Below are 144,179 nucleotides of genomic sequence, written 5' to 3'. Positions count from 1 at the left end.
ACACCCTGGGTGGGATTCCTCTTAATAAGCAGTAGGGTTTGGAAAGGGGGTAAGAAAGCAATCTGTAACCTCTCTTTAGCTATTCCTGCTTAATACTAATTATTACTTAATAATGCAAAGCATTTGTATTTCCTTGTAAATGTTAAAAGTGTTCAAAAGCATTAACTGTTTAATTCTCAGGACACCCTTAAGAGGTGAGCATATGAGTGTTATCTCCATTCCATACTTCTTTCCATAATAAGGGAACAATTAAAATTAAATTGATCAGCTAACTTTATAGAGATCCTAATTCCTACAAATAGGAAATAATAGGCCTAAATGAGTATACTTCTATGTGCTTAAAAGCAGTATTCGTCAGATGGATTACAGCTGATTTTTCAATGTAATTAACTTTGTATCCAAAAATCAACTTTATTGGTTCACTTCTAGTATATTAAGCACAATAGGAGGGATGCCCCATTTTCTCTGGCAATAATCAGGTTCCTTTCAGCCTTGTAATTGATTCAAGCAGGAACCATATTATTCTCTAGTAAAACAGAGCATTCCTCCTATTATCCCTTAAGTAGCAGTCAGTCTGGGAAGAAAACAATGATATATGAAGTTAAGACAGATGCCAACTAAATAGATATCTGAGTAAGCTAAAAAGAAAGAATTAAATAGTTTGAAAAATCAATAAAAGGTACTACTTCAGCTAACCACTGTGCATCTCATCAACTAAACTCTCATTATTGTTCGTATCCTGACTGCCCCAATAACATTATACCCTGCACAAACATGGCAAGCCCAATGGCCTCAGAATCTAATTTGTCATCTTTCACTTCTTTCCCACAGTTTTTGTATTTTCTCTCCTGTATTCTTATACCCCTTCCCCCTATTTTGAAATCTCCACATCAGTATGCTAGTGCACCCTACTGCCAAAGGATCAGGGGAGAAAACTGATTCCACTTTACCCTCTGTTACAGAGGCTCAGGTACAGAGTTCTGGAAAAACCAGCTTGGTCAGTATAATTTACATCTTTTGGGGTTTAATTAAATTATAAGTACATGGTGAGGATGAAAAAAATACTATAGTTCTGCTGGGAAATAAGTACAAGAGAGACAGTACATTTCTGCAGGGAAGCAGGTCTCTGAAGGAAGATGGGTGTTAGGTGTAGCTAACAGAGCTTGGACCCAGCAAGAGGAATGCGGGAAATATGTGTCTTCTGGACATGAATCTGATAAGTGGCTCGTTTTCAATATCTGCAGTGGAATTTGTGACAACTGAATCAGTAGCAGTGAGTGACTCCTTCAATAACTGCCAGGACTACTCTAGGCTAGTATTGAGAAAGGAAAGTAGGAGTCTGACATGCACTGTTTTAGCCAAAACATAAGAATGCCTGTTTCTTAATAATGGAACAAACTTTTCTGGAATAAGAAGAGGCAGTGCATGTTTCCAATGTTGGGTTCCTTCCTGATCAGGTTTGGACAACAGAGAAATCTGCTTCAGAAGCGAAATCTGTGCTGCATATTCTGGGGCTGAGCTTGTGCTTAAAATTGTCACTTCTTCACACTAGGGAAGTCATAAATCTAAGTTATGTTTCAACATATGTATTGTCTAATTAGACCCCTGTGGCTTACAGGTTAAAAATATTCCATCTTTCTGCAGAACCTAGGAGCTCAGGTCTTTATTGGTGAACAACTCTCTATGGGATGCAGCTAAGCACACCACGTCCCAAGTGAGATAGTGCTCTCTGCACATGTAGTTCTCCTATGCTGTGTTCTGGTGAGAAATAAAGCCCATGAACCCTCCCCTCCCAAGCCTTCATCCGACTCACACTGCTGAACATGAAGAGAGGGCGTCCCCTGAGAGCAATCTCTGCTTGCATGACTGGACAGGACCTGGGGAGGGTAACCTTGTAACACCAGCCACTGCCAGACATAAAACTGAGATTCCCCACTTCCTGTGTGAAGGCAAGCAAATTAGGATAAGTCATCTGCAGCATCAGTTGTCCCATTTCATTGTTTTGGAGAAGCAGGGGAAACCCCAGGGGTAGACACTGCACTCAGCTGGGAAGCACCAGCTTTCTTCTCTCTCTGAGCTGAGGATGCGAATGTCTCTGTCCTCATTTGGATACAGCAGAAGGCTCTCAGTGCCAAAGCCCATGGCTCAGACCTTGTCGTGCACAAGCTCTACTGTGCTAGAAAAAGAGAGAGAGAGAGCAAGGACAGTAACACACATGGGCCTCTTTAAGGAAAAAAGGTCAACTTTATTGAATGGACAGCCCGTATTTAAAGCAGGTTACACGGAGCTAGGACAGGACAGTAGCTCATTGGACAATTGGGAAAAACATCCATGGGGCAGTACCTCACGATGTATCCCATGGGAAAAACACCAGGTATTAATCTTTATTATGAATTCCATTCTGGTTTTTGCCATATTATTACCCTGGGAGACTTCCTCCCTAACTGAAGCCATAGTCAGCTTATCAGCCTGGGAATGGACCTGAGAGTCAGGAGAAGTTCAGTTCTGAAAAATAATTTTCAAGCTGTAATTTCCTAGCTCTCTAAATGTGTGTGTCCACACTGTACACATACTTAATACAACTTCTAGTGGAGACGAGGGAGAAAAACACTCCCTTTCCATCAGATTTGGCAACATTGCAGTTATACTTATTCTGATCTGTCCCTGACTAGATTCTATGCCTTTCTTTCTTCCTTACAATACCCTCATTGAAAGAAAAATCTAACATCTGTTCATTCTCAAAACAGACTTAAGAGCCACTATTTGTGGGAACCAGATGCTAATGATTCCAGGACAGTTATTTTACTTTGATAAATCTTAAGTAAGAGCATGACATGTAAAGTGAGGAGGAGGGAGTCCTGTTATTTTCTTCCAGCTAAATGTCATGCACTTGACTTTTGTAGCTGCCATCACTACTTGGCAGAGTTCCACATTTAGGAGGACATGTGAAATATTTACCAATTTCCCTCTCACTCTCTCCAAGCCATCAGTTCAGAAGCAAATAATCAAAGGGATGAGTTAAAAGACAATTGAATAATGCCAGTCCAGTTCAGTACTGATCTGCAGCTTGCATAACTCAAATATAGCTACTAAATTTGCTTAACTCAACCCCTACTGTCTTCTTCTTTAGACATGGTATGATAGCTGCAGTCATGCAGCTTCCAATTTCCCTCACTTATCCATGAGAACAGGAATATCAAGTTCATTCCATTTGTCAAAAAGCTTTATTTAGGATAATTTGGCGCAAAAAGTTCAGAACAAGCAGATGCAGACAGCAGGGGATTGCAAACCTAAAGCCAAAAGACTATTCTTGAAGGAAAATAAGGCCTTATTATGGTTAATACAGCTAAAATCTCCTTTTTTACTTTACAATATTAAACATAATGAATGCTCCCCAGGAGGGTTATTGACCAGGGCAGAACATCAAGAACATCATCTCAGTCTTGTACCACAATTTAAGAATAAAGAATGATATTTTATTTTACCTTTTGTCTTTTCTGTGAAACAGAAGGCCAACTTCTTTCCCATTTAATTTCAGAAGAAGGAAGTCCTTTACACCCTTTATCTGAGATTCTTCTTAAAACCTTGATGGATGTAAATATAAAGAAAAATTATAAATAACCCCTCAACATTTTTATTTTATAATTAAAAAGTTGCATTTTATAAATTTCTTTCTTCAGTTCTGCACTGCCCAAATTTTTCCAGATTAGTGATGAATGTTAATTCAAGGATGGAAAAATTATTATTCTTGTATACAAGTGGCTGTAGTTGGATAACAAAGTGACAGTCAAACCCTTTTCATTAGAGTGCTTCATTTTCCTAGGCAGGTCTGTGAAGACTATATGTAAAGTGTTACAAGGAGCACAATGACTGTGTTATTTCTTCATTTCATCTGATTTCTTCAGCCAAGAAATCAGACCAGAAAGGCTGTCAATATCAATGAGACATCTTCTATCCAAAAAACTGATAGTTTTCTTTGTCAATGAGATTTAGGCAGGAATTTATTGAATATCCTTATCTGCATCTTCCAAAGCACTTTTGTATAGAAATACAGAAAGCTTTCCTGTACTTAGTTTCCCACATTTTTCTGAATTCTGCTTTATTTTTCAATGTCTAAATGATTTGGGAGCTGTTTCTTTAGTGTTTAAAAATGAATATTGCCTGTTACCATGTTTATAGCTTACTACAGCAGCATTAAAAGACAAGCTAATCATTTCAGGTATTCAGATAGTGTTTATGTCTGAAGGACCTGGGGACGCCTGATTAGATGGGATCATCTACTGCATCTACTGAATATGACTGAAAGTTTGCATGTGATTTCTTTTTTTTTTCTTGCCAGAATTAGGATCTTCTGAAAGCAAGTTACTGGGATTCTTTTTAAATTTTGTTTTAAGGTGATTTTTTGAGCTTTGATGAATACCAAAAAAGATGCCATTTTGTCACTAAGTAGCAATAAATCAAAATACCTTTTCCCCAGAAAGGTAATCTTTGCTATTTTTAATTGTGATTTCATCAATGACTGTCCTCTTACCCACAATGGAAGCAATTAACCTGCTTTATGAATAAAGTCATTGGACTAGCAGCTGAGAGAAGTGTGCATCCAAGTAGTTCAAATAAAGCTACAAGGTTCTGTCCTGGAAGCAAAGGAAGTGACCTGGAATCTAAGCTTAGCCTACTGCAAGTAAAATCCTAAGGAAGAAAGGTTGTGAGTTAGGAGAAAAGAGACTGAGCTTATTTGGTACAAAGTGATGTGAAGCTTCAAGGATCAAGGAAACTGCCTGTGATTTCTCTCCATTCTTGAAGAACAGATGAGATGTGCATGGGGCTAAATAAAACAGATTATACAAAGAATATATTTGACTTATAGCACTGAGTTCTTAGCTCAGCAAAACTAAACCAGAAAATCACAGATCCATAAGACCTTGGAAATGGGTGAAAGGGAGCAAAATTATTGTAACCTATATTACTGTCTGCCCTTTTTTCACTGATGCAACTAGAACCTAGCAAGCTTCAGACTCCGTATTACTAAAAGCCTCAAATAGAATCACAAAAATATGTGGAACACAGACTAAAATATTGTAAAGCAAGGCCATTGTAGTTTACTTGCCTTTGGTACATAATGATCTTAATATAAAAGACTCAAGTTTTATGAGATTTGACAAAATAGATAGATTTGTATCAGAGCCTACCTCTCCTTTCCTCTGAACCTCAGAATAAATGGCAAAGGCAGTTAAATGTAGAGGAGCTCATTAATCTGTCTGTGTCTGGATTGTCTTTCACAGATACCATGCTAATCAATGCCTGCGAGGTAGTTAGCATTGTGCTTATGTAAGCAGCACTCTATGGGCACAAAAATCTACTGTTCTTTACTTGCACAGTGTTTGAACTAATATTTATTTAATTTTGTTTGATAGTGTTAGTAGGCAGTCAGAAACTGTTACCCTCCTTTTTGTAGGAGGTGAGTGAATTGAAATCATAAACCAACACAATTATTTGGAGATCATTTTTCTCTGAAAATTCCTCACTCTGAATGGAGTTTAAATGCTGAAGAACATTTATGCAGAAAAAAAATATTGCCCTGTTTCTCTGGTGCCGTGAGAAAGAAAGGAGACAAACTCCCTTAATGTTGCCCTTAGTGTGGTTAAATGCTTTTTACCCTTCCAGTTTATAAGGCAGGAAATTATAAGTGTATTTTTCATGGCGACAAATAAATGCTGTACATTTTTAATTAGAAATGTCTATCAGTGTTGAGGCTAATGCAGATATAAATAAAAGCTATAAAGGCTGCTATGCATTCAGTATAAAGCAGAGCATAGATGTAAAGATTAATAAACTAAAGGAAATCAAAAAGTTTTTGTTGAGTGCCATAAACAGCTGCACTGAGAACAGCTACTCTTTGACTGAGGCATTAAGCTCAAAGCATTACAAACATGACAAAAAATGAAAGAGTTTTATACAGAACTAAGTATTGTTCAGCGATAAAAATAGCTTTCTTCATTCTTGGTTAAACAGAAGGGAAGCACCCTAACAGTAGTAAAGGTCCTTATCAGCAGAGAACAATAAAAAACTGATGGAGGGAAGTAATCTTTCTCATCTCAGAGGACTACTACGGTTGTTATATTACACTTGTTGCAGATTATCTATATGCAAGACTCTACAGTATCTTTCAGATTAATTTAGCACCTTAGGAATCCATTATAACTTTCAGGGAAGTGACTCAATTTGGAGATTCCTAGTGAGTGTAAATGAAGGCAGTAGCTTTCATCTCAGTACAGCCTGCATGTCGTAAACATTTGAATGATATGATGCCTTTGGGAGTTTCTTACAAATATTCAACAGCAACATATACATAAATCTCAAATATGATTTTGATACAAAAAAATCAATAACATAAAAGGGCTGAATTTCATATTTGGGGAAGTGAAGGATTGAGAATCTCTCTGTCTGCTTCAGGCTGTTTACATGGCTCCTATTGCCACAGACCCAGGCACAGGGACCCCACTTTGCACTTCAGATGGGATTCTGTCCCGTTGCCTTTGAAGTTCAGTGGCATAAGTTGTACTGATTGTATCACATCAGGGTGAGGCAGCAGCTCCTGAGAGACTGAAAAGCGAGGCTTTCATGCTCCAAACAGAATTGGGCCCCTCTGTGTCAGAGCCCTTGGCAAATTTCTGAACAGAATCATATAAGCTCATCTTACACGTGGCTGCCATTGCTTCCACTATCCAACCCAGAATAATTGCTTTTAAGGCATCATGTGCTGCTTTGAGTTGCTTGCCAAACCTTGCAGTTCAACTGAGGCATAGACATCCAGCTGTTATTATCTCTCTAAGAAATCTTTTAAATTAACTTCACTATATTCACTCTTAGCCCAAGACTTGATGTCCCTAAAAGTTTGAATAATTGTTCATTGACCCGGTGGGAGATCAGAAATGGTGAGAATAATGGATTAATTGTGCTGCATTCTGAGTTTTGGACACAGCTTTGCCATATATATTCCAAAAGGAAAGGTATGTGACATTTATAAATGTAATCTCTCCCAGTAGACAAATCTAGACTAAATGTGCTTTGATGATTATTAAGAAAAATAATCAGAATGATTACAAAATGGAGAGTTGGTTTGAGTGTGTGGAGGATGAATTTACTGTCAAATTAATGTAGAAGTAACTATCTGAGGAGACAAAGCAAATACTTTAATTGCATAGTGTATGGTGTTTTGTCTGTTGTTTAGCTCTACAGTCATATATCAGATTGATTAGTGAATTTTAAACGCATGAACCAGATACTACTATAGCTTGTGAGATATAATCCCCTAACTAAAGGAAGGGAGGCATTCAGAGAGCCAAAGCTGTCAGTCATAAACTGGCAGCCAAACTGCAGCAGTTCCCCAGTATTAATATAAGCACTTCTGTTTCAGCTACATGGAGTTCTCTTTGCTCTGGACCTATACATACTTCTCAGGAGAAGATAAATTCATATGTAATGTATCACTGGTTTTCAATTTTATCATGATGAACCTACAGGGTGAAATACATAGTCCATCCTGTGTTTTACAGAAAAGCTAAATTACAATGCACCCTCTATGTGGTCCAGGGGATATTGATTAAACTGCTTCAGAGTTTGAAGAAGAAGAAAAAAATAATGTACTTATTTTCCTCATCTACACCTTTTCTTCTCATCTTCCCATTTTGTGGTAATAATTAGTTTGCAGAAGTCAACAAGACTTATTTCTTGCTTGAAGTACCATACTTGTGATTTTACAAGAGACTTCAGGAGACCTGGGAGTGTTTCCTTCACTTAACAGAATGTCTTTGGGAACTCAAGCTCCTCATTCTTTTCTTGGCTTGAGTAGCAGACATTGTATTAATGCCTGTTTGCTTGCAACTTGTAAGCACATAGATATGTGAAAAAGAAAGCCCACAGAGACGCTCCAATATTGCAGAGTAAGCTGAAGTGAGAAATACTTAATGCCATTCCAGAGATTCACTGGCAAAAAGCTGCAAATGAAAATTATTACAATGAATATAAAATTATTATAAAACTGTCACATTTCTAATATTTCATATCACTTCTGACCATAAGCTCTACAGCTATAAAAGCAATATCTTTTGCTCTTCCATGTGCACAGATGATGGCTTGCATTCTTCAGGGTTTATCACGTTAAAATGCCTTTAATTATGTTCCAGACAGCTGTTCAGAATGTACTCTTAAACCTCTTCAAGGTCAAAAACCTTACTTCTTTCTGATCCTCAGATCATCATTCTGTGGTTTCTGTTACACTCACATAATATCTCTACTGTTCTTGGGAATCCTGTACACAGGCCACACTGGCATATGACATCATCAGCTGACCCTGAAGGTTCAGACACTGATGTGCTGAGGATCCTTTGCTAATCCTTAAAGATCAGATAGATTGAAAACCTATGTATGTTCTTATTTCATATTTGAAAAAGGTAGTAATATTGTTAGGGTACCTTTTCTCTTCCCCCTGCCTTCCCCTGCACGTGAGGACATGAATATCGAACATATGGTAAACAGACTTGTGTTTCAATGACATATTGTAATGAAACTGCAGACAAATCATTGGTTTCAATCACACCCATAGCTGGGCACTTTGCGAACCTCAGCCTGTGCATGGTTTGTGTTGGATTTAAAGAATTGCTAGCTGTGTGGCACACACTGAGCGACTCTACTCCCAAACCATTAATTTAAACTCAGATACAAATACTCAAGAATCTTTTTCATGGATCACTGCACTTGTTAACAAGTATCAAATAGGATAAATTGTATATTATAGAACTGTCCACTAGCTCTGCTATATTTAAATCTTTCAGTGTTTCTGTTATTATAACACCCCTTTCTGAGGGAATGATAGCATCCAGCAGTTAAAAAAAAAAAAGTGATATAAATTAATATTTTCCCTTTAAGAACATATGCTCTTTATGAAATATTCTAACCAGTGTATATGCTAGGTACTTCAAGGAAGAAAACTTCTACAATCTGAAGCAATTCTAAACTTCCCCAGTTTTTATAACCTCCCTTGCAGTGTCCTCAGATAGACACAGAGGCCCATTGTGAATAAATTACTGCAAATACGCTTCAGTTCATTAATTGAATCCATAATAAAATGAACTTCTTAAAAGTGCAAGCTCTTATACAAAGTAAGATAAACAAATCTATTGACTCTGTTAAATATAAATTTAAGGGCTATCTTTTAAACCAAACTGAATGTGCGTCTATATTTCATTCACATAACTATGAGTCAGAAAAGAAGCAGTCCCTTTGAAATGAATAAAAAATTAGCATAACAATTAAATAAAATGCAGTCATTGCAAAAAAATGACCTTAACTTTCATTTAAGACAATAGCTAAGTATAACAACCTTCCCAGTCCCAAGAAGCTTTCCAGTATGGATATAATATTCAAACAAATAACAAGTCATGTCTTATCAAATCTATCTTATACATGCTTTATACCATCATTCTAAAAGAAAATTACTATTTTATTCTTCTGGTCACTTAAAGGACAGTTTTCCTTACCAGCAATTTAAACAAGGTTGTAATTTTTAGTTAGGTACTGGAAGGATATAATAACATATATTCTTGTAATCTTTAGAAAATGGAATTTTATAATTTTCTTTCTTTGTAACAGAACTACATACTTACTTCTCTTTCCATTCTACTAAAATTGAATACAATGTCAGTTTAAATGTTACTTTCAGAAGATAGATCTAATCCAAAAAGAAAAATATAAACAATGTGCAAGATGCAATGTCGATAAGAAAAGATAATGGATCACAATGGATATCATTATTTAACTTGTTTATCAATGACTTGGATGAAGGTCCAGATGCCTCCTCAGCAAGTTCATGGATGACACAAAGCTGGGAGGAGCTTTGGGCTGATCTACCCTGAGTGCTGTGCAGCCCTTCAGAAGGACCTGGGCAGGTTGGAGAGATGGGGAGAAAGGAACCCATTTGAAATTCAACAAAGGCAAATGCAGGATCCTGCACCTGGGGAAGAGTAACCCCAGGGACCAGCACAGGCTTTGGGGCCAAAGTGCTGGAAAGCAGCTCTGCCAAGAACGACCTGGTGGACACCAAGTGTCCATGAGCCAGCATGGCCTTGTGGCCAAGAGGGCCAGTGGGATCCTGGGGGGCATTAGGGAGAGCATTGCCAGCAGATCAAGGCTGGTGACCCTGCCCCTCTACTCAGCCCTAGTGAAGCTCATCTGGAGTGCTGTGTCCAGGTCTGGGTTCCTCAGTACAAGAGAGACATGGAGCTCCTGGAGCAGGTCCAGGGGAGGGTGACAAAGATGATGGAGGGACTGGAGCATCTCTGTTATGAGGACAGGCTGAGGGAGCTGAGCCTGTTCAGCCTCGAGAAGACACAACTGAGAGGGGAGCTCAGCAATGTCTGTCAGTGCCTGAAGGGAGGTGTCAGAGCATGGAGCCAGGCTCTGCTCAGTGCTGCCAAGCAACAGGACAAGAGGCAGTGGGCAGAAGCTGATGCACAGAAGTTTCACCTGAACATGAGGAAGAACTTCTTTACTGTTCATGTGACTGCAGATGGAGCAGGTCGCCCAGAGAGGCTGTGGAGTCTCTCTCACTGGAGATATTCAAGAACCACCCTGACACAGTCCTATGCCATGTGCTCTAGGATGACCCTGCTTGAGCAGGTAGGATGGACCAGATAACCAACCCATTGTAGTCCCTTCCAACTGACCCATTCTGTGATTCTGTGATTACTGAATTGGTGCATATATGGATGGACACAAACCAGCTAAATATATTTGTGAACTATTCCTGAGTTGAATGCTACTTACTTTTGTATTTTTGTATGTATTTTCTTTTGAAACCTTCATGGTAAGGAGTGACTGGTCCTCATCTATTAAACAATCCTAGAGATATATCTACAAAATTAATAAGAACTTTTAAAACACTGATTATATACGGTTTGTTAATTTACATTTTTGTGGTGTCAAGTTGAAAGGGATGTATTTTTACATAGGAATTATGCTGCCGATTACTCAAAAGTCAGAAGTCTATTTTTAAAATAATTCCCCCTTCTCTTCCTGACCTGCAGTAATATTAAATAATTAGATTTTAAATGTCCTTTGCGATATATTTTTCTAGATGATACAGTGCCCTTTAAAACCAAACATTATTTATAGCACAAAAAGCACAAAGATTCCTGACCCAGAACTATATCATTAGAGGAGACTGAAAGAAGCTAGTCCATCAAAGTGTAGGATATTAAACAGCTTTGTTTTTCTAGAAAATGCATAATCAGCCCTTCAAACTTTTGTTGTGTTACCTGTAATTAATACTAATTAAGGCTGAAGCTCTCAAATATGAAATGGTTGAGAAAATCTGCAGGGTTTGGTTTCCTATTTGTCAACTTTATTTGAAAACAGCAGGTTAAATTCTGATCTGAGGAACGTTTAGCCTCAAACTATCACGCAGATTGTTTTGTATCTATGTAATTGCCGTATTTCTTTGGTCAAAACTCCTTAACACTTTTTATTGCTAATTTTGGCAATAAACCTGTTAATTAGTTAATTGTAAAACATTAGTGAATCAAGTAAAAAGGATCCATCTGTTTATAAAATAAGATTTCTTCTGGGCATAACATTTACAAACCACAGTGGTAGACACCATACATCTATTTATTGATAAAGTCTCTCACTCCTTTTAGACCTAAAATGTGACTTTGAAGGAGATTTGTAATATATCACGCACAGTTAATACCATCACAATCTTAATATCGTCGGGGGGACTTGAGAGAGCAGTGGAGAGCTGTAGTCCCTCTCTTCTTTATGTCACTGACGTGAAGGCAGAGACTGACAGCAGCCATAGAGGTGGCTGAATGAAAGGCACTCACTTCTCACAGCAAACTCACAGTATCTCCAGTTGGAGAAGAGTTTTAAGACTACAGCACATCTACCATTGTCATAAGGATTATTTTCATGGGCAGACTTAGAAGCCAAATAAAGTACCAGGTTTGAGGGAATTTTACTATTGACTTGAATGGGAGCATGATCATAGATTTTTTTAAGGTGAATGTGTAAGTAGTCTAGGAATCTTACACTGCTGCTACTTATCTCTTCCATGGCCAATTAAATAGGCTTCTTTTCTCAGAACTGTCAATGTGGCAGCTTTCATGAGCACTAAATTAATCCTTTAAAGGAAAAATATATTAAAAAAATGTAATATCTTTTCTGATTTAAAGATATTGTAAAAAAAGACCCCTTTTCAATACAGAAAACAAATCTCTTGTATATTCATGTGGATTAAAGAGTAGTTTTCATACCAAAATATTACATTTCTTTTATCAGAGCAAAGTAAAGATGATACAATATTCTCAACTGAGATTAAAATATATAAGAATGGAATATTGATAGCAACATATAATATAAAGTAAAGGAGGATTGGATGATGTACTATGGGAGCTGATAAGAATTATATGGCTTCTAGCAGAGAAGTAAAATGACATAAAAAGATACAGACTGATGGCAATGGGAAATGCATCTATAAGGGGATCACAGGAGTAAACAGAGAATAGTTTGTATAACAGCAGACAAGCATTTAAGGGATATTGATAATTGAATTATGCATTGTAGCCAGGAAGAGTAGACTGATGCTTCTAAATGCTAAAAAGAGAGCTGAGGAATCTCAGCCTGGAGTGGTAGCCTCCATTGCCCCAGGTCTTTCCCCAAGAGTTTTAAAATCTGTATAATACAGATTGCTAACAGCTGTTTTATTGGTGGCCATTGGGTAAAAAAGATGGGTAAATAGATCAAGTTAAGACTGGAAAATCCTACGAGACCCACTCCAGAAGCTGTGGAGAAAAGTACAACACATTTCTTATGGAGGGAGAAAATGATGCCTTAGTGTGTGACTCATCTAGACCTCATCATCTAAAATCAGACACCTAATGAAAGCTATTCAGCTAGACACTCTCTAAGGTTAAAGGAGAGATCTGAAGACACTTTTAAAGCACGGTTTATACTTTCCATCTTTCATCCCTGTCTTGGGGTGAATATGGTCTTCAGGCTGCAGTTAATGTTGAGGTCGGAACCAAGCAGCACATCAGTGGAGGAACCCGGGACCATGTTTAAGAAATGACTGACATGAGTTTTCTTCCCCCTGTCCAGTAGAGGAGGGGCTCTGAGAGAGCAGCTTGCCGAGCACCTGGAGGACAGTGAGAGTCAACCCGCCACACCTTCTCAACTCCTTCTTCCTGATCAGAGGAAATTAAGAGGCAGGTGCAGTTCAGGTCCCTCACCAGCAAATCACCCATGCTGGCTTTGGCTCTGCCCCAGAGAGTGGCTGGAATGGGCTGGATGATACAGCCCAGGAGCCACTTCTGTCCACCTTGCCTCCAGTGTGAAGCTGGCCATACCACTGGCTGAAGAGCTTAATCATAATTCAAGTACACACAACTGGGAGGCCTGCCTGCTTTCCAGATACTTAATCTCTGCAGCAGCATTTGGAGTCTGGAGGAAGAAATCTGAGTTACCCTGCATAGCACCCACCAAAAGAGAGGGTTCTACAAGAGGAGATGTCATTTGGGCATAGCCCAAATCATGTTAGCCCTGAGCAGGAAGGAAGTCAGAGAGCTCAAACTGTGCCTCCACCTGTGGTTCCTCAGATCCTGTTGTGGGAATTAGGACACTGCAGGTATATGAGGGACATCTTTCCTGTCACGGTTTGAGAACAGTATTTTCCAAGTTAATACTCCTGCTAAAACCATGCTGCTGCTTACTCTCCCTTGCCCTTCCATTGAAAGCATAAAAGGCAAAGATCACAGGTTGAGATAAGAACAAATTACTGGAAACACCAATGGGACAGGAAAATGAACAGTGACAGCAACAATATTAATAGCAAGAGGTATAAGACACAGAAACAATTTACATGGAAAGCCTGTCATAGTACCAATTTGGCTCTTCCTCATCATATTTTCTCCCAACCAGAAAGAATGCCCTTCTAAGAAGTGAGAGAATTCCTTCCACCCACCCAGTCCCCTGTAGTGATGTGAGGAGGTATAGAATAACACCTGGGTCCTGGCCACACCCCCTCAGCAACTCCCTCTCCTGCCTAATGCAAAAAATTAACCTATTTTGGCTTAAAGCTCTTCTCACTTCCCTGGTGAGACACAGAATTATTGATGGTACATTACTGCATGAAGGAGGTGGAGGTGATGGAAACACCCAGAAGCACACAGAGCTGTGTTCTGGAGCAGGAACTGCAGCTAGGAGACCTTGAGATAGCTACCAAAATACAGCAAGACCAGGCTGGCATGAAAAAAAATCCACAGAATAAGGGATGAACACTTTCCTGGCAGAAATTTCTTTACAAGCTGTCAATCACTGAGACTGCTCGTCGGATATGACCAGTCTTTGTCTGAACTCGGACATGAGACCCACTGCCACGAGGTATCTGATGGGGAACAAAATTAATTATTTGTGAGAAGGGGAAAGGAACAACTCACAGCACTAATCTTAGGTTGGGGAAATGTCCTTTTCACAATGTCAGAATTTTAAATGGGGAAATATTAATTTGATCTTAAACCAATGATGTGCTTTTGAAACAGTCTGCAAAAGGCTGCAGTCATCCAGTGAGGCCACAACTGCTACAGGTGACTTGGGGAGTGGGGGCACAGACAGATCTACAGAAAGTATGGGTGGCAGGGTGGAGCTGAGAGGCTCATTTACAAATTCCTGCTCTGGGAATGCATGGTCAGAAAATGTTTCACTGACATTTGAAGTTAACCTTGGCTTCTCCTATCTTCTTGGGCAGTATTTCCGAGACCAGGCTTTGTAAGAAGGGGGCACAGCATACTGCTTTACTGCAGCTGCCTGGAATGGAAACTATTGTGTAAAAGCAAAAGAAGCACCACATCCAAAATACACACAAAAAGTCACTATATGATAGACTTCTTTCAGAGTGGAAAACCAAATCATTCTCTATCCATCAGTCAAGGAATTTTAGGAGTCACCTTAGGCACCTTAATTTGGAAGAACAGCAAGTAATACTTCTCCAAATATCATTGTTGTTTGTGGGCTTAAAATGTAAATGTTTTACTGGCTACTTTTCCTGCAAATCCTGTTACACTATTTCATTATTATATAACTTCTTATAAAATTTGGTGACTGAGAATCTTAATTGTCAATATAAGCATCATTTAGTGCATTAATTTTATAATATATTACCTATTCTTTTTAAAACAAGTTACTGATATTTTAGGACAGGTTGGGAAGGTACCATCCTTGAAAAGACTAATTTAATAACTATCATAAAATTGGTGACAGAGTAAAAAGAATGGAATTACAGGGGGAAATCCACCAGTGAGAGCTCTAGCCTATTCAGAACTGTACTAATATAATAGACTGAAGAAATCAGGTCTATAAATTTCTGTCAATGTAGATTACCTATACAAGGTCTCATGCATCAGCCAAACTTAAACAGGGTCCTTGTACAGACCCTGTGAACAGGAGTGAATTTCACCCTCAATAGTTGAAAAACTACCTTTCATTCTGATTGCATCAGAAAATTAATTTGCTCCATTCTCCAGCAAATCGGAAACTGACTCTGTCATCTATACAGTTGTTTGAATAACACCGTTTATACTACATTCACAAATAATCTGCTTTCAGCCTAAATAAAGGATTTTTACCATTTCCCTAGTAAAATCTGGTTAATAAAAATATTGACATGCACAGAGCATCAGCTGATGTAAGTAGGAGTTATACAATGAAATAAGACTTTGACAGTAACTTTTTTGAGACACATGAAGACATGCTAGTACAGAAGAAAATGAAGAAAAATGTCATGAAAATTACTGAAACCAAGAAAGCAGAGCTTTAGTGAAAGGAACAGTAAAGGGAGAATGAATGAACATAGGAAATTCAGCATTCTGGGGGTTTTTGGGTAGCAACTGAAGCAAAATGGCTAATAGAAAGACATTTAGGCTAAAGAAAAATGTTACCAGATCACCAAAGGAGAAAAGAAAAAAAAAAAAAAAACAAAACAAGAAAAGAAAAGAAAAGGAGAGAGGCAGTAGAGCATTGAGCTGGAAAGTACTATTGAAAAGTATTGAGTACTATATCCTTAGAAAGCCTTGCAGTGATGGGGTTTGGAGTCACATTCCTTGGCTAAAATAACTAAATAACTTCTCACATGGGGCCTGTTTTCTTCTGCAGGAGTGTTGATTTCACTCAATATGCATATCGCATTCTCCTAATTATCCATCTCTTTGTATTAATGATGAAATAATACAATCTTCTATTTTCTCTAATTAAGTTTATTATGGAGACATTTTTATGTGCCTATTTTTGAAAAATGAAATTTCATTAAAAGTCAGTGTATCAGATCTTATTAATTCTATTACATTAAAACATGAAACATTTCATCAGGAAAAAAAAAGACTGAATCAAAACCAACCCCAGACTTTGATAATACAGATAAAAAAAATCCATTGCATTCCCTCTTCAATCTCATTTTAAATACTGCAAAACTTTCCTCATACGAAGTTTTAAAATCAATAGAGAATGACTTATCACATTCTCCTAAAGAAATATATTTTGTCTACTTTACTGGGGATTTTTTCCCCCTGAAAACATTATGAAATGCCAATGCATCTCAATAGGCCATTTTTTCCTCTTCTCGTAATTAGGGAAAAACTAGATAAATAAATTGATATCAATTACCTTTGGGAAAACCAGGTTGGACTAAGAGACCTTCTAATAATTGGAATGGCAGTGCACTTTGCATGCTGTCAGTACTCAGTGACAATTGCTACAAGACAATTGATACACGGTGACGTTTTCTTTGTCATTGCTGGACAGTAGGGACTTTAGTGCCAATGATTTTCTGCCATCATCTGAAAGTGATAGGGGCCTATGAATGACTGCAGCAAGATAAAGGATCCCTTGATATCCTGTAGAGGAATTGCAATGTTTTGCTGCTTTCCTGACATGTTCCATGGCTGTGACTCCAGGGCATACATGGCTGAATGGTTTTGCTGAGGTTTGGAGTCTCCCTGCTCCCATGAAGCTGCTGCTCAGCATCACTGGTGCACTGCTAGCACTAAGGACAGACCACGGGGGTGGCAGCAGCAGAAACACAGGGCTGACACACAGTGAGGGATTCCTGTTTCACTGCTCTAGAAAAGAGAGTTCTAACCTATTTGACCAGTTGTAGCAGAATATATTGACAGTGTCAGGAGACTGAAAAATTCACTTTTAAAGCACTCACTTGAAGAACTTGTAGCACATACCTAACTAATTGCTTATTCTGGTCCTCTGTAACCCACAAATATATGTCATATAATTTAATTTGTTTTCTTTGTACAGCAGTGCATCACTCTAGAAGGAATCACAAGCACTGAAATTATAGATATGAATAACATCTTTCAGCCTTATTTCTTGTGTTGTAGTGACTGAGATATTGTTCTAAAGGTTTAGGGAGAATAAAGGACCATTTCTGGTGAAACTTGATCCTGCCTAGCCATTACTTTGGTATTGTTAATTACTACAGTTAGGTTTCATAGACCACATTTTTCTCCCAAGGCAATGTAGTTTGTCCAAAGTCCATCCCCAATGCTCCTCTCTCTTGTAGTCAACTCTGTGTTGAGGGCAGACAGATTGGCATTAGCAGAAATTTGTTAAGAAGCATTTCATCCACCATTGCTCCTGAATTTGGAGAGGCGGGAACAGGGGACATTGCTTTTTTCTCAGTATGGTAGGAAAATGAGCATACTGGAGACAGTCTAGTGAAGATAATGAAAGTACTGGAGCATCTCTCCTATGAGGAGTAGCTGAAAGAGGTGGACCATTCTATCTGGAGAAAGCTTGAGGTATGGAATCCTATCAATGTATGTAAATACTTGAAGAAAGAGTGCAAAGGCAACAGAGCCAGGCTGTTTTCAGTGGTTCAAGGCAAGAGACAATGGACAAAAACTCAAACACAAGAAATTCCATTTAAACATAAGAAAAAACTTTTTCTCTGTGCAGTGACTAAGCACTGGCAAAGTTTGCCCAGGGAATTTGTGGACTCTCCATGGCACTATTCAAAAGCCATCTGGGAATAGTCCTAGGATGACCCTAGGCATCCCTTCTTGAGGGAGGGTTGGACAAGGTCACCTCCAGAAATCCCTTCCAACCATTTTCCCTGAGATGCCCTTTGGAAGAAATTAATCCATTTTGGCACCTACACTCCCACCTTTCCAAAGGGCATGGGAATGAACAATATGAGTAAAAGTCTAGGAGCATGCCTAAAAGAAATGCAAATCTGAATGATAAGTGATTTTCAGAAGAATTGTCCAAATAAAAGAGAATGAAAAGTTAGCAATGTTCATGAGAAAGAAACCCCCCAACAGAGAAGCATGAAATATTTCCCTTGCCCTGCCAGCTCTGAGAAGATGCTGTGTCAATGGTGGCAGTCACATGCACAAAACATTACCAAACCACAGGTTCTTGTGCACAGTTCTTCTTGGAAAACATGCATATGGATATTTCTGTCTGCTTGCTGTGAAAAAAACAGCCCAGCAAATAATTCAACAAGTTAATATAAACTAATATATGGCCCAAACAATGCAGATCCAGGCTAGACCAGGAGAATAATTAAGCCTATTACATACCTATGTGTGCTGGTTGTTCTGAGCTTTGATTATCCTTGCAAAAACTATCCTTACAGGCTATCTATAATTTGTAAATATTTGTTTTTGTGGAAGGCAACATCAAAACACTTTTAAAGCTCTTTGCCACGTGGCCTTTCTATATAACCAATGCCAAACAAACAGCTTCATCACAGGGAGGAAGAAATACAAGTGGAGTGCCAAGCTCGGTGCAGCATGCAGTGAGCCTGCAGTTACACAGCCTAAACCAAAGGCACACCTTAAGGCAACTCGATTTCTTTCTTGAAATGTTCTTCAATCCCTTGTTTGTATCTAGTTTTGCCCTCCAGAGGGAAATGGTGACTCTGAAACTGCTCTTAAAATACAGCCTAGAGGTGGGCGAGGACAGGCCTCTTCCTCTGCTCCTGAGAACCCAGTAGACCCCTTCATCTCTGTCTCCTCTTCCAAGCTTTACTTTTTCCTATTAAACTGAAAGATGAAGTAAGAACTGTGCTGGATTTTGTATGCCCTAAACATGAAGATTCAAGGACCTGTGTCACTGGGAGCATTCAGATGTTCCTTCAGTAATAAGGCACAATATAAGACAAGTGCCAAGTCCCTGACCCTCTAGCTCAAACTCTGACTACATCTTTTTGCTTTCTTTATTACTTCCTTCTCCTTAATGTTTAAAGCCACAATAAATCCCAGAAACATTCCCAGAGAAATTCACCAGCCTTAGCACAGTGCCACTGCAATGATCTAGAGTATTCTAGACATTCTCTATGGAGCTGGCAAAAATTAAAGAGGATCTTGTGACTTTCTAGAGTGACATTTGGGGGCCTCATGGATACCCTGTAGCATTTAAAATGCCATTGAGCATCTCTATTCATACACCTGAACAGCTCCCTCTTCTTCTCTTTCTGGTGAGAGGGATGGAATATAAAGATACAGAAAAAAGTATACTTGTGTTCCTTGATGTATCACTATTCACACCATTCAAATAATCCTGTGAAAAGAGATATTACTCATTTAATTGTTCTACATTTAGGGACTTCCCATATGCTTTAAGAATTGTTAGAAGTTAAATTGTTAGTCTAGCTCTTTGGACTCGAGCTACAATGAATGTCTCACATATGATCCAAGTTCGAATTTATTTTTTTGCTAGGAAAAAGTGCTGTTAAAAAAGCTTTCAGCATTTACACCTAAAATCTGGAATAAAAGATCTCCTGTCTTAAAGGCTGGCAAAAGTACAGAGGTTGCAAATTACAGTTTCAGTACAGTTGTCTCTGTCTGCTTCAGAAGCAGCTTTTTACACTACATGGAAGTTAAACATTTCACCTATTTCATAATATCAGCAATGGAGGAATTGCTCTTCCATTATAACCCTATTTTATGTTTAAAGCACAAAGCAGAACCTCTGTTTCATTATTGCTTAATGCCAGAACAAATGTTATCCTTTTCCTTTCAGAGAATTATATTCGGAGAATTATAAACTGTGTCTTTATTTACTTTCATGGCACAATTTTCACACATTTGACAGATCATTGCTCATGTTCTTCATTGTCATGATACTAGTGAAATGTAGCATAAGCTCTGAATTTGCAACTGCTGTCCAATCAATAAAAAGATCACACCATCTGAATAATGCTATGATATGTGACATTATCTATTCAACTGTTCTATTTCTTGGGACATGTGAATATTGTCACATTGAGAATGAACACCATTTATGCTGACAGATTTTTCACCAACACTTTTAATGAATGTATTTCAAAACGAGGCACCAGATTAAATAAATTTCATGTCATATCAAAACAGAGATATTATCATTATTTGTAGCAGCAAAGTTCCAAGTAAATTACAGTGGACTTACATATGCAATGCATTCAGCAAGAATAGGGTTTTCAAACAGCATAAATCTTGTTGGATGTCAACTTGCCACAGCAATGATATGTAGACCTTATTCTCCACATTTTCATGACAAGAACAAAAGTGTGCTTTGGCATAGTTTTCTAATGCATCAAATTAGTATCCAACCCAGAATTTACTGCTAACACAAAAATTTACTAAGGAAGCTCTGTAAACTTCAGTAACAGACTCCTATGTCCTTCATTACCTAAAGAGGGCTATTATACATTCCTGCCATAAAAATCTTCTATCTAGAAATTTTTCCTGTGGCCATACTATTTTAATGTGTGCATTGGATCTAGCAGTCTTTTCCCCTCCATGAGGTATCCTTTCTAACAGAATCACACCATTCCTGGAAGAATGGCTCAGGGACAGGTTCTCATTAGAATTACCAAGTTCTTGTCCTACACGGTACATAACATCCTTGCAGTGCAACAGGAATTACTTACACAGAACAAACCACTACTGCTAACCACTATGAATCATGCACAGCATGAAACTGTAGCAAACTTTTTGTGTGAAAATGTTTTAAAACAGATCCATGTTTTTCTGAGCGTGATATCTTGGTGCATTAATCTTTCAATGTCTTCAGGCAAGAGCACCTTTGTCTTTTAGTAAAGACAGTCCTGAGAGGGTTAAATGAAATTTATGGACAATAAGGTAAAGATTGACAGTAGGAAGGACTAGATGAGAATGGTTTACTAGAATTTGTGTGATTTAGAAGTGCTTCAGTAATCTATTGTATTGTAAAAAATGAAATTGCAATAAACTTCATTCTCAGACCTGATTATCTCACATTATTTACATAGTGCAAGCAAATCAATTTACATTCCATTAAAATAATAACAACTGTATGTCATAAAAATACACTTACAAGAAAACTGGGAATCTAATATAGAGTTCCCACCACAGACCTATTTGTTTCTGGTGTAATAGTAAAACCCCCCATGTTTTCAGTTCTGTCTGACACTAGCTAATAGAGTTATGTAAATCCTGCTGCATGAAAAGACCGGAGATAGAATTCCTAGAGTGAGCTCCTAGCTCCTATTATCCTAGCAGTAATATTCAGCAGAGATCTTCCTCTATATGTACAGTAGAACTTGTGAGATGTTCATTCTTTAGAGCGGCATTCTTCCAGTTGTCAAATCTGGGAGGAAGCAGCTTCTCAGCAGAGGAAACCATGCTGCTCAAACACTGTTGCACAGAAAACATCAGCAAAATTATCCTGCAGGACAGGTCTGACTATTTTCTCATTTGTTAAAGAAGTAAGAGTGCTCTCTATCACCTTCCTTTTCTCGTTTTGCTGACAGTCAGTTAAGCTTCCTTTCCTCCTTTGGATAGGTGCTGTTCTTTCTGAAGCTAAAAGAACCCACGTAGACACGGGGTGATCACTGCACGTAGTGCACAGCTAACACAGAGAAGATCACCTCTTTCTTACTAGCCAAAAAGAAGTAAAAAGATTAGGGCTGTATACATATCAAAATGTCAGTGATCAGCAAGCAAATCACATCCCTAACTGCTGGACCATCTCTCCTAACAGAGCAATGAGTTTAAAAAGCTCTTCAGAAATTAATCTTTAAGTCTAGCCTGAGGAACTGTTTTTATATCCTTAGTTTTAATGAAGAGCAAGCAGAAAGAAATGTTTAGCGTTATAACTAATGTCCTCTCTCTCTGATTTTTTACACTTGTAAAACCATCAGTTGGTACTTAGATATTAAGCGAAGGCCATAGAGAAATTGATTTTGATTACACATATTAGTAGACAGACATTTCTCCACTATGCAAATAGATAAAATAAGACACAGTTGTTAACTGAATCTCCTCACTGACATAATAAATTAGGAATTAACTTATCAATCCCTCAAGAGGCACTGTTTGAGTAAAAAATATTTTAAAATAAGTAATGCGCATTTTGTAAAGTCTTCAGGAATTCAGGAGCTCTGTGTTTTAAGACTTCAAGTATGATGTACCAATTATCCAGCATTTGACAATATCTATTTCTAGTTTGTAGCATTCTTCAACATCAGATTTTCTAAGCTGATTTATATGACAGGTGAAAAAGAAACAGATTGTGTATACCTAGAGCAGTTTTAAATGAATGGAAAGATTTTTCTATGTCTTCATTTTCAGCCAAAAATCATGTTACAACACAAATAAGTCAAGTTAAAGATGCCATAGTGTGAAGCATTTTTTTAAAAAAGAAACTAATTTTTCAGGCAAACTTAGTACCACATTCTCATAAAGTCACAACCCTGAAGGGAAAAAGGAATTAAAACATTTTAAGGCTACTTTTGCTTTTCATAGCTCAGCAGAATGTGTTTACACCAGTCACACAGTTAATTGTCTGAATATTCCTAAAAATGCCATGCAAAGTGGATACCTTGAATTTTTTATTCAAATATTAAAAATAAAGTACTGTTTTTACTCTCTGCCTTTTTAATGGTTTTCTCTAAGGTTTATTGTACTGCAGACTCTGTATTATAAGCCATGAAGAGCAATTATATCCTAAAGTATGGTGATCACTGCTGAATATGATACTCCAGGTGAAGTATATAACTAGTAATCAGGCATTATTAATTCCATTTCGTTTGATTTATCATCTATTTCTCCAGGAATTAAATATAGTATTCTCTCTGACATGTGTACTGCAGTTAGAAATTCAACAGCATGTTAGAAGAGATTGGTATGATAATGCCTTATTGGTCACTACATTGCAGCTTTCCTTGAAGCATTAACTGTGAATAAACTATTTGCCTACTTATATATATGTAAATATTAATAACTGAAACTTTTGACCTTGACAAACTGTGATCACTAGTACTTGAGCTATCTTGAATCACTTCATTTACGATATTCTCATTAGATAGTCAAATTAGCTCTAAAATATACCTTCTAATTGCCTCTAAAAAAAATCCTGGTCCTCTGATGAGTTGACACACTGTTTTGACACATGTAGCTGATTTTTTTTTTGTATGAAATCTTTTTCAACTGAAAAATCCTTTTCCATAATGGAAATTTTCAATTAAAATGCAGTTTCATTTTGCTTTCCCAACAGTGAAAAATATAAAATTCCATTTTTATTTATCTAATCTCATTTTTAAATTTCATTTTCTTTATCTTAATCTCCCTTTGTTTTTCATCCTTCACTTTGTACTATTATCTAGTCAAAAAATGTAAAGCAGTAAGAAGCTAGGCAGCAGTTCCCTCACATTACACTTATTCTAGAATAGCTAGTATATAATTACTTACAACCTGCAATAATTTTTTTCCTGTAAGTGTATGAGTTGAGTAATGGTGTTAGTAAGGAGATGTGAATTAAATGGCAAGAGAAAGAAGAAGCACGTGGAAATCAGGACAGTGTTGTCAGTCAGAACCGTGGTCTTTGTGACCATTCTCATTGTTACTGTAGTAGTAGGAGCCAGGTCTCCTTGTGTTATGTTCAGGATATATGAAAATGGGGACTTAGAAAGATCTGAAGTTCCAGTCAGACTTCAAGTGTGCCACTTGGCTGCTGCCTAAGCTACAGACATGAATTTCCTAAGTGTCACAAACGTTGATAGCCATTGAAGTTCTTCACGCATTGATAGCTGTACATTTTGCACATCCCAGTGTGCACCAGCTCTCTTGTACCTGTCCTATGCTTAAGGCCAACAAGAATCTATGCTTAGATGATCTCTCAGCAAACTTATTTCAGAGCCTCGATGCAGCAAAGGGACCAACATACCAAAAGCAGAAATTCCACTGGCTTTCAAAGCAGGAGCTGACATGGTATGCCTGCCAAATCCATAGGCTGATGATTACAATCCTCCAACCATGATAATCAGGCTGAAAAATAATTAGCCTGGTGGGAAAAGGAGAATTCTTGGCCACATCAGTGATTAGGACAATGCTATTCAACAAAGTATGTGGCTGATAAACCAAGTGAGCTGTGGAGAAAAGGCACTGAGGAGAGAGCACTTTCTTAGACCAGCCCAACTGCTGACAAAACAATTGTGGAACTGCATGCTCCTTCTCTATTTGTGGTCTTGTTCCAGTTCAGCAAAACTCTTAAATACACACCCAAGTCCACTAAGGAAGCAGAGGTCTGTGTGCATTTCATGAGGAGTTAACACTGTACATCAACTCTGATGCTGGCCCATTAACTATGCAATGCTTAATAAAGGGCTTAAGGCCTACACACAAAATTATATAATTGGAAAACATACCTTCCTTCTTCCCAAATACAGTCAGGACTCAGGAACTAAATAGGGCTAACTAGTTAGGTTTACTCAATCACTCATGTTCTCATAGAATAGGATCATCGAATCATTAGTGTTGGAAAAGACCTCCAAGATCATCAAGCCCAACTATTAACCAAAACAGCACAGTTTCAGTAGCCTGGTTAGAAGCAGAAAATATTGTTGTTCCATCCACCTCTCTCCTTAATGGTCTAGTTGTTAATCACCCTTGGTGATGGGTGATGCATTTAAACTCTTTCAAGCTGAAGAAGGACATGAATCCAGTTGTACTTCTTAGATTGCTCATCTAACAGGACCTATTAAATAATAAAAAATATTTAATTCTTCATTATTTAATCTTTTAAACAATTTCATAAATATTCTGGAAAGATAAGCAACCTGTGACTACCTTGTTGGACACAAGCATCTCTATAAAATTCTACACAGCACAGCTCACCTCAGGACCTTTGTTAGCTTGATACTGGAAGATGACTGCTGTGCTTGCTGGCTTTTCTGTGTCCTGCTCTGACGTCTCTAAATCTGCCATAGGCAGGACCTTGAAGTTGGGAATGGATTCTGTCTGAGAGTCAGCCTTTGAGACACAGCAAACAGCTGCTATTTCCTGAATCGGGGTCTACAGAGGAAAACTCACAGCAGCTTCAGGAGAAACTTCAGGTCTTGCCACTTTAATCACAAATTGAGAATTAACTAATCACTTTAAAGTTAAACAACTTCTAAAATTACTTTCTATAAACAGATGCACTATTAAAGCTGTTTTGTTTTTAGAGTGATTTTGGAGATGTTAATTTACATGATCAATTAGTAGAGAGCATGAGAAATACATGTGGCTATATGCTTACGTTTTAAATTTTTATTTAAACAGACAGAAACATACCCTCTTTGATACTCAGATGACCTTCCAGATTTCCATGTACAGTATCTATGGATTTTTAAGCGTAATTAACAACTTCCATTTCAGTGTTTAAGAGCTTCAAGTTCTGTTTCTTTGACAGTCAAAAGCTAATCAATCTTGTTCTCAAATGCTAATACAAGCAATTAAAAATAACATTAATTGAAATACTGCAGGGGCTGCTAGTTTTTTCTTATCCTCATGGCAACACTAATTTACAGTACTAATTAGTGAATTGCCCTTTGTATTATAAATCTTTAGAAGGGAGAACTGGCCTTTAAAGCCCAACAGAGAGATGCAGATGGTCACTGCACTTTCAGTAAGCTTTCATACTAACTATCAGGATATTCATTTCACTACATAAGCTAAACATGATGGATTACATTGTTTACAATGAAGAATATTAATTTCTCCAAAGAAAAATGCATTGCTCATTTTTCCTGTTGTAAAACATGCAAATGTTCTTTATAGAGTATATTCTGTCCAGTTGTCCTAATTAGAAGAAAGACTATAACTGCCTCATATGAAACACAGGAGAGAAAGGTAAATGGGCAATATGTTATTAAATGGAACAAGACAACCTATGAAATATGGATAAAAATATATAACATATTGATTGTAAACAAACATAATTTAAAACTTCTTGCTGAGCAACTAAAAATTCAAAAGAATAAAAAGTAAAATTAAAACTTTTAAAGTAACATTTACAAAATTATTCGTGTTTAAGTTAATGAATCTTTTCCAGAAGATCCCGTTTAATTTGTTGTCATGGCCAATTTTATTCTCTAAACCAAGGCAATTATAATAGTTTTTTTCCAGGAAATTACCAAAGGCTCAGGTGGCTCCTTGACTCAAATATGATGTAGTGCAGCTTCTCTGCAGTGGAGGAAGATGACGGCCTTAAGAGATCTGCATACCTGTGCATTTTTAGTGCTGGGTATTTCCACATTAAGAGGCTTTATGCTGTTAGCACACACTCAGACTCCTGTACCCAGAGGCTGCAGGATTCCCAGCATGGGATACATGGGCCACTGCAGGTCTCAATGCTGAAAGCAGCAAGAGAACCAAGCTCAAAGACCATAAAGTGGTTGGGTTGGATGTGATCTCTCCCACTAGATCAGGTTGTTCAAAGCCCCTTCCAGCCTGGCCTCGAACACTTTCAGGGATGGAGCATCCACAGTTTTGTAGTTTAACCTCTGCCCCAGAACAGTTCTGGGAAAATCAACTCTGCCGTCCATTGTATAAAAGATCAGGAAGCTAACATTAGGACCTAGGCTGGCCAAATATTGCAATATTCTTGCAGCTCGTATCTCAGTTAATTCCTAGAGCCTGGGAAACAGAACTGAGTAGAGGTGACATGTGCCAGCTACTGAAAGAGAAAGAGCAATTTTAAGATTAACCACCAGTGTAAGATCTGAATGTAAAGCACTTACTTTTAATCTAGTTCCTTCCCCATCTGTAAAATGTGAGACAATACTTAGCATCCTGGGTCTCAGAAAATCACATTAAAGAAGAAGCATGAAAGTAGATACTCAAAGTAAAAGCAAAGTATTATTACTTTTTCCTCTTTCCTCCCTCTCAAATGCCAAAATGAAAAAGTCTTGATTCAAAGACAACACCTTGATGTAACACTGCAAGAGGTAAAGTACTCATGTCCTTTGTAACTATAGAAAAGTACAAAGCCAACAACCTTACTTGTTTATATATTAAATCTTCCTGTCTTTTGCGAACAGCTGCAGATTGCAAGCATTGTATATAAAGGTAAAACAACTTGTTTTTAATCTAAGCATCAGAGCTTTGTGATTTTTCCCCCTAGCAAGTCACAGACTTTACAAGTGACTTTTCCTCTCCATTGTCAGAAGCAGGTTAGTTAGTGCAATGAACCTCTTACAATTAGTGTGTGATAAAGCAAGAGATGTCTAACAGAAAATTTGAATCTATGTTATATTTAGGATGAGAGGAAATGGCCTCGAGTTGCTCCAGGGGAGGTTTAGATTGGATATTAGGAAATATATCTTCACTGAAAGGGTTACCTAGCATTGGGACAGCTTCCCAGGGAAATGGTTGAGTCCACCACCCGTGGAGACATTGAGAAGGATGTAAATGTACCACTAAGGGACATGGTTCAGTGGGGGACTTTGGAGTTATTAATTAATAGTTGGACTCAATGGTCTTAGAGATGTTTTCCAACCAAGACACTTCTGTGATTCCATGATTATACAGAAATAGAATATCAACTTTTCTACTTTTGTCTGAAAACTTTTTATCTGCTCCACTCAGGCTGTGCCCTTCTAAGTCGAGTTTAATTTGGACTGCACCTGGTAGGCTGGTGGCCCATGAAATTAAATACTCCTGAGATACTCATCTAAGAGAGACTTCCTTTGTTTCTTCCTTCTTCTTTGAAGAAAGTGAGGAGCCAGGGCAGTGACTTGCTTCAGGTGCTACAAGGCTCCACATCAGTACCACCCTGGCATTTCAAAGAGGCGTTTTGTTCCAGTCTTCTGCTACTCTTTCTCACAGAATTTCTCTGGGGATGGGGGAGCATTTAATCAAATTTATCAGAGGGATCACTAAAACATACTGTAAGTTGGACAACATCACAAGAAATGGTTAAAATTAAAATACAGCATGTAAATTCAATATGAGATATGTATGGGTTCACATTTTTGTATTCCAGTTTTAAATGAGTCAGTGCTCCAAAAAGCAGCACTTACTCTTTTTAACCTGTCTTTCCATGTAAATCAGGGGATTTGTCTTTCCCTGCTGCTCATAAAGAATTGGCAGTAAGGTTGGCAGACCCGAATGCAATACTGTTTTAGTCATGGAGGTTGTTCAGCTCCCCTTCTCTACATTTACACAAGTTCTGGTGTAGGGTTGGAGGACTACAGTAGGACATTAAGTTTCTGTAGTGGGTTGACCCTGGTTGCATGCCAGGCACCCACCAAAGCTGCTCTATCACTCTCCTCTGAAGCTGGACAGGGGAGAGAAAATATAATGAAGGAGTCATGAGTTGAGATAAGGACAGGGAGAGCTCACTCACCAATTACTATTATGGGTAAAACAGACTTAACTTCAGGATATTAATTGAGTTTATTACTACCAAATTCAGAGCAGGATAATGAGAAATAAAATAAATCTTAAAAACACCTTCCACTCATCCCTCCCTCCTTCCCAAGCTCTGCTTCCTCCCCACAGAAGGACAGGGACATGGAAACTGGGAGTTACAGTCAGTTCATCACATCTTGTTCCTGCTGCTGCTCAGGAAGAGGGGTCCCGTGCTCCAGAGTGGGGTCCCTCCTACAGGACACAGTTCTCTCAAACTCTTGCAGCGTGAGTCTTCTCACAGGCAACACCTCTCCACAAGACTGCTGCAGCATGGGTCTCTTCCAAGGGCTGCAGTCCTTCAGGAACAGCCTGCTCCAGTGTGGGTCCCCTACAGGATCAGAAGGCCTTCCAGGAAACCTGCTCCAGCATGGGCTCCTCTCTTCACGGGTCTGTGGGTCCTGGCTAGGAGCCTGCTCCAGCACAGGCTTCCCAGGGATTCACAGCCCTCTCTCGGGCATCCACTTGCTCTGGCATGGACCTCCACACCCCTGCATCCCTGTGTTCCTCCAAGGGCTGCAGGGGCACAGCTGCTTCACCATGGTCTGCACCAAGGGCTGCCGGGCAATCTCAGCTCTGGTGCTCTGTGCACCTCCTTCCCCTCTTTTTTTCCACTGACCTCGGTGTCTGCAGAGTTGTCCCTCTCACGTATTCTCAACTCACTCTTCTCTGGCTGCAATTACATCTGCACAATAACATTTTTCTTTCTTAAATATGTTTCCACAGAGGCATTACTATCATTCTTGATGGGCTGAGCCTTGCCCAGTGCTCCTGTTCCGGGTCCATCCTGGAGCTGGCTGGCATTGGCTCTGTGGGACATGGGAAAAGCCTCTGGCAACTTAGCACAGAACCATTCCAATAGCTTCCCCAAAACCCGGCCATGCAAACCCAACACAGCTTCTCTCCCTTTCCTTCAGCTTTATTTATTGAAACCAATCTGTGCAGCATTCTTCTACCCCTGCCCTGTAAGCTAATGCGTGCAAGACAGTGTTTCTTTCTCTTCCCAGCTACAGTTTCTTTAAGACATTTGGGAGCCTAATTTGGGTGGTGGTTTAGTGTTGTGAAATTCAAGCTGAGTTAAGCAGATAATTTAGAAATTTTTAAGTGGAACTTTTTGCAATTTCCTCTCAAAGTGAAAAACTTTATTACATCCCTATCTGAAGTGCACTGTGTGTATACTAAGTGTAAGGCTACACACCAATTCCCAGTTACATTCTGCAGCACGGTAGACAAGTAGCATGCATGATTTAGCCCCCACACAAACTCTAATATCAAATTGTTTTTTAAGTAATATGCATATGCCACGGAACCAATTAGTATAACCACATTATTTGATTTCTCTATGTCACAAATGTTGTGGTGCAGATTTTGTTAGATAAGTAAGGCAACTGTTCAGGTCTTTGTTCTTTCATTAGTACCAGATTGTATTGCACTTCCCTGTATCATGTCAGAGGCTTGGCCATACCTGCATTTATCTATCTACATAAATATGACGGTGGGTGTGAGACAAGAGTAACATAAATGATCAAGGAACAATTGCCTGCATAGCTGTTTGGAGATTTTCTTGGAAAAAGTATCAAGAGAAATTGGAAGAAACTTTACAATGCTCGTATAACCTGGAAAATCAAAACCAGGTAAAAATTAAGAGAAGAGAACCTGGATTCTTTTGACTGGTTTAACTAAGAAGATAAGCCAAATCTAAACTGCTTATTTCTTCCATATTCCTAGAAATACAAGCATGTCACATTATACGTGTGCTCAATGTTTTTAAAGAAATGTAACAGCAAAAACCCATCTCTGAAGAATAAAGGATGTTGCTACCATGAGGCAAAGGGAGAAGCAGAAAAAAATTAGTCCCTAAAAACACCACTGAGGCCACAGCTGCTATATTTATGTGGATTCAACAGTGGAAGGCTCTGGTTTTGTGACAGAAAAATATTGCCTTGGTAAAACCAACAAAAATCCTGCTGCAATATGTGAACTGCACAGCATTATGCTTTTGCTAGAAAATAAGCCATTGAGGAACCAGCAGTCTATGTTCAATAGACTAAATAGGGAAACAAGTGGTTTGTTTGATTTATGGTGTGCCTAAATCTTGAAGAAAAAACTGTTACATATCAAACCTCTGTTCAAAAGAGTGTTGCATGGAAACATAAGCGAGTATGACAGGAATGTCTGTTGGTCCAAGAAGTTGGAACAGATGTGATAAGCATTTTTCCTCTCTTGTTTGTACTGCTTTTGACTTAAAACTATTAGAAAGGAGGGGCAAAAGCAAATCTAATTCAAAGATGTGCCACAAAAATCATATCCACAGTGAACTTTTGATGCACTGCTGCCTTGGTAATAGAATGGTCTCCAAATACAGTGAATTTCATGCTGACATTTTGATTAGAAAAACACATTAGGAGTTCATTATTTCTAAGCCCTAAGCAGGAATTTTTAATGCTGCTTGTTACATTGTGTACTAGCTGTTGTCTGCATTGGCTAGTCAAGTCATCCTGGATTTTTATTTCTTCAGGAAGTGGACCACCATTAAAAATTTCTGCAAAAGATATTATTTCAGCTTCAAAGAATGAATGCTTCCTATCCTGAAGATGTACACAGTACATCATTATAGACAGGCCTTCTCTGCTTTGTCATCCTTGATATAATTTTGTTTATTTGGTGTATGTTTTTATACCAAACACAACTCACCATAACAGAAGAAATATTCCACTACTGGATAGTGACTATCTTCCTTTGACTGCTTGCCTTGCTCTCTGGATACTATGATGACAGGCACATTATAAATAGGCACAGATCTCCCGGCTTCTATCAGGCCATTTATCACTTTGTTTTGAAGATCTTCTAATTACTCTGCCAATGTAGGTGGTCACAGTAGCTGAAGGAGTTGCTTTAGGTAGACTGCCAAATATCTAATTTGTCTTGTCATCCTTCACATTAAGTGCCTATTTCTTGTAGGGTCATTTCTCTGTGCTCATTCTTCCTTGATAGCTCTGTTACCTTTGACACCATAGGCCACCTACTACTCCATAAGAAACTCCCACCCTTAGGTTTATGTGGCACCAATTCACTGTTTCTTCGTCGGGCTGACAGCATTAGAGTTAGTGCTGATGGATCCTTTATTTCTTCCCTGTTTCTGCTGGCTTCTCTCAAGGCTCTGTCATTATTCCTGTTTTCCTCTTCCCAGTCACTGTCTGGATGTCTTTGCCAGCTGTCCTGCACCCACTTATTTCCAATATTAATGACTCTTAAATCTGATCGTCTGCCTGCAGCCTTGTTTCTGTGGTGTCTTGTGCTGGACTCCTCATGGCTTCCTTAGATGCTGCATGCCTAAAGATGAATGTGCAACTTTCTTCATGGCAGCTGTGCTCTCTATCACCAGTTTATGCACGTGCCTCATGGTTATTGTGACTATTCCTTTGGTTCTGTCTCCTTGCAAGCATTTCCTTCTAAAATACTGTTGCCTCTATCACTGTTCTTCCATTTCCTCTGCTTAATTTTACAAAAATATTTTTGCAATGGACTGAGTTGAACTTGCTCTGATCTTTATTCACTTTTGGTATTAGCTCCTGTTCTATTTGCTATAAAACTTGTTCCTTAAGGCAATTCCCTACCTCCTTTCTAAATCAGCCAATTTGGCATATGTATATGCTAAAGTATTTTGAGACTAAATCTGAAAATGTACAAGAGTTTATTTGTTCAAAATATAGTATACTTTAAAGTCATTATGATAAAAAACTTTGACACCATGAATATTTGTAACACTATCAAAAATATTTACTTTATACCATGGTGGTAAACTGTGTCTCTGTGGCAGTACTGTCTATATCTTCATGAACATGATATAAGATTTTCCATTGCAATGTATTGTACAGTAATTTCTAATGCTTTTTATCCAAAAACATACAGCTGTAGCAAGCTGTAACATGGGAATGTTGCATTACAGGCTGAAGCAAAGCTGGTATCTCTATCTAGTCTCCCCAAACTGATGAAAGAACAGAGATTAATTTTGAATCTGATTATCACATAGAATAGGCATGTATTCTACACCTGACCACTCTTCCAGCTTTTGTGATGGCAGATACAGGGCATGTTTTATTTTACAAATTACAATAGTCACGGCATAAGATAGACAGAAAAAAAAATCTTTTTAATTCCATTTTATGCATTTTATTACATAGCTGAATGAAAATAGTTGAATAAATTACTTATCTGTCAGACAACAAGCACATCTGGGCAGGTAAGGAGTTTTGTAATTGGTGGTACTGAGTAAATGTTAGGCCATTTTAACTATATTGAGTCAGATTTGAATCATCATGTTAAAAGTTCATTCAGCAACCAGCTGTTCTCTTTTGGGGATTTTAAATACTGGAAGTCTAGTGGTGATTGCTCAGAGATTTCAGACAGTGGTACTGCTGAGTGTTTTCCACTTTCCTCAATTTTTCCTTTCATATTAAAACTGTACAGTGAAGTTAAACACTGAAGATCAGTGAAGACATGTACTGAGAAATAGTGAATATTTCCCAAGAACAGCATTCCAAAGTGTTGTTATGAAAGTGACAACTATATAGGGCCTAAATTCTTCAGAGCAAGATTTGTAAGTATCAAAGCAAACATTGTCAATTAACTACTTGGCATATTAATAATGGAAATAATGGAGGGAACCCCTGGATGTAACGTAGTAAACATTTTATCTGTTTATCATAACTTTGCAGGTTTTATCTTCTCTGAGTCTTAACTGGAAAGTGCTCCAGATATGGCCACTGATGGCCAGGATCATGAATATTCAGAACAGGTACAAAGCTGCCCTTTATCCAGCATGGATAAAGAGATTGACCTCAAGCTCTGACTGTGCAGAAATCTATAGCAGAGCTTACTGTTGTGAAAAAAACCCCAAACCCAACCCAAACCCCTGGACATTTCCATTAATGAGTATCAGCATGGAGGGTTAATTTATGAGAGACCGGGTAGGAATGCTCACAGTTGAGCTGTGTCCCACCTGATTGTCATTATTCTGTAAAAAACACCTTCTGCCCTCCCTGCCTTAGCAAGTCTACAGAAATTTTCCCAGCTTTTGAGATGTTACTATTAACAAACACTGGACTGAATCCAACTCGATTTCATCTGCATTAGCTATTTCATCTGAGAGAAGGTTATACCTCCCTTACCTAGTGTGACTTTAGTATAATAATCAAAATGGTAGTATATGGTATTTGCTGAGAATACTTGTTTACTGCTGATCTGTTCTTGTCCCTTTGGGGTCCTTTTAAGGAGATATTGGCTATTCCTTACCAATACAGATTGCAAGACTGAACTGTGTATCTAATGAAATTGAAATTTCACCGAAATTTTTGAGGACAAGAAACACATAAAATGTCCCATACTTAAAAATAAAATGCCAAATCTTGGTTTTCATACGGATTTTACAGAAGTCACTGCACATAAACATTTGCATTTACCTAATTTTAGAGTGAGGACAATTACTAAGTTGCAGGAGTTGGGAAACCTTTTTCCTCCTGGTTTGCCATTCATGCTCTTGTTCATCATCAACCATGTTTATTCTTTCTGAATAAAAAGAAGGCTTGTACATTTGTACTATGCAATCAATACTTATTCAAAAAATAAGATTCTTATAGACCACAAAATGAGAACTGTGAAATACACTTTTCTGAAAAGTTCTGGAATTGACATATTACAATACACAGCATCTGTCTCACTACCAAAAAACATTCAATCATGCAAATGGCATGTACAGGCAAATGATATATATGGATTTAAAAAGCTGTTTAATAATCCAGACAATAAAAAAGAACATTAATTTAATATCATGTGTATGACTGTGACTCATGCCTGGACTGAGTTAGCAAATTTTACAGAAACAAAAAGGAGAAATAATTGACCTGAGCGGTGGAATTAGATTAGACTGAGGCTCAGATTTCAACAACATAAACAAATAAGTTCAAGAGAAAGACTAAAGAAAGGTAATCAAAATTCTAGTAATATAAGTGGCAATCTGGTTGCTAACACAGATGTATGACATAAAGATGCCATACAGCATCACAATTTTTACACTTTATGAAAGTCTAAATATTTGATGTATGTTTCTCTGTATGGAAATATGCAGAAAGGATTAGGAAATACTATTGAAAAACATCTAAAGATGTTTTCTGTGCATCCACTGATATTCCAAAGATACTAATCCCTTTTCGTAAAGTATGATGGGACTCAGAACCTCCTACTCAATGGAATGTATTTTCGTATATAATTAGGTTTTGGTGGCATTGACATTAAAAGCAAATCTCCTTTGGTTTTGGAATATGGAATTTTACCTATCTGGTATGTTCAGCCATCTTCAGACAAAAATTCCTGTGTGCAGTTCTGGTCACTGCAATGTTAGAAGGACATGAAGCTGTTAGAGAGCGTCCAGAACAGGGCAACAAAGACGGTGAAGGGAATATGAGGAGCAGCTGAGGTCACTTTGTTTTTTCAACCTAGAGGAGACCTCATTGCATTCTACAACTTCCTCATAAGGGGAAGAGGAGGGACAGACACTGATCTCTTCTCTCTAGCAACCAGTGGCAAGACCTGAGATCAACCTCAGTCCCAAAGCTGTGCCAGGGGAACTTTAGGTTGGATATTAAGAAAACATTCTTCACCCAGAGGGTGGTTGGGCACTGGAACAGGCTTCCCAGGGAAGTGGTCACAGCACCAAGCCTGACAGAGTTCCAGAAGCATCTGGATGATGCTGTTGGTGTGATTCCTGGAGATGATGCTGTGCAGGGCTGGGAGTTGGACTCAATGATCCTGTGAGTCCCTTCCAACTCAGCATAATCTGGATCCCTGTCTAACAATACCACTCACAAAAATGTCACATACACAATTAGGTAAACTAGAAAACTTTTTCCCAGCTATACAGATTCTATCTTAATGGAGACTTCAAGGTTGCATTTATGTAACAGACGGGCAGATTTACCACATAACACGGAGACCAAACTGACACTACACAAACCACACTCCAATCAGGTATGTCTGAACTAACAAAAACGCTCAATTTCAGTTCCAATTTCCAAATTCTCGTTGTAAAAGAAACATTTGAATTTGAGTGTAATTTTTCCTCATCACCCATCAAACATATACTTTTTTTTTTCTTAAAGCAAGCTAGGTACAGGAGAAGGAGAAGCACTATTAGCAGTCCAGCAGCACACCACTGGCTTCCCCAAAATAGATGGATTAAGACAAGAAGAAAAACTTTTTGGTATAGAAACAGATCTGTGGTTAAAGCCTCTAAGGAATTATTAAAACCCTAATGAATCTTTTTAATTAGCATCCACAGTGTCCTTTTAAGTGAAATCATTTTGAGTTGCAGTGCAAACCTGTTAAACAAATTGATAGCCGGGGAAAAAAATCAAGTCTATTGGCAGCTCTTTTGTTTCAGATGCCTAGACAGACACACAGACACACATATATACATATATACATATATGTGACAACAGATGGTGGAAGATTTAAGCAATATTAGGTTTTTTTAAGAAGGAGTGGTGGTTTAAATTTACACCCGGATGGTGAAAACTAATGGCTGTAGTGCAGAAATGCCAGGTTACACTAGCAAATAAATGTCTCTCTGCACCCCAGACTAGCAGAGAATGGATACTTTAAATAGATAATTTTCTGTAATAGATCAATACTCTGTTGTTTTACAGATTCAGGTGTATACAGTGGTTTGGCTGTTACAAAAATCAATACAAATATAGTACCATTTTTGCAGCTGGGACCAGTGCAAGGAAGTAGGATGCTATAGCAAAATCTCTTCTTCAGCTCATCTCCAGCCACTCCACTGCTTCTCTAAAATCTCTCAAATTTCATGAAGTTCTGCAGGACAAGGAAAGTGTTCACTGCTCCAGAGTGAACTGCTTCTTACCCTTGGAAAGTAAAAATATCAACTCTGCAGCAAAGCTGTGGTTATTACTGGTAGGAGGCTAAAACAAGGGATTGGTTTCACAGTGTCCAGCTTACTTTTTTTTAATCTGAAATTTTTGCATAATTATAGCAACCATGCAGCATAGTCACACTTCCAGCTATCTGTGACAAAGAGGGATGTCTCTGCTGTTACCTGATTTGCTTTTGCTGCACACAGAACTGATGCTAACTCACAGTATGTTTTGTATGTAATTTATAAACATTATTTATAAATGAATAAAACTAGGGTTCTGTTTAAGTAAAGACATTTTTCATATCATATTACTCTTCTCTATTACAAGTCTCACACAGGTACACACATACGTTTGCTTATTTAAAAACAGATTAGGACTGAGAGAAATAAAATGGACTTTCCATGACTAAAACTGACTATGGAAAGGATGTAGCAGAACACTGCCACCTCCAGTTACAGACCATGCACAGAATATACTGAAGGTATTATTTTGTCACTTTCTTAGAAAAAATTGTAAACAGACATGATCTCTGGCAAAAGTCTCAGGCTGACTGCCAGTGCAGAGGCACAAACATATTTGAGCCTTTGATTACAGCTGATTTATAAAAAACACACCAAAAAATTGATGCTACAGAAATAAACCATCATTCCCTACATACTATTGTGATCAAGTTGCCATGTTAGAAAAATTCTGGGGACATTCAGTTAAGGACTCTGAACTCTAATTTCAGGGCTTTCCCTGTTCAGCTTACACTGGGTATAAGGAAAGGGAATCTACTTTCGTTTTCCTATGTCCCTGCTTTTTACTTGTCTAGGATGAACTTCTCGAATAGTCCTAAAATTCTGTGGGATAGTCTATGACGTGTGAGAATGTGCAAAGGGAGGGAACATCCAGTTCATGATGGATGAATCGTGACCCAGTAGAGGTGAAGGTTTAGGCTGAAAGGCTGCACTAATGTGAGATGCTTTTTTTGGCCATTGTGAAAAGTGTTATCCAGATACTGTAAAACAAGGAGAGCAGATTTACAGCTGATTAGGTGGAGAGGATGATGATGGCTGCTGCTTACCACTATACAGGGGGTGAAAAGACATGAGGTAATACCAATAAAACATATGAAGAGTGAGAATATATCTCCTGAGTGCCAGGTGGAAAAAACCTTATAAAGTTTCTGTACCTAATACCTCATGATGGCTAGAGCAAGTTAAGGCTTATTGCTGGCACACTGTCCTCCTTACCTCTCCTTTCCATCTCACCTGCCCTGGCCACACTCCTGAGACCTTCAGTCTTCCTGCTTCAGCCACTAAGCCATGCTACATACAACTCTGCCTTCTACATTGGATGGATATTTTTTCCTCTGTCACCTTTCCAGTCTTAGGTCTGAAACTGTTCCTTGCCTTTTCCTTGGCTGAAATTGCATCAGGGCTTACTTGAAACATGTATTACCTGTCAGATCAGCTACCAAGCTGCAACACTTGTTATTAGTACAGTCTCATGTTCTGGGTATGATTTGTTTGGAGAAAAAGTGAGAAATTGAATGAAGCTGAAAGAAAAGCAAAAGGTATCAAGAGATGGAAAAACATAAATTATGAGTTAAGACTGAGAGAAAAGATAAATATGCATGGCCTGACTAAGTGATATCTTGCTGGAGGAGAGGAAACAGATACCCACAGGTGCATGAATAAACACAAAAGAAAAAAAATACCTAGCATGGCACTTGGAAGCAGTAGCAATAGGGAAGAAAAGAAGGAAGTATATTGAGATTAAATGATATATATTAGATAGGGAAATTGCCTTCCAAGTTGGAGTCTTACAATAATATTAACATTCTACTTTTAAAACAATTTGTGGAATATAATTAACCTTTTAAAAAATCTTTATCTTTAAAGATAAAGCCATTACCATTTCACACTAATATATGATTACATCATTTAAAACCCTATCACTGCCTGCATAAATGAGAATTATTCTCAGAGAGGAGAACAAGTAAGAACAACCAATGATCTAGTAGTATGGAATATGTTTCCCTATATCTCTGGAAGAACCTCAAGTGGTTTTCTCATTGAAAATAAGCATACTGTAAATACAATTATGGTGAAAGGAGGGCAGAATTCTTTCAGCCAGAAAAAAAAAAGGGGAAAATATAAATATTCAAATTTTAGATTTCCTCAAATAAACAGTTTCACTTTTCTTTACAAAATGAAGTATATATTTTCAAATCGTCCTGACTTCAAAAATTACAGTAACTTAAAATGATCTAAATATTGAAATCACATATTCTGGATCACTTCATTCTTGTTTGTTTGTTTGTTTATTTTAGGCTGTGTCTTTAGGCTAATAAAATAATTATTTATGCAAATCTACTTCCACAAAACCAGTGTCTAATACTGCCAGGGTAAGCCTCATGCCAGATTTTTTTTATGATCATGAACAGTCATTGCAGACAGCACTCCATATATTTATAGAATTAAAAACCAAGAGATCATAAGGTGATATAGGTTTATCTTCAGTGAATCACAGGCTCTTAAATTTCACTAGTTTCCCTGTTATATATCCAAAACTCATTTGACTAAAGTGTATCTTCCAAACTACACTGTGCACTGATGGGAAGGCAAGAGGTGCAGAATTCAGTCCTCCTGGCAATCTGTGCCAATATTTAATTGCTTGCACTGTTAAAAAATATGTCTGATTTCTCATTTGAATTTGTCTGGCATCCAGCCATTGGCTCTTTTTATGCTTTTCTTCACCAGATTAAAGAGCTCTTTAGTACCTAGTATATTTTTCCCACGAAGGTACCTGTACACTGTAATCAAGTCACCTCTCAATCTTCTTGTTGATAAGGTAGACAGATTGAGCTCTTTTAGAGTCCTCCAGTAAGGCATTTTCTCCAGTTCTCAAATCATTTTTGTGGCTCCTTCCTGAGCTCTCTCCCATTTTTCACTGTCCTTTTATAAAAGTGGACACTAGCACTGATGAAATATTCCAGTAGCTGTCTCACCAGTTCCTTATGCTCCTTGCCGTACTTATTCATCCTCTGAAGAAAGGCAGAGCTAGTCAGAAGGCACCATCTGGTGAGGAAGTCTGACTGGTAGGGGGCAGATTTAAATACTTAAAGAGTAGCAGAGGGGAGGGTGGAATGGGCAAAGGACATTTAAAGACTGACTTGCTAGACTATGATCATTTTTAGTTTCCCCAGGAGGTTAGTGAATTCTTCTCCCTTGGATTCTATTGCCTGTGTTTAAAAAGGTGAATAGCAGCAGACTATAAAACATGGAAAATGAAAATTTCATTGGGATTACACATGGATGAGAAAAATCAGCATCTGCCTGCTGGAAAACACAGGACTAATGGGGATAAGGCAAGCAGGGGAAAAAAAGAGAGAGAGAAATGCTATGGTAGTCAAATAGGAACAGAAAAACGCATAAAAGAATATAAATGGGAAGGGGATTCCATGGCCCTAACCGATGTTGTAACCTGTATTAGAAAAGCACTGTATTACTGAAGTCTCAGAATGCAGGTCCAGTATTGAAGCTAATGCCCACCCTGCAAAGCCAACACCTGAGAGGGGACACTGATGGTTTTGCCCCACTCAGCTCTGCAAATTGCATTTGTTAGTGAAAGATCTTTTTAGAAGCTTATAAAGGTGTTGAGTAAATAACAGGATGTAGAACCTGGAGAGCGTTTACTTATGCACCCAGCTGCTCCTAACTGCTGGGGTAGCTCATAAGGAAAAGACTGCTAGACAAGCATAAAGCTGGTTGGTGAGATCAGAGGCAACAGCCTGAGTTGCAGATATAAAAGGCATGCAAGTCCAAGAGAGAGCTTTTGAGTGACTTTCAGAAGCTGCAGAAGCCAAAAACACTCTGCTCCCCTTCTACAAGGACTAAAGCATTTTTCTCTGGCTCTTCATTCAGCCATGCTTATTCATTCCTTTAGGATCTGTAGATTTGGTTTTTACAATGCATGGTGACTGAAGAATAAACTTGGAAAGTGCATGACAACTGCAGGTGTTACAGCATGATCCTGCATACTACAGTGAAAGTATTAGTCCAGGCAAAAAATATACTGCCTTAGCTCTTCACTGACCCTGTATCTGCAGTAACACAAGTATTAGTTTGTCACTTTTTAAAAAAATCATCCAAGCAATCAGTAAGAATCCATTATAAGGAATACACAGTATATAAAAATGTGATTTTGAACTCTTTGTAAAATTATGCTTCATATAATTTCTTATACTTCCAATAAAAAGGAGTGCAAACTACTGTAATACTGTTGTTGGTTTCTGACTTATTTATAGAAACATTCAAACACCTAAGGCACACACAGTTGATTCTTTCTGAAAAATCAAAGCTTTTCTTAGTTGCTTAAGCCCTTTACTAAAGTTCCTATAGCAGATGTCCTTCATATAAACTTTTTTGTTCCATACCAACAAATTAGGCCACACAAAAAACATCAATAAAAAATTATGCTTTAGCTGTGAAGAGAGTGAGGGTTTCTAGGAATTCAAAAGTCTTGCTATGCATAACCCAATGGTGTTACTAATGGAATAAAAAGGAAGACAAACATGGAAGTGGCTTAAAGGCTTCTTAAATACTGAAACAGGAGACACGATGTGAGATGCAAAGGAAGGAACCTTCGCAGACGTTCTTTCCTTGCTTTGCAAACAGCCATTGCAGAGGAATTTTTAATTGACAATTAATCCCTCGAGCCTAACACTAGCAAATACTTGACATAGAAGTGCAATTCCATCCAGATTTCACGTCTAATTCAAGATTGTTACAAAAGCCCTACATTCTCATGCTTCCAAGTCACTGTTGCACTGTGTAAATGTTCCAGGATGCACAATTTGAAAATAGAATTGCCATAAATATTAGGAAGGTCTTTACTTTCAGGTGTTACTTTTACAAAGTAAAATAATGACACCAACAGAGGGGTCCTTCTTTCAGGGAATAACAAGGAAATACACTTAATGGTTACATTATTGCAAGAAAAATTAATTTAAAAGTAAATTTTTAAGCATTTATCATGAACATGATAAAATTGATTCTCCTTTTGAGAACTTCATTTTCTTATATTTCCTTTCTTCTTAAAATAAATTGTTAGAGAACTCTAAAAAACTTCATGTAGCTGGTCTTCTGTCATTCTAGCATGAAGAAGTAAAAGCTGTGGGTTTTTTTCCAATTTATGTGTTCTAATTTGTGTTATATCTTGACAGATGCTGCATTCTTATAGAGGTATAATGCTTTGCACTTATTTTACTATTTGATCATTTGCTTTTTTATTTCTAAGAAATATAATCATCCATCTTTTTTCTGGTCAAATTATTCCACCATGTAATAGAATTATTAACTCCTCAAAAATCTTCTGTTCAAACATCAGACTTGCTTCAATAGGGATAAGTGTCCTTAATGTGTTTGAAATAGTAACATTTTGTATTTTATTTACAGCTACTATACAAGTTCACTAGATGACTTTCCCATTAGAGTTTTTGAAAGATGTGCACCATGCATTCAGGTACATATTCATATTCTCTGACATGAATGTTTATTTCAAAATGTCTGTTAGCAGCAGGAAAGTGGCATTGCACATCCAGAGTCAGAACAGGAGTGCAGAAAAATCCAAGTACTATTCCTATTATTATCCCATCTGCTTTTTGACCTTAGCTAAATTACACTGACCTTGTGCTACCTCAATTTCCCTAGGTTAACATTAATATCAAGATATTTCATTCCCTGTGTAACAAAGCTAAGTACTTCTTTATATAAAAATGTGAGAACCCTTAGCAAAATTGATTCAATGCAAATAAGCTAATGCAATGCTATGGTTGAGAATCTGAACAGAGAACTCAAAAAATGCAAAGGCAAACTCCCACAGCAATTATAAAGTAGGTCATATTGAACGTATGTGTTAATGCATGAAGGGGCATATACTCGCTCAGTAAAAATTGCAGTGGCTTTCAACAACCAGGCACACATGGGTTCAAATCCAATGCACTGTTTTTATAGCCTGAAACTTGTATTTTCATTTAACAGGACTGTATAAGAGATAATGCACTGTTTGCATTATATCCAATCACTTCTGATACTATGCTCTATTGATCAATGTTTTCTTTCCTTTTATATTAACATTGTGGCAGCATATACGTAGATCTGCAATGACACCACTTTGTTTGACATTGTAATATTCCCTATACAGCTGCATTTATATCATTTGCAGCCCTTTCGAATGACAATAACTCCCATGAAATCAAATGATGAGCTATTATTATCACAGAAACATAGTGAAAAATAACTAGCTTGGAAGCTGGAGAGTAATATATTAGCTACCAACCCAAGCACTTCAAAACACGGTTGTTTTTTGTAATACAGTAGATCCTAACTAAGTTTATCTTCTCATTTGTTCTTCTATTTGCAGTTCTAAAAATGTGTCTTGGAAGAGATCCATTCATCAGTAATTGTCAAATGAACATAAGGATTATCATAGCACAGGTCCATCTACTTAATGGTCAACAGCAGACATTTAACCAGATGGGAAGCAGAGTATTGATACATCCCATGGAAAGTACTCAGGAATATATTAACATCTTGGGATAAAAGTTGTACCATCACTACAACATTTAATAGCTTTCTCTCAAATTTTGTAATACCCTTTGAACAACTTTTCATAATATTTTTGGTAATATGCTCTGCCATAAGAAGAAATATGTTTCCTGTTATATATTAAAAGGCAAAATCTCTTTCTAGAATATAAATCCATGACTAAGAAGTGATAGATATCTAAATACAGATGTTTATTCTAAAAAACTGAACTTATTTCTCAATTACAGGAAAGATATATGCCTATGTGGAAAAGCTTAGCCAAATTGTATTACATATTAACTTAGTTTTTGCTAATAGTGATCCTGCATATAATCCTAAGAAAGCATTTAGAATTTACTTAATGGGCCTGAGTTATTTAAAGCTGTATTATCTTAAAAAAGGGGATATATAAATTAAAAGCTGTCTCAAAGACATAACACTACCACAGTACTTTTTAATGATGTACCTCAGTGGATTCAGTACATTTACTTCTGAAAGGTAACTCCTTATGAAACATGTGGCTTAGAACTGATATCAAACCCAATGATGTTATGTGCTATCCACATCTGATGAATTTAAATTCACAATTTTCATAAAAGACTGCTTATGCATCATAAGGGCCAAAATCCCTCCTTTTTGTGATTTTTTTTTTCCGTCAGAGTTGTCATTGTCTTTCATCTTGCACAATAAAAAACCCAGAATCAAAGAACTACAGTAGCAACATCTGATGTGGGGATTACATTGTACATTTAAAAATCTTTTCCTATAGTAACTCTCTATCAGTGAACAATAGTTGTCTCTAACTTTCTGGCCACATAGGTGTGATTTGGAGATTAGAAACTGGTTAGATGTTAAGATGCCCAGTTTTTACTTGGCACAACTAAGGCAAACAGCAGTAAAAGTGAAAACACCTGAATTTTGCTTTCAGCAAAATTGAAAGCTAAGCAAGGAAAATAGTATGTCTGTAACAAAACTGGTACTCCAAAGAGGTTTCTAGCAGGGATTAACCATGAGCTATCAGCAGTAGTACAACATCCAGTGTCTAATTCCTTAGGTTATCCTCTCTGAGGTGCCTAAAGCCTCCCACCCTGTCTCTCTCCTCCACGGAGCAGGAGCTGTTCTTGTGCTGTAGCTTTTGAAAACAGTTCACTGGGGGCTGGTTACTTCTGAATCAAAGCACATCCCAGGTACTGTGCAAGGACATGAAATACTGGCTGCATCCAAGTTCCCAAAAACTTGGACAAACTGCTGCACCCCTCAGTCTAGCTGTCCTCATTCTAACACTGCACACAAACCTCCTGTGTCTGACAGTCCTTTCCCCAGGGTGAGCTGATCAGTCCAGAGACATCTAACAGCTGATGAATCTATCTGTCTTTTAATTCCTTTTTTTTCCCAACCAAATCAAGACAGTGGCAGTGAAGAAATTCATTCACATATCTTTGTTCCGAGATCCTTTTCTGTTGTACTGGCCAGGCTTCTATCACTCTAATTCCAGTAGAAAGGTTCCCAACACGAGCTCACAAGCTCATAACTGTGGGGTTTTTTCCACTGAAAATAATTTTGGAGGCAGAGTACAGGACATTCAGGAGAAAGAAAATGTTCTTTCATAATTTTGCACTGCAAAACTGCTGGTTAAGAGCTAAAAAAATTTTTTTAAAATCCTCATTTTTTTCAGATAAAAGGATTATGTGAAAAAATTATGTAGAAACTTTGACTAGCAAGCAAATACTGATACAAAGTGGTAACTGTAACTTCTATTGTCTAAACAGTCTCACATATTTTTTCTAAGAAATTATATGTATCTACTCTTGTCACAACAGAGACTTATAATACTGACATTTAACTGGAACTTTATAGAATCATACTTGTGTCTTCTGGACCTCCTAAAACTACACTAAAAACTGATAATAACATTATACTAGCCCAGCAATAGCTTTATGATTTTAAGAGTTTCTCAGTTGTTTATTTTGTTTGGGTTGGTTTGGGTTTTTTAAAGTTTTGAATCCCTCATAGTATTCCCAACAAATTCAGCTTGATTTTAATGCTTCTGCAGTGACTACTGCAGAGCTTCTTAACTTTTACACTATAATGCAGTCAATGTATTTATAGTTCTTGAAAATGTCACATGGCAATGTTATGCCAGGGACAGCACATCTCAGAGACTCTTTAATATGTCTGCATTGTTGTACTCTATTTGCAGAGGCATTTTTGTCAGTGGCAATGAAGAAACAGAGCTGCTGCTGCAGCTCTTTCAATAACATTCAAGCTTATAGTTGACCCAAGGGGCTCACATTATGACATCCATATTTAATTTGACAATAAATCATATTTTCGTGGACTAGAGTATTGCATTATAACCTCACTGTTTCATGTGCATGGGAATGCAGCAAAAGCAGGCTTGTATGTATCTACAACACAGGCTAAATGGTTAGTTCACGAGAGCAAGGTTGGAGTGTACAGTGGCAACAATAAATAAAAGATTTTATAACAATTCTTAGAAGTCTGAGGGAAAAAGGATACAAAAAGCTGTCCAGAAGGGACTGCATTTCACTTAAGGTTCAATTTTTAAAATCTTAACTGCACCGCCTTGCTTACTGTCAGTTCTAGTTCTGCTCTGCCCTTCCCATTGCAGACAGCATGCTCTGTATCTCATTTTCTCTTCTGCTTCATCCAAGCATATTTAAGGAGAAAATTAACACCATCTGAATCTTAAGCTCTATCCATCCTTTTCTCCTCACAATCATTTCTCCTATTTGCCCTGCATCTTTTACTGCTGACCTTCTAGCTGACTCCAAATTAAAGGTTCATATGTTTCCTATTTACTTCGAAATCTAGTTCTGCTTGTTCACATTTATTCTTGCTCATCTCCCTCTTATTTGCCTCTGCTCATATCACATCACATCATCCTCAATTTCTTTACTTTCTATTTCTACTAACTTTCAGGACCTACTTCTTGCAGCACTCTGCAACCTAAAATTAATTTAATTCATTTTTTCCTCCCCCTCAGCATTATTAATAATCTTCTACCAGCCAGACTATGGAATACCTTCATTGCTCTTCTCCCTCAGCTGGCAATAGTTTACCCATATTTGCACTGCTCTCCTCCACAGACTTTATAGAACTACATTATCTTTTTTTAAAATGCACCACTTTTCAAAACTAAGTACTTTCAAATACCTTTTTTTCTTTTTGGCAGCCTTGATCTTTGGCCTAGATGTCACCCTTAACATACATTACATAAAATTAAGAAAGAGCAACTGTAGTAAAAGCATTTGACTACTCTGACCCATGTTCTCTTTTTACCTCTCATCCAACTTTTTGTTCGTCATCTCTTCATGCACTGTATCTAAATTAGATTTTCAGTTCCTTGGGGTAAGAAGACATCACTTCCATTTATCTGTAAAGCACCATGCATGCTTATGGACCTGTTGAGGTGCTAAATATGTATATCTACATTTCTTAAAATATTGATGTTTTTATCTATTCATATATTGCAGAAGCAACATAGCAGCAGTTGTACACATTTATAATAGCAATGATATGATTTATAGTAGCTGCAAGCTGCTCTCTATTTCCTAGTTCTTATTTGCATTGCTCTTTCTGGTCTTTTCAACTAACTAAAAAATAAAAATCTCAATTTTCTCTGACAAGTATTGGTGTACCAATTCAGGACTGATCCTTCCCTCAAAAATCTTGTCATTTAAATAGTCCAGATGACAGTAAAATTTTTAGTAATTTTGGACATGTAGCTTGAGAGGCCCTGAAGTACTCTGATTTTTGAAGTACCCTGATTTTCAAAGTACTGGAGCTTAACTCTTTCTAAAACACAAGATCTTGGAAATGGAAGATTCTCATTATTTTGAAAATTCTGGTTGACAGAATTAACATAACTAGTGTAAATATGTATCTTAAAGGCTAGGAAGATTTTTAATTAAAAAAAAGATTAAATGGTGATACTATCAATCTAATTACAACATACTAAAATATTTCTAATAACAAGTGCAGTAACAAATTGTAGATATACTCTCCTTTGCAGTCAAGCATGTTTGTTTCTTGGTTAGTTAAAAAAGTAAGTAGGTGTTTAAATCCCACAGCAGAATCTGCACAGTCTCCTGTCATGACTCAGAGCCCCTTGCATGAATGAGTGTGTACTAATAATTTCAAAAGTTAGCTCAAAAGATAAAGAATTATCGTAGAGTAGACACTGTATGCAAAGCAATTAAACCGTTATGCTTCATGTAACACTTAATAAATGGTTAAGCATTTGAGCACTGAATAAAGAGAGCATCTTTGAGTACCCTGCTTTGCATCAATCTGAGCTGAAAACTTGAAATGGGATGTTCATTTGTGGGTCATTACACGTGGAGTGGCCTTGACAAACTGTTTACTCAGTGCAGCGGGCACAAAGTCACATGGGGGTAATGTTACTGACATTTCTTCATAGAGTGCCTACAGTTGATGGATTTAATAGCTATATTATCTTTGTGCAGAGGGACCCACTTCAGACAGCATTCCACCATGCTATTTTACTGGATAAAATGATAAACTTAATGTTGAGCCACATATATAATTAAACCTGTGAAAGGCTGGTAATTACACTCAGACCACATACACATTGAAAAGTACTTTTGGACTGAACAAATGGTAAAGGCAAATTTTACTCAACTCTTGATGTCTTCCAATAAGCATCTACCTCCAGGCTAGTCCCATTCATTTGTTACTATGCATGGGAACTGAGTCAACAAATGCATTAAAGTGGGATTCATCAGACCTACCCTAAATATTTACTTCAGAATAAGCTGCTGTACATTCTAAAACATTGTCAAACAACTAGATCTGGTAAATTCATTCCATTTCATCTAACAGTGAGAATTCTGCATTTCTTAATTTCTTCACATCCTCACAGAAAGTCAAATCCAGGTATCTTGTCTACAAACCTAAAAGTAAACAAAACTCCTTGATAAAACTGTTGTCCAATGCCAACAATTAAGTTTCCAGACATGGCTTGGGGCCAGATGTGGAACAGCCCAGGAAGTGCTCTCCAAAGAGAGCTGGTAGGTGACCTGTCTGCTTCAGATAGAAAGAGGACCTATCAACTTGATCTCAGTGCCAGAAAAAGGTCCTGTGTATCTTTTACTTAGTCATAGAAAAAGAGGTAATTGGCATGGATTTTTGCATAATTGCAACTCTAAATGAAAAGGAAGATAGAAAGACAGCCTATAAGAGAACATTTTAACCAAAGTAAGGATAAAATAAAGAATATAAACAGCAAAATTAAAAAAATGAGCATGACAATGTAAAAATGGCCACAAAAAATTATCGAACTATGTATGACGTGGCTTTCAGGACTCCAATCACTTTGGACAAATACAACAGGGATACTAGCTGTTATCTAAATGAACTGACATCTCAAAATAGATTTCATTTGCTACATAGTGAGAAGATCTACTTCCAATAAATTCCTACAGAGGATACTACCAACAAAAGGGAGGTAAGGAAGAAATTTCCAGAAAATTGGAAATTGGACCAATACAAAAACTGTAAGTAAAGCATAAAAACAGAGCTTTGCCAGTGCTGAACAGTTCTGACCACCTTGACACAAAGGCAGAAGCTGAGTTATAATGACTTAATGGCTGTGTAGAGGAATTATTTGTTACACAGACCTCACTGTGTGTGGGAGGTTGTATTCTGTAAGGATAGAAGGAGATGCAATGGTCAGATTTTTAGGTGCACTCAACTTTACATCCTGCACGATAAAAAGTATGAATGATAAGCACTTTTTAATGTGGTAGCTCTGCTCAATGAAGAACTCTGACCTTACAAAACAAGTTTAGGAACAATGTATTTATGGAGGACCTTTCCTTTTGTTTCCACACCAAGATTAAAACTACTTTGTTTTCCTTTCAGATAAACATTTTTTTTCTAATCACATCACTTTGATTTATACAACTTTTAGCTTCAAGCTAAAACTTAGCTTGGTCATTGCTGAATGCAAATAAACACAGAATAAAATTATATTTGATTTGCACAACTAATCTTTCATAATTTTAAATGTTGACTTTTAAAATTTCCTGTAAAATCAGTCTGAAATACTCCCATCATTAACTGGCATCAAGTAGAGCAGGGTTACTTTGGGAAAACCCATTCTCAGTGATGTAAATTATAGGGTTATTATATGTATCCTAGACCAAGAGAGAGCCGAAGTTTTATTCAGAACAGATGTAAGAAAGCCCATAAAATCAGATGCATTATCCTCTATCTTTTCTAAGCTACAAACTAAAACTAGTTTTCATCAAATTGCACTGACCCTATTAACTTAATTTTCCATGAAGTGACCTTTTATGACTAACAATGGAAAAGCAAAACTGTGCAAATATCCATGAAGACAGTGAAATGACTTATTTTAATGAGAAGACTAAAATATCTTTCCTGCATTAGCATCTGCTTATTGTCACTGCTCCTTAACCCCTTGGTACTGGCAGTCACCACACGTCTCCTTGCCAAGAGTAGATGTATGCCAGGAAAGCCTTACTGCTGGCATCAAAAAGATAATTTCTGGAGTTCAAAAGATGATATAACACTGGTTTGTCATTTCAAATAGTAAAACAGACATCAAGTACAAAGGTAATAGGAAAACACTAAAGCTCCTACTCTTTATAGCCAGCATGAAAAAATTAAATTACAAATCCCAAGGTGACTTGTTTATTTATATCTCGTGCAATATCTCATGCCATCCAGATGGGCTTCTCAAAAATCTTCTGCAGAATTCATAGAAGTTCTATCAACCTGAGCTATAGACACAAGCCCATAGTGTATTCTCCAAATATTTCAATGCAGTTTTACCACAACTGCATCAGGGTTTAACAGGAGATTTTACACATTAAAACTACCTTGTAAGCTCTGGTACCAATACTTTCAGATCTCCAGTCACCTCTGGTTTTTAAGGATTGAGGCAAACCAAACTGATACAAGGAGCAGGATGCCATATACCAAGTTAATAATGGTTTTGCAGTAAGAATTAACTCCTGAAAATATTAAAGGAAACAAACAAGGGTTAGTAACGATTTTGTTACATTTTAACACTTAAAGCAACTTCACTGCATATTTTCTCTGTTATGAGATGCAAATATTTTCTCTCAAGTGCATGCTGACTACTGTTACAAGACCTCAGCGCTGGCAAAATTCTCAGCACACAAAATCTTCCAACCAGGCACATAAAATGAAATGAGGATGCAAATTTTCAAAATAGATCAGTGGACAGCAACTCCCTAGGAAAAACATAATTCTGACGGGTGCTGGTCACATGGAAATATAATCCTTTCATTTAAATGCCTGAATGGCAGCCTGACTGCATGTGCAAGATACAAGCCTGTTGGTAAAAGCCTGATGCTTGAGAGCCTTACAGGTAGATTTGTTCTAATGAAAGCATTTTTCTCCTTGAGAACTGTGTCTTTAAAAACTTTAGTGCCACACTCAGCAAGGTTACTTAGCTGATCTTTTATGTTTTGAATTTGGTTAGCTGGATTAGCTGTTTCTTCTCGAATGTTCCATTCTCCATCACTGTGCCAGCATCAGGACAAAGACACTGTCAGTGTATTCAGCATTTGGCAATGGTGTGAATTCGACATTTCACTCATTAGATTTATATGATATTTAAGGCTTTTCATTGGGTTCTACTAGATTTTAGATGGAGTTTGAGGCACTGGTCTCTTTAGCCCCCAACCTGAATGGCTTGACAATAGTCTATCCAATAAACCATCTCCTACCCTTTCACACTGCCACTGCTGCAGGCTGCCAGTCCTCCTAACTGCAAGAAGGAATTAACTCACCTCTCTAAGAGCTCATGACTTCTAACCTTTCTTGTCCCCTCTTTGCTAAGACAGAGATCAACTTTAATTTCCTGGATGTGTTGTTAAAGCTGGCCAGTACTGGGGATGTATTTCTAGAGGCTTAAAAGGAATTCACCTTCTGTACAGATTTAGCAGTGGCTGACATGAATATGTTTCCTAAAGGACTATTTTTATGCAGCTGAGAGGTCACTGTAAGTTTAAATATCAGGATACTTTAAGCTCTTAAATAGGCATTTTTAATTTTGCTTACATCCAAACACAACAGCATTGCTTTTAAACCTTCTGAAAACACTAGATATTGAAATACACATCATAAGCTCTGATTCAAAGAGTATCAATTAGCTTGCTCTTTTACTTGAACTATCTGGTTTAGTGCAGTAATTGGAAAATGCCAACAGTGGCCTTGAATTATTATTTGTTAAGCTAAGAGGCTCCAGACAGGAATAGGTCTCTCTCATGCTGGTGAAATGTAGAAATCAGCCAGTGTTTGCTTCAGAGACTTGGGCTAAATATACCAAAGTGCTTAATAACCACAGAAACCTAAATTTCATAAAATTCTTGTGGGTCTTAGACTACCAGATATCCTTATAAGACATAGGTTCTTGTGAAATATCTATCTCAAGGCCTTGCTGTATTGAATCACAGAACTGAGAAATGTCTGCGGAAGTAGGAAACACAGCAAAATGTAGAAGGAAGACTACATTGCAAAGGTTAATAAAATGTATGCTTAGGAGGTTATGTTTGGCTTAGATCATTATTCTTAACAGTTTCTGAACAAGAGATTTTGTTTAATCCAAAGCAGGAAATTTGTTCTATACTTCTATTATATATTCCTTGGTATTTTCAGGTTCAGCTTACTGTGTATTGATGTTTGAAAATGCCAACACAGAATGCCATGCTACCTTCTTCTTAAAAAGACAGCATTAGATTCAACTTAACCCAACTTCCAATGACTGATCTTAGGGATTCCTGCCAAATAGCTTTTTTAAGACAACATTTACTGCAGCAATCAATTATGAACCCCGGATTTAGACAGTGACTTCTCCTAAACAAACAGGTGCATACACATCCCTTAGCACAGCAAGACTCAATAAGACTGTTTACAAAGTAATTTCCAATAAATCTCACATGTAGTTTGCTTTTCCTTCTGAATGCAGCACCAGAAAAACTCATTAAATTCTGAGGAGATGAGTGCCTGTGCCTGAGAATGCACCCATGCAAAAAAGAAAGGAATATACAAGAACTCAAATTTTTAAAAGCAAATTTTTGCAATTTGCAATAGCAATTAACAGTAAATGCATCTTGTTATTCCAACTTTTGATTGGGGTTCTATTTGTCTTCAGTGGGATTGGGTGTGTGTTAACTCTTTGCTGATGAGACTACAAGATTTACTACATAAGCTTAAACTGGGAAAAAAGAAATCCTTTGCTGCTATGGGATCCTATCCTCTCATATTCAAACCCTACCTAGAAGACACTAGTATTTCTCATCATAATTTTCAGATTATAAATTATATAGTACAATTTATAACATTTAAGTGCAACCAGCTACCATTTATTTTTTACATCTCAATTAAACACCTATATTGGAAAAGATTTATGCCTTTTGTTAGGAAAAGAAGAGAAATAGAACTGCACGCCCGAAAAAATGTGAATGTCAAGTCAAATTTCCAGGTTGTCTCATACCTTCCAGAGCAGGCTGACTTAGTTTCTCTGGATGTATCTGTGAGTCAGGTAGAAGCAGAAATACAGAAGAAAACGTTCTTCTGATGAAGTATGTGTATTTGGGTTCTGTGGAGATAACCCAAAATTTTGGGATTACATATATTAAGGAGCAGTTTGTCAGTAGAAAGTAAAGGATTGTCCTTTTCTCCTTCCTATCATTTTCTCTCCCCATTCTGATTCCCTACCTTCATGCTGAAGTGAGGAATAACACCAAATTGTCACAGACTCAATAACCCCTGTCTTCTTCTGCACTGACACCTGATGTTTAGCAGCTCACTTGTTCTGCTCAGGGCACCTTCTAGGGTAAAAATAATTGTACAAAAATACTTAAAAAACTTGAGGTAAGCTCTAAGCTAAAACCTGACACATCTTAGGAACAATACAACACCACTGCTTGCTTGAAAAGACCCTACCTCCACCAAGTTAGAAACAGAATGGTTTTAAAGGTTTTCAAATGTCCTATATCTTAGGTGTGAAATTGGTAGTGAATCAGTTGGTGTGAATGATTTTATTTGAAAGGACATTGCTTTAAGCTTTCTAATTCTTCACATGCTCTTTGCAAAAATGTTTGTATAGAAGATGATGGCCTTTCCATGCTATGCAGTTACAATTGCTTCAACAGATCACTGCACAGGAGAAGTGAACTCCTGCCTAATGAAAGCTGGCCTACTTGGAGTTCTGCCAATGCCCTTTCGTTAAATGTAAAGTTCATAATATTAATCAGGCAACTGCTTATACTGGGGATCAAGTGAACATTTTCTGAAATTACAGCTGAGTTTTGTCAAAATGTTAGCTTTCCTTACCAAGTGCATTCAGAATGTCTATTTGCTATCTCCCACTCTGACAACTAAATAACAAAGCCCATTCACTAGGCTGCTTGCTGAGGTTTTACAGTGCCTGCAGCCTCAGCTGAAGGAATATCAGTACAGGAAAGAAACCACAACGACTCAGCCAAATTTAAATTCAACATACCACAAAAAGCATTCTGAGGGAAAGACAAGCTGGGCCAGTGAAAGTGGGCCATGTATTGTAAATTTTGGTGGCAAAGAAAATGCTTCAATTCAGGCCTCTCTGGGATACTGGCACATGTATCTGGCATGCTCTGCAGGGAAAAATGGCTGGTTGGTCTGTTTACAGCAGATTTACCAGCCCCCCTTTTCTGAAATCTTTCAACAAAGGCTCCTCCACTCTCTGGTGAAAACCTTGATCTGCAGGATGCAGAGGATACACTGCTGTCTACTGAACAGCCAAGCTCTACATGACCAAAATTCTGCAGAAAAAGATTGCTTCTGCTGGTACCATCCTAGTACAGATAAGGATAACCTGAAGAGTATTTTCTAAGAAGTCCTATCCTTTGTAGCCTTCCATCTTTCCAATTTTCAAACCAGGAGAAGAAAGGAATTGCCAAGGCAAATACTGTCCTAGAAGTACAAAGATATTTATCTTTTTGGTAGAACTGAGATGCAGAAGAGTAGGAAGCAGAATACAGAAGAGATTCAGAAATTCATTCAAATATACTTTTCTTTTTTTCTCCTTGGAACATTATCCTCCCAGCATACAAGAGATCTCAGCCATCTTCTTTGATTCTCCCATAATCTCCGGTTCAGTTTCAGTTGCTTTTATTCTTCACAATTCTTGTTATTTCTTCTTTCTTCCATTCCCTCTTTTCTGTAGGCTGCCCTTTCCTGTCTTTTCCAAGTGAGTGACCATAAGCTTTCCCCCAGTCCACACCAATGAAATTAAATTAATCAGAAGTGAAATAAATTTTATATCATTTTTTTTCTAACAATCTGACCAATTTATTTATGTGCTGTATCCCTTTACACATATACACTGCCTGCTGAGACTGTGAAAACTCTTCTTTTCAGAGCTTCTGTTTGCCAGAGAGCCAAGCATGGTTCCTATCAGTCTGAAGAATCCTCTCTAATTTGTTAAAGAAAAATGTCTGGGAAAAGTGTGTCCCTTAGTGCAAAATACACAATGTGAAGTTCAGCACATTGGATTTTACTGATAAGCTATCTAAATGCACTTGCCAAATGAGATAACTTGTCTATTGTAAGCCATCCAAAAATATTCTCATGGCTAGGATCCCTGTAAGTATAAACATTCTGATGAAGCAAAATGATTTAGAGTTACAATTAAAAAAAACTGGAGTAAGCGAAAAGATACACAGGAAACATAATAATAATCCTATCCCAAAAGATTGTGCTATCCAAGGGGATCTAGAATATTAATTAGTAAGTTGTTGCAAACCTATAAAAAATCATCCTATAATTACTCTGAAAAAAGTTGCAATTTCAAAGCTACACTGCAGACTAGCATACTGGATTAATTATGCCAGACTGCAGCAATAACCTTGAATTAAAGCTGCAACCTTCTATTTTTAAGAAACAATTGCCTTTCTGGTTGATGAAACCTGTCGTCCCATCAGGTAACAGACGTGACCAGGAAAGAGAAAAGCAATAATGAGTCAATCCAAGCTGTTTGATACATTTCAAATCTTCCTCCCACAGAGTGTAGCTGCCACAAGCTACATCACCAGTCTGGTTCTTGAAAACTCGATCTCCTCCCTGATGAGTGAATATATCCCAGACATTAGGGCCCTTTCCATCTGCATTCCAGCCTTCTGCTTGAAAAACAAAACTTGGTCATTACACTTTTGACATCAAAAGACATATGTTGCAAGTAAATAATTTATCACAAAGTAGGTGCAAATCCCTGAAAATCCCATGGGCAAATTCAGAAGTATTCTCTACCCATTCCTTATATTATTTAAAGTAACTGGGAACTTTCAAGCATTAATATACATTTGCATTAGGTTTTGCATTTATTCATATTTTTACTTGCTGCTAATTATTTGAAAAATATGTTTTAAAAAAAATTCAGACTTCTAACACTCTTCATCCTTCCTTAGCCAAAAATCAGATGTTTGCCACTCTTGAGATATTACAGGTTTTCACAAAGGGCATTTTCTAATGCAACTTCCATCCATAAATGTAAAAGATCAGTCCATATCAAAGAAAGCCTTTAGGGTATGAGAAATACATCCAACAAATAGGCACTTATGGCTTTCAGGATGTCCTTTGAAAATCTTGACAGTTTGTTAAAAAGAAAGGAATGCCATTATGAGCCATGGCCCTAGGCATATACAAGCTGAATTAATAACATAGCTCTACAAAACTTCTGCTTTTTGTTTAGCCAGATATTCACAGAAATTAATTTTGAATGTTCAAAAGCACTGCACCATTTTCCCCAAACTTTCAGAGTTTTAGGATATTTCTTCACAATTCTAAAGCTGAGATACACAGATTACCATTAAAATATTCAAAATTCAGCTGTTGTCTGAGATCTAACAACATACAATATTTGATTTGAATGAATGTACCTCTCTTCATTACAAGTTTCTTTGTCTTTCCTGAGCCATGCTACAGCTGAGGCAAGTATTACAATTTTTTTTTTTTTTTTTTTTGTGGAGGGCTCTGTAAACTTCCCTCTGTAAACCCCTGTAAATTGTGATTTAATCATAAAATTGCAATTAACCTCAAAATTGCCAACCTCATTTACCACCAAGATTTTTCAGAGTCCCAGTGAATGCATTGTTCCAGGGTTATTCTTTAAAAACTAAAATGACATTGTGTGTTAAAACTATGTATAAATTAAATATCAGTTGGGTTATAAGATTAATAACTACATAATAGCTACATATCAATCCTCAATAAAAGTGTTTTAATAATCAATTAGTATCATAGAAATTAGAGATGGAGGAGAACTATTAGGAGGTCATTGAGTCCATCCCCTGCCAATGCAAGATTGCTCCCTTAAGTATATTCAGTACTTAATATACATCTGTCTTATTAAATCTAAGTTTAATGCAAGGTTAAGCATATTGAAGACACTTAATTTAAAGCATTACTAAAATCTGTAATATCACTTCTATAACGTAGCTTTTCAGAGATCATTGTCACATTTCATGGCCTTTACAGAATTTTATTGCAGCACATGAACACCCATACATCTACATTTGGTTGGTCAGTAAATTAAATTTTACATTGGACAACCTTCAAAGTAGGTCAAATTTTAGATCCAGACAGTTTGAGATTTTCTTAATCTCAGAATTTACTATAGATTTGGTGTTCTGTCTGTACTCTCCTCAGAAAAATACAATACTACAAGTTTTATATATCCTGCTTCAAATTTCAAACATGACTGCTGAAATAAATAGTCATCTGAGAGAAGTGCAGGAAATAACAAATAACAGTAATTCTTTGATGGTACCTAGAATTTTGACGCCTTTAAGAGCAGGCTTCCTGCACCATATTGATTTGATACAGCTCTTTTTTCAGTACAGATGAAATGAAGGGTAGAAAAAGCTGCCACAACAGGCAGTTAACACACCTTCGGTTAAGAATCGCCATCTGGAGCAGAGACTGAATGCTCCCTCTTTTTTGTCTGCCTTCCTCCAGCAAAGGCAGTGGGAGGGAGGAGGAGAAGTATTTGATTTTCACGGGAGTCTAACAGTACTACTCCAGTGGCCATTAGCCTGTGTAAAGCCCTGAGCGGGGCTGTAGCAAACAGACCCACTTTGAAGCGTCCCTGACACTGTTCAAAGAGACTTCTCTGTACAGCATCGAGCATCTGAGCCACCTGTAAAGTGTAGGAGGGAATCCAGCCGAGGCAACAGAAAGCTCCAGGTACACTAACACATCCTGCTGAGCCACAATTAGCCTGCAGAGAGCTCTGCTCCGCTTCAGTGAACCACGCCTGCACCTCGGAGCTGGCTCAGAAACCTCCATCATACACAGCCCTCCATAGGCATAACTGGAGTTTTAGTGAGCTTTGGGGACAGGAAAGAACAGTGATGAGGATCTGATTTTACATTTAAAATACTTAAGTGAGAATTGAATACCAAATCAGCACATGACATGACATCTAATGAATAAAAAAATTGTTATGATACATGTTGCCCATACTCTGCAATTATTACAACAGAAAGAATGTAATGCTTATCCAACTAGTGAAGCTCCTAAAGCAGGAATATTAGTGATCAGAGTATTTAAGTTTTCATGTACTTTTCCAAGTACACTTTTCCTCTAATTCAGCTGTCCTTTAACCTTTGGGAGTGAAATTTTCTTGACCTGGTCTCTGACGAAAAAATATAGTTTTATTTGAATTAATGCAGTTCCATTATTTGGCATACGAAAGTGAAGAAAACCACTTTTACCATTATAGGAATTTTTTTTGCAACTTTTCAGAAAAAAAATAAAAAAGAAGAAAAAAAATCAAGCAGAGTTGAAATTTAGCATAGAAATGGCCCTCAGTAAGAAGAAGTGCTTTTGAATGTTCTGGTGCAAATTGATTTTGATTTGACTGAGTCATGAACCTTTGAAATCTGCTCTTTGAGCATGCAGAGTACAATTGGTATGATTTTTTAGCGCTTTGAAATATACAGAGTGGAGAAGGTTGTGCTGTGCATAAATACATAGCTGACAGTAAAAAATAAAGTAGCCTGTCAGCTCGTGCCTCTTCCACTGTGTATCTTGTGAGATGCACAGAAACTGAGTTTGGACTGTAAAGAACTATTGCTTCAATCATGCTTCCTCTAAGTCGGAAGCTGCACAGCCCCTGAAGCTTTCAGGAGAAGGAATTCCCTGTTGAGTTTCTTACTTCTTCAGGAAAAGGGTCATTTGAGTAGCGTCTAGACCATATTATAGATTTTTTTTTTATGTTTTCCCCACTCAGAAGCCTTAAGAAAGTTCATTAAAAATACATTAAGAGAACATTAAAGTTGCACATTTAGCCACTCAAAAGGCAGGAAATTATAATGCACACACAATTCACATTTTAAAAATTAGTTAGAAGAGCTATGTGCATTGCAGGACTCGAGTTGGGATCTGGCCCAGAATATTGATTCCCTGGGAACTGCGTGCTGTGCAGTCTATTAGGTGAAGTGAACTGAGCTCGTTAAAAGGTACCGAGCATGGGCAAGTACTCTCAATTTCAGCAATAACCAAGAACTAAAGGCTACATCCTCAAAGACAATTTAGGATCTACAACTCCCATTTAGGTACTGAAATCAATGGGAGTTAAGTGCCTGTATGCTGCAGGGTATAATATGAGAAAATCAGGTCTACATGTATTTTGAAGGTTTATAAAGACACATTTATGAAAAGGTGAAGTTTGGAGGGGTTATGGCTGTAGTTGTCCCTGTGTTTATGTGTTTACATTCCCTATTCTGCAATATATTTTCATATTGTGCTGGGAAAATCCTTTTATTAGTTGCTCTCTTCAGCTGGGAACATGACACATGTCCCTGGGGGACAGCCTCCACAAGTCCAACTGTTAACATCTCGGTGCATTGTTTTTCATAGTCTTTGGAGATGAGTTCCTAACTGAAGACTTCTTGTGAGTACCGATGTCTGATGAGGTGGTTCTCCCACCCACTTTCAAAATAGCCAATAGCAATCTACTTGAACTAGCTCTACAGAAAGGATATACGCAAGAGGTACATGAAAAAATTACTTATAAGTGCTTCCTCCTCACCCCTCCCTGCAATAGCGAGCTCCATTTCCACTGCCTAGCCATATTTCTGAGGTTTGAAATATCTTTTGCATCAGAAGTAGTGTCTACATAACAAGGCAAAGATCAAACACTCTCCTTCCTGGATCCAGACTTTTTGTTCACTTAAAACTTCTTTAACACTTTGATAGCTAAAAATTCACACCTTCAATTTGATATGCTGCTGTAGCTGCACCCCAAGCAAATCCAACTGGAAAAGCAATATCCTCCAGCATCAGCTGCAGAGGACAGGTGAATACACAGCATTATGTGTGCTGTGGAGATGCTGGTTTCGTTTGCAGACAACACTTCCTGGCTTGATCACTCTTCCCCTTGTTACAAGCAGATTCTATATGGAAGACAAAAATAAACCCTGTGCAGCTTCACACACGGAAGGGTAAGACATGTACTTTGCATATCTTGGGATTAAAGCAGAGGGGCTCAGTCAGCTACCAGTGAAAGTGGAAAAGGCAGCAGTGGAAAAGTCTAGGGTGGTCACAGTAAAAGGGCTCCTTCTAGTACAAAGAATTAATGCACAAAACAGATCCCTCTTTCCCTTCACTTGCCTCTCACATCTCATCTCCCATACAGAGAATTTTGTGGACCCCCTCTATTCAATATAATTCCTTTAGCCACCAGGCAAAAAAATAATTTCCACCAGTAAGCTTCAAAAAACAGCAGCCCTTCTTCTTTCCTGGCATCAATTTTTTTTCTCTTCCAACACCAAGCAAACTTCCCTGTAGTAGCTGAAAAAGGATATTTTTGCCATTGCATGTTTTGCAGTTGAAACCAATGAGTAGATGAGCAAGATTTGTATGGGAGTACAGACAGAACAGCTATCTTTCTCCTTCTTTAAAACCCCGTAGATGCTCATTTTTTTAGACCAGCAATGACAACCTTATGGCATGTGTGCCAGAATCAGCATCTGCAAAACAGCCCTCAGGTCTCTTCCTCTACCTTCTGTCAATGCTGTTACTGCTCTCCTGTCAGCAGACTGAAAAGGGAGCAGCAGCAGGAGGAGAGTCAGGTAACAAGTGGGATGGGTTGAAAGTAGTTTACTGTCCCTCTCCAGAAAACTGTAACACCTGGCACACTAGATGGCACCACTGCAATTTTTTTTTATTTTTTTTTTAACTTACTGGTGTTTTCCCCCCATTTATTATAACACTACATCCACACTGCTTTTGCCAAGGTCAGTATGGGCACATACTGGACTCCTGTAATATATGACCACTATTCTTCTTTACTCCACTTAATTCTCTTGATTCTTAAATCTCTCTGGGTGAGGACCTACTTCTGCAAAGCATTATACATGTACACAAAATTTTCTTTGGTAATGAAAATAATAAACCTTACCATACATAGGAAGGCCACTAATACAGTAAATGCACACACTTTTGCCAAGAATGCACACAATAAAAGAATCAACTTCTTAGAAAAAAAATAAATTCCTTTGTAGAGACACAGGGAAGCTGATTTAATTCCAAAACGAATATTGCAGAACCAAACAGTGCAGATGCAATGCAAAATAAATCGGGCTTTCACAGCAGGCATGTATTTCCTCAAGTGTCTTTCAGAGGAAAGGTAAAAGCCCCTTGAATACAAAAGAACAAAAGGGGAAATGAGGCACGACATACTAATTTGTTCCCAAAACACATGCTGACACATGGTCTACACAAACATACATATCCTTCATGTGCATTTTACAGATGAATGATCAAAAATCGATAAAATAAGCTAGTCAGTGTTCTCTTGTTGATACAGCATCCTCAGGCTTTCATCTGCAAGATAAGGACAGTTAACCAGGGCCACCTTAAATCACGATTAATAAGTACTAATGGACAAGAGTAATAATGCTTATTTTTTTACGTGGTTAAAGGTTACTGATAGGCACCTTTGAAAATATAACTAACATTAAATCTTTTCCCTGAGAATAATACAATTCAATTTCACAGGAGATATAATAAATATGTAACTCAATAATAGGGAGAGAGGGACAGACAGTATATAGTAACAATAAAAATCCAATAAAAAGTTTTATAAAAATGCTTAAGCATAAAAACAAGGCTAAAAAGTGTCACTGCTGATTCCTTATCAGGAATCAACAGAGACGGGTTTTGAGAGAGATTGAGTAGGAGGAAAATATTCCATAAGCAGTCTGGGGGAGAGTGAACAAAATTTGCCTCAGAGGTTAAGACAGATTCACAGTAATGAGATACCAGGTTATGTCAGATAAGTAAGCAGATTCTGAAAGATGCAGGGCTTCAAAATTCAGAGAAGTTGCACTGATAGCACCTAAAATCAAACTTTTCTGGCAACCCAGTTTCTACATTTGTGATCCCACTTCTGGTTATATTTCCGGATTCATAACCCACACCTTATTGCAGTGGTGTGACTTGAAATTACATCTTTATTAGACCCAGTGCAGAGCCTCTAGGATGCACGCACCTTCTAAGGCTGATGATTTCCCCTACATCTAACAAACAATCTGGCCCAAACGTAAATTTCAGTGTTTCACTGTCCCACTGTTTTGTTCAACACATATAGGTATAAAAATGTAGGAGAATAATTAAGCTCTATCTAGAGGCAACATTTTTCCAGGCTACATTTAAGGCCTTTACATTTCCACTCAGCTCAATGCTCAAGTATTTGTAAGAAAAAACAAGCACTATCCAAATGTATTTGGACAAAGATTTTTTTTTGTCAAGTCACTAAAAAGCAGGAATAATTGGCCGTGATAATACAGGTTAGCAACTAACTTTTAAAAATGTGAGATATTTTATTAAGGTGAAAAAATAATAGATTTTGGTGTTGGACTTTTAAGTCACGTGGGGTTAATTATTATCAGAGGAATTATATCTTGTCAAAAGGAGATTTTCCTGACTGAATTGATGTTTCCTATTATAAATATCCTTTCCCTACTTTTAATAGTATTTACTATGGAGTTTAGAAATGAAAATTTGAAGGGGTGATGAAAATTAAAATCTTCTTGCTGAAATTTTACAGCATGCATGGACTAGTAGGAAGATATACCTTCTTTGGAAGCAAGACTCTATGTCTCTGAAACAGCCAAAGATAGAAGTTCATATCTTCTGTGAGTTCTCTTTGTAATTGGTACTCATAAATTTAGCATCTCTCTCTGGCAACATAATAGAGCAGCTATTGAGAAACAAATTTACTAAAACACTTTGAAGTCTGCCAGACAAACTTGATTTTTTTAACTGTAATACAAAATTAATGAATAGAGAGCAGAAGATATATTGTCATATGTCTGACTTCTAGCCATATACTGCTTTCTCTAAGATATTTTAGCACTGGGCTTAAGGTGTTCTCAATTAAGTTATTGAGACACCAAACCGTCTTACACTATAGCTGCAGTAGAGATCTCATAACTTTGATTCTCTAAATTCAGCCTTAATTAGAAGCCTCTCCTGGATTTTTGATTAGCCTTTCTTCTCCCATCACCAATGTGTCAAAATTCTGTTCCCAAACTTAAATCAAATTGGAAATGAACTATCATGTTGATTGAAATGAAGGGTGATGACAAACAATGAAGGGTAATGATAAACAATAACTTTGAAGGGAGGCATTTAGTGCAGTACACAAAGATTAGTATTACTTCTGATCTCATTTAATAGCTTCAATAATGAGCTAGAAGAGGGAGTAAATGGTACATTAATGAAATCTGCAGATCTATTAAACTAGGAGGAGCTGAGCACACTGCTGAAAATGGAGAAATAATTCAAGGGTTCTTGGGAAGATTAGAAACACAGGCAGAATATTGCAATGAGATTCCATTTAGAAAACAGATGAATAATATTTTGGTAAAAAAATCAACAGATGGTAACAGGTGAAAATCTGGAGAGCTGTAATGCTGGAAGAGATTTAAAATTAAGAACATCAGGAAAACTAGGCAGGAATCTGTAACTGAGCAGTAGTGAAATTTGGGCAAAACTATTAAAGAATAAGTAAACAAGTAATGACTCATCTTAAAGCAGCTCTACAACCATCACTTCTCTTCTGTGTATAACATGGGCACTGGGAAAACAGACTATCAGTCAGATCGTTAGAGATTTTACAGCTATGGAACCTTTTCCTAGAAGAAAACTTAAAAGGAAGCCATTCTTATAACAGTTCACAAAGTGAATGACATAACAGTGAGCCACTGGCTAAAAAAACATTAAAAAGCCTGAGACTGAAGAACTAAAATATTCTCCCACTGCTTCTGGTAATTGCATCATGCAGCTTGAATTTTTTTATATTCCTGAGGAAACTGCCAATACATTGCCAGCTGCTATGAGCTTTCCAATACCAGATATATGTGCACGATATCTTGGAGACCTAAAGCTAGTTGTGAGCAAGTTAGCTGCATTTGAGAAGCTTCACAAATTAATGTTGCTGGGAATAAGTCCACACAAACTATAGTGGAGGGCCAAACGTGTTACATCACTCCCTGAACCAGAAAAAGTCTCAGCAATTCAGCATGGCAACAGCATTAGGATGTATAGTAAGTTTGTAAAGTGATATTCCATATTGGTCATCAGTCTTCAGAAGTCCTTGATAGTTCTTGGATGTTGAAGGCAATTGTCCTTTATTGCTGAGTGCCTCCATACAGTATTTTAAAGTGGGCTTGTCTGCTCAGGAGTTTGTCACTGTCACTGCCTTGTGACACAACACTGAGTGCGCAGAGCAGGGCGTTGATCCACAGCTTTAAATTTGCACACTTCAGTAGAAAACCTGGCAAAAGCCCTTTCATGTAAAACCATGCTCTATTCATTTATATCTTGGCATGTCCTGCTGTTCCATACTTCTGGATCACTCATCTTTTAGGTGAACAAGCTTAAAAACAATGAGCCATCATGCAAAAATATCAGGATAAAAAAGGAAGATATATATATATATATATATAAAACAACATAAAAAATGCCAGAAGTATAAGCAGTCCCTTGTGAATGCACTTTATTTGCTGAGACAGCACCCTTCACTGATGTTTCAGGGAGAGCTGTCTAAATTTTCTGGAAACTGAGAGTTTCAAGATGTTTACAGAACTACCTACTGGTAAACATGCTTAATATGATTTTTCCAGGAAAATATCTGCTGCAGCTTATCAGTTTGGCTGCAACTGGTTATAAAGACACATCTGAATGATTTTAGCTAAACTTCTCAACATTTTTAAAATAGAAGGCAAAGTCTTACACATGAAAGTGTAAGTATTTGAAAGTGGCACAATTTCCTATTTATGCCATGAATCTGTAGGCTATTTTGCTACAGTTAAATCTTCAAAATCATGTGCATAGAATCTTCACTGCATATACTTCTTTCTCTTTAAAATCAGTATTTACACTAGGTACACTTTGAAATTCCAGCAACTTATCCTCTGGAACATAATTTAAGTAGCCTTAACAAGAAGTCAAATTCGGCTCTTTTGAAAATGTAGGTCCAGTATCTGTTTGTTTCACTGAAACTTCTCCCTTCTTAACAGGTAAATAATTTACCTATTACCCTTAGAAACTTCTCATAGTACTTGGTTTTTATTGCTGAAAGATTATATACATTAATTCTATATTACTCTCCCATTCTAACATTCACAACTCACATATTTCCTAGCACAGGAAAGTTTTTTCTTTCTTCTGACCCCACGTGCCATCACCAAGACTTGTGCTGCCATCACATCACATGGCAGGGCCGAGGGTGTGTGAAAACATTGCTGAGATGTTTGAATGCTTACAGGCACAATATCTGTGGAAATCACTAACCAGAGCCAAACAAATTTGTGAGGATACATGGCTAAATAAATATTGGTGCTGCAACATGATGGAAAGCCTGAAAAGCTGGTACAAGTACCAGGCACCAGAGAAGAAGACATTGAGGGAGACATTACACATGCTGGTACTAAGGGAAATGCTTTGAGCAACATCCATAAGACCACAAAAAAGCAAAAATCAACACCATCAGATAAACCAATTTTTAAAACTGAATTATCACAGAAGCACTTTTCATTTATACACAGATTTTCTCACTAAAACACTAATGAGCCAAAATTTCTTAACAATTTTTATTGCTTTTAAAAATTTCTTTCAAGTTTTGGGTTGTGGTGGGGTTTGTTTGTTTGTTTTTGGGGTTGTTTTTTAAAGTTTTTATTTATTTTAACACAATCATAGAATAAACCAGGAAAGGATTCTGCCCAGACAAATTTTAAATTGGGGATATATTGACAAAACAAAATTATTTCAACATTTATGATATGTATAAAGTCCTGCTGAATCCCACTGTTTGTTTTCAGAATTAGCTTGAATTAGTGCAACTAGTTTATTCAGCACTGAAACTCTATCTTTCATTTTCTTTTTCTTCCAGAAATGCTGTTTCTCAAGTCACAGACTATGACTCATGACATTGACTATGACTTTAGCAAATATGCTTGAAAAGCTTCTTCCACCAGTCAGGATTAAGAAATCCCATTATATTAGTACATTTACATAAAATTCACTTCCCTGTATCAGCAATATAGAGCCATCTACTATTAAATGGCAGTACACTATGAGAGACAGTAGTTGATATTACTTTTCAAAAGATTTGTGCTACACCATTATCCTGTAAATATTTTTTCCTTTTGCAAGAAATACTATCCATTGCATTCCTTTTCATCCTGCAAAATTGTAGTAAGCAGTATTGCTTGCAGTTGGAAAAGGAGATGTACAACAGTACTTTAATTTGACAAAGTAATTCAAATACCTATTTGAAATTCAGCAAACATGGGTTATTTTTCAAACAACTTGAGTTTTATGCATACATACGCACACATATATAGACACACACATGTAGTCTTCCAAACAGTATTACAGATGTGCAGTAATATCTCAGGACTATGTTATTCTAGAAATACCACAAAGCATGTACCTGACCCTGAAGCTAATCTAATAGAATAAAATGAAAAAAAAAATCAACACGACTGTTTAACATAGCTTTGTATTTTTTTATTTCAACACATAAATTAAAAAAGATTAAAGGTTACAGTAGGCATCATGAGGGAGCACTGGCCTTTTTACCATCACAGAGGTGGTTTCCTTAATAGAGAATTCCCATGAATAAATACTGTGTCTCATTTGATTTAAGCTCTTCATATCTTCCCTCATATTTTAGCTTGGCACAGAGTAAACTGAACTATGACATATTATAGGTGAAATCATACACATTTTTTCCCCTCTGATGAATTTTTAAATCACACAACAAAAAAAAAGTGGAGTTTATGGCTAAGCAAATCTATTTTTAGATCAAGCTCCTTTGAGTCTCTCTTAATTTCTCTTCAGACTAAACTGGTGAATAGACCTAGTAATGGTTGTTGTATGAAAGCTTTTGGCTGCTGAGTGATCAATATCCCATGGAAGGCAACAGTTGGAGCTCTGAGGATGTGGATATTTGGCACACATCCATACTGAACTCTAAGAAATGTCTCTGGCTCCTCCCATTCCCATGGAAGTCTGTAGAAAAAATTGTGTTTATGTAATTAAAAGACTACGTCACGATCTATGGCATAGATTGGGGTAGGGGAGCAAAGGCAACATTTTATTTTCCAGCCTTTGAAAAGCAGATTTTGTGAATTACCACTGTCCAGCAGAATACATACAGGAGCTTATTAAATTTATTTAAAATCTGTCCAGTCATGGTGTTACTACTCACATAACTCTCCTCTCAGTCTGAGCCAAGGCAAGAAGCTGTAGCAATAGAAAACTGTTACCTTTTATGTGGACCTTGCCATTGGTTGCAGTTATTAGTTTCCTTGCCAAAGAATGAGAAACTTTATGTTGAGTTCCAAGTTCTCCAGCAGACTGTGCTCACTGATTACCAATTATTTCATACTCTGTTTCTGGCCTGTATTCACAGTCTTAGCCTCAGTTTTGGTTTGGTTTGTCTTTTGCATTTTTTTAAAACAGCCTTTGGCAGTAGCAGAAGAATGAAAAGGGAGCTTTTGTTGGGCCTCCAAATTCTAGCATGGAGCCTGCTCCAGCTCTGTAGGAGCAGTCCAACCCAGTTAATCAAAAGATAATGGGGGCTGAAGTGTTCTCAAAGCAGACAACCAAGCATTAAAAAGTTCTCCACTGAGTTTATGTAGTGTGTATTTCTTCTTCAAGGCTTACACTGGGTCCAAATTTATGGAAGCTTAATAGATACAGCAAGAGAAGTAAGCTGACAAGCATGTGTCATTGGTGTCCCAATTTTGATTCACTCCTCAGTCAGTGCCTAGAGTGCTAAAGCTATCTTGTTTCCTTTCTGCAGAGATCTCATGCTTTAGATGCTTCTGATCCATACCACCCATATAAATTTGAGATTGAAAAAAAAAAAGGCATCCAGAAACAATGGCCTGAAAACAATGAAGAATAGATGCAATGGTTATTAGATATCTTAAATTAATTATTTGCAAGGGTCCAGTTCTTGTTTAGCCTGAGACAGGTTAGAAAATGCATTTCTCAATAACTGGATTTAGTGTTTTAAGCAGCATGTATTGGTTATCCTGTGCTGAACCCAAAAATTCCTTCTTACTTTTTCTTTCCTTTTTCTTGGCATCCTGGGTATCTTTTTGATAAAAAGTGTACCATAATGTTGCATCCTGACAAAACATCTTTGTTCTAAATCTCAGTTTTCAACAGTAAGGAAAAAACTTAGAAGTCATAGTAATTTTTTTTTTGCCTCATCTTTCCATGCTCACTGTTTTCCTCTTAAATATCTTAGTCTGGAATTCCCCAGAGTACAGTGGAAAAAATGCAAATTCTATTACACTTCCACAAGTAGAATACCCAAAGGTTTCCATTTTGGACTCTATTTACACAGGCTCTACAATCAAAATCAACAAAAGCTTTCCATTAGTCATTGACAGTTGGATCAAGTTTTAGCTTTCACCAAAACAAAATATTTAATGAACTAGAAAAAATAAAAAGAGGAGAAAAAGAACATATGAATGTTATCAAAATTTTTGTCCATCAAAATATTTTTTATATGACTATAACTGGTACTTTTAAAGCTAGTTTTGCAGTCTTCTTTCAACATGGCTGAACTTCTACTACATCATGGGATGTTAACAAGTATTGCAAAAGGGATTTAGATTTTTTATTTCACTCTCCTTCTCCCATTCAAGATTAGCCAAGTCCTCATGCTATATATAAGATTTTTAAGGGTTTTCTAAAGGCTGCAGTATTGGGTATTTTTCCTGCAGTTACAGAACACAGCCCTGGATTGATGCCTAGAACAGATCCAAGATATCTTTCATTATGCTTTGTGTCGTGTGCTATTGGTTATAGAGGTTGTAATAGTTATCCAGCTGGATTAGTGCCTTAACCATACCTTTGCTATTCAAAGAGAAGGTTTAAAATGAACAATATCTTTGCTCTCCTACAGTAGTTCAGTGAGAATGTCAGCATAACAGACTGAGCTGGGAACACTTTCTTAAGAGAAGATCTTGTGATTATTGTAACTTCTGTTTATCACTATACCTGTTTATTGCCCTGGAATACTTTATAGCAATTAATTTCTCTAGACACTGGTTTGTTCTCTATTTAAAAATAAGGTGATACTAATTTGAAGCTTTTTCAGTTTTTTTTCCCTTGAACGTGCTGAGTTTTCAAATGAAAGGTGTTCACAGATGAAACAATGAAAGAAGAACACAATACATAGGGAATAACACTGCCAAAAGACAAAGAATCCTAAAAAAAAAAAAAAAGTATGCTCATACTAATTGTTTCCGGCCACAATACTGGAAGCATTCAAAAAGATTATAATGCTGTTATGCACAGATCTTTCTCTGTCCCTGGAAAGACACTACACAGGAGAAAAGAGCCCCTAATGAAAAGAGAAATGATTTCTCAAAAGCCGCACAAAAGATCAATATCAGGATTAGGAAAACATTCAGATCTTTCATCAGGCACATGTCCTTTCCAGAGGACAATATCCATCTGTATTTTCTCACAGAAATTCACATCTACGGCAGAATTACCTGGCACTGAGAACATTTCTGAAAAGCTAAGGAAACATGCAGATAGATGTTTACTTTACAATATATAACTATAAAAATGGAAAGCTAGAAGTTTTTTGTTATCTTTAATTGTCTTTCATATTGAGGTATACGCTGAAAGCAAATATACAGTTCTGCTTTGTTCTGGCAAGCATGTCTGTTGGAATGCACAACAGAATTTGGAACTTCTTATATTCCTTCAAAAACTGACATTAACAGAGCTCTGTAACTGAAATGTTAAAATGTCAGAAACAAGACCTGAAACTCAAAATCGCATACCTCAGCTATGCCCTTCTCTGACTAACCTGCATGTACTGCTGAGTGGATGCTGAAATATATCTTTTCATCCATAACTTTGCAATAGCAAGTTTCCTGTACTAAATTTACTTTGTATCTTAAAAGTTTAAAAGTTGAATGATTGCCTATTAAAGCCAATACTATAGAATCTCAACTTCTATGGAGAAGGAAATATTAAAGGCAAGTGTTCAGTACACAACCAACTAAAATACGAACACTATAATGACATTAGAGATTACCTTTTTATCATTCAAATTTTCCCTGTGAATCTGTAAGGGAAAGAGGTGATTTTATAAAAGACATAATTATAGCTGCTTTTGAAGAGATTTGTGATCACAATCTACTAAGAGGATGGATAAGTATTTGACTATGGGACTGGAATTTCAACAGAAGTGACAAACCTATCTGAAAACAATAGCTTTTCCATTGGACAGCATTAGAAATTGCTGTGCTTTTCCACCGAGGCTTATCTCTGTCGCTGCCCACCTATAGCACTTCAAAATTTATCCTCTTAACAATCATTAAAGCCTGAATAAAATATTTGCGTAGTCATTCATCACTAAGATAAATTAAGGAAACTTTTGTTTAAGGCTGGAAAAAGCAAAAAAAAATTGTTGGGTTATTTGACCATAATTCACGGAACTCAGGGAACTCTATAGAGTAATGCCACTATCCCACTCACAGCATTTGATACTTGTAAACTCCCATGAGCTCACACATTCTGCTCAGGCAGGCACTTCATCTCTTTATGATTCCTAGACCACGGTGCCATCTCTCCCATGCAACATCACTGCATCATTTAGTGAGATAAATGCTTACATGTACTCATTCTGAGACAGGAACCACATCAAGAGGAAGAAATAATTCAATTTTCAAATACTGGCAATTTCATTTGTTTCTTAAAGCTCTTTCTTTCCCAACAAGGTCCATACAATTTGAAGACAGTCTGGATAATCTGTAGAAGTCTATCAAATAGGAACAGACTGGTAAAAAAGCACTGAAAAGAACATATCTATACTAAGTCTTCTCTGAGATAAATTTCAAAAGTCTTCAGGTATGAGTCTTGCTTAAAGCTCTGTAAGGAAAAATCCACAAACCTTCATGTAAGGAAAAGCAAACTGTTACATGACTTAAGATCACAAAATTGGATGATTTTTTTTCCCCCTCAAACTTAATAAGTGAACTAGGATAAAATTGACCTTTGGTCAATGATCATATCTGAGAAATTTCAGCTGTGAAGGTGAAAGTTTGACAAAGTCATAAATAGCTGAAAAGGACAGAAAGGAAACATTTAAAAATGCTATAAATGTCACCATGCTCTCCATCTGGAGTACCATTACTAGTATTTTTACAATACAGTACAGACAGCAGACTAAGGTCATCAACGGAACAACAGTATGTCTTAAAATCTGTCTTTAAAAAGAGGAAAAGTATAATGAATATTAGAGATGACATCATAGATCATCAAGAAGACCACCTGCAAAAGAGTAAGACAAAGAAGAAAAGAATGTCTGTTTTAGCCAGCTTCAGTTTCCTGCTCGACTGACCTTTGAACCACTAAGTCATCACTTTCCAAACACCCAGTTTTAGTGGCTAATTACTCAGCAGAACATGACATGATCAATGATCTGAAAGTTTTCAGCTGGTTGTATTGATCAAATATATAAACAAAACACAACTGTCAGCTGCTTTGAGTTTACTGCTGATGAAGTGATGTTTAAAACAATTAATGAATTAATGCTCAAACACAGATGAAAAAAACCTTAGCGGATATAAAAGAGCAAAAATGTTTACTAGTCAATTTATTTGCCTTATAATTGATTTTTTGAATTGTTTGACTGGCAAAACAGAAGGGTGAGCTATAATTACCAGCTACCTATATTAGCTCCATTTTTTTCAATTTCTGTTAATTATTTCTAAAGTGAAGGAAGCAGGACTGCTGGTGCTGCCAAACCGTTTTCAAATTATTGGTGCTAAAAAAATAAATATCAGAAAATGCAAATTATTACAAAATGTGAAGGTTGATTACTTTTTGTAAAAAAACAGGCAGATGAGCAAATGCTATGAAATGCTGGGGCACACAAAGGAGTTATGGTAAACTAATGAGCATCCAGGTGTTGGCTGAGCTTGGGTAGCTAATAATATTTGTGCTCTTAGCCTGGAGCAAATCTGAAATAAAAGGTGTTGGATAAATCTTCAGAGAAAGCATCCTCTGCTAGCAGGACCAGCCCCAAACAAGAGTCGAAGTTTGCAAAGGCACACCACTTTATGAAGAACAATTTACTTCACTCCTTCTTGACCTACTCTGAAAATAGGAACAATTTCAACTTTTAAAGGTGGTAATTTAATTTCCCTCTGACTGCAACAGAATGATCAGGACTCAGGATGATCTTGCCTTTTCAGAAGAAGTGTCTATAAAACAGGGTTTGCTTTCAAAAAGAGACTTGGAGTCAAATTCATTATTGGTCTTCTGGAATGTGTAATTTATGTCTTGCTTAGCCAGGTAAGATGGGAGGCAATCTAGGTGTTAGAAAATAAGGAGCTGAGTAAAAGAAAATGGAAGGGGAAAGAATTAAGCATGAAAAGAATACTATTTAAAGAAAGGGTGAAAACTGAGAGATTAATTTACTGTTAGTTCCATTTTATCTCTTGTAAGTACGTTTTTTAATTCTTTAAATCGAAGTTCTTCTGCTCTATGTGTATTGCCATTATTTCCCCGGAATTGAAAATGTCTGTTTTGTTCAGCAAGTGCATGTTAGAAATCTTGCACTATTAAAAGATGATGCCAATGTTAACTATAACACAAAGGATTAAATCTTAACTAAGTAGTATTAAAAAGTGACTCTATAAACCTTCAGGTTATTGGTACTTAAAGATTTTTCAAAGAAAAGAAGACCAATATGAAGGATTAATAGTTAAGGTTATGCAAAATCCACTTAATCAGCATGGCTAATTTTAGCTTTGACTAAAGCTGCTGGCAGCTATGTGTATTTTGCTTTGGGGCTTTACTTTTGAAGAGAGTGATGAATACATTTTTGAGGTAAATTTATCTTAACTGAAAGTCTACCTAATGCTCTTTAATTGCTGAAAAAGTGATTTTAATAGCATTTGCATTAAGGAGAGGAAGAAGATCTTCAGCCGTGCATCTTTAAGACCCTAAAACAAGTATTTTATTTTCACATTTATATAATATACTGCTTGACTATAAAACAGGTGAATTTTATAAACAATACAGTCATCAACATGGGCATTGCTAATGATTAAATAATTGTTCACCTGATAGTACATAGTCTATTCAGAAAAGAGCCTAGGAAAACTGGAGCATACTCTGAAGATACAAATACAATCCAAACTACCTAGGGCACAAATGCTGAGAATGAGAGTATATCATTGACAAATGCTGCCTAAGGAAGGCAGATGCACCGTGTCAGCTCAAGTAGCCCAGGCATTTTAAACCAGAAATATAAACTTGCTTATACTTACCTGACTCCAAAATCACAAAGGATTAGATCATTCAACATAAAGTGGAAAAAATGTGGTTATGTTCTTAGCTTAAACCAAACTATATGAATACAAACTCTATGCTTCCTGTCCTGAAGATAAAATCTGACTGCATCTTAAACTGATGGAGCAAGGTGTTGAGAAAGCAAGGGCTGGGCATTTGGTGAACTCAACTTCACAAGGCCATCAAAAATCTTGTGGGAAGAGCTACCCTTTATATTACAAAAATGAAGAGCCATGGTCATAATTCCATAGTGGATGATAATATCTAGTGGAAAAAGTGGGTAAACCTAGTAAAAGGAGGCTATCGATATACAATTATGTGAAATTTGGATAAGTGTACCTACGTTAGCACACTGCAATGATTCACACAAGATAATGTTATGTTCAAACATATGGCAAGATCCTAGTGTACTAGTATAGAGCAATTTAATTTATCATAAATTGAAGTCTCTTTAGGTACTTTCAATACTACTTTTTTTTTCACTGTCATGAATTAATTAATTCATTGAAATTCATGAAGCTTTGCTTCCCTACACTTGCTGTGATTGCCTGAGAAGGTCATCCCACTTTCCCTTTCTCTTAGCATTTTCATGGTACTTTTTCAGTGGAACCTGTTTATCAGCCAAGATCATAATGCATGGTACACTGGAATAGACTCAGTGCATCCAACTATGTGAGTATTCTGTGTGTGGCAATCGTCAGCATTTTCAGAAGAAAGCCCACAAACTCCAAATAAACTTGTCTCAGCCAATGCTAAGGGCTGGAGAAGGCTTATGCATTTTGTACCAGAGCTGACAATTGCATGAAATTAAGTTATTTCACTCTACCTAAAATTAGGCAAAGTGAGTAACTGAACAAAAGGACTTCGGGGAAACACAGAATCTTAACCTGTCAGGAGTGATGCTTTTCCTTCCAGTAGAGAATTTATTCTGCAATGAAGGTTGTATTTAGCACTGTGTATTTACAGAGGTTGAGTTTCAGCTAACTAGCTGATGTGTTGATAGCACTGTTATTTTGATAGCCATGGTGCAATTGACTAAAGACTCACATAAATATTTGGGTGACAAACTTGTGCTGATCTTGGTGCAGCCATGGCCACATCGCTATACAGAGCAGTGTTACAGATTGCCTCTCCTACAGGCAGTATCTGTAAGGGCTAGTGTTATAGGGTTTTTTAATGTTATAGGGTTTTGACATGTCTTGGATATATGTCCCACAAGAAGCCATGTGTCCCTCCATGTCCATGTTAGAAAAGCTGTCTTCCAGATTGTGAATGGCAATTAGATTGACTAGACTCAATGGAACTGAGATAACACATACTGTACTATTTCCCCTGGTTAAATGTCATTCAGTAGTACAATCCTGCCTTTTTAAAATCATCCTGCTCCTACCCTCTACTCTTACTCAGATATTGTTTTTGATTCTTGGTTTAGATAATTGGATGGTAGACCACTGCATGATACTCTTTGGTACACCTCAGAAGAAGCTGTACCTCTTTGATTGGAAAAAAAAATGTTGGTAGAGATTTGTAGGAGGTATGCCTTTGAAAATGGATTATGCTAACAGTTTGGTTAAGAATCTTCAAAGTATTAACTTTTCTGTTCTTCATTGTAGACTAGCAATTGGAGAACAGCAACTATGAGCAATAAGGATCTGAGCCTGAAATTTCCTATACAGCTGTAATTCAAATTTCTTCACCTTCAGAGAATCACACAGCCCCCATTTCCTTAAACAGTTGGTTTTTTTTTTCTGAAAGCATTCAGAAAGGGCATATGTATCTTTACATCTTAACATTTTTTAATCTTGTTTTGCATTTTATTTACATTTATGTGACCTAATGCATTTCTGTGGGATAGATCTGAAAAACACTTTAAAACTTTGAGAACTACTTATGTGTAGTAGAGAAACAACTGTGTTTCTACGTAGATATTTATGTATGTATTTCTACATAGATATTTATATTACAGCTTCTCAATTAAAAAAGGAAAAAAATTACCCTTCTATATCTTCTAGGAAAGATTCCTAAAAATGTATTTTAAGTTCTGATTAGATCTCCCTATATCAGCAGCTGTTAGTTTGTTTTTTTAAGTGAAAGTATTGTTACTTATGAATAAATTTGTTTAGATATGCTATAACAAATTGTTTTTGTTTTAGAGTAGAAGTATTTATATCCATTATAACACAACAAAGAATTGTAAACTTTGGAGGCTTGGTAAATGTCTGTACTCTTCACTCTGCTGCTTCAAAATACCAGTGCCTAAAAAAGGCTGAAAATTACCTGGAATGTAAAAATTGGGACATTAGATAGGATATACTATTCTGAAAGCATGCCTGGCACATTACTTCCTCTGAAAGAAGAGGTCGTGGTGTGTGGGCTTCTTAAAATGCCCTTACAGCCTGCTGAGAGTAACTTAAAAGATCTCATGTCTTCAGTTTTCACACTGCATCAACTCCAGCCATGTGGCCTCCAACAGCAGCAACTCCACAGTCACTCTTGTTTGCTGCCTATTCCACCCATCATAAGCAATATTTCCCCTCTGTACCTCATGTACCCTTTATTTTCTTCTCAGCTAGCAGTACTTGCAATTGAATATGTATTTGTACGCTGTTAAAGGTTGCTGCCATTCTTTTCTATGAAGTGAACATGTCAAAGTAGAAATTGAGTTATAAGAGAAAAAACCTCTTAAATCCAACCACTTAAATTATGTATTTTAAACTCTTAAATTTATCCTAAGACAATATCGTGATTGTACTAGTACATACATTTGAAGCAGCATTCATTGGGAGGGAAAACAATGTTACCTTCATCTTTGAATCTTTACATGTGATCTTTTCCTGAAAAAAAACCCAGTGAAGTAATTTTCTACTATTTAAAATATAAGCTCATAACTTTTTAACCCCAATCTATCTAATGGTATTGTATCCTTGCCCTTTTTAAAATTCACTATTCAAGTCGTGTGGTACTTGACTGAAATGAGAAGACTCACTGCTTATGAGTGCAAAGCCATTCCTGGGGAAGTCAGAAGCAATTTTGCATTTATTTCAACTTTAATGCAATCTGGATTACATTAAGGGTGTAAAAATGACCGTTGCAAAAGTTCTACTGATTAGGATTTTATTTGTGGCATATATAGATATATATTCATTGTTCTTTAAAACAAACACTATTGAAGTCTCTGTTTAGACAAAATCAACTCTTTAACAATTAATAGTATTTGCTTTTGCTTGCATAAAACACTTTGTTCATTGCATCTGCCTATTTTCTGTGCTCTGCATTTCAGTCTTTTTTTTTTTTTACAACTGATGTCTCCTTTCACCATTATATTTTTATTCGAACACTGAAATACATTTGTTGTGTTTAATTGTCAGATTTGATTAGCTCACCTGCTGTTCAGGTGTGTGCTACCGCTCTTAACTTGGAAAGGTTGTCTCATAGGATTCTGCAAAACTAACTCAATAATAATTCTTTGAAACTTCTAAAAATTTTCCTTTCCTCTAACTGCAATGAAAAGTCTTGACAATGATGACAGAGCTGATGTTCCTGCTACAATTGCTGTCTGTAAGTAATATAGTCACCTAAAAATAGAGGTGACTTTCCCCTCTTCACCAAAAATCAATTAATGAAAAACCAGCGCATGGCCGTACCTGCCAACAACTATTTGCTGTGGTAAAAACAAATAAATAATCATATGAATCTTTATTAGCTTTTATAAAGAAAACAGAGCAAAAGATCCCAAAGACATGTAGTGCCAGTAGACATATTTTTTCACTCAGTCAAAACAAAAAGGCATAAACATCTCATGAATCCTGCGATTTTAGATGAATGGACAGAAATACCAGTCAACAAAAGCAACGTCAATAAATAAATTTGAGATAATCCTGCAGCAACCAAAGCTCTATTTAGATATGCTTTGGAATATTTAATGTATCTAAATAAAGCAACTCAGCTGTGTAGCAGAAAACTGATGCTGATGTAAGCTATTCTGGTGCTGGCATAAAACCAAAATGGCTGTCACTTTTGCTGGTCTGCTCAGTTTCTTTATTTAGGTGTTTCTTACATGAGATGCTGTTTTATGGTTTTTTTTTTTACTTAAGAAAAAAAATCCCTTCGTGTCTAAACTGAGCTATGTAAGAAGTTTGATCATACAAATTGTTTTTGATCTACTCCCAGCTATCAGCTCAACTGGAAAAGTTTTTCAGTATTTATTTACCTGTGTGTTCATTTTGTGCTGGTTCTATTTAATCCAAATAAACTTCTTTTTGAGAATGCCTCGTGCAACGAGGATCAGCGTTTCACTAATGTTAAGAAATTCTGTCTACCACTCTTGCTTTGTGCATTCATTACTTCATCGAAGAAACCAATTAGTTTGGTTTCACTTGATTTATGTTTTTTACAAATGTGTTCCTGATTTATCACTGCATTTTCTTCAACCTGTTTACATACTGATTGCTCTTGCTTTACTAATTGTTCTAGTTATTTGTCAGATATTGAAGTTAAATTTAGTGGCCTATAATTCTTCTTCATTTTTCCTCAACCCTCAGTTATTCTCTTCTTTTAAATTGTAGTACAATTTCAGTCTCCTATTGGTTTCCAGAGGCAAAGAAACATAGATGGATATTAAACTGAGCAGTAAGCAATAGCACAACTAATAAAATCTAGCTCAATTAACCAGTGAATTAATGGGCAAAGGAGAAAGTTCTGCTTAAACAGGACTAGCGAGGTCCCTTCCACTCACAAGACCGTATCCTCTCTTAGTTCCTGTACTTGTTTTCTGTGAGTGTTTATTTCTTCAGGGTGTGAGGGACAGTGGAGTAAAATATTGCCAGTTGTTTGTTTAGCATTTTTAAATATGAATGAGCTGAGATTAAAGTTCACTGCTTCGGCCAAACTAGAGCAAGGACTACAACATCAGTGCCAAGGACTACAACATCAGTGCTAAGGCTGTATAGCAACAAATAGATGGCAAGAGCCAAAAGTTATGTAATCTCTGGCTTTATGTGAGTGTCACAGTTTAACTCTGCTCACCACCTAAGGCCCTCACAGCTGCTTGCTTGCTGCCCTGGTGGAAGATAGGGGAGAAAAGTGGAAAGGTAAAAAAGAAAAGTCATGGGTTGAGATAAGACAGTTTAATGGAAAAGCTGTCCGCTCAAAAAAAAGCAAGGAATTAATTCACCACTTCCCATGGCAGGCAGGTGTTTAGACATCTCCAGGAGAGCAGGACACCATCAAACACCAGCTATCACTCCAAATGTGCCCTGCTTCCTCCTTCTCCCCACAGCTGTACATACTGAGCATGATGCAACAGGATATGAAATATCTCTTGGGTTAGCTGGGGTCAGCTGTGCTGGCCATGTCCCCTGCTGATTCCTTGTGCACCCCCAGCCCCCTCACTAATGGGGTGGAGTGAGAAGAAAAGGCCTTGATGCTGTGTAAGGCTAGCTCAGCAATTGCTAAAACATCCCAGCGTTTTCAATACAGGTATATCTGGGCATGGTATCTAGACAGCACAAAGAACTGAAGGTAGATCTATAAACTGACAGACAGTTCAGTGGGCTCCTGAATCTCAATGTTCAGTTGCAGAAGAAAACCCCACAGTAATTGAAAATAATGGTAAATAGGAACCAAGAAGTTATATGGCATAAGATGCTATATGGCTAGCATTGGAATACTGTATACAGTTTTGGCAACTGTTTTTGGCGGCAGGGGTTTGAGAAATTGGAGGGAGTAAAAAAGAGATCCACAGAAGGGAAGACCTTTGTACAACAGAGATGGTTTGGCTTTAAAAGACTGTGAGGTGATGTGATTTCAGCGTATTGATACAATTCCTGTGCAATAGATAAAGAGTGCTGAATAATGCCTTTGTACTAGTTTTTTTTTTTAAGCATAAATAATTTTTAAAACTAAAGGTGAACAATCACTGGAAATAGATTCCTAAAAGAAGCAATGAATTACTTAGCTCTGGATGTTCTCAGAAATATCTTTCTAGAGAGCTTGAATCAGTTACAATCTACTGAGTTCAATATGAACTTGTGATGGTTTCTTGTATGTTAGACTATATGACTGAACAGTTTCTTCTGACATTAATTTCAAGGATTCTTGACCTTTCTCCAATGAAATATCTCAGTTCTCTTACCAAAACACTCTGATGCCAATCATTGCTCATAGCAATGCAGTCTTCATCAAGGTCTACAGACAGTGACATTGCAGCTTCTCACATTTGTTGTAGAGGACGACAAGGGATAGAGTCACTTTTAGATCACCACTGTGGAAATCATGATTCATTTAAACAATAAAAATATTTCAAATTTTTCAATGAGACATCTGTTCCTGAGAGTTGGTAATTTTGTAAACTAGAAATGTGCAAATCCCACTGAGAAATTTTGACTTTTATATATTTTGGTTTTATTTTGGTTGTAATGAACTGCTGAAGTCAGTTCCTTCAGCCAATAGGGATTGCTTTTCCTACACAAATCTGTGATATTTTATTATCATTATTATCTACAGATAATTCTAATTACACTGGAAGAAAATGAGTGAGAATCTTTATTATTGCTGTTAGCAGAGAAGCTTGGCAGAATGTGATTCACAGGTATTCAGAGCACTAGACTCTAAATGAAACAAACTCAGTCTTTAACACTAATTTTAATGGAAAAATATGAAACAAAGATCAGATCTGCTGGGAAAATAGGCAACCTTTTAAATTAATATTCCCTGAGCCACAATTAATTTAGATTTAATAGGACAGTTAGTGTATGTTATATGAATACTGATTATTAAACACTCACCAAGGATTAAAAGTTACGTTATAAATTCATAACAGTGAAATTGATATGGACCTATTGCATTGCCAAATACTCTGCAAATATGTTTTAGTATGTAGCTGCTATTTGTTTAATATATAATAACTGTTTAATGAAGACTAAATTAAATACTTGAATCTCAATTGCCGGGGAAATAAAAAAGACAATTTGAAATATGTTTACTATGCCATGTTATCATGACAAAATCACATTGTTTTGGAAAAAAAAAAAAGAAAAGATGAGCTGTCTGAGGGGCCTGCTTGAACAAAAAGTTTTCCCTGGATAGTTTTACTGCCAAAAATCCCTTGGAAGTGCCTACATGTCAGGATGATTAAGTACTCAAAGAGCAAAATCCAGAAATTTTGCTGATGTTGACATCAAAATGCAATGTTTTCTACATTTCCTTCTGTCTTTGGAAGAAAAACTTTAATGATATATTAATTGCTATTTATTATTATGCTTCCTATTGTTCCACTTTTTATGCCTTGTGATTGCTTACCAGAACTATAAATAATCTTATGGATAAAATGTACTGGAAGAAAAGATCAGTACAGGTTGTTTAGACTAGTTTTATTTAGAAATTGAGGGTGCCACAGAGATCTCTTCTTTAACGATACAGCTCTGCAACCAGCCAGGCAGCTATAACCTACTGCTGTGGCTCCACCTGCTGAAAGGTAAGGGTTTGAGTTCTGAAGGAGTGCCACAGTAAGGCACGGTGCTTCTCCCATCCACTGACTGCTTTTTTGGCATCTCTGCATGGTACAGCTCTGCCAGGTGTGGGTGTGTGCCATACACAGTGTACATGCATCTTGGGTACTCGACAGCAAGGATCTCAACCCCTTTTTCAAAGGCAACATCTTACTTATTGTCATCAGTGTGCCCTCCATCAGTGTGGCTACACCTATGAGTCCAGGTGAGCTTGTTATCATTCTCCCTTTCTGCTTTTCTGACTATTGCCCAGGCCTGGCTCAGTTCTGCAGGATATTGTCTGAGCTACAGTCCTGTATCAGTGTGGGACTCAGTTGTCACTTGCCTCAGGTCAGTGTAGTATTTTATATTTTTGTTATCACACTAGCCTTTTCCCTCCTGTTTTTCCATTTAAATTTTCTGCCTGAGTTTGAGATATCGTGCAGGGAAGAAAAAGAGAATCTCTTGCTTCAGGCAACATTATACAGCCAATAAACTTGTGACTTTTCTAGAGTTAATGTTCTGTAAAATATAAGGTGAAAAGATTTGGGAATGAAGTGCTTCAAACTATTCCTCTTAAGGAAGTTTAACTTCTGAACAGTTTGAATTGCTTAGGCATCAGACAGCCTTTCTTTCATATGCATTGTTCACACAACAGCACAAATCTCCATCTATCTACCTAGACATAACCATCACCACCATCTTAGAACACCATCACCTTCTTCTAAGCCATAAGCATTGCTATGTTAGAAATTTAGTTTTGTTTTCCATTCTACCTACATTACAACATCTATTGAAGTATATAGCAAAGTATGCAGCAGTATATAGCAAAGTATGACAAGGAGTGGAAGGAAAACTGCTTTATTTCCACTTTTATTAGTAGACTATTGCTTAGAAACCTGTAAGTACATTAATGCTAAGTAATGTGCCTAATACATGAAAATATTTTCAAAAGGGGCTGGAATGACAGTTACACATTTTAGAAAATTTTTAATGCTAGTTAAATGCTAGCTAATTTTTAATGAAAACTATATTTACCTCTTCCCCTTCCATGCAAATATATATTTTTATAACTTTATTTTTTTGTGAGAAATCATGTAAGATATAGAGAAAGTCAAAATGTTACAAAATTACATGAAGCAATTATTTGAAGGCTAAATACACAAAAAACAGTAATGGAATTTGTATGTTAAAAATAAATCTTGTACAACATATTTTACATATTTTTGAGCCATTCACATTGCTTTCTAAAATTTAGTGATGGAACAGTATTTCAAAGTCAGTGCTCAATTATATAATATACAATTATAGGCTAAAACAGCAGAAGAGGAGTGAGATCCCTGTATGAGTCTGCTGAATCCACACAGAATGTTTTTTCTTTCAGCCATGGCAAAGAAAATGAAAATCAAGCATGAAAATATTCAAGGACTGACTGTCCTTTCCACAGAATTGAATCTGGTGGTACTTCAAATTCTAATACACAACATTTCAGTGTAGTTCAGTGTAATTCTAGCTTAATTTGGGATTTATTGATAACCAAACCCAGAGATCTCTAAATAAACAGCTTGGAGAGCATTCGCCTTTTAAGCATTTCCAAAAAGTTTTCCATAAGAAGTATGCAAACTAAATCAATGAATGTTTGTTATTTTGCCAAAGTATTCGTGAAATATGTCTGCTTAAAGAGCAACCAGGTACAGGGAAATAATGTTTCTCCTCAGACTCCCACCAGAGGCTAAAAACTCCATTTTCCCCATCGTATTACTAAAGTTGAAGGTCTCTGACCCTTGACTTCTTCCAAATGGGGAGAGCAGCTTGCAGAGACTATCTCTGTCTGAGAGCAAATGTCCAGCATAAAAACCATTAGCCAAGCATCTGGGAATACCTGTGTATTTCCCACAGCAGGGCTTGGGGTAACTCAGTGAACTGGCTGGCAGAGACAGGGGTGCAGTACTACAACCTGCAGCTGCGTGAGAAGGAGTTGTACAAAGGTGACTCTGTGGCTGCTTAGATTTAGTGATTAGCAACAGCAAGCCAGCATGTGTCAGCAGTTATCATCACCTCCCTGTACTTGGAATATCAAATAACCACAGTATTGCAGACATAGCTGAGGGCAACCAAATGCTTCCTCTTTCTTGACAACTGCTGTAGCAAACAAAAAGTCCCAATCCATGAAATGTGGTTGGTAAAAAAACTCTGTGGCAGTGAGAAAAAAAAAAAAACAAACCTGTAAGATATGAAGGTAGAGGTAGCCTGGGAGTCCCTTGGGAGAAGAATTAGTGAGTAACCATTTCAGTGAAGGTGATGATAGCCCAGGAAAATGTGAAGGGATGTAAAATAATGAATGATTTTTAAAAAGAGCAGGAATAAGCAAAGAAAAGAATCAGAATGAAAGACGGACATAATATAGAAGTTCCTATTTATCTCTCTGACCTGAGGACAAATGAAGAACTTGAGATGCTGCCAAAGCTACTTTGTTTGCACATAAACACATAAGAGAATTTAGTTGCCTTGCCCTCTTTCCCACACCCTCCTTCTTATAAATACTGGATACAAAAAGTTACTAATTAGTAGGCTAGAAAGAAGTGAGGAAAAATTGTCAATTTCTGTGGTTTCCCTTCCCTTCAAAAAACTTGCCATTAGTACATTCAATTTTGAAAAGTAATTTAAAGTGAATGTACTAATGGCAAATTTTAAGAAGGGAAGGGAAACCACAGAAATGGACAAAATATGCTTGTTGGCAATTCGGAAGAAAAGCACGTTCAAAAAAGTTCATGTTACACGCTCACTGCAAAGAAAGCATCACCAGCAACAACATCACCAACATTGGTGGAGAATGAGGGGATTGAGGGAAAGAAAGTTTGGAGATTTTTCAGTGTAGAAAAAGAAGGAAGAATTGCAGAAGGAAGTGATATTTTAAAGTAGCTGCTTCCCGAGCTATAGCCAGTAAGCTTTGGGAACAACTTGCTTTCTTTTTTGTATTTATATCAGGTATTATAATAAAAGGTATTTCCTCCCCTTACAAAGCTTGTCTTTCTTGAAGTTACATAGGACGGCTTACTTTGCTGCCCAGGTGGGAGGTTTCACTCTTTTCCCTTGTGCCCACCCCTCTCTTCAACGCTGACATTCTTTTAACCCTTTCCTTCCTTGACTCAATAACCTGGCAGAAAACTAAACACACAGAAAAACTTTGTTGTTGAATTAAATTGGTTTGTTTAACAATCAGGTAATTACAGCAGGTGGAGCAAGAATGAGGGCATATATCCTAAAGGTAAAGGGCTGTTGGAAAGATAAAAGGAACAGGACTTTCTGGTTTTTGAAGAAGCTATACGATGTACCTTTGTTCTTATATCCTTAGACACTACAACTACAATAAAAGTAGTGACCTAATAAACTTGACATAGGTATACTGCAGTTCAAAAAACCCCAAACCCACATATGAAATTTATTAAGTGACTCCTGTGGGACACATGTTTTGGATTAAGGGCTTTCCTGAGTCAATGTAAGAAAATCCATTTTCAAATATTTGGCACAGAATGGAAGTTGCAGTAATTTGCATGAAAGAGGAAAGATGAAGGGACAAGCATAAGCCTTCAAGAAGAGACTTGTGCTTGAGGCCTTCAAGCTTTTTGAAAAGAGGTGAGGAACAGTGGAATTAAATTCTTTGCAGAAGCAGTAAAGCTAAGGAGAAAAATCAACAGAGAGCAAGACTTGTGGGTTTCCATAGTAGCAGTTTAAACAGAGGCATAATTTTAAATTGCAGTTTTGCAACTGGCATCCATCATTAGATATCTTAGTAGGAGTGGTTTCAGCAGAGATGAAAGAAGAGAGCAAACAGTTCAGAAACATCAAGGGCAAGTAACACACGAATCTGTAAATTAGAAAGAAAGGAATTGGACATGACATTAAGATAAAAAGCAGTAACAAGAAATTTGTCTCACCACGACTTTAGGAAAATGGAAAATTACGATGGGCTGTGATCACAGACACCAGAAGCAACAGTTCACCATTTCCATCATCATCATCTTTAGATTATGTGACCATGTGGATCATCTCACTGATACAACTGATCAAAACATGCATTGCCACAAACACGAGACAAGGTTGAGAAGCATGTAGCTTGAGAAAAACATGAGAATGTTTCTTTCAGTAGCACTGAAGTGCAATCTTGATTAGCTATGCTGAAACTGTGCTGATGCCAAACCAAAATTCTGGTTGGATCAATAGTCTAAACTTGCATATACTGCCCCCATTGCCAGAAGAGGCAGTTTATGCCCTATCTCCAAGCTGATCCATCACCCAGCACAAACTTTTTATGTGGCTATGCAGAAAACGGGGTAACGTTATTGATGTAGGTAAAGGCTCTGAGATGAAAGAAGCAAAAGGGAAGAACTGTGTAACCAAGTCCTACTTCTGAGGGAAAACATATCTTGGGCCATGGTTTGATATAGTTAATCCAGCTTTACAACTCCTGGTGCCAGATAAAAATTTATAAGCTTCTGTGATACAAAGCACTTATCCAACACAAATTAACAGTGCAGTTTGAATTTGTTTAAAACAGCGCCCAAAATAGAAGAATTACCTTTACACTGGTGAATTTTATGCTAGTTAGACCTCTCTTCTCTTACAGTTAGTATAACTGCAGCATAAGAGGAAAAAGGGATTGTCAACTTTGCATTTTGTGTCTGACCTAATTTAGTTCAAGTGTAACAGTGGCTTAGCATCTCACCCAGATCAGGTTGGTCCTGTTGAGTGACTCAGTGGCACACAAACATCATATTAAAGTTCAGGGACAATGTCTTCTTTGCACTCTGGTCAACAATTCAAGTACTTGGAACTTGTCTCATCTTCATTTGTAAGAGGACACAGAGTCTATGAGTAGAGTGAAGTTTTTATTGTAATCTGGTTCCTTTTGCTCCAATCCACAATTCCAATGGTTTGCCAGTTTCCTTTGTTAGGTTACATTTAAAACTGAGTTACAGTCTGAGTGTTCAGCATTATTCAAGGACATCTTAAGTTAGATTTTGTAAGACTCGTTTTGGCAGCTGTTACTGCCAATATCTAAAATGGCATTTCTGTGTAATAGCAGGTAGTTCACAGGATGCCATTTGCCAGTTCTCAAAGGATGGGGCATTGTGAGTTCTTGGTTACCAGAACTTCCTTTGGGTTCTGCCAAATCTGTCTTAAAATTCTTGAAGTAGGTCCTGCCACTTCTTGTGATTCGATTGAGAGTTCAATAACAGTTGTTTTATTATCCTCACACTTACCAGAGGCAAAGAACATATTGAGAACTTCAGCTGTCATTGCACAAAAGTGTTCACGCCTGGCTGCAGAGAAATGTAAGAATATGACCTAACTGCACTCCAAAAAGTCGTTTCAAGCGTGCCATAAAAACACACATTATAGGTAGGTGGGGTTTTGTGTGTGTCTGTGTGGGTGGGTTTTTTACAGTTGAGATGAAAGACATTCAAATGACTTTTTGCTATCAAGTGGGAATAAGTGGTTGTCTCATTGTACAGGGACAATTCGAGGAAAAATGTTTTTTAAGTACTATTTACTTGGGGTTATGAATTTTGAAGCCATTCAGTACCTAGGCGGGGGGGGATTATCTTTCCACCACAAAGCAAGAACAGCAACAGTTCCCCTTGCAAGACTAAGAAACTGGCGCAGGAGGGCAAAGGCCAAGTCATGGAAGCAGAAGAGAGAGACAGAGAGTCTCAGGGCCGCAGGGCCCTGCAGCACTCGAGAACCCACAGGCTCTGCCCCCGAGGGAACCCGGGGCACAGACACGACCCCGGCACAGACACGGCCCCGGCCCGGCACCCCCGACCGCGGCCCCCGCCCGGTGCCGCGCATGCGCGGGAGCCCGGCCGCCAGCGCGGCGCTTGCGCAGTGGGGCCCCGGCCCGGCGGGCGCTCTCGGTGCCGCGGGGTCCGGCCCCGGCGGGAGGCGGCGCTGCTGCCGCCGCGCTCGGCCCGACCCGCGCCACACAAAGGCGGCCGCGGCCGCTACGGCTCCCGCGGCACCGCATGGCGGCGGCACCGCCCCCGCGGGGCTAGGCCAGGGCGGACCGGAGCCCCTTCTTCCTCCGCCCTCTCCCGCCCGGCCCGTCCGTCGCCGGGAGGAGCGGAGCAGGGTCCTGCGCAGCCCCGCCATGCTGCCCCCGGGCCGCCGCGCTCTCTGCCGCTCGCCGCGCCGCTGCCGCCGCCCGGCGCGGCTGCTGCCCGCGCTGCTGCTGCTGCTGGCCGTGCTGGGCGGCGGTGGTGCCGCGCTGCCTCCGGGCTGTAAGTATGACGGGCGTCCCAAGAGCGCCGGGAAAGCGGCGGCCGGCGGCCCGGCGGAGGTGAAGGTAGTTTGTAGCAACCTGGAGCTCGCTCAGGTCCTGCCTCCCGAGGCGCTGCCCAACCGGACGGTCACCCTGTGAGTACCGTCCCCGCGTGGGGGGTGGGCAGCCTCGGTGCGACGTGGACGGGGCGGAGGGGGAGTGCGAGTGCCGGTCTGAGGCACAGTGGGGTGAGGTGTGGGGGAGTGGGAGCGTAGGTGACTCGCCTCTACTACTGGAGAAAGCACCGAGAGCGGATGTACTTTCCATGTTTTCCGGTAGGGTCCCGGGATGGTCATTTTAGAAGGAGCCAAAGTGTCCCGTAACTCAGCGGTGGAGAGGCACTGTCCCGTGGAGCTCCCCCCGCTCCTCCGCTTGCCCGTGGGACAGCATCCCAAACTCTCCCTCCTTCATCCCTCAATAGGCGGGCTGTTTTTGTGCAGAGGCAATCCCTGCTTATCCATTTGAATAACAAGTTTCAAACAGGATATGCAGCATAATCCAAAGTAAAAAATATGTTGCCACTTAGACGTAAGTGTGCACATGTAAAGGGAGACTTTGCAAGTTGTTTTCCTTCCTGAGGTATTACCGGATCGCTCTAGCAAAGAAGTTCATAGAATGGTTTGGATTGGAAGGGAGATCTCAAGATCAGCTGGTCCAGTCTCTCTGGCATGGGCAAGATCGCTCAGCGCTGGATCTCATCAGTGGATGGTCCCAAAAGTGGAACCCTTGCCCTTTCTTTAGAGAGGCTTATTGTGCCTGTGCTGCTATGGGAAGACTCAAGTGCAGTCAAGTAGTGTGCAAGAAAGTCAATGAAAAGGATCTGAAATATGGGGTCTAGATTAAGATATTTTTCTACTTAACTGGAAATTGCAGGTTTGAAAGCTCTACCAGTAATCCAACATTTAAAAAGTACAGAATGCACTGTCATGAGAACAGCAATCTGCTGCTTTTGTGAACAGCACTGAAACTCCAAGGAAGAGTGTTCTTCCAGAAGTCTTAGTGAGGTATTAGCCCAACAGATGCATGGGCCTGGACCTGTGAGAAGAGGGAACGCAAAAAATGGGAGCTGAATAAGGCCAAAGTAGTTTTCTTGGTTGGAAGTCTGCAAGGGTTCAGATAATATTTCTAAATTACTGTGAGAAATGATTATAGATACTGTGAAATTTATATATAAATATATATATATATATATATTTATATAGATAATGTGAAATTTCTGAAGTAGAAAAGAAGGCATAAAGTAGGAGTGACAGTAGTTTTATCAACAAATCTCTTAGTCTTTGTTAGCCTCAAATGCTTTGCAGCTGATTAAACGTTACGAGTATGGTATTATCCATAAAAATTTTGATACAAGTAGATGTTAGTATGGTTAATATGCTGAAGTTCACTGTGGGGTACTTTTGGTTCAAAAAACTTGAATCACAGCTATGATTGCTGTGAAAGACAAGCAGATACCAAACAGCAGCCTTGCTGTGAGTGGATCTTTGTTCATCATTGCAGTGACAGAAGAATTTGGAAGAATGGTTGATCTTTCATCTTGATTTTCATACTCCTTCAATATCTAGAGCATATCTACATACACTAATTAGTAGCTTTCAATTAACCAGCCTTTGAAGTTCATAACAACTTCTGAAACATTTATTTTTCTGGTTTGAACTTTTTAGTAGACATACAAGAAACAATGTCATTGTTTCATTGTTGTTTGTACGAAATATCACAATTGTGCTGATGCAACTTTATGAACATACACTATAAAATTTTGCTTAAATGTAAGGCAAGGATTGTTAAACCGATGACCTCCTTTTTCCAAGAGAGTGGACCCTACCTGTTGTGTTCGGAATCATCCGTGTTTGTTGTCTCTTGAGGCATGGCTTTCCATTCTCTCATAGGTTTTGTTTTGTTGTGTTGTTTTTTGTTTTTTTTTTTTTTTTAATTGTTATTACCAAATCCATGTTATCCTAGATAGAAAGTGTTGGTGATCTGTAGGCTTTATCACCAAATGCCACTTCACTAACATGTTAATTAGTAGTGCCTGGATTAATTGTTACCTAATCTTTTGCCTAAAAATGATGGTTTTCCCCCTAAGCTGATACTTAAAATTGTAGCACTTGGTGAATATTTGTATGCTTAGAGTCAAACTACCCTGAGTTATCTTGAGTTCTTGTGGGATTCATCTATTAAGTAGTATTTCTATTAGATCTTTTTGGATTATTGGATCACTGTGGAGATATGTAGCTGAAAATAGACACTGTTGTGTATATCATTTTAATTCGGTTAGTTTTCTTTTATGTTGGCTCTGTTTTGCACAAGTCAGTTTTAAATACAACGACCTATATAGTTTTATATAACTTCTTGGTTTTGAATGAGTTAGGAATGATGCAAATGAAGTGATTATATGCATTTTGGAAATACTGATTTCTTCCTTATCAAGCTCTTAGATTTTCAGCAGATTAGCTACTGTGCCTTTAGCATTGACCATTTTTTTTCCCAGTGAAATACTTTTGAGGACAATAATCTCTAAAAAGTGAGAAAATAAGAGAAATAGTGAAAATTAGGAAAACCAAATAGCATTTAAGGATTCTGGCCAGGTTCCTTCATTCTTGCACAGCATTGTAGCTAGTGGTTAAAGATGATACAAGTTGGGTAAGGTCACTTATGAAATACCTTGGGCTGTGTTTGCCACAAAATATGTTATTGCCCCAGTAATTAGGTTAGTATGATGAGAATCTTCAGTTACAATTCAGGAAAAAAAAAATCCTAATTTGATTTCAACTGATAAGAGAGAAAGTAAGTTCGTTTCATGACCAGGGAAGAAAAGCAGACATGGTTATTTCATGATTGAAGAAGAAAAGCAGACACGGGAAGAGGAGTATTAAAGTATGGAAACGTGTTTATGGAAGAGTAAGTAATGTGTAGGATTTCTGGCAGTACTGTAAATTGGTTTTCCTTTACAATCCAGGTGGAACTGGCTGTTGCTTTATGGGGCACTTAGGTCAAATTCCAAGATGAATTCAAGTTCATTTGTAGCTAAGAAAGGGACTTTTTTCCTAGCATTATATAATGACAACTGATTCGGATGCCAATGAAGGGTGTACCTACATGAACACCATTGATGGCTTTGACCTTTGTAGGTTAAGCAGGCAGATGAGATGCTTTTGGTTTGAAGATAACAATACAAGGTGAATGTAACTGTGGTTTGTCTGCCATGCTCTTTATTTCAGTAGCTATTGAAGCTACTGCCATGTTGCACATTTAAGCAATACACTGTACTCTTGTAATAGAAGCTTGAGATAAAATATCTGTTGCTGTTGTGTTTCTTGGTGCAAACTCAAATGATGATGGGGAAAACTTGTTTGAACTTGTTGGCTGTTAGCCATTACTTAATTTTTTGGAAGAGAATATGTAAGTCCACTGAAGACAAGCTCATGAAGCTTATTATTTGTTGAGAATATTATTTACCTGTTGCATATGTTATTAGAACAGAAATCTAACTAAGCAAAGGAAAAGCATATGTACTCAGTAAAGAATTGCATTCAGGAGGCTTACAGCTCTGCAAACAACTTTGCTTAAGCACACATCCTTATGGGAGCATAGGAGTATCAGTGTCTGCACTTAAAAAAATCTTAGGATTTACAAGCCAGAACATTTGCCTGGGTTAATGCTCAGAGCTTTTTAAAGATACATTTAACTGGATTGCTGTTAGGAAACATCTTAAAATTTTGCAGTTTTCATCCAGCTCGTAAATTAAATCACATCAAACTACATCCATTGAGAAGCTCAATGGCATACTTACTTGGATTTCCAAATGTTTCTGCAATTCTTCTATTTATGACACAAATTTAAATTTCAAAAATTTTAAAGCAAAATGTGACTGATATTGCAAGAAGCCACTTGTATCACTATGTGTGATTACATTGTAATTATCTGAGTCCTGTAATGTAAATGTCCTCTCTGGAAGTTTGCCTCTTTTAAAGTACATTTCTATTTACTAATTTGGTGGTACTCTTGATAGCTGTTGGTTTGAGGGTTGTGGTTTTTTGGGAGAGGGAGTTGGTTTTTGGTTTTTGGGTTTTTTTGTTTTTTTTTTTTTTTGAATAGTCAATTTTAGACTGTTAAAGTGCTCAGTACTAATAATTTGGGCAGTGATAACATTTTTGAAGGTATAAGGTGCTAATAATCCCCATTAAAACTTAAATTTTTTTTTGACCAGTGGATACACAGACTATGCAAAATGCATCTTGCTTATGAACACCAAGCAGTACAGAGATAGTACCTGAGAACTGTAGCCACAATGCAGCAATTCACCAGTTCATGTACATGTCTTTTTATCAGTGACATTTGACTCCTGAGAATCATGAGCGTGTAATTTACTGATAGGCTTGTGTTCTATGCTTCTATCAGGTTTTGTGTGTCTTTTACCTTGTTGAGAAGATAACCAATTTTGTGCTTTTCTATATGTACTTTTCCAACAGGGATTCATTGCTGTGAGCTTGTTATAGGATATTGAGTACGTGCAGTATTCTCTTATTGTATACACTATTGTATATATTTTGAGCAAGAAAATTTCGACATCATAATATGAACAGTGTTTTCTTCTAAATTGCAATATTTAGTCCTATCTGAAAAATTATTCAGCTTTGGAAGACATCATGTTACATGGTTTATATGTGTCCACTGGGACACACTGTCAAGATTGAATAGTGTTTTCCTATTTCATGAAGTGCTGCAGTAATGACTTTAACATACGTGGTGGTTTTGTAACTGGCAATAGTCTTCATGCAGTCTTGTATTCAGTTATTTTATTGATTCATACTTCTCTTTAATAAAAAAAAATTACTCTTCTGTATAAGCATTTTTAAATTATTTTATGTGCCCTTCACAATGAGATTATTGTACTTTTCATTAAATATATGAGATAATTAGAAATATGGTTCTGTACCATAGATACAAATGTAGCAGTTGTTACAAGCCTGGGGCTCAGTTTTGCATCAGAGCTATGTGTTGATTACTTTTGAGTTGAAAAGAAGGGAGAAGGACAGAGCTAAATGCTGCAAAATTCTGGAGAGCAAATTTAAGTTTTTGTAGTGGAACTTTTTTTTTTTTTTTTTAGTTCTCAGAGCGACCATATTAATGTAAAATTGCCCAATACCTTTGTTCCTAAGAAAATACCCGTACAAGCAATGCTCTTCCTGTGTTCATTAGCCCTTCATTTAGCCTGAAGGTGACTATTAAATGTTGCATGTGTTATGCTGTTTCTAGCCTCAGGAAGACAGATTTGAATCTTCACAATTAATACTTTTTTATTTTATTGTTGTCTGTTATTGATCAGTAGTACTCCTGAGTTTGTTTTAGAACTGTAAAGTACTAAAATTTTTATTTAATGCCAAGAGTAAAAGAAATGAGCTAGAATTTGTGCTGCAGTGATGAAGAACGAATAACTTCTTATGTCTCATTGCTTGAAGTTTGCTCATGTTTCAGAGATTATTTTTGTAATTTAAAACAACTATGGAGCTGCAAGTTGAGATTTTTCAGAATTTAATGGTTCCCATATGTACTTTGCATGGGCCAGATATGTTGCAGGTTCATGGATTTGTCATTACTGCCTTATATAGTCTATCTTCACCATTACAGTCTATAATTTTTGAACCTATTCAGTTTAAATGCATTTTTTATACTACTAGTTAATCCATGAAGATTAAAAACAGTTGAGCATTTCTTTTCATCAATGATAATAATAAACTGTTTAATTTAAGAATGTCACATAAAGTATGTTTTTGTGAGTTTTGCTTTCTGTAGTGAAATAAATAATATATAATCTATTAAATGTCTCTAGTCTTTATGTAGTAAATAGCTGAGAATTTTATTTTTACTTTGTATTCACTGTTAGACTGTTTAGCAGTGAAAACTGCAATGTCTTGTTGCTCTAGAGTGCTGGAGATCCTATCCCTCGCTAATTACCGTTTATGTGGATCACTGTATTGTGGCTTCTCCTTGTGCACTGCTGCAGGGCACGTCCAGTGGTGCAGTACAGCGCTGTCCTACAGATCTCCAGGCTGCCCTGGAGCGAGTCAGATGCCAGGGCACTGCAGTGCAGAGCTGCAGAGCTTTAGGTCTCCAGGGAGGAGACCACCTGCTTTGGTTGTGTGTGGGATCCAAGCTGGTCAGCCAGTTTTGGCTGGGCTGCAGAGTTGTCACTTCTGGAGTAGGAACTTGACCCTTTTGGTCAGACTAAGAGCTTTTTGGGGGAGGAAGAAACCCAAACATAATGAATGCAGACTGATTAATGACATTTAACAAGTAGGCAGCTTAATTCCACAGTTCTGTCTGCCCTGGACAGTGTGTTCTAGGATTTATCCAGATCCCAGGTGGCTGAGGGCTGTGCTGTCTTCAGGTGTTTTGTCCAAGAGTACAGTCTGTGCCCTCTGCTACATCACTTCAGAAAGAAGGTGCTTCGAGGTAGAGTCGAGGAGATTAGAGTCTAGATACGGAGTGAATAAATGCAGGAAGATTGGATTAAGAGGCAGAAGCTGTTGCTGGGAGTTGGGATGGAAGTGTGGGTTTCTTTGAGTGGATATGTCAGTTATGGAGGTGGGAAACCAGAAAGCTTAGGAGGGAATGAAGGCGGAGCAAATAAGGTACTGAAGGCTGAGTGTAAACTGGGTTGACGTGAGATCAGCAATATTCTTGGATATTCAGCAACTACCCCCAAAATCACTAAAGAAAAGACTGACATCTCTATGCCAGTAAGAAAAGATGGGTCATATAAGGAATGGTAGTGGTATAACACAGTCCAGAAAGTTCTTCTGTTGCTGTCCACATGATGTGCTGTTTCCACCTGAACTGTGTCTGTCAGAACAGACCAAGAACTCCTTATTAGCCTTCCCGTGTTGTTATAGAGTTTGTTTTATCTTGAAACTTAGTATCAGGCAGAGTTTTTGCAAGTTAGGTTTAGGTTTCTAGGAGTGTCCTGTCAGACCTTCCAGACAGCTTATTCCAATACTCGAACTCCTGTTTTAGGATAACAGCCTCTGGTGTTAACAGGAATTTAAAGCAATTCTCAGATTTGTGTGCTGGTGGGCTCATTGAAGTTTCTGTGGGTTCCGGTGACCTGACTTACGGCTGTGTGCTGGAGATCTCCTTCTACCCTCTCTTCCTGCTTCTGACACAGGGATCATGAGATGCAAGGGCTGAGGAGAGAAGATCTCACCCTCTGAGTGGGCAATGTTGCATCAGCATCCATTTGTCGGTAAAACTGCAGCCTAAACTGGAGCTGGTGTGTTCATACCTTTACCTCCCAGTCTGTCGCTGTGTGTTTGTGGGTTTTTTCCCTCCCCTCCCTGGCTGCAGTACTAGCATTTGTCTGGCTCCATGCCTAGTCAGTTCAGGGAGCTAAGCTATCCAAAAATTGTTTACATCTGTAGGATTAGGATATAAATTTTTCTAAATGTATCTTTATGTGCCAGCAGCTGACAGGAAGTGCTTGTTAACGTGTCTAGACAAAGCACTTTCTAGAGAGCAGGTACACCTGATAGGAAATGTGAATACATGTGAGACTGGGTGTGACAGTCTGTGCTCTAATTAGTACTACTGTGATATGACATGGAGTATTTATTAATTTATTTGCCATAGCTGCTAAAGTTAGGAGTGGCAGGCAAGGCTTCCGTGTGCAGTGTTTTGTATGAGTTGCTTTCTTACATGTATGTATGGAGTTTTTTGGGGTCAGGTAAACTTGTACTGAACTGCAAATCAGTGGGAATCCTAAAAAGTGTACAGCTGGTGGCTAAGAGGAAAAATCAGGAGGGGGCAGAAGGTAGTAAAACGAGACAATTATTACAGAAAAAGTTGATCATGATGCCTTAAAATAATGCAGATGCTACAGATATAACCAGGAGAGAAAGAACTTGGAGGAAGCTTCTTAGAATGAAGTGATCACAAGACTTACAGTGCTTTTTATTTGCTTTAACTAACACAGTATTGGAAGAAATTGGGTGTAGCTGTGTCCTCTGAATTTTCTCTTTGGTAGTCTTTTGAACCTTGGGATAAGTACAAGAAAGAAAGAAAAGTTTGGTAATTTTGTAATTTCACAAGAACTTATTTTGAAATTAGTGTGATTTTCAGCAACGCTGCTACTCATTCTTGCACTCTATTTTACCCCTCAGTTCTGTCCTTTTCTAAGGTGATTTTTATTTAGTACTTTTACATAGAAAACCTGCTGTGTTGCTCCAGTGATTGGCACTGTATTTCACTGGAAATAATTTCTGTCCTTAAGAACAGTTTGCTTTTAATGAAAAGCAATAAATAAAGCTCCATACTGAATGTCAAGAAAAAATTCTTTCATGACACTGCGTAGTGAGAATTGCTGCTTGCATGATCCAAGGATTGTGTAGGAAAAATAAAGATTGCTCATTAGATTGTATAAATTTAGCACGTTACCAGTTAAAAATGGAGCAGTATAAATAGACACCGTTTTAATTCTGTGATTTCATTACTTCTGAGAGGTTTAGTGTACAATTTTAATATTGTTTAATATGCATAATAATAAAATATTACGGGAAATCTTTTATCTGTTGCAAACTTCTATTTTGTAAATGTTTCATTGCTAAACTTCCTTAATTATAATGGTTTTGTTGAATTGGAAAATACTGTCTCCTTTTGTTAGTAGTTTGGAATGATTCATAGTTCTTGCTCTGCAAAAAGCTTATGAAGCGCTTTTATTTCAGCGTTACTTTTAAGCAAGTATGTTTGTGTTCTGTTCAGTCTAGGTTTCTGGGTTTCTTTTCCTTTGACACCAGCAACTCACTAGAAGGCAAAATACTAACTGTTGAAAAGTACTGGGTTTATATCCTTTTTAGATCACAGTTTCTACAAGATACATGTTTTTTTTTCCGTGTTCAGGATTTTCAGCAGAAAGCATTTTTCTTGGTAGCTTGCAGATGGTTATTTTAATCTGACTTTTGCTGGTGGCCACTTTCCCAGTTCTTAAGAGTAAGCAGTCATTGTGAATTGATCTGATTTATTATCTTATTTCCTGGCTTTCCCTTTGAGTCTTTTAAAATGTGTTTTGGAAGCTACTTCAGCATTCAGCTAGCAGTTACACAGTTGCCCAGGCTTCATACTGGCTTCTTGGTGGCCATTTTGACTATTCGGTAATAGTGTTAATGGATATGTGTGTATTTTAGTAATATCCTCTGGATTAGGATTCATTTATGATGTTAGAAGATGCATTATAAATTACTGTCTAGTTGACTGCTGTCTTAGGGATAGCTGTTTTATAGCTGACAAGCCAAAATTGTTTCACAGAACAAAACCTTTTCTTTTAAGTGCTTATTACCTCATTTGAATGCTAAAAATGGATCCAGCCATGATTTTTTTCCCCCTCTCTATGAGAAAGAAAAGTTAGCACATCATCTTTAGTATCTATTGCTAAAATTCCTCGTAGTACAAAGGGCAGACTTTGGGTATGACTGCTTTTTGCATGTGTTTTGCATGCTCAGCATCTACTGCTGAAGGTCTCGCCAATAAGTTAAGAGTCATAATTGAGTTTCTTTGCAGTTTTGCCAAATTCCTGTGCCAGTTCATGGAGCAAAATGGAAAATGAGCTTTCTAATCCAAGCTATATTCAACAAAGAAACATTTCAGCAACATTTTTTTGAATAGGTGAAAATCTGGGGAGAGGTGGAGGCGGTTTGAGGGAGTTGGTATATTTCTTTTCTTGAGGTACATTGTTCCAGAGGAAGAGGGAAATGCTTTCTTGTAAGATGACTTGAGACGTCTAGAACCTAGTTTTCAGCTGCTTATTCTTCCAGATTTTTTGTTGGACAAGCAAATGCATTTGTTCCAGTCAGGCACTGTTGATTATTTAAAAGAAAAGAAAATAAAAGTCTCATATGGAGCTCATAGGAAATATGGAGCAACAGTGATGTTGGGCTGTGGAAACCCCTTCAGGAAATCTTTGGTGACATTTATGTTTCAAAGTCATTTGGTAAAGAGTTGAATAAGATGGGGATGAGTACAGCTCTCATCTCCATGGTAGCTCTCTACTGTTTTCTCTTTAGACTTCTTAATGATGGAAAAGTTAGCATATTTTCAGAATTACTTGCCTCTTTGGAAAAATTATGGTCTTAAACTAGTAACATAGAATTATTATTGATCACAAATAATATCCTCTGCCTAAGTGGTACATAATAGTCCATCATTTCCTTGTACATTAATGCACAGAAACTGTGAAAGTGACTATAAAACATCTACTTCGAGGTGAATGGTTTATTATGTTTTGTCTTCTTGTGCCACATCTCTTAATACTTCAAATAATGTATAGACTATATATTAATAGCAAGTTTTAAACTGCATTTTTTAAAGATTACACAACATTTTTGGGTGATTAAGTGTTTTAGGTTATATGGAGTGTTGTAAAATCTATCATTTATTGTACTAAACCTTTATGGTTGAGCAACTAACAGCCTCTGCAGAGAAAATACTAAATCAGTCTGACTGTAATTTGTAAATCACACTCAAGAGAGAAGTTTACCTTTTACCCAGCTATTCAATGGCATCTATGTTAGGCCTGTTATTTTATAGGCAATGTCAGAAAACTTTTTTTCCTTACAGAACTGTTATTTTTATTTTGTTTAAATTTTGTTCAGTCAGTTATAGCTACTTTTGAAGTGGTTCCAGCTCCATTTTGAATAACTTCTTTTTCTGGAAAAAATACAGGTATATCAATAAATCTTAAGATGAAGTAAATTGTAACTAAGATAAGTTAATTTCTGTGCTACCAAAGATTGTAATTTGCTTGCTTGTGTTGACTTAGATCAACATTTGCTTATGAATATCATGGGGGTTTTCTTCCTTAATTTCTCCAGAAGTCTGGAATTGGTATGAATTTTTTTTCTTGCTGCTACTGTTATGCCTTCTGTTCAGTTTGCATTAACTGTTAATGATTTTTTACAAGCTCCTTCATTTACTTCTTAATCTATTATCACTATTTTTCTTCATGCGTACATTTCTGAAACCAGGAAGGATGTTGAAGTAAAGGTGTACTTTACTTTGGTTTACTGGAATGTATCCAGTAGCTACTGTTTTTACAAATAATACTTACTATTTAGGTTGAAACCTTTTTCTCCTTGAGTAGAAAGGGAAGTAGTTTCAAAGACTTTAGGATGTATATTTTTAATGCTTCAGGTTAAATTTTGCTAGTTTTGTGGGCATTCCAATTTGTAGATGATGATGATGATGATTATTGTTACCACCAAACTTCCACTCTTGCAAAATGTGTATACTGGTTTTGTGTTAAATGTTGTGTCATTATTGATGGAATGATTCATTGAAATATATGTACATTTTTTAAAAGTACCTGGGCTTCCTTAGTTTCTACATGTGTTTTTAAAAGCAAGCACTGTTTCATTTGTTCATCTAGGTTATCAAAGCTGCAGCCAAGGGAAAATTTTCCTTATTTTCCTGTGAGGTAGCTTAATGTATTGGACTACAGAACTGTATTTTCACAAGAGCAAATGCTCTTAGCTGACACTCTAGCAGATGTTATAGGAATTATAGCAATACAATAGGAATTTCTCAGTATACTTTTAAGTATTTTTTTCCTCTTCTTCATTTCCACTAGTCCTGTGATCAGTCTTCACCTGGTATTATCTGACTGTGTAGGATGCTAGGATGATCACACTTGCGTAGCTGGCATATAAATAAGTCTCCTGGAAGGTGTCCTGGATAAATGTATAGTTTAACATTTGCAGCTTGTAGAGCAGTGGGCACCAGGGATGACTTGAGATGAGCTGCAGAAATACATGGTATGATTGGACGGTGAGAAGAAGGAATGGAATCTTCTCATTTTAGCATCAGAACTTCTTACCTTTGTTGAATGATTTAAGGTTAACTTAAAGAATTTTCAAACCTTCCTACCACCAGGCTGAAAATGAAAGGATTTTCAAACAGTTTGTTCAGCTGTCTTGACTTTGTGTATGTGAGCTGAGAGAGTGAGTCAGAGCCAGAACTTTGAGACAAAAAATGCCTGCTCTATGTTCGTCTAAACTGCAGAGACTTGAGGCAATTTTTGAGAAACCTCGAGAAGAAAACTACATAGTGTAGTAATGCACTGTTATGTCAAAATGATGCTGGTTTCATAGATTGCTATATCTGTATTTTAGTTTTATCTTATTCATTGTGTGTTTTGAAGTATTAACCCTTGTCATTGCATACTGGAGGGAAGAGAGAGATGCCTCTGTGTGTGTGATTGGTTTATGGTTGTTGTAAAGGACATCTGAAGAATGTTGTAGACTGGAAAGAAATCTCATAGTGGCACCTTTAAGTACTGAAGTATTTATCCAGCCTGAAGATGTAATTGGTGTAAGTGAAGAAGTGCAGGGACATGTTGGATATGAAGGATGCATTTGAAAGAGGATTTGTTTGAAATTGAAGTGACTGTAGCAGAAGTTGTGGAACAATCTGACAGTGAATAAATTTCCAGGACAAGATGGTGTGACTGAAGAGCTTTTAGAAGAACTTGGGGATGAAATTTCTGAAGTCTTGCTTATAATGATTTTTCAAAAAAACAGGATTTTTGAGGACTGGAGGATAGCAAATGCTCATTTTTATAAGTGCATTACCATCTGCATAGTTCCAAGTTTGATGTTTGTATTGAACAAGTCAGTAGAATTTATAATAAATATATTGGATACCTAGATGAAGATAAAGGTACTGTGGAAAATTTATGTCTTCTGTAATGAGAAGCTCTTCCACACAGTCCTTTGGAGTTCTTCAGAATCAGCAAAATATTTACAAGGTTGATCCAGCTGCTATAATGAAACGTGCTTTTCTAAAAGGTGTGTCTGTCCCTTGCCAAAGGCATTTGATGAAAAAAGTACGTCAGTCTGAAATGGAGGATCATCAGATCCGCAGCTGACTTGTTAAAGGATAAGAAGAGGGTGTGGAAGTAAATCCTTCTTGTGGAGTGGAGTCATAGAGATCTGTAACGCACAACTTATTTCTTAATGACCTGTAAAACAGTGTGAGTAAGGGGTGTACCTAGATGAGTGAGTTGATTGATGTAATGAGGACGAGGATAAAGTGAAGAATTTTGGAAGAAGTTTGTAAAAGTAATTGGGCAGTAAAATGGCAGCAGCAGCACATTGTAAAAAGGTGAAAAATGTACTGGGGACAAAACCATTCTTGTCTTATATAAGATGATGGGCATTGAGTTGACCAGAAATCTTAGATTCTTAGCACAACTGATAAAGGCAGATTATATTTTAAGAATTGCTAGGGAAATTGTAGAAAACAGAACATCATTATTCCAGTATGTAGATTTGTGACTTGTCTGTGTGTTGAGTACTCTTTCAGTTCTGGTAATCTTACCTCACAATTTTTTAGTGTAATTAAGCTGGAAAGAACTCAGAAATTATTAAGGTGGCACAAATGGCTTTTGTGTAAAGAATAATTAAGTAAAACATGAATTTTACATATGGAAAGAAACATCTAGTTTTGTACATAATTGCACATGATAAAAAGAGGGTAAGTGGATTGATTACTGTGTGTTTCACTGTTTAGAAGTGGGGAACACTAAATAAAACTGGCAAGAGGTGTTTTCAAAACAAGTGAAATGAAGCATTTTTTATGGAATGGAGTGTTGTACTGAAAACCCTTTCATAAGGGGTATTGCAGATGCCAAAATTGACATGATTCAAAAGGTAAATAGGCCTGCCTTTTTTTTTTTTGTCCAACAGAAACCTATGTGGTTGTACAGAAAGCAGGTCCTTCTAAGTAAGGAAATATCAGCTATAGAAAGAATTTCCTACCTTGAGGATAATTAGCATCTGCTGTGATCTGTACAGATGTCTGTGATTAGAGGATAGGGTGCTTGGCAGGATAGGCCTGATCCAGTTATTTCAATGGAAGAAGGAATTTGTGGTTATGTTGTCCTTTAAGAGAAGAAAGAATAGATGGGTGCTTGCTGAACTTATTTGCAGATGTTTTAAAAAGTTTGCATTTTGAAGCAGAATGAATGTGTGAAGGATGGCTGGGAAAGTTGTGCAGTCTGGGAGAAGTGTGTGTGTCTAAAAAGGGGGGCAGAGGAAGGTGCTGCTTGGTAAGAAGTGTAAGCTGCAGCAAAAAAATTTTGTTACCAAACTTACAATACATTGTTCTTGATTGGTTTTGTTTACAGGATTTTGAGTAACAATAAAATAACAGAGTTGAAGAATGGTTCCTTCTCTGGATTACACCTTCTTGAAAGATTGTAAGTACTTCTTGAAAAGCTACTTTCGCTTTAAAAATTAAGTGATATACTGTTGATTTCATTAATAATTCTTAGAACAGAATGTCTTAAATAAGGGACCTGTTCTTAATTTTCAGGTATTTTTTTGGGGATTGAAGACTTAACATAGATAAATGTTCTTTTAGTATTAATTAATTATTCAGTTGTATGAATGGCATGTAACAGCAAAAAAGGGATAATCCCACCTGCAATTGAGAGGGCAGTTTCAGTGAGAAGTTTACTAGAATGCTGTGATGGCTGGATTTACTTTGTTGGTTGTTTCATTATGCAAACACTATGTTGTAAAGAAAATTACTTCTTTAATTTCTGAAGTGTCAAACTGTTTGTTAAACGGTTGCAAAGTATATTTGCAGAGGAAGCAGATGTATTAGAGCCCCTAAGAGAGAGTGTATTTATTAAAGATTTGTTGTTGACATTTATTTTAAGTTTTGCTACTTACTTCACAGCTCTGGTATATGCTGAATGTACAGGGGGTGGGAGTGAGTCTGACGGGAGCAACTTCTTGGATATCTTTTGCTTCCCATTTTCACTTTCCCTACAGATGATACATTGCCTGTGAGATAAGAAGCAGTATTGTAGCTTCTCTAACAGTCAGCTTTTTTCCAGCTGGTAGAAGGTCAGGATTGGCAGGTTGATCTACCTGGGAGCACGCATAAACTTTAGAGATAAGGATTTTTCTAGGCCATTTGACTGGGAAAGTAGCCAGTTTCATAATCATCTCACAGCATCTAGGAAGAGTTCCAAACTACTTTTGGCTTCAGGGGATTAAAACTATTTTATTCTTCCTCTAAAACTTGAAGGCTCCAATCCCAGTCACCTGACCTAAATAAATTCAAACACTTCTACTATTCCCTCTCCCACATACCAGAAGAGAGCATCTTTTCTCTGGCAGATGAGCTTTATTGTAGAAGTAAGTTGCTGTGCCAAAGAAGCAAGGTTATCAGCAGTGATGGCATTTGCTTAGGTAATAAAGGCATCTGCTGATGGTTGTTATTTGTTGAAACTCATTACAATTTTCAGACAGGAAATACTTGAAACTCTAGTTAGTTTGAGATAATGATTTAAGTTTTCTTCATGAATCCAAATTCTAATTTCTTTAAAATCATAAGAATGCAGCTTTCTTCCATTTAACTCCTGTCATTTGTAAAGGTTTTTTAGGTTATTTTAATATCTTCTTTCATGAAAAGGAAAAGAAAACAGCAAGGCTGGCATGTTTTGAGCACTTAAAGTGAGCTGGGATAGCAGTGTTTTAGAAGAGGGTATGGTAGTCTCATAAGAATGAGAGCACACTTTATTGTGTACTGTTGTAGGAGTTGATGCATCAACAAAAGATAATTAATGGCCAGGTGTCTTCATTATAAATGGAGGGATAACTAGTGTGCTACACTAATGATTAATGATAATATTTTCTTTTTTTTTCCTTTTGTACATGCAATACATATTTAACCGTAGTAAAAGTAAATTTTTCCTCTTTACGTGTTTTGTGACCTTGGACAGAAACTGCTATTATAATGAGAATAGTTTTTCAGACATCAGTAGGTAATCAATAGTAAAAGGAAAAACAAGTTGAAACTCACAGTAACTATTTTAAACATTCATATTATATTAAGTAGTTTCAAATTATTTTCCTTATGTTCATTGTAATAACTTGCATGTCTTGAAAATTGCATGTTTTGACATTTTCTGCTTATTTTTACTTTGTCTTACTGCTCATGTTTCCCCTTGTTTCCTTAAGAGTGTTTTTTTACTTTGTAGATAAATTTCTTTCTCCACATTTCATTTAAGAGATGAAATGGAGATAACAGAAATAAATTCTCACTATTTAAATAGTTAATCCAGACAGTATGATTGTCACTTTACTGCTTACTGGGGAGAGATTCTGTATGCATTTCCTGCTTGTTTGTTCATTCCTTGTGATGTTGCACTTGACAGGAAAAACATTTGCCATTTGACCTTAGTGATTTTCAGGTAGAGACAATGTACGTGTTGATATATTTAAACAAAGCCTTTTAAAAGGCTAATAAATCATGTCAGGAACATGTATATGCATAATAATTGATTGAATTTTAATCAATACTGACAACTTTATAATTCATCTGTTAACATACTAAATTTATTTTCTCCTGTTTAGTTCTTGAAAATTTTAATGAAAATGTAGATAGTTTTTAATGGTTTCTGTCATTTTATTAATTTTTCTGGTAAATTTGGGTCACGGTATCTGCAGCTGGCAACTTGTTGCACTTTAGGTTATCATTTTACTCAAACATGTTAACACTTGACCTCATCCCCATCTGATAGTTCTTCTATTACTATTGAAAGAGATATAGTTTTGGGGCATACAAGCAAAAAAATAAACCAATGAGGAAGTGCATTAAAAATAGTGGCCCCAGGTAGGCATAAGTCACAGTTTTAATAAGTAATAATATTTACAGATGTGTTAATTTATGATAATGTAAGTTTGCTAATGCATTATTTCTTAAAGAGGGTGATAAATTTACCAAAATAAAAGTTTAATTTTACTGGAAAGTGAAATATTTGTTAATTAGAGTTGAGAATGATTATGCTAGGTGTACATCTACTCTTACAGGAAAAAAGTATGTAAATAAGAGTAATCAGGTCAAAGATTTTAACTGTCTTAAGTGGTAATTAAAACGTCTATACAAAAAGATGCTGAGTATTTTAATCTCCATTATATGGTTTTCATTTTAATTTGAAATTCAACAAAGGCAAGTGCAGAAGATCCTGCACCAGGGGAAGAGTAACCCCAGGGACCAGCACAGGCTGGGCTCTGACCTGCTGGGGAGCAGCTCTGCAGAGAAGGACCTGGGGCTCCTGGTGGACACCAAGTGTCCATGAGCCAGCATGGCCTTGTGGCCAAGAGGGCCAGTGGGATCCTGGGGGGCATTAGGGAGAGCACTGCCAGCAGATCAAGGCTGGTGACCCTGCCCCTCTACTCAGCCCTAGTGAAGCTCATCTGGAGTGCTGTGTCCAGGTCTGGGCTCCTCAGTACAAGAGACATGGAGCTCCTGGAGCAGGTCCAGGGGAGGGTGACAAAGATGATGGAGGGACTGGAGCATCTCTGTTATGAGGACAGGCTGAGGGAGCTGAGCCTGTTCAGCCTCGAGAAGACACAACTGAGAGGGGAGCTCAGCAATGTCTGTCAGTGCCTGAAGGGAGGTGTCAGAGCATGGAGCCAGGCTCTGCTCAGTGCTGCCAGGCAACAGGACAAGAGGCAACAGTCTGATCATCTGACACTGATGCACAGAAGCTCCACCTGAACATGAGGAAGAACTTCATTACTGTTCATGTGACTGCAGATGGAACAGGTTGTGCAGGAGTCTCCCACACTGGAGATACTCACCAAACTGTCTGGATGCAATCCTGTGCCATGTGCTCTGGGATGATTGCATGTGGCAGGGAGGTTGGACCAAATTAGCCACTGTAGTTCCTCCCAGCTTGACCCATTGGTGATACTGGGAAATGGAATAATTTAGTCATAGGCATTTGTTTGATTTGCCTGCAAAAAATCTACACCCCAGAGAGCCAATGAAAGGATAGGCTAACTTTGTAATGTGTACTTTATAACCTATTTCTGTAATCTCTTATCTTGTGCTCTTCCTTCATTTCCCTCTTGAAAAAGCATTTCATACAGGAAGAGTCCATGGTAGCTAATATGTTTCCCATCTGACATTTATTTTCATGTAGTGTTAAGGAAGAATAGATAATTTATCCAGTGGTGTTAAGAAAACTTAGTAATGTGTGCATGTCAATACGTATATATAGGCATAGTTTGTTTGTGCCTGCAGGATGCTTTATTAATAATTAAGACAGTCTTCATTGTGCTGAGACAGAAAGCAGTACATTTTTAAGTACATAAAGCGCTTTTAAATCATAGATAACTGGTTACTGAAATGTTTCATTACAAAGTGTAATAAAATTAAAGGGGTTTTTTTTACATAGCAAACCATATTTAAATATAAGTAACCTTTCGTTAAGATACTTTTTCACATCTTAACAAGAACATTAGGCACAAAAAAATTTTGCTGATGACTTGTTATTTGTCTTCATAATTATGGTTTTGATAAAGGGCTGTTCCAGTTTGACACAACAGCATCTTCTGTCGTGAGAATGGTTAAACAGAGAATTTTGTGATGGTGAAATCTGCATCCTGTGAGGTTTTTAGGCCTTTATTGGAGGTAACAATGGGGCTGTGGATCTGATTTAGTTGTAATTTGAGCCAGAATTTGGAGTACATGACTGACCTCAACACATCCCTTGAAACCTAAGTTTTTCTACTATCCTAACATCTATTAGTGGCCTTCACTGATGAATATGGAATACCCTTATTTACAGTGTTATTTACATTTAGGAGAAAATTAAGGATCTTTTAATAGATTCTCAGTGTAAGATTGCTCTAGTGTCTGACTTGTGATTTGTTTTGTAGTGGGGGTGGAATTTTTTGGATTTTTGGGAGTTTATTTGATTGGTTGGTTGGGTTCTCTTGGGGGGAGGTGGTTTTTTTGTTTGGGGTTTTTTGTTTGTTTTCCTTTTTTGTTTGTTTGGTTGGTTTGTTTTTTGGGGGTTTTGTTTGTTGGTTTTTGTTGGGTGTTTTTTTGTTGTTGTTTTGGGGGTTTTTTGGGGTTTTTTTTTTTTTTTTTGGTTTTGGGGTTTTTTGGGGGGTTTTTTGTTTTTTTTTTTTTTTTAGAAGGATTCTTGATAGGTCGAAGGTAAAGTTACTGTAGTATAAAAGATGTTACCCTAACTCAAATCCTTTTTTGCATTTCTTTTGGGGAGATTTTCTTCCATTTGGACAAATAAGTATCTATAGCTATATCTTGTTGGTTGAGCTTTGCCAAAGAAAGATCAACATCTGAAATTATTCATTTCCTGTTTCTGAAACTAAATTACAGTTTATATAAATGTATTAATAGGTGTTAAAAACAACAAAAGCTTTAAAGCCAAACACAACCTTCTAGCGAGGTTGTCTCCTCCACCTCCCTTTCATGTGAGAAATACAAGTCTGTTAATTTAATCACCACTAATTTCTTCATTTAAAGACTGTTCTACATGCTACAGTCCTGGTAGTTGGACCAGCCTATTTGTATTAACACCTTTCACTGTTTCTGAAGAGCTGCTAGACATGTCGGCACTGTGAATTTTGAGATCTTTTGGTTTTGTTTCTTAGTTTTCCTCTGCAAATGCTTTTTGGTAGATTGATATACAGCTAGTGCCTACCCAAGGATTGCCTCTGGGAAGGGTAAAAAGCCCCAGCCTGAAACAGAGACTCCTCAGCTGTTGTAGTTGCAGGTTGAGAAAAGTCTTAACACTTCAGACATTCATTGATATGAATCTACTGCAGTGGATTTATCAAAGAGCTGTATCAAGGAGTACTCTTTGAATTTATGAAGTGAAATTAAAGATCCCTGCTAGTCTAGACTAGTGGATTTCCAAGGCATTTCCTTTTGTCAAGACTTTTCTCCCTCAGTGGTTTCAACAGTGAGATTTTAAGTGGGAGTTATGTGATTTTAAATCAAAATTTAAAATATGAACAGTAAGTATAATTTTTCTTCCCTGCTTCAAAGATTGATGGTAAATGAATGATGAATACCTTTAATTAGTCTCAGATTTGTCATGGTCTGGTATACCAGGGTGTTTATATGCCTGCTGAAAGAGCTTCAGGCTCCTGATTCTACTGCACTGGAAATACTTGGCAGTTGCTGCCTCTGTTGCAAGGGAAGAAAATAAAGTTGAGATAAGAGAAGTGTGTATATGAAAATTAATTTAATGCATGGTGAATTTAACGTGTTTCAAGTGTTTAAAAGGTTTAGGTAGAGCATTCAAGTGTGATCCATGTACCATGACGCTGTCTGTTGTACCATGACTTGAAAATGCTGTTGTGAAATCTTGGGATGAATTTTATTTTTACTCATGTATATCTGTGTGATGGTAGATGTAATCCTCTTGTGCAGTTCTCTTTCAAGTGGAATTATTAATGTTGTGGTAGATGTAGGAGATCTGTTTTCTACTCTTGCAAATTCATACACTGCTTTTGAATGAAAGTACTATTTTTCTTTTCAAAGATACAGTGTTTGGATATTACCAAGGAGTGAGAAACCTTACATATAGTAATAAGTGCCTGTGAAGTTTAAGATAGTAAAGTAAAAATCTAGTGTGACTAGGGAGATGGAAGTAATTATAACTTCCGTGCAGTGAAGTTCAAAACTGTATTGGTGCTGTCAGCTGCTTTCTGTGACCTTTGAAATTAAGATGTAGTTGCAGAATATCTCAAGTTAGGAATTAAAACTCCTATATCACTTGTACAATTAATAAAGCAGTTTAATGTAATGGTTAGTTTACATCTCTCCTTACAGTTTCTGGAAACTTAAGATTTAGAAATTTGCTCTGAAACTTTTTCACCAGCTGTATTTGAGATTTTCAACTAGGGCTTTGCTATTGTGGCAGCAATATAAGTGGAAATTTTCAGTGTTGGATCTTCGGTGTGTTTTTAAGATCATGTTTGCTTTTTTTGGTAGATGTTGGCCACTACTAAGTATTGAAAATTGGATAGGCTACAGAAGACGTGCTAGACTATCATACTGTGTGATAAGCAGGTGTCTCACTCTGCATAGCTGTAACCTGTTCACACTCTGGCAAAGTATTTTTGACTCTATGCCATTTCATGTGATACAAACTGATAGAATGTTTAATGAATACATGTGATTTTTCTGTTCCTTCTTCTAGTTAAAATATAGATTTTTCCAATTTTGAATGATGCTATGTTAGAGAAAGTAAAAATATGTTGTTGGCTTTTTTTGTTTGGTGTTTTGTTTGCGTTTTTTAGGGGCATTTGTTGGTTGGTTTTGGATTATTTTTCGAGGGAAGGTTGGGTTGGAGTGTGGGTTTTTTGGCGGGTTCTCAAGCAAATTGAGACAAGTTACGTGCATCTCTATGAATATCTCTGTTTTAAAGTGTAATTTATGGTAAATACTGTGTCTTAATTTTTCTCCACAGGGATCTTAAGAACAATCTTATTAGTACTATAGATCCAGGAGCTTTCCTGGGGCTTTCATCTTTGAAAAGACTGTAAGTAGTATATCTAGCTAGTCAGTTTAAACAAAACAACCAAAAACTCCTCAAAGAGAGTAAGTCTTAGCTTCTGGAAGTTTAGACAGCAAAGTTATTATATATTAAAAGTTGAATATATATATATATGCTGTCTAAATATATACAGACACGCGTGTATAAAACAAAGTCTGCTTTCAGTCTTAAGACTGAAGAACATCAGCAGCTTGTGGCTTGGCAGCCTCCCTTGTTCTGACAGTTGCTTGTTTTATTCCTTTCTTTTTATATGAGTGGCTGGAAACATCTCTGAGTGGACATTTTTTCAGAGCTTTGGTTCCATCAAGTCTTGTTTTGTTGAATGTTAAACTCATGATTTTTATTTTCCAAAGGTCACAGTGGAACATAGAGTACCTTGCTATTAATACTACACTGAAGTTACAGCACTGTTAACACTGCTTTATTGAAGGGTTTGCCAACATTCCCATTAACATAGTTTTGGGGGATTGTAGCTTTAGGTGTAAAAGTTCTGTGTACAGGATAAAACTTGAAAAACAAACACTTAGCATAATTGCTTTTCTTTTTCTTTTTTCTTTTTTTTTTTTTTTTAGTTCTTCAGATTTTTGGAATATTTTTAAAACTTTTAAGACTTAGTGATATTGCCATTACGTGCCCCCCACCCCATTTCTTTCTTAAATTTTTAGTGTATATGTGTTCATTTGTAACTGATCAGATGATCTGGCTCACTCAAAAGCAAAGTGTGTTGGTAATTGAACTTCTGAAAACCTTAAAAATAAAACTGAAGGACCAATTCTGGATCATTATTACTTGCAAGCTTAATTTTTATTACTTTAAGAATTTATTGCAATTTGATTCAAAAAAATAAAAAATATATAACTTTAAAGTATTTGTTGAAGTATAATTATAGAAGTGGTCTTATTTATGTATTGTAAATGCACTAGTGTAGGTCTCTGACATGTTAAAAAATTAAGTAATGTACTCTGTGTGAATGTATATGTATTTATACACACACATATATAAATACTACCCAAATATGAACATTTACTTGGTAGGGATGTAAGCCAAGCCTATTTAAGGGAATTTATTGGTTAAGTCTAGACTTGTTGAATTGTATATGGACAAACTATAATTACTTAAGAGATGGATTAAGGAGTCTTTGTGCATGTGTATACACCCATATAGCAGTGCCCTATGGGTTTGCCTGAAAGAGAGTAAATATACATGTGCAATCTGTTATTTATGAATTCTTGTTCAAATGCTTCTGTTGGTATACTGTATGTCATTTGGAAACAAACCAGTTTATTCCAATTTTTCCTTTTTTCTATTTATAGAGATTTAACTAATAACCGAATAGGCTGCCTGAATGCAGATATATTTAGAGGACTTGTAAACCTTATTAGATTGTAAGTATAATTTGTCCTATGTAAATACACTTGAGTTTTAGCCTTGTTTAAATTAATCTTCTTTGTTTCAAGGGGAGTAGTTTATTTAACTGTGCTCTTGAAAGACAGTGCCTATGATTGTGGTTTGTTACTCAGTAGCAAGCTTAAAAACAAGTGTTGGGGCCAACCCAAACCGCACTATTCAGTGATCTGTTGGCCTTGCAACAGTTTTCCAGTGTCTTAGAATGTGTAGCTGGGAGGGAGACTAGGAGACTGTACAAAATATTTTCTTTAAAAAAATATTTCAGCATTATAGACACTTTCAGTATCCATGCCTTCTACAGTGCCATTGGTGTCAGTCTGTTTGCTGGCTGTCTTGCATGTTTTTATGTCCTTCGTTTACTTTAAGAGGATAACATGTAGGATTATGAAATATTTCCCTGGTTGTTAGTTTTGTACATGCAGTGCTTTCACGGATACATAGAAACTGGTTCAGATAATACTAAAAAAAAAAATTCTGATAGATTGAATGTGTTTGTTAGAGCATGTTAATAAGAAGACATCAGTTCACTGTGAACAGCAAAATTAATTTTACACTTCTTGAAATCTGTGCTCAACATCTGCCAGTTATTGCTTTAAAGAAAACGTAAAGTCTCTGCATTTACTTTTTTTTTTTTTTTACCAATCTTTAAATTCTTCACCTAGACCAGGAATATTAGAGAACAATTTATTTGGAGGTTTTTGCTAGACTATTGTGACCTGATTGTTATTCTTAGTCTTGTGAACTATGAACTATTACTTGTAACTTTTAAACATAGTTACATTGAAGAGAGGTTTTTTTATTTCACGTGTCAGTTGTCTGAGGATGAATTCAAATTGTGATACTTTTATTTCTCAGGAATCTTTCTGGAAATCTGTTTTCTACACTTACACAGGGAACATTTGATCATCTTGGTTCACTAAAGTCTCTGTAAGTACTTGCTGCGTCTAGTCCTCATTTGCATGATCATTTATGTTCTTAACAAAAACTATTTTATATACACTTCCTTGTGCTACAGTTTTTTATTTTTAATTTTATTCCTGATAACTGTATTATCTCAATAAGCACATGGCAAATGTTTGTATGGGTATTTAGGTGTTTATACAGCCCCCTTCAAAACTTGCTTGCTGTTTGTTACATTTTTTCTGAAAAAAACAAAGCTGTTTTCCCATCTGGTCTTCCACAAGTTTTATTCTATATCTATAATTTATTAATTTATAGTAAATAAATAGCATTTTACACCTTTATAGAAAAGGGACCAAATACTTTTAAGCAAGATCTTAGTCCTTCATGAACAATATAGTTGTGTTACACATAACAGTGGATAAATCTCAGCCTCGTGTTTTTTTGCTCTCTTGGTTTCATGAGTTGTAATATTGTGAAAGAAAGAAAGTAAATTTAATAAAAAGTGCTGATGATTAGCTTATTCTTTTCCCTGGTAGTCATGACAGTTGGCTCACTGTACCTGGGACTTCATCAAAAACTTTGGTTTCTGGATTTGACACTGAGTTAATTTCTTGCTTATAAAGGAGAATGTTTCTTTCCCTCCTCCTTTCCTTTAATTGTTCATAAGTTGGTATTTCTGATATTTTAATTGTCTGCATAAAGATTGCTCCAAGAACACCACAGATATGACAGGAGAACCTGGATATAATGATTGCCAATATATAATGGTTATCTGGAGGAATTCATGTGAACAAACACCAAATGGGGTTTTTCATAGGAATGTTGATTTAATGTTTGTAGTATTCTGCCTGTGATGTTGTGTTATCTTCTAGACATCTGCAAAAAAAAAAAAAAGAAAATGTTTTCACTAGAGGTAAAAACCAGTGTAGACATAGCCATATATTTTGGTACATTTTTTCTGTTTCTAAGCAGATAAAATATTAATTTCTGAAAATATAAAATTAATTTATCCCTTAATTTAGCTGACTTCAGCAAATATCTGTGGATGATTTGGTATGCCTTTTTACTAGAAAGTACAAGATTATATAGGGAAGATTGAGAGTCAGTTAAAAGCCTTACGATTTTCATGTAAAGCAGAATAAAATTGTGTGAATTATGCTTCTGAAAAGAGAAATAGTTGAGGAGCTATTTCTATTTCTGTTGATTTTACTCCTAAAGCATTTGATCACCACAGTGAAGTAATGAAGTGTCTTCTTAGGTTATGATGGTGCATATTCAAGCAGTTCTTTATTTTTCACCTGAAGTAGTGTGAACACTCTCCATGAAAGAAATTACTAGAATTTTTTTCATGTACTGGTATTAAATACTCCTCATAATTTATGGGGAGGATTCCTTTTCTCAGGGAGTATGTCCTTTTATTCTCAGAGTACAGCTTGCAGAGGATTAGAATAACTTCCAGTAGGTAGAAGTAGGCAACTCCACTGTAGTGTAGACTTTGCTTATTGCCTTTGTGTCTGTGGCAGTGAGAGGCATTGCAGAACTGTTGATGTCAAGCTTTCAGACTTTGGAGTTCTGCAGTTTGTCACTGTAAATGCCTGTGTTTTGTTGCAGAGAATTTCAGACTGATTATCTTCTTTGTGATTGCAACATACTGTGGATGCATCAGTGGTTAAAGGAAAGAAATATAACTGTACGTGAGACGAAATGTGCCTATCCCAAGTCCCTTCAGTCACAAACAGTGACTGGTGTTAAACAGGAGCTTCTCACCTGTGGTAAGCACTCCAGACTTGTTTTCTAATACATTCCATGTTCTGTTAATATTACTGAACAGACTTTTTTACTTTATTTCATTTCCCTAAAATTCAGCACTTAGATGACAGTGGTAATAGTGACTCCTTTTCAAAGGTTGATCTTTAGTTGGGATTCATTATTGCTTGCTTTTGGAAATAAATAAGAAACAAATTGATGATGGTGGTTGTTTGTAGAAACAAAGGATAAGTAACTCTCTCAATAAACTCCTTTTTCCTGCTAATCTGTGTCTTTCAGAGATCTTTACTTAAACATCACAGGAGGAATCAGAAATTGATAATTTCTTTCCTAGGTCAATATGTGAATTATTCTAACCCCAAACTTCAGAAGTTAAAAGATCTTCATTTTATGAGTTACTTTCCTCCGTGGTGATTCTATTCTTGATTAGCCTTCTTTTTGTGGCAAAACCATGACCAACTTGCTGAACTTCTTTTTTTTGTATTTGAATTACTACAACTGTAAAAATAAAATCTCATATGTTACTGTGATTTTGAATCCTAGTGAAAAAACTAAAATGCATAATTACATGTTTCCTTCAAATTTGTATTTTCTGCTCTTTTGGATGTGGGCTAGCAAAAGAATCTCGAAATATATTACATTAAAGGAATACACATTTTGAAGAAGGATATGATGATAACTTGTATTTTTCAATATCCAGTGTATTAAATGTAGTTTTAGTATGCATCTTGCCAGATGCAACTTTATATTATATAAATAATTGATACTCATTTAGTGTATTTTTCTGCTCTTTTGAAAATTAGGTTATAACTGATTCTTGCTATTAATTGTGGGTTTATGTCTTGAATTCTAGAACCACCGCTTGAATTACCATCTTTCTATATGACTCCATCTCATCGTCAGGTGGTCTTTGAAGGAGACAGTCTACCCTTCCAATGTATGGCTTCATATATTGATCAGGACATGCAAGTCTTGTGGTATCAGGATGGGAAGATAGTGGAAACTGATGAGTCCCAGGGTATTTTTGTTGAAAAAAACATGATTCATAACTGCTCATTGATTGCAAGGTGAATCCATAGTGAGAAAATGTTTTTCCTGCTTCTTACTTTCTGCTCTGATTTAGTGATTATTTCCATAACCAGTAAGGCCCTTTCATATCCTCACTAAGTGAACGTGTACACAGAAACATCCCTAGTACAGAAGTAATCTTCATGCATCTCCTGTTACCAACAAAGTTGGAAGAAGAAGGTCTAGAGATTTGGTAGGTGAAACCTACATGCTTAAAATAGGTTTAGCTAGAAGAAGTTGCAGTTGGGTTTTAATTTTCTGCAAGTTTCACCCAATGCATTCCTTTAAAACACATTTGTGGTAGGATGCATTCATTTTCATGGCATGTTAAAATGGTGAAAATATGGAAAACAAAGCATTTAACTGAATTGCTCATGGATTCTTTACTCTTCTTTTTGAGCACACCACAGTTGTTAATATTGTTCTCCAGCAGAGATCTGTAAGTGTAATTTATTCTGCCTGCAGCAGATCGTTGACTTATACAGCATCTACAGAGTGGTTATATATCCTGTAATTGTATTAGTGAATTAGAGCTTCAATATTTATAACAATGCGTTTGGGAATTTATTTTACTTTGGCCTTTCTAAATGACTAGAAATTCTGTCTCAAATAGCAATAACATTTGGGGAATTTGGACTTCTCATCTCTTCTTTCTGAAGTCCTTTTCCTATGGCTGTTCTTTTTGTTTCCTACCTTGACAAAATTGAGAGCCCAAAGAATAGTAAATACTTCTCTGTTAATTACAGTACATTGAGGTGTAAATAGCTCTGGTTTTATATGCTCACTCATGGCTGTACATAATTTTCTTCCATTTCTTCCACTGTCTGTCTGTACTTAATTCATCTTTTGGTACAAGCTTATATAAATGTTATTGCAAGACTATTTGGTTTTATTTGTTTATTTGTCTTTCCAGTGCACTGACAATCTCAAACATTCAGGCTGGCTCCACAGGAAACTGGGGTTGTCATGTACAAACCAGACGTGGAAATAATACAAGGACAGTAGACATCGTGGTGTTAGAAAGTTCTGCACAGTACTGTCCTCCAGAAAGGGTTGTGAACAATAAAGGGGATTTCAGGTTAGTAACCTCAGGTTTTTTTCAGAGTAAAGAAAAATGCATTTAATTTTGCTTCTGACTAAGATTTTATGCTTTAGAGGCTCCTCTGTGGATGTTTGCTTGTAAATGGTGTGTAATACTTTTTAAACTGTTCTAAATTACTATGTGTTGACAGAAGTGCATGAAATTATATTATGAAATCTTAAACTTTGAGCCAAGTAACACATGCTTGAAAGATATTGAAACTTATCTATTTGAAATATATAAATGAAATTACTGGAATAGTTAAACTTCAGTAGATTACCTCTAAGATAAAGTTAGACCACATACTGACAGGGGGATTTCTGCCAGGTTATCATTCCTGTATGACAAAATCACTATATATGAAATATACAACATAGTTTGGATCTTTTTCCCCCGCTGTGAGTACTAGAATAAACAATAAGAATGGTGCTGCTTTCTTTTAATGACTGTTGGGACTGTAGGGTAGCTGTGATATTCCATTGTGTTGAGTGTTGCAGAGTATTTTTTTATCTTTTGTTCTTACCTCTTCACCTGTTTTCCCTTTTCTGATCTTTCTGCTGCTGGTCACTCTAACAACGTTACTCCTGGAGGTGCCAGCTGTAACAGATAGCTTCTGTATAGATTCTCTATATGTAAGGTAATTCCCTTTATGACTACTCTGTGTTTTACCTCCCTGCAGTAGTTCCTACTGAGAATTAGTGTCTGCAATAGCATTGTGTTCACTATGGTGTGTAGGATTTCTTAATGTTGTATAAACTGCTTTTATCCACTCATTTCACTTTTCTTATGCTGCTTGGCTGTGTTGATCTTCTGCTTGGTCTTTTGTTTACAATTAGAAACTTTTCCTTTCCCTGTGTGCATTAGAGTTTTTAAAGTCATCTTTGTATAAGCTAATCTAAGATGTATCTTTTATATTAAAATATGAAAAGTTCAACCACGTTGCAGGGACATAGGTTTTGAGGGGAGGGAAAAACAAGCTTTCAATTGCAGAAGACCTCCAGTTGTAGCAAAAATTCACTTAAAGTCCAGGCTGAGAGCATTATTTCCAAGCTGATCTCCTTTATGTTCATCACTTGGACAATTTGAGAAGGGTGAGGAGCTATTAGTAAGGGAATTAGTGTTAAGATCACTTGCTGTACAGAGGCAATTTGGAATTACTGAAGAACTTCACTCCCACATGGTAAGGACTTATTTATATAAGTAACTTTGTGCATGTCCTCTTTTTACGCTGTGGTTGTTTCAACTGCAGGGATAAGCATTACATTAGAAAAGGAGAAGTTCATGCTTTAGATAAAAGGCGAAGAAAGTCAAACAGATGCAGGTTGTATTCATCAAAGAACACATCTATTTAAATCACTTATGCATTTTTTTATGATACAAGTGTGAATTGTTCTTCTTTGATTTGCCATTAGAGGTGAAAACAGATGGTAAAGGCTTATTTCAAAGTGTTTTCCATTAAATTAACCTGTGCTGTTCAGTGACTGTTCAGTGTAATAGGATTTACCCCCTCTGGAATTCAGTAGAATGAAATAAGATTTCAGGAAATGTTCAGCTTATCAAAAAGTTCAGTGTGTCTAGGTTTACTATAACAGACTTCCACTTGTAGCTAGGGTAGAGTAATAATAAAGAGTAATTTTTCACCTTTGAGAGCATATGGAAATAGGGCTTTGACTAGTGAGAAAATGGTTCTGAGCAGATGGCTGTAAATGATCCTAGGTGAATTTGATTTTATAGTTTTTTTAGTTGGAACTGGTTAGTCGTTTTAGTTTGGATGGCGTTTTGAAACTGGCATCTAGATTTTTATCCCTGCAGAGATGGGATAGCAAAGAGTAATGAAGGAGGGTTTTTGTCTTCAGTGTCTTTGGCTCAGTATTAGTTCAGCATAGTTTGTAAAGGTAAGGCAAAAACTTCATCATGGAATGTATTTTCTTTAATTTAAATACGCTAAGTCTTACTCAGATAGTATTCCTGAGTATTTTACAGTCAATAATTAAATTGAAAATACAATTTGTATGTTAAAATACTTCCACTCAGTAAATCCTTTAACTGTTGTGTTTAGCATAATTTTATGCTGGTAGTTGATAGAATTCTTTTTTAAATATAAGAATTATCTTTTTGAAAAGTATTACTCGTTGGGTAATATATTTTAAAACTGTAATTATTATGCTGAATTTAGAGATCTACTAAGATATAATAAAAAGACTGGATTATCTGTAAGTTGATGAAATTTTGATATGAAAATTCATTGTAACTGAAAGCTACTGTTCATTTAAAGAAATGAGTGCTTTCTAAACAGAATTAATATATTTGAAGGAAAGGATTCTTTTATAATCTCATGGTCTGCCTTTTTCTTTTCCCCTGAAATGAAATTAAAGTGCTTAAACGTAAATGAACCATCTTTTCCCCCACAGCTGTCTACACTCACGCATATGTGATAAATTTTGAGCACCTAATTATACAGAGTAATGAAATAAGAGTGTTAATACAGGCCAAATTTGCACTTCCTGCTAGAAGTTGGATAAACTGAAAGATATTCAAGCTTAGACTACCAAGAAATTAAGCATACAGTCAAACTTACATAATTTTTTTTTGCATGATAAGAATTTCATGCCATTTATCACCTTTTGAGCTTGGCTGGGAGGATGTCCTCTCTGGCTTCATGGAAACTGGAGAATGCCTTTTTAGCTCATGTTGTTCAGGTGTTGGGAGGAAACAGTTAATGACTGAGAATGGTACAGCTTAACATTCATTTAGTAAAACTAGGAAATAAGAGAAATGTAGTTAAAGCTAAAATGAGTTCCCCTATCTCATTCACCTCTGGGCTGCAAGGAAACCCCTATGCAAGAGGTTTTGTGCATGGGGGAGGGAAGAGGATAAGGGATGCTGTTGCTTGGAAGCGTTTCTCTTCATGGCACTGTGCATTTGTATTGTTTTTGTGATGTGCGATTACAGCACAAAGCTCTTGAGTTTCAAATTGCCCACCTTTTATGTCTGCTTTAGTAGAAAGCTTTCTGAGTCATTATACAAATAATGCAATAGTCTTAACAGTAAAATGTTTCTGTACATATCTAAATTTGTTCTAAAGGTAGCATAGACTATAAGACTATCTGGCATTGCTTGTATTCTTTTGAGAAGATCATGGCAAAAGATGATAAAATGCTGTGTAGGGAGATGAATGCAAAGTAAACTCAGGGAGAGTAAAAGGACAATAATGAAAGAAAGGGTAATAAAAATAGGGAAAGTGGTGATAAGAAGAAGGAGAAAAGGCAAATAACCTTGTGATAATCTAATAACCTCTGAAGTAGTGTTAAACACTGGAACTCTCACTTTTTTTTCTGTTTGATGACTACTGAAATTCTAGAAGATATACATCTATGTAGCTTAGAAATAATACTTGTTTAAAAGCATAGCAATTAAAGCTCTCCTAAAAAACTTGTTTTACATTTGAGTCCTAGTCTGAGAAACCAGATAGAAACTCTGTTTTCTCTTTTTCTACTTCTTTAGCAGTAAATGTGAATAGTGAGAAAAGGAACAGCATGTGCCATATTTCAGTAAAAATATTTTTCTTGGAGGTTGTGTCATAAAACCTCTGTTAGGACCACAGAATTTAAATTATTCCAAGGCCATGTGACAGACAGTCTGTAAGATGATACATTCAGTGAAAACTGAGCTGACCACATTTTTACTGTAAATGCTTTGGAAAAATACAACTTTTAGAAAACTGTAAAGACAGAGACAAATACCCCTTTCAAAGTGGCATCTTTGATGTGGAAACTTAATATAAAAATTTCAGCATTGATAAATAGTTTTGGAAATTATGTTTTGGTACTCCAGTGGAAGTGTTTCTGGAAACTTGACTCTGCATTCTAGAAGTGGAGGTTTGAGTATATTATGCAAGGTATTTGTGGGCCTGCATGTCTTGTAACAGCTGTGCCAGCTGATTTATTAGTTGTCCTCATCTGCCTGTTTTCTTTTTGGCTTCATTCTCTGAAGGCTTATTATAAATACATTAAAACTGGGAGCACAGAAGCATTTCATCTTTGTACTTGTTTTTCCAGTCTATGTTGAATCAGAGTTTATTTCAATTTGTCCCTATTGACATTTCAGAGACTTGGATAAGTGTACATGTAGTGTATCCTGCTGTCCCTCCCTCCCTTCCCAGCAGATTCGTAACTTGCTCTCTCCATGATCAGAGTTGGCCAGACGTGATCCAGTCTGATGTTTTGTTAACTTTGAGGTGCATGTAACATTGCACTAAGGTTACTACTGGAATCGTGGCAATTCACAATACTGTTGTAATTTTTTCTGAGGAAGATTTTTGTCCTTTCTTTTGCCTTGTTCTTTACAGTTAAAAAGATTTCAAATCCTTATGTTAGCATTGCAGAATCTCTACCTGTTCTTGCAGTTAATCTGCATTCTCTTAAATACCTTGATATGGTTCCAGGCATTCAAAGTCTGTACTAATTATTTTTAAATTTCTTTCTTTAAACTTCTTTAACTACCTCCATTCTCACCAAATCTGATACAAGTTTTTCTTTCTGGTATTGGTTAATGGTGACACTTCTCTCAAAGTGGCTGCTGAGGCACTGAGTGTATGTGAATGAATATTTGGTGGGCTGCATGAAGCTCTGCTGGATACCCAAATAATCTTCTGTTCTAGTATTCAAATACTCTAGTGATGGTCATAATAACAAGTCTCCATTTCTTAATTAAATTATGTCACTACAATATGGAGAACTGATCTGTAATGTTAAAGCTGTTACAGAAGGTGGTTAAATTTAAGTCCTTGTTTCCTAGTTTAGTATATTGTATTTATCATCTAGTCTTTTTCATTAGTTCTCTTACCAACTTAGAATTCTTTTATGGTCGTTGCAATGACCTGTGCAATACTGGGATGCCACCAGCAACTATATTTTTCTTACTTCTTGCCCATACTTAGTTCAGACTATTTTGACCATTACTTAAGTGTCTTTCTTCCATTACTGAACATGTTACAATTGTTCTGTTGGAACTTGTTAAGAATAAATGAGAATTTAAGATAGAGAAGACTTCTAGTATACCCTAGAAAGTTAATATCTTCTATCACTTAATATAATTGAGAAATGTAGCCTTTTGCCTTAGTGTCACCAAATGACACAGAAGCAAAGACACTCACACTCGGTGACTCCAAGGAATCAAGCAGGAAAAGAACCACTTTATTTACATTTCATGTCTATTTATAGAATTCTAACAGTGATCATGGATTGGACAGTGAGGATAATACCTCCTGACCACATAGGTCCCATCAACAGTCCATCAATTCTCTCTTCCTCCAAAGAGGAGTGCAAAACATTCCTTGTTTACAAGAACAGAGCGTGAGAAACTGCAAGAAATTCTGTTAACAATCAGAAGGCTGAATACAAGGGCAACACCTCAGTCCATCCCTGGAGTTAATTCTCTTCTCTCAGGAAGAACTGTGACAAATTCTAGCATCTTCAGTAAGAGGTGTTATTTAACTGATGAATATGGAGGGAAAATGGTGATGACTTCAGTTTGTGTTGTCAATGTTACTTAAATATTTAATTTCCTGGAAATGGAACATCCTTCAAGATGTTTACTTCATCGTCCTGCAAACAGAGAAATTTTGTTTTTTCAAATACCCATATGTTCTTAGCATTTCTTAATTTTTATGATAGTAGTGAATAAATGGCCATTTACTAAAATGCAGTCCAGATATAAAAGAAAACTTTATATCATAGTGTAATCCACCAGAATTTTTTGTTTGACCCATTCCAGTTTGTGGACTCAACTGCTTTGTACAAGGCCCTTTGAAATACTGAAAATTCAGAAAAACTGTGTTAGCTATTAAGACTCTTAAAAGAAATTGACTTAAGTTCCATAGGCTACAGAAAGCCTGGGATGATCCAGTGGAGCTCACTTGCTCTCAGTTTTAGTTAAACCTTGTATGTTGGATTGTTAAATTTGAGATACTGAATATTCTGCAATTTAGGTATGTATACTTTTTACTTCTAAAATTTAAGAATTAGTGCTCTGAATGATAAAGTAGCACTTGTGCATATGAGTATGCATACAACAGGGTAGAGAGCCCGAAGCAGGGACAGGCAGACTGGCTGCTATTCCTTGTCCTTGTCCCTTCTGTCTGCTCAGCATTGCATCTTAATTCAAGCATGGTTTTCTTCTATTCTTACTTTTTTCCTTGGATCAGTTCTGCTCTAATGAATGATCAGTGCATTAAAGATGTATTGCATTTTATTTTCTGGGGTTTTTTTTTGTCATCTGTGTTTGTACAGATAAAATATGCAGTAAAATTAGAGGAGAAGGTAGAGAGCACATTAGGAGTTTTCTTAAGAAGAGCATAGTTTCACATACCTTGAGTGAAAGGAATTCTTTTCTTCTTTCTTGACATTATGAACAATTTTTTTCCCATTAATTTCTATTTGGTATTTTGTTTGCAAAACTGGTTAGAGTGGTTGTACTACTGCTACTACTGTTTCTTGAATACTGCAAATGTTCATATAGTCTTCTGTTCATATCTACAGTTTGGTACGAATATGAGTGAAATTGTTTAAAAGTTGTATTGATACGTGTGTAGAGGACAAGTGGAAAGTGAGACATCTTTCTGTAGTGTTAACAGGGAATTTTTCATGAAGTAGGCACGGTTTTTTAACAAAAAATTGTAAAGTATTTTTAGTTCTTTTATAAGCACCTTCTCTCCACCTGAAACCTCATGAAATAATTCCAAAAAAGCATGCTAGCATTAGAACTCATTTTGTTAATAGACACAAATATGAACAGCTTGAAAATACTGAAGATGAGCCAAGGTGTGCCTTTAAATAGTTTAGAGATGCTTAGTTTCGAGTGTCTCTTTATTTCGTGTTGTAGTGCTTAATCCTTTTATTTACTTGTCATGTAAATTTATCTAAATGTGAGGGGTTGTGTTTTTTTTTTTTCCTTTTGACTCCCCAGGTGGCCCAGAACATTGGCAGGCATCACAGCATACCTGCTGTGCACACGTTATTCTGCTGGCAGTGGGATATATCCTGGCAACTCACAAGATGAGAGAAGAGCCTGGCGCAGATGCGACAGGGGAGGGTACTGGGCAGACGAGGATTACTCCAGGTGCCAGTATGCAAATGATGTGACTCGAGTTCTTTATATGTTCAATCAGGTAATTCCTGCATTTCTGTACAACCAAATTATGAAAACCTGATTAATGAAAATAAAAACTCAGAAGACCCTTTATCTTCTTTAAGCTGGAAATACTGGTGGTCTAGATAGGTTATGATGGACACATTCCTCTGAATACAATACTGGAACTTGTAGGTTTAGATTAAAAGCTTGGTTTAGTATCTGTTTTGAGTACCCCTAGATTGAAAGTGCAAGGAAAATTTTATTCTTTGTACTTATCTAAAGTAGAAGAGAATGGCTTGTCATGATTATTTTCATCAACTGGATGCCTTGTTCTGCCCAAATGAGATAAAGAAACAAGGCAGGCTTAGTCTGTAATGGAGAACAGCTCTTTTCATTACAGTAGTAGAGAGGAGTCAAACTCTGCTCTGCCTTTATTACTCTAAACCTTTGATAGCTTCAGTGTGATTGGAAAGAATTAACTGGCTAAAGTAGTGAGTATTAACTAGGCTTCTTTATCAGGTATCACTTACCAGGATCCAAGAGAGTATTCTAGAATTAAAATTGTAGCTGTGAAACAAAATTTTTCAGCTCCAAGTTCCTTTTGAGGTTCATGTAGTCAATGCACACTTCCACAAATGCTGTTCTGCAGCAATGTACCCAGTCTTGTCTATATAGGTGCTGTGCTGGAAATTACTCCATAAAGCTTTGAGCTGCTGGTTTAAGCTTGTTTTCCAGCTCGTGCAGTCAGACCACTTTGTACGGATGCAACAGGTGAAACCATGGAAATATGAGATTGTTTTTGGTGTGGTGTTTTGGAGTTTGTTTGTTTGTTTGATGGTTGATTTTTTGTTTGTTTTTTACTAATAATGCTTGGTCACTGAAGTTGATGATGTTGATAGCACCACTTATGTTTAACATGGGGCCATGGTGCTTGTCTGCACCCAGGGTAGGATTTCTACGTGTTGTGTGGGTTTGGAGTGTTCCAGTTCATCTCATGTTCTTTTAGGGAAAACCTCATACTACCTATCTGAAGCATCTCAGCCCCCAGCTGGGACAATCAGATCTAAACTGGTATTTTCTCCTTGGGATGTCTTAGATTTATACACGCAGTGAAATCTTGATGTCCAGTTGATTGGGCTAACTCCAGGCAAAAGATTTGTATTGTCTGTTGTGTAAGATGGGCTGACTTGCTCCGTCTGCATTCAGGAACTTCCTAATGCTGACAGAGCTTTTTGCTCTCCTGCTCTGATTCCCTGAGGACCGCTGAACACTGGCCAACAAAGATGGCAGGGGTGAGAAGGAAAGACAGGGAGTGCCTGTTCTGGCCCAAGATAAACTTAGAGGTTGACATAACTATTCTGCTTTACTGCTTTATATTCCTAGCACTAGAGGTTCATGCCATGGCTTGGTCACATGAAACAGGTTTGAGGGCTGAAATGAAGAGTGTTCTTTCTTAACGACTGATTAGTAGGAGAGACATGATGCTGGGGATCACTTTATCTTTTTCTGGGACACAGAAAGGTTGAGTGTTAGCTTAAACAGAGCTTTGATGCTACTGGTTTGCTTTTTTCTCACTTGGGAATTCACACTTTTCTGCAAGGCCTGTGACAACTTAATGCCATTCCTGACTGTGTACTGTAGCTCAGCTGCTCAAGAGCCTAGATAACTTAAGCTTGTTATAACTGCTTTTGGTTAGCCAGCATTTTTCAGGTTGTAGAAGAATGTTGCCAACTTTGTGTTAGGAAGTTTAAAATGTAAGCATCAGACTGGTATCTTCAGAAAAGCAAATGAATAATTTTCGTGTGTGAAGTAGGGAACTTCCTATTATCCACTCAAAAATAAATATACACAGGTATTCTATGCTGTATTTTTTTTAAAGGGAGAAGGATAATGTTTTGGGTGTGGGAGTTGTTTTTATTTACGAAAGTTACCTTCTTTTTATGTGTAGTAGGTCTGGAATTTTTAGCAGTATTCTGCACAGAAGTTTCTTGTCTCTGAGACCAGTGTTAAATGTAATCATATTGCAAGCATTTTTATAGCCTTTGAACAAACGTAGTTGAGCTGTTTTGAATATCAGAACTTAGCCAAACATTTAAAATCAAGTAAAAGTTCACATGTTAAATAAAATGAAACCTTTTTAACATTCTACAAGAGCATTCATATTCCAGTGTTCCTGTTTGTGTATTGAACAGGTACAGTTTTAGGTGAATAGAAATTCATGATTAAAGAAAAAGTTCAAAGAAATTATATAGAGTGTCTGAGTTTGAAAGTTGACTTTTTTCAGTATGTGTTAGGACTTTGAACTTTATTTGCACTTTAAATGCATGACTTTTAGCATATTGACAAAAATTTCCATTAGTTGCAATGAAATTTATGTACAAGTGCTAGGACTGGCAAGGACAAATATATAGTTGTGCTTATGTAGCACTTTTCAAATTCAGTAGGGCAGGCTAGATCTCTCCACACCAAAAACCAGAGAGAGAGAGAGAGAGAGAGAGAGAACCTCTCTAGTTTGGATTATCATGGATAAACAGCATCTGAACATGAGCTGATAACATTAGCACAGCTTTCCATTGTACTATGTAAAATTTCCCATTTTTGATCCCTTCTGGCTCAGGCATGTTGATGTTGTATGTTATTTAGTGAAGAATTTTCCAGCAAGGGGTTTGTTTCAGGAGTGAAATCATGACCTTTGTCATAGTGAGATCTGTCTTGGATTTTTGTATGTGTATGCCATTCCAAATGCTTCCTATAATTACAGAATTGAGAGTGAATGCTGTGGCAGTGGTGTGTTTGAATTGATTTTGGCTTCTCTTGCTATAAAATGCTATATTTAAAGAGCTTAGTGTTGTTGTGCCTTGGCTTTGGTGAAAATGAAAATAAGCAGTTAACTGTACTGTTTTGGAGGGTTTTCTTCCTTTTTTTTTTAGTGCAATACCTCTCTCCCTTCTAGGACAACAGCACAAAACCTAGTTGCTGAATGCCAGTACAAACAGTAGTTCTCTGGCTTGTAAGAAATGTTTTTGCTTACAGATAAGGTAGTGGTTCTTAGCAGTTGAAAACACTGTGATCCCTGTGGGAATTGCTCTCCTCTTTGGATCAATGCTGATTTATTAATTGGTGAAGCGTTTTCTCTGTCTTGTCCTTTTTCAAACGCTCATGTGTGTTCTCTGTGTAGATGCCGCTCAACCTCACTAACGCAGTGGCAACAGCAAGACAGCTCTTGGCTTACACGGTTGAAGCAGCAAATTTTTCCGATAAAATGGATGTTATTTTTGTGGCTGAAATGATAGAGAAATTTGGAAGATTTGCTGAAAAATACAAAGAGGTAACTGGATAATTTGCCATCACTTTAAAGATAATCGAAGTGTTTGTCCTTAAGTATTCTGAGCAGTGAAATCTTCCCAACATTAGATGCAGGCACTGAGTTAGTAGATTGCCAGATTCTATTCCATGTTTTTGTTTGTTTAGTAGGTCCCTGAAGTTGCTGACCCATGGTCACAGACTTTGCATTCGCGCTGAGATGATCCAGCATTCACTGGACCTGTAATGTGAGTAACACCTCTGGTCAGCACTGGAGCAGGGAGATAGGTACAGTAAGTCTGTTTTTATTTAATATGGAGTGGGTCACACAGGTTTTCATTGGTATGTTCTTACCTAAAATCACAAAAAATGAAAGCCTCAGAGATCCTCTCAATAATGAATAAAACAAGACTTATCTTCTCCCCTTCCAACATGATAGACTGTCTTTATTCAATATTGAGCCATATCTCTAAGGTTTTCAGTACTCCTCTGTCTTGCAGGATATAAAATAAGACATTGAAACGAAATCTTAGAGAACGCTCATTGTTGGGGAGAAAAATGCAAATAGTTGAATAGTCCCACCAATGGGTAGAAACTCTCTGTTTCACTGCTGAACAGAGGTTATATTGATCTCACTGTACAGTGCATGTTGGGAAGTTGGAGAGCACAATGCCTCAAGTTTGCACTTGTGCAAAAAAAAAAAAAAGCCAAATTTTCCCCATCAATCCCTGCAGCAAACCATAAATGCTGGTTCTACATCCTTTGCAGAACTCCTTAGAGGATTTTCATGTAAAACAAAGGGTATTTTTTTTCTCAATGGATTGGTTTTGAAGCCAGCCTGTGATTTGCTGGTATATTTAAGGAACATGAGTACAATTTCAGGTAAAAATTCTAGTAGCTATTAATGAGGTTTGATTTCTTATCAGGTTATTACTCTACAAACTTGTTCTTGACGCTGTTATTCATATTCATTCACTTACACCCTCTTCTTTTTCGTTCCCTAGTTTGTGCTAAAGTGGCTATTCTGAAAGATTAGTACATAATAAGTAAATAATAAATGGGTTCATTTAATAGCTCTTTGATATCAGAAGCAACAAGACAAATGTTCAGAAAATTCTTAGTAGATTGTTAAGTTAGAATACAGCTGGAAAAACTTGTTTGTACTGTGATAAGTAGGAGAAAGAATAATGTATAATACATTTTAGAAGGATGAAGCAACTTGAAATCCACGACTTGAGGGTATTAACACTGCTGGTTTATTCTAAAATCACTGTTTGTTGATGTGTGAAACTTGTTACGATTTCTCAAGTAGTAATACGTCATGATAAGCATGTTCAATTAATTTAACTTTCTTGTTGAAGATTTAATGAAAGGACTACAGCCTGCAAATGCTACTTAAGGCTCTGTGTTAGTTAAGAATTTTTACTGGTTGTAACTTCTGTTCCTAAGAGAGCCAGTTCTTAAAATAATAAATACTTTTTTATTCCAATTCTTGCCTTTATAGTTAAAGATTTTAAAAAGAAGAGCAAATTGTTGTTCTCTCCTTACTAGTAATATTCTGAAAAAATAATTAGGAAGCCTGCATAGTAATGGAGATACCTTTCTCTCTTCAAGCACAATATTCCAGTCCCTAATTTTAGGCATTGTGGATTGCATTTCAGTCAATTCAACTAAAAATTATACTCACCTTTGTTTTTATTGAGTATTGTCATTGCTCCTTAAATGTTGTGGAAATCTGGTGTAAGCCAATGTTGTTCATGTAGATGCTCATTATTTTTGGTAAAGTGGCCTAAATAAATAAGTTCCCTTTATAGTTTGTATTGTTTTTCATACAGAAGGCAGGGTGAGGACTGTGAACATAAAACAATGAGATTGATGGTTTGAAAGCAGCAGTGATACCTGTGGGTATTTGCTGTCTCTCTCACGTAAACCTGTGACCTAAAACAGGTCATGCAAATTTGAAGGCAAACAAGAAAGCAATAAAAAAAGTTTGACTTGCTAAAAGGAAGCAAAACAGAAAGGTTGTATGCTAATTTTTGCCTGGTTTACTCCGTTCATATTATCTTCTATCATACAGGCAAACTGTATTATAGTTGATTTATAGTTTTAGTTTCCAAGTTGATTCTAAGTAGTCCTCTTAAGCAATTAGTACAGTCGAAAGTGGAGTATTGCACCCTTACCTTTTAATAAAATATTTATCATGGGGTTTTTTTCCTAAGTCCAATATAAACAGACACATTCTATTGGCATGGCATTTTTCTTCACTGGGGGTAAATGTCCAAAGTATTCCAGGATCTCAATTTGATGAGGTGATTGAAATAGGAGCAACCATCTTCCTTGTGCTTTTTGTGCTGGTAACTCCCTTTGTATTTTCTGCTAATGACCTTACTTGCTGAATGCTTTCATACCTATAAAAGAGTCTTACTTCTCTTCCATGTTAGCTTGGTGACGTCATGGTGGACATAGCAAGTAATATTATGTTGGCTGATGAACGTGTTCTATGGATGGCACAAAGGGAAGCCAAGGCTTGCACCAGAATTGTACAGTGCCTACAGAAAATTGCTATGTATCGGCTTGCAAATGGAGCTCAAGTTTATTCTACTGTAAGCATGAATTTTTTTATTTATTTAGGAGAGGTTTTGCTCACTCTTGAATTTGAATAGCTTTCTCTTTTTCTTAATAGAAGCTGGCATTATCTGAAATGCCTACTGTTTCTGAACAGAGTAGAGCAATACTCTGAAAAGATTTATACCTGCCACATAAAACGGAGATGGTTTTCTGGTTGTGTTTTTCTGTGAAAGCAGAGAATCCCTTTAAAGATTATTTATTAGCCTGTCTGTGGTGTGTAAAATCATTCCATGTTTGATTTTTGTTGTCACAGTATTCTCCAAATATTGCTCTTGAGGCCTATGTAATAAAGGCTGCTGGTTTCACTGGGATGACTTGCACCGTATTTCAGAAAGTGGCTACATCAGACCGTACAGGACTCAGTGATTTTGGGAGAAGAGACCCAGATGGAAATCTAGATAAACAGTTAAGCTTTAAGTGCAACGTTTCAAATACACTGTCAAGCCTGGCTTTAAAGGTGAGATGCTCTTTGTTTGCCTACTGACTTTGTAATAATATATATTAATAATTAGGCAAGGAAGTTTATTGTTATTAATTTCTATGGTTAAATTAGCATTTTTGTGTAATCCAAAATGATTGTGAGAAGAATTAAAGGGATAAAAGATAATAAAGCTTATTATAAAATAATTGTTTAAAGGACACAAGTTTTAATAAGTAGGCATGGTTTTCTTCACTGTAACTTCCTAAGTTGAAAGATCCTTTCAGACTTTTTCATAAGTATGGAAATTGAGATGCTTCCTAGTTTGTAATAATCCATCTTTCTGCGTTTTCACCTTCATTAACGTATTAAAGCAGACATTAGCAGTCTCCTTAAAAATGTGCAATACTCTGCTCAAAGTAGTGCTGTAATTAAGCATGAAATAGAAGATGGACCTGAGAGGTTAATTTTGTATGTGCATACTCACACATATATATTACATCTATATGTGGGTGTGTGTAAAATGGAAACACTTCCTCATATTCCATGGAAGTATTTTTTCAGGTATATTCACCAACTTACCAGTTTGTTTTTAGCACTTAATTTGCTTGATTGTCACTGCAAGACATATATTACAATTTATACTTATGTAATTCTATGAAATTATGCCTGCTTCTCACTCAAGTATTATTTATATATGAGTAAAACCACCCTGTTTGTACACAGCATTTTGTTTTGAATGGTATTAGTGCCCAATTGCAGCATTTTTCTCTGCTTGTGTTGCTTGCTGCTTCTAGTTGCTAATAGTCTAATCTGGAAAAAATCTCTTAATACTTTACTGATACCAACTTTATACTTTGTAACAAGTAAGGTAACTTAGGCAGAATCTTAACTTTTCTTTTAAAAAAAGTTTTAAGACTTTAATAACCTGATTTAGCTATTGTATCCTGGATTACTTGGAAACACTGTCAAATAGGTTGGTCATGATACATCGTCTGCTAAATGCATTCATCTCTGACTCTGTACATATAGAGGAGTTGCTAATTTAATCTCTGTAAAAAACATAATTTTTTCTTTTCAACTTTAAAAATCTGTTTGTTTCTAGAACACAATTGTAGAGGCCTCTATCCAGTTGCCAGCTTCCCTTTTCACCCAAAAACACAAAAGAGAAATCAGACCAGCAGATGAATCCGTCTACAAGCTTCAGCTTATTGCATTTCGCAATGGGAAGCTTTTCCCAGCAACAGGAAATTCAACAAATCTGGCTGACGATGGGAAACGTCGTACAGTTGTAACTCCAGTTATTCTTACCAAGATAGGTTTGTTTTTATTATTACGTTTTTGTGATCTTTAGTAAGCAGTTTTGACTCCCTTGTTTTGATTAGTGTGTATCCAGTAGAAGGTTTTAGCATCTCATGTGCTAGATGAAGAGAAATTTATGTGCAAATACACTTCCTTTGTAACAGATGGATTAAACGTAGGCAGTCACCAGGTTCCTATCAACGTGACACTGCGGCGGATCGCACACGGGGCAGATGCTGTTGCAGCTCAGTGGGACTTCGATCTCCTGAACGGACAGGGGGGATGGAAATCTGATGGCTGTCGCATCCTTGTGTCTGATGAAAATGTTACGACCATTCAGTGCTACTCCCTCAGCAACTACGCTGTTTTAATGGTATGGCACAAATTCGGTTTCTTTCTGGAGCTTAAAAATGTTTCAAAATACAATTTTTTGGGGCTTTTTTCTTGGGTTAAGGAAAACAAGCATTCTCACGCTCCATTTCACATAAAACTAGACATGTAATAAATACATCTTTAGTTTTTGCTTTTGTTGATGTAACTGTTGAGGTAAGATGAGGCTTAAGTGGAACTCTATCAAAGTATAATTAATTGGGTAATAAATAATTAATGAACAACTGGATATACTAGGAAAAAAGAATTTTCATATGCAAAGTACTATATTATAGGAAGACATTTTAATAAGTTACTTAATCAAATCAGTTTTTATGAACTTTAGTCTAATAATGATAGGTTATCTTCAGCTGTTACTGCTTGTTATTTTAAACTATCTTCCCTGTGTTAGATTAGATTTGTTGGCTTTGTCAGTTGACCAGGAGTGTTTTCCCAGATATTTTTTTCTGTGATCCATAACCAAAGACAGCTATTTCATTCCAAATTTACTGTTCATTCACTAGTATGTAGATCTGTTACCAGAAGACATCCGTGGAAGTGGAAAAAAAATCAAAACACTTAGTTACTATGAAAAATATTTTTGAAATACTGCTAAAAAATAGTATCTAAAATCTAAGCATATTGGTATCAATGAAATGGTTAACCAGTTCTGAATATGGTGATAGAAGAGATACTTTCTTTTAATGCTCCTCAATTATGAAACTGAATTTCTTATTTGTCTGTTCTCAGAACTCTTAATTTCAGAATCTGACCTGGGAAGCTTCCCTTTTTAGAGATGGTGACTGCTGCCCTGCTCGTCAGTAATCCCTACAGATGTTAAATTATAAAATGTGATACATAAATAGGGTGGGCTGGTAGTAAGCTGTAGTAATAAGAAATATTCCGAGTTTTACTTGGAAATACTGTTAAATCTAAATTTGGTGTGGGTTTTGTGGCAGTTCATGGTTCTGTGTGGAATTAAATATGTATTTCTGTGTAATTTACATGGAAGAAAGAGGACTCCTTTATGATGATTAGTGGATTAGAAGTTGATATTTTTCTTTAGCAACTCAGGTTTTCAAAAATCTTCCTCTGAAGGGAATTAAATGGTAATTACCAAGCTAAATTTATATAAAATTGAATTACATGCCAAGCTTTTTAAAAGAGCTCAAAGAGAGCAACTTTTCACTTTACCTTTGAGGGTACTGTTTTAAATTACTTTAAACTTTTACAATCAAGTAAACTTTTACAAGTAGTGTTCCTTTCTTTGATAATTTTAAAATATATAATCCTTTCCTAAAATGTAGCAGTATTTTTAAAAACAGAATTAAAGTTCATTTCTATGTATAATATGCATGTAAAGAGAAATCATGCTTTAAATTGGTCACATTTCTGTCACCTGGAGGAAGAAAAATAAAAAGCATATTCAATCTTCTTCTATAAAGACTATTTCTGAATTACTGCGTGGTAAGATTGTATGAATATCCTCTTGTGACTTATAGAGGGAACTGCTGACAATCAGAAATCAAGTTAGAGAAGGGGGCAGTTTTCTTCCTTTTCTGTCAGTAGCTCTTGTCGTATACTTGCTCAAAACTAGTATTCCTTAAATATTCAACCACTTTCCAAAATGTTAGGCTGTAGAGACTGGAGAGGAGGGGGTAGGTGGAGGGGCACAGAATAACACTCATCTGACAGATGTTCTTTGCACACAGATAATACATTGCAGAAACTCTGAATGTCTAAGTGGTGCTAAAAAGGGTTTTCATAATGCCTATCCATATTTTAACCAAAAAAAGCCATAATAGCCTATTTCATTTCTAGACTCCCATCATGTTGTGAAAGTCTGGATTCTGGTCTTGGGCTCAGAGGAAGTTCTTTTGGGTTCAGTTTTAGAAGTTTGCTCTTTAATCCAGCAGTTGTCATTAACATCAAATACGTGAAACAACAGTGGCAGGAGGGACCTGACAATGGTGGTTCATCATGCTGGCTGGATGGTGAATGACTTAACCAGAGTTATTTCACTCTATTTTAATCTACTTTACTTTAGTACATATATGTGTAGAAGAAAGGAATTTGTAGTGTACTGACCTTCTTCATACATTTCAGAACATAATGTAAAGTCCTCTGATAAGGAAGCACATCACTGAGTGCCTGGTTTTCTGATCTAGTGATTAAGGCAGATGCAGTTGTAAAACTTTGTATTTATTTGGAGATTATCTTCACCACTGTTTAATAATAGAAGAGATAAGCAGAAAGCTCAGCTGAAAACTCACTATTACAGGCTGAACAGAGGAAATAAAACCCAGCAATAATGGTTGAGAAGAAACAATAGTTCTGCTTATTAACTATAAACTCTCTGGTGTTCTTAATGCCATCTCTACTGTTACTGTACTGTCATTCTTTTTTACTTAATAATTATTTGGGATCAGTTTAGCTCAGAAATAACATTATTAGTTCCCCTTACTCTTTTTACTTGGTCTGATGAAAAATGTCAGTGCAATGGATAAAGAATTCCATTGATTTATTCCATTGGTTATTGGGTCAAGGCCTTAGCTCTCTGGGCAAGGCATGTACTGAATTTCCTCAGATGTTTTAGATTATTGTAAATCTTGTGATTTTGTAGCTCTCGTTCATCAAATCCACACCAATACATACATGAGATGTTGTTACCTGACTCCAGTCTGGAAGCAGCAACTAGAATTGTCCTGTGGTTTCTGTTGCCTGGAACTCATGGGCCAGGTGTGACAAAACATTTGCTCATGCTTGTAACAGCAGTGAGTTCCCCAGGGATCCCCAGCTGCATAACAACCAAGCCACGGGTAGTGTTGAAATCAGATGACACTGGCTGCCTGAGGCATAAATTCTTATGATCCTTTTCCAGGTGCCAAAGAAAACCAAATAGATAAGAATCAAACTGACAACCTGATTAAATTAGTTTGAAATGAGGTTGAGTTAGTTAGGAATAACGAATTTATATTCTGATGAAAGAACAATTGAAGGTATGGTGAAGAGACTGTTGACTCTAATTTAATTGTAAGCCTCAATTCAAAAACTCCTTTCCTGTCCTTGAAATAAGATTACCGATCTTAGGCTTAAAAATACCATTGTTTTTTCTCAAAACAGACTGAAACTTCCTCCTAATCTTTTACTGTTCTTCCTTAATGCTAAGTTTTTTCTCCTTTTCCTCAGGACATTTTAGAACTTTGCCAACTCCAGAATTTTGACTCACTCAGAATTATAGAGGGAGAGACTTTTCTGTATCCTGTCCATTTCAAAAAATTACTTTTAATATATTTTTTTCACTAGTCATAGTTAAATAAATTTACTGTATTTCGTGCTGGGGACTACAGTTTCTTTTGAGTTGTCATGTCTGTGTCTCCTCCCTACTCCTGGAACTCCAGTAAATTGTATTTTGCAGAGTTATTTCTTCTTTTGAGTAAATGAAAATGTCGTTCTGGAGTGGATTTGGAAAATTTAATTGATGCTGTAGAGCTGTTGAATTCTCTTAGAGTTATCAGCTATCTATTCTGGTCAAACAGTAATCATAGAATTAGGAACATCTGGTGCCGTTTGGTCCAGCTACCCTGCTCAAAGTTTGACTGCCTTTAAAGTCAAATCTTAGTGCTCCAGGTCATATTCAGTCAAGCTTTGAGTATCTCCAGGGACACAGTCTCTCTGGGCAGTATGTGACCACTTCAGAATTTTTCTCCTGTATCTAATCAGAATTTTCTGTGTTGCTGATATTGTGAGTTTCCTTTCATTAGTGGATGGCTCAGCTCCAAGAGGACTTTGAAAGAGTTTGACTTGATCTTCTTGATACCATCCCATTAGGTAGCCTAATACAATAATGAGATTTCTCCTCTCTTCCTTTTCTTAAAGATAAAAGACATTTTCTTCAGCCCTAGACACTGTATACTTCAGCCTGGTAATCATTCTGGTGATCTGTTAGACTATACCAGTATACCAGTGTCTTTCTTGTGCTGGGGAGCCTCAAATTGCGAGTTCTGCAGGGTGGTCTCTCAGTGCTCAGCAGAAGGGAAGGATCAGATCACAGCTTGCTGTGTCAGTGCTCACACAGCCAAGCGTGGCCTTGGGCTGCAGGTGACATTGCTGACTTCTGCTCAGCCTTTCTCTACCACTAACTCAGGTTGTTTTCTAAACAATGCCCAGCCTCTAATTTTATGTGCATGGTGGTATTCCATTCCAAATACAGATCCTTTAATGTTTTCCTTTCCTAAATTTCATGGTGTTTTATCAGCCCATTTCTCTGTCTCATCAGCATCCCTCTGATTATCCTCCAATCTGCTAATCGGTCCGCCCAGTCTATAACATCATCTGTAGACTTGCTGAGGGCACTTCCTGTGATGTTCTTCGGGCTGTTAAAGAAGATAATCACAACTGAAACACACAGTTATTCCACATCTGTACATACAGATATTGTAAGATGAAGAAAATGGTGTGTTTCTGTAAGCTGCTCTCTTTATCTTCAAAAATATATGAAGTTGAACTGTTCTGTAAGAACTGTGACTGCATTTATAAAGGTCAGCCAGAATAGCAGATAATTGCAGAAGAAACCTAGAAATAACAAGTAAATAATTGAAGTGTTGTTTTGGGACAGGTGGGAAGGGAAGGAAGACATTTCATCTGGAAGGTGTCTTTTACTTCTTGTGTTCCCTTTGTCTTTTCCCTACCCTCAAGAAACAGATATGGTGGACTAATGTTATTTTTGTTTTTGTTGTCAGGACTTGACTGGAGCTGAATTATATACACAACCAGCTGATCTTCTGCATCCAGTAATTTATGCCACTGCCATGGTTTTGCTCATGTGCCTGTTGATGATCATGGTCAGTTACATATACCATCACAGGTAGGAATCAAAATTACCAGACTAAGAAAATTAGTTTGATTATGCTTAGGACTACCTTTTCTATTTTACTGGAGCATGTTATACTAATACACTTTCAGTGTTTTTTCCCTATAAAATTTGTTGATGCAAACTAACAGTTACTCAAGTAGCTATTTCATCTTTCTTGAGTATGATCATTTAGCTCTCATAATCATGTCTCTCCTTTAATTCTTCATTTTGCTTCATGATGAAAGAAGAGGCCGTTCAAGAATAATGGTAGAGTTTAACAAACTGTTCATCCTTTCACATTTCTGTTGATGTGAAAGCTTGAATCCTATAATTTTTAAATCAGGCTCTAAATAGATGTATAAAGCTGGTAATAGGCTATTGTTTTAATTTCTTGTGATAAAGTCCAGAGATCATGTTTGATTACAAAGTATGTGGTAGTCAAACAGTCATTAACAGGAATTGTATGTCGTTTATCACAAGAATAGCTTGCTAGTTTCTGAAAACAGTAATGTAGCTGTGTTTTACATTGTCTAATTTGTTTCTTTTAACAGTGTGATCAGGATCAGTGTTAAAAGCTGGCATATGTTAGTTAACTTGAGCTTTCATATTTTCCTGACATGTGTGGTGTTTATTGGAGGCGTAACTCAGACGAGGAATGCCAGTATTTGCCAAGCGGTAAGTACAATTTAGTTAGTGGTTTTGTAGTCCTATATATTAATATGCCCTGCTTGCCTCCTACAAAACTGTAATACTGTGTAGGCATTCATCAAAATATAAGATGTAGACAAAAAATGAATGTTTTGCTTTTAAGTCATCTAGTCCAAGACCCCTGCAATAAAGACAGACATCTTCAACTAGATCAGATTGCCCAGAGCCCCATCCAACCTACCTGCAATATTTCCAGAGATAGGGTGTCTAATACCTCTCTGTGTAACCTGTGCCTGTGTTTTGCCACCCTTATTGTAAAAAACTAACTTTCTTACATCTAATATAAATCAACAGTCGTTCACTTTAAAGTCGTTCTTGCTATCACTACATTCCCTTGTAAAATGTGCAACATTTTTTTTTCCTGAAATTCTATCAGAGAAAATAAGTTTTATTGGTTATTTCTCGTTTTGAGACTGACTTACTATGAAATTATTTTATGGGCGTGTATGTGGCCTTTACAGGCCCTGTGAAATATTAAAATAACTATTTCCATTTTCTTATATAGTATAATTGAAGGAGAGAGAAGTGTTTCAAGCCCGTTTGCTTTATTGAGACTCTACTTTTTAATGATTTGCCCTTCTAAGATTTGGCCATCTCAATTTAGTTGCAGTGTTTCAGTATAACAGTGGTTGCTGTTTTCAAAAAATGTCAGTGACATTTTAATTTTTTTTTTTAATCCAGTGATTAAAAAAATTTCAATTCCCTCTCCATAATATTCTATAATGCTTTTTGTTTGAATTTACTGAATTTATTAGGTTGACAGTTCATATTGTTGTAATAAAATATATCCCTGATCTTTCTCCTACACACACATACACATACTTTTTTCTTACCTTCCTGGAGACAGAAGTCCTCCAGAAGAAACCTTGTGATACAGATAGGCTGTTTGAAAGTTGTGTGTTTTTACTGGTGACTGAAACTGGCAAAAAACTCACTTGTAGTCAGTTTATTAGGAACTAAAGTGTTGCCCCTTCCACGTGCATGTTCTGTCCTTGGCAATGTTGGCTTGTGAATGAGGCAGTACAGGATAAGGACATTCCACTCTGAAGCACACTTGGCATTAATGTTTGGGCAGGTTAAACATCTAATACAATTTTTTTATCTTTGCATTATGTTAAAATTGCTGATGAGTGTTGGCTGGCTATATTTTGCCATCTGCTCTGGTCTTGTCACAGTATCATGTATCTCTTACTTGTTTCAATTTGAATAATATCTGTAACACAGGACATTTTAAATTAAGTCTTTCATAAAATACAGTTTCCTGAAGTGTATGATTGATAGGTACACTTCTGAAATTGTTTTTCCCCTGTTACTACATGTTCCGTGCATGGGTTTGCATTACTTTTTGTTTTGTTGTTTTAACTTATAATGACTTGATGCTTAGAGTGGTCATATAAAATAAGAGGGGTTTTTTCTCTAGAATTGAGCTTTTGAAAATTTCAGCTTTATGGTGAGTTGCGAGTTTAATGATTACTGTATTTATTTAGTAGAAAGGAAATATTTGGGGGTTAATTTTTTTTTTTTTCCTATTTTTGTTTTAAGGTTGGGATAATTCTCCATTATTCTACTCTTGCAACAGTACTGTGGCTGGGAGTGACATCTCGTAATATTTACAAGCAGGTAACCAAAAAAGCAAAAAGGTGTCAAGATCCTGATGAGCCACCTCCTCCACCCAGGCCAATGCTGAGGTGAGTTGTTTTCTTTCTGTGGTTCCTTATTTCCCACATTGCTACGTTTATATTCTGACTGGAAAATGTAACAAGTCACTCCCCTTGTGTTCTCTCCAGGCCTGTGAAGTTCCTTCAAGATTTTGCTGCTCCTCAGTGTTAAGGAGAATGAAAACTATTGGTCGTATTGTATTACAGAGGCAGTGCTGGATTGCTGATTTGTAAATTAAAAAATTGGTAGTGTTTCAGCATCACCACTAAAATCAACAGACACTGCAATTTAAGTATATAAAATTAAATATATTTTCTAAAGATTGTTTACAAATTATTTGAAAAATAGGGGTTCACTCATTATCAAATGAAAATAGTGTTCTTTGTGAGGTGTTCCTCCTAGAATTTTCATTTCTGAAATCCCAGAAATGAGACAAGCTAATTATCTGTTAAGTTCACATATGTGAAATATCCTTACTAGAAAATACTGATGTACCTTGTTCGTGTTTCCTCCTCAGCTTTTGGATATTAATTAAAAACTGCTACACTGAAATTCTCCACAAGGTGGCAGAAGTTGATTAACTTTGATTAGTTACAGGCAAATATTTAAAGAGCTTGATTTTGAAAGTACAGGGACTGCAGAAAAACAGAAGTGCTTTTCTGATTATCTTCAAGTAATATTTTCATTTTTTTGTCGCTTATTATTTATTACGAAGTTTCTGCTCAGAAAACGTTGCAGTGAAATTACCAGTCTCACAGGCTCAGCTCTGCACAGATATGAACATGCCATTTCAGGTCTCAACACCTCATCTCTGACACTGGTAGTAGCTCTGGAGACAAGTATCCAAGACAAGAATAGAGCAAACATGCTTTATATTTTTCAGACTTTATCAGTGTCTAACTTCCTGTGGATCAGGGATTTCCTCAGTCAGATACATGTGTAATGTTTTGCATGGAAAGGCCACAGAAGGAATTTTTTTTCAGCTGTCTTTTAGACTAAGGTTCAAAATAAAACTACACATAATGTAGTACCTGTACAAAGATTGATTTTGTCTGGCCAGCTCCTGATTGCTGTAACAAGATACAGAATAAACCAATGTCAGAATCTGATCTTTGTAGAATTCAGCAACTAAATAATAAATTCAGTGTTTCGTGATTTCCAAGAAAGTAATAATTTATTTTAGACTGGTTTTTTGTGTCTCAAGTGAACAAGAGTAATTTCTAGTGAGTTATCAGAAATGCAGTGGAAAAGTCCAGGACCACCATTAATAGGTGTCTCCTTTTGATAAAAAACACTCACCTGCATGTCACAGTAGGAGTTTCCACTTTTGTGTTCTGATGTGAATTTGGACTGGATTAGTATAAGCTGCAGGACTGAGTGCTGTTAATTTGAACGATTATCAGTAATTAATGAATTCAATGTGAATTCCTTTAAATCAGATTGAAAAGTGAGATTCTCCAAGAACATAGGCCCTTTTTCTTGAAAGTTACAGTTTTCATTAATACCACCACAGAGAAGCTGAAGTATATACTATGAAATTACAGAGTTCGTTAAAAATAAAAAAAAAATAACCTGCCATCTGCTGAACCCCTGTAACCAAAAAAATTTCAAGTAACAGTGTATATAATATTAGGCAAGTTGATCTCTGGAACACAGGACGTACCACTTAGTATTTTCATTCTAAGAGTCCTTATTCTTTTCCAGCAGTTTACAACTTCTAAGAGCTTTTGCTTCTTCCTTCTATCGCTGTATACTTTTGTTCAGTGTCTGTGAGTGGGAAGTGGGAGTGAGCAGCTTTGAGAGAGAAGCAGCTTACAGGAGGAGGAGAAAAACTGTAGTGAGGAGGACTTAGAAAACAATTGATACTGCTGAAGTCCAAACTTGATTCACCCTATTTGGTTTCATAATGAACTTGTGTGCCTCCTAAATCCTGGAAAGCTCTAATTTCCTTCATGGTGACTGAAAGAAATCCATTGCACTTAAGCAGCTGCTGATTAATTAGTTTTATTTTTTAGGTTCTACCTTATTGGTGGAGGGATCCCTATCATAGTTTGTGGAATAACAGCTGCAGCAAACATCCGAAATTATGGCAGCAGACCTAATGCACCTTAGTAAGTACCCTATATGTGAGAGCTCTGTCATGAGATTTCTTAGGCTTCCTTTTCTCTGAATACGTGTTGCACTTAGTTCTGATTCTTCTAGAAAATGTAGCAGACAAGATCATTTCAATGAACTGAAAAAGCATAAGGGACTTGTGTGAGATATTAATTTATTCTTTGGTTTGTTTCTTTTGCAGTTGCTGGATGGCTTGGGAACCTAGCTTAGGAGCATTTTATGGACCTGCTAGTTTTATAATTTTCATAAACTGCATGTATTTTCTCAGCATATTCATACAACTGAAGCGTCACCCTGAACGCAAATACGAGCTGAAGGAACCCGTTGAGGAGCAGCAGCGTTTGGCCACCAACGAACACGGGGAGCTGGCCCATCAGGATTCATTGTCAGTGTCCCTGGTGTCCACGTCTGCTCTGGAGAACGAGCACAGTTTTCCAGCACAGCTTCTGGGAGTGGGCCTTACTTTGGTTTTGTATGTTACACTGTGGATCTTTGGAGCTCTGTCCATATCCCTGTATTATCCTATGGACCTGATCTTCAGCTGTTTTTTTGGGGCAACATGTTTAAGCCTCAGTGCCTTTCTTATAGTGCACCACTGCATTAACAGGGAAGATGTCAGGCATGCGTGGATAACAACTTGCTGCCCAGGAAGGAGTACATACTCAGTGCAAGTAAATGTGCCACCCTCCAGTTCCAGTGGAACCAATGGAGAGGCCCCGAAATGCACCAACAGTAGCGCAGAATCCTCGTGCACAAATAAAAGTGCCTCAAGCCTTAAAAATTCGTCTCAAGGTTGTAAACTAACTAACTTACAAGCTGCAGCAGCTCAGTGCCACCCTACTTCTCTGCCATTGAACACAGGTCCTCAACTTGATAACAGTCTGACTGAACATTCAGTAGATAATGATATCAAAATGCACGTAGCTCCATTAGAGGTACAGTTTCGGACAAATGGACATCCAAGTCGGCACCATAAGAACAGGAGCAAGGGCCATCGTGCCAGCAGGCTTGCAGTGCTGAGGGAATATGCTTATGATGTTCCCACGAGTGTGGAGGGAAGTGTGCAAAATGGCTTACCCAAAACTCGCCAGAGCAACAGTGAAGGGCACTCGAGGAGCCGAAGAGCCTACTTGGCATACAGAGAACGTCAGTATAACCAGTCCCAACAAGACAGCAGTGATGCTTGCAGTACACTTCCAAAAAGTAGCAGAAACACAGAGAAAACAATAGCTACCAACAACAAAAAAGATATTCTAAGGAAACCAATAGCGGCCGAACTTGAAAACCAGCAAAAATCTTATGGCTTAAATTTAGCCATCCAGAATGGACCACTTAAAAGCAGTGGACAGGATGGACCTCTGCTCACTGCAGATAGTACTGGTAATATTAGAACTGGGTTATGGAAACACGAAACTACTGTGTAGCATTATAATTCTTTGTGGGATGAATCCATATAAACTGTGATTACACATTCCTTAAAGCTATTAACACTTTGAAAGACTGTTTACAAACTGTAGGTACTTTATGCAGGGAGGGAACAAAGATAATATGCCAAGCAAAAAATTTTATGCATGAACATTTGCTGTTCTTACAAAGATGAGCTCTTGCCTTGGTATTTTGTGATTTTTTTTTTTTGAAGTGTCAGTCTTGAGAGATGCAGAACACACATTTTGTACATTTTTTTTTACCTGTAACTCTGCAGATGTGTCCACAACACATTTCAAATTTGTATTTAAATGTATAATAAATAGTATTTTCCCCAGCAGCCCAAAGTTGCACTTATTTGTTGGGTTTTTAAAATATTACTGTACTGAATATCATATTGATTTTTCTGTTTCATTATCTGAAACTTATGACCTTCCATTTCCAAAGAAAATACTGAAGTTATAGTTTTCTACACTTAAATTGTTGATACCTTGATGTAAACAAGATCATATTTTGTATCATCCTGCTGCTGTGACCAATTCGAAGTTTTAGTTGCAGAATGGTGCTCAAGATTGTACCTATTTCCAGCACTTATACCCATTTTGCTAAAGGTATGTGTATTAAATAGCAAAAAATGCTTCTATGTAATCTCGTACTGATACCACAAGTCAGCCTTTAAGCAGCGAATGGAATTGGATTGTCTGTGCTTGGTTAGTTGGTTACCCACTTTAGACTTGCCACTTTTGGGTGTTTTAGTTAAGTGTGTCTGAGTTATGATACAGATCTAACATTGTCCATACTCAAATATTGTGATAAATAATTTATAAATCTGTTCAAATATGTTTAACTACTGCTTGCCAGATTTACTGCAGCCCCCAATAGTCTCTTTGATAGTGTGAACTAATCTTGAATGCCTTGTACAAAGCTCTGCAATAGGACAGTGTTGTTAGAGTTTGGGCTCTATTTTTACTTATTGTGGGTAGTTACCATTTAAGAATTCTTTCAGGAACATTTTGACAAGTGTATGAGTCAGTTTTCATTGCTATTCTATTTTCCTGGTTTCAGGAGAGGTAGCTTTCAGCTTGTACCCAACCTTACAGCTACCATAAGGATAAACATTCAGAAAAAAGGAACTTTCAGGTATTATCAAAGAAAATAATTTTAACTAAATATGCAAGTACATATCTCTTTGGTAAGGTACCTACACATCTTAGACAACTGACTGTTCTGCAATTGCTGTTTGTGGGTTGTTATTTGGTGGAGGAGGGTTCCTTTTGGTGGCAGAAATGTAGTTTTGGATCTAGAAGTCAAAACCACAACTTAATCCTATTCCATTCCAAATGCTGCAAGTCATGAAAACTGAACTGCAGACAGTAAGGACATGTGCCAGGAGAAACAATCATCTCTTGAGATGAATTTTTTTATATTACATAACCAGGAGCAATTCATACATAGTCTGTAGGTCAAACAGCTACTCTTAGATTATATTTAATCAGGTGTCAATACTGTGCCTTTTTTTATAGTAACAAATGTATGTACTCATACAAATAATTTAAGCCTACTTTTTATCTTTTAAAATTAGAGTGCTGGAAAAATGTAATCCATGTCTAATATGGAAAAATGTTCAAGCAGTCCACAGATAATAAATAATCTGAACAAGGTATGATAGGGGCTTAGGGTAGGATCAGTTATCCTTTAGAATCCGCTTGCCCGTTGCTTTTACCTTTTTCCCCCTTTTCATAGGTTTGCTTGGATCCAAACATCAGTTTAGTATTTCTTGAAACCTACCTTTAAAATTAATGCTATGGGTAATACTGCATAGCTTGACAGTTTGCCCTGCTTTGATGAGATAAAAAATAAGCTTTTCTTGTAGTACGTGAGAGTTTACTCTGACTAGCCTTGGTACAAACAAAGTTATAAATGTAAAATATTTCTTAAATCATCACTCTAATAAACATGCTTAGTTCACTCACTGCTATATGCATAGCTACATTTGCTTTTTGTCTAACAAGTGCTTTGGCTCAGGTGATAAATTAAGACATTGTTCTCTGATATAGTCTTGACAAACAATGATTCTTTATCTGCTGCATTTTTCATGAAGAAGCTTAAATTGAAAGAGTTTCTGTAACTGAAACGTGGAAGGCAGGTTATTAGATTCTGTAAACGGGATATATTCAATATAGTATCTTACTAAGAAAGTTAGAAACAAAGTCTTCAGGCTTTTTCCTACCTTCCTTCCTAATAATGTAAAGCAAGCTTATTTTCAGAATTATAAGTAAACTTCACATGAAAAACCACCTAAATCACTCCAATGCAAAAAAAAAACAAAACAAACAAATGAAAAAAAAAACCCAACAACACAAAAAGCTTATTTTGGCTTTCTGTGGATCAATGAGAGAGTAGCTACAATCATTAATCAGATCTATAGAGGAAAGCAGATGCAAAGAGAAGCAAAGTGGTGGGGGTACTTTGTGTTATCTACCAAAATATGGAGAAACTAGAAAACCAGTTATTAGGGCTGGTTCTCTCCAGGCAGGGATACCTCCTGCTAGACCAGGCTACTCAAAGCCATGTCCAACCTGGCCTTGAACACTGCCAGGGATGGAGCATCCACAGCTTCTCTGGGCAACTGGTTGGAATATCTCACCACCCTTAAAGAATTTCTTCCTAATACTTAACCTGAATTTCACCTCTTCCAATTTGTGCCCCTTACTCCTTGCCTTGTCACTACAATTCCTGATAAAGGGTTCCCCTCTGACTTCCCTGTAAGCCCCTTCAGATACTGGAAGTTGCTATGAAGTCTACACGGAATATTCTATATTTCTGCCTCATGTTCATTGTTAAATGTATGCTATTGGCTTGGCATATGGTCGAATTTGCACCTTAATTTGGGCAAAGGCCTCTCTTGTTAATTGCATCTCATCCATAATCAAAACACCTTAAATGCTAATAATTAAGCTTTGTGTAGGTTAAGAAATATTTCAAATGTTGGAACAATAGCTTTTTATTATGTTCTTTCATTTTTACTTATGTTTTTGATCACTGCTGTGTTGCATTGTACTGCTTGCTGAAGCCATTGGTATCTTATGTTGCTGCCTTTTCATATCCCTGAGCAACATGAAGGATCATTTTGCATTGGTTTTATTGGGTCACAGTATCCAGGTCTTAGAGAGATTAATAGCATAGATACCTGTGAGAAGTACTATTCTCCTTGGAGTTCAAGATTATCATGTAAAACATGAAAAAAGCATCTAATTTAAATGAATACACCAAATTTTTAATCCCCCCTTTCAAAAAAGGGGAACCTGTTGTGTTGAAGGAGTTTGGTATTGGTTTAAGTGAGATTTATATACCTTTGCTTCCCAGATTGGTTGAATATGGACATTTGGGGAGATGGAGGAGGAAATTACTAGGTGAATCTATGAATGCAGATGTACAATTTATTTTATATGGAAGAGTCAAGTTTTGAAAACTGTTAAATTAGTAAGATTGTAAGTGTGAGAAGCCAATCAACATCCCAGCTGAAACTTGCCTCCATGTAAGTAGGTAGGGAATGGCAGTCCTTGGCTAGAGGTGAGGAAAGCTCCATCTCCCTGCTCCACTCAGCTGGCCACTTCTGAAAAGCACTCACAGAGCTCATAGCAACTTCTCT

At 36.9% G+C, this 144,179-nt stretch overlaps 2 protein-coding genes across 2 annotated transcripts; one reads left to right on the top strand and one right to left on the bottom strand.

Moving 5' to 3' along the window:
* Positions 1 to 51,685: 51,685 nt before the first annotated feature.
* Positions 51,686 to 79,399, bottom strand: LOC148223893 (cytosolic beta-glucosidase-like). The gene is made up of 5 exons (XM_088164398.1): positions 79,331 to 79,399; positions 59,559 to 59,631; positions 55,236 to 55,463; positions 52,799 to 52,903; positions 51,686 to 51,771 (listed from the first exon to the last, which is right to left on the bottom strand). Exons 1-5 carry the CDS (start codon positions 79,397 to 79,399, stop codon positions 51,686 to 51,688), a joined length of 561 nt encoding a protein of 186 aa, XP_088020524.1.
* Positions 79,400 to 86,835: 7,436 nt separating this feature from the next.
* ADGRA3 (adhesion G protein-coupled receptor A3) lies at positions 86,836 to 140,867 on the top strand. Its single transcript, XM_014885155.2, has 19 exons — positions 86,836 to 87,101; positions 101,180 to 101,251; positions 108,302 to 108,373; positions 109,702 to 109,773; positions 110,651 to 110,722; positions 112,310 to 112,470; positions 113,319 to 113,532; positions 114,447 to 114,611; positions 121,581 to 121,782; positions 124,924 to 125,073; positions 127,490 to 127,651; positions 127,930 to 128,133; positions 129,200 to 129,413; positions 129,561 to 129,769; positions 134,508 to 134,632; positions 135,172 to 135,295; positions 136,871 to 137,016; positions 139,003 to 139,098; positions 139,284 to 140,867. Exons 1-19 carry the CDS (start codon positions 86,836 to 86,838, stop codon positions 140,524 to 140,526), a joined length of 3,969 nt encoding a protein of 1,322 aa, XP_014740641.2. The 3' UTR covers positions 140,527 to 140,867.
* Positions 140,868 to 144,179: the final 3,312 nt, after the last annotated feature.

Source organism: Sturnus vulgaris, chromosome 4 (genome assembly GCF_052056855.1).
Source record: "Sturnus vulgaris isolate bStuVul1 chromosome 4, bStuVul1.hap1, whole genome shotgun sequence".
Classification (NCBI taxonomy): domain Eukaryota; kingdom Metazoa; phylum Chordata; class Aves; order Passeriformes; family Sturnidae; genus Sturnus; species Sturnus vulgaris.
Note: the sequence above shows the minus strand (reverse complement) of the source record. Positions and strands in the feature narration are given on the sequence as shown.

Bases quoted from the DNA above. Each gene is read 5' to 3' on its own strand.
- LOC148223893 (XM_088164398.1), bottom strand. From the start codon at position 79,399: ATGTCACTGTCTGTAGACCTTGATGAAGACTGCATTGCTATGAGCAAT. The intron at 55,464-59,558 runs GTGTGAATTTTT...TTTTTCAAGCAG, and splicing joins AGCAGCATATCAAATTGAAG to AAGGCTGGAATGCAGATGGA. The intron at 51,772-52,798 runs GTATGAGACAAC...CTACTTCCGCAG, and splicing joins AAGTCAGCCTGCTCTGGAAG to ACATTTCTCAGTTCTGTGAT.
- ADGRA3 (XM_014885155.2), top strand. From the start codon at position 86,836: ATGCTGCCCCCGGGCCGCCGCGCTCTCTGCCGCTCGCCGCGCCGCTGC. The intron at 110,723-112,309 runs GTAAGTACTTGC...GTTTTGTTGCAG, and splicing joins CTTGGTTCACTAAAGTCTCT to AGAATTTCAGACTGATTATC. The intron at 113,533-114,446 runs GTGAATCCATAG...TTGTCTTTCCAG, and splicing joins AACTGCTCATTGATTGCAAG to TGCACTGACAATCTCAAACA.